This window comes from Bufo bufo, chromosome 10 (genome assembly GCF_905171765.1).
Source record: "Bufo bufo chromosome 10, aBufBuf1.1, whole genome shotgun sequence".
In the NCBI taxonomy this organism is placed as follows: domain Eukaryota; kingdom Metazoa; phylum Chordata; class Amphibia; order Anura; family Bufonidae; genus Bufo; species Bufo bufo.
The window spans coordinates 37130746-37252685 of NC_053398.1; the positions used below are offsets into that span (position 1 = coordinate 37130746).

The 121940-nt window shown below is 46.8% G+C and overlaps 1 protein-coding gene across 2 annotated transcripts; it reads right to left on the reverse strand.

Annotated features, from left to right (window-relative positions):
* Positions 1–54029: 54029 nt before the first annotated feature.
* On the reverse strand, positions 54030–120691 carry LOC120980648 (toll interacting protein). 2 transcript variants are annotated; one of them, XM_040409876.1, is made up of 6 exons: positions 120576–120691; positions 81130–81279; positions 73753–73935; positions 72293–72445; positions 70214–70304; positions 54030–54635 (listed from the first exon to the last, which is right to left on the reverse strand). In XM_040409876.1, the coding sequence occupies exons 1-6, from the start codon at positions 120606–120608 to the stop codon at positions 54424–54426; spliced, it is 822 nt and encodes a 273-aa protein (XP_040265810.1). In that variant the 5' UTR covers positions 120609–120691; the 3' UTR covers positions 54030–54423. The 2 variants fall into 2 exon arrangements, with proteins under 2 accessions (XP_040265810.1, XP_040265812.1); XM_040409878.1 differs by lacking the exon at positions 120576–120691 and adding an exon at positions 89173–89326.
* Between the last annotated feature and the right edge of the window lie 1249 nt (positions 120692–121940).

Genomic DNA, 121940 nt, shown 5'->3' on the forward strand with positions numbered 1-121940 from the left:
GAAACAAATGCGGTCACCGGGAGCAGGCAGTTCCGAGAACAGCCGCCGGGAGCCTTCTTTGGGCTGTTCTCGGAACTGCCTGCTCCCGGTGACCGGATTTGTTTCAGACCGGCTCCCGACACAGGCACAGGTAAGGACTTACCTGTGCATCGCCGGACTTGTGAGTCAAGATGGCAGCTCGCATGTGTTTGTTGGCGAACAATGCGAACTGGCCATCACTGTTCCTGGATACTAAGTATCCTGTAAGAAAAATTTACATAGGCTACATCAATTCTATCAATGTGATCAATGTCAGGAGAGAGTAAACTTGTTGCCTCCTAAAGATGTTTGCTTGCCACCTGTTTGCATTGACTGAAACTGTCAAACTAGCTAGATGCCTCCTCTGAGTTTCCTGTAACGACTAAGCCTGTTTCATCTAGTGTGAAAGTGTAACTATCAAGCGTATTGGGCCACATGAGTCCATTAAAAGCTTGCTTTCCTTCCTCCATCCTTATTTGGGGAGTGATATATACCTTTCACGGTCCAAAGGGATCCTATCTGAAAGGCAGCCCTACCTACCATAGTGGCAGACTGCTATGGGGCCCAGGTCTGCTACTGGGGGTGAAAACTTGGTCAGGACCACTGGCGGATCCAGGGGGGGGCAACGGGGCAATTGCCCCCCCCCCCCCCCCCCCCGAGATGCTCAGAAGTGGGGGCGGCGGCCACAGGGCACAGGGAGATGAGAAGCGCTCATCTCCACGGTCATCTGTATCGCCATCTTCAGGACAGCGATACAGATGGCTGTGCTGTGAGTGCGAACGGGCAGGGGAGGGAGAGGAGTGTCCCTTCCCCTTCCTCTGATAGGCTGCCGGCCTAGTGCCTGCAGCCTATCAGAGACCGGCCCAGACGGCGCAGTGACATCATCGCGCCGCCTGACAGCGCGGGACACAGGCCGGAAGAGGCCTGCATCGCATCACCGACATGGAGGTAAGTATAAGTGTTGTTTTTCTTTTATAGGGGGCTCTTGTTACTGGCACATTAGGGGGGCTCTTGTTACTGGCACATTAGGGGGGCTCTTGTTACTGGCACATTAGGGGGGCTCTTGTTACTGGCACATTAGGGGGGCTCTTGTTACTGGCACATTAGGGGGGCTCTTGTTACTGGCACATTAGGGGGGCTCTTGTTACTGGCAAATTGGGGGGCCTCTTGTTACTGGCACATTAGGGGGGCTCTTGTTACTGGCAAATTGGGGGGCCTCTTGTTACTGGCACATTAGGGGGGCTCTTGTTACTGGTACATTGGGGGGGCTCTTGTTACTGGCACATTAGGGGGGCTCTTGTTACTGGCATGTGATGAGGGGGCTTTTGTTACTGGCACATGATGGGGGGCTCTTATTACTGCACATTAGGGGGCTCTTGTTACTGGCACATTAGGGGGGCTCTTGTTACTGGCACATTAGGGGGTTCTTGTTACTGGCACATTAGGGGGGCTTTTGTTACTGGCACATGATGGGGGGCTCTTATTACTGGCACATTAGGGGGCTCTTGTTACTGGCACATTAGGAGGGCTCTTGTTACTGGCACATTAGGGGGTTCTTGTTACTGGCACATTAGGGGGGCTCTTGTTACTGGCACATTAGGGGGGCTCTTGTTACTGGCACATTAGGGGGCTCTTGTTACTGGCACATTAGGGGGGCTCTTGTTACTGGCACATTAGGGGGCTCTTGTTACTGGCACATTAGGGGGGGCCTCTTGCTACTGTCACATTAGGCGGGGCTCTTGTTACTGGCACATTAGGGAGGGGCTCTTGTTACTGGCACGTGATGGGGGCTCTTATTACTGGCACATGATGGGGGGTGCTCTTGTTACTGGCACTTTATTGGGGGGCATCTTTGGGGCACATTTTACTGGCACATGATTGGGGGCACTTATTACTGGCACATTATTGGGGGCACTTCTTACTGGCACATTATTGGTGGGCACTATAGGGGCATCTACTGAGACCACAAAGAAGGGGTATTTTATATGGGGGGGCTCTGTACAGTAGCATTTTATACTGGGGCACATTATGGTGGGTACTATGGGGAAGGGGGAGAGGAGTACTATGGGGTCATCTATGGGGGGCACTAAGAAGGGGTATTTTATACTTGCAAATTATGAGGGACACTGAGGGCATCTACTGGGGCACTATATATGGGGCATTTTATACTGGTACATTATGGGGGGCACTAGGAGGAAGGGGGGAGAGGAGCACTATGGGGACATTTACTAGGGGCACTATATAGGGGTATTTTATACTGGCACATCATGGGGGCATTATGGGGATATTAGCTCAACTGGGGCATTACAAGGGGGTATTTTTTGCACTGTCTATTATAAGGAGAATTATTTCTACTGGGGGGCATTATGGTGGGCTTTATTACTCCCCCATGGTATGAGCCCCCTAGTAGCAGCACCAGCCTCTCTCTGCTCTGCTATCCCTCTGCCCCTATGAAATCTTTCTCATAAGGATAAAACACAACATCAGCTCCACCGAGCCCCCCAGCCAAAGTGTTGAAGTGGTGTCCGAGATCCCCAAGGGCCAAGCCAAGTAATTGTAATTTTTTATGTGAAATATGTTTGTTATACACATATAGCCTACTGTCACAACCAGACAGCTGAGAAGCTCTGACAGGAGCCGTCCAGAACCTCCTCCTTGAGTTTCTTTGTTTTGATTTCAGTTCCTCATCTCGTTAGCCTATCTCAGCTGTTATGCAGTTGGACTGATTGCTTCCCTTTAAGTTCCTCCCCATGATGCATTAGGTTGCGGCTTATACAACTTCCTGGAGTGTGTGTGCATGCTGTTCCTAGTTCCCAGTCGTCTGCAAGATAAGTACTGTTTATGTATTTGTGATTTTCTGTTTGCTGGATCCAGGTGACCCTGGCTCCCTCCGTGTCTGTGTAGGGGGCCGGTGGTCATGTCCCCTCACTATTGTAGGGTCTTCAGGTGTAAGATAGTCGAGGTACGTGGATATGCGCCCATCCACCTTTGGGGTGTTCGCATAGGCTGAGCAGTCAGGGAGAGTGGCAGGTCTCATGCAGGGGTCTCCCTTTTGTTCCTTAGTTGTGGATCCAGTGAGTCATAGATTATATTGTATTGTCTTGTTTCCCTGTACACCATCCGTGACATTATAAGCCGCCAAAACCGTCTCAAGCATGGATCCGGTTTCACTTTTGGCTGAATGCTTCCAGGTTCTTTCATTGGAGGTAGCTGATCTCCGTAAGACTTTTTCTCAGTTTCAAGTGACCGGTTCAGCTTGCGTTCATGGAGTTTGTTCTGAGCCTAAGATCTCGCTCCCGGATACGTTCTCCGGGGGTAGTGAGAATTTTGTGCGTTTTAGAGAGGCTTGCAAACTCCATTTTCGCCTTCTTCCCCATTCCTCTGGTGATGAGGAACGGAGGGTGGGGATCATTATATCGCTGCTCAGGGGTAACGCTCAGTCCTGGGCCTTTTCGCTGCCGGAGGGGGCACGGTCCCTCCGTTCAGTGGATGAATTCTTTTTAGCCCTGGGTCAGATATATGATGATCCGGATCGTATTGCTCTGGCTGAGTCTAGACTACGTCTGTTATGCCAGGGTAAACAATCCGCAGAGATATACTGCTCAGAATTTCGGAGATGGGCAGTTGATACTGGTTGGAATGATGCTGCACTCCGAAGTCAATTTTGCCATGGTCTTTCAGAAGGATTGAAAGATGCATTTGCCTTTCATGAGAGACCTACCTCCTTGGATTCTGCTTTGTCTCAGGCCGTTCGTATTGACAGGCGTCTTAGAGAGAGAGGAGAGATCTCTCCTTCCTGTCATGCTCAGTCCCGGGACAGTGCAGCGGTCTCATTCTGTGCACAGGGGTCTCAGTCGCTGTCAGCCCCTTCTGAGCAGGAACCCATGCAGCTGGGGTTGATTGCCTCAGACAATAGAAGATTCAGCCCGCATGGGAGGGTTTGTTTTTGTTGTGGAGGTATAAATCATTTGGCAAATGTTTGTCACTCTAGGAGATACAGGCAGTTTTCTGGGAGTAATAAAGAAACAAAAAGGAAAAAATCTTTTAAAAATGTTCCGTCTGTTACTATTGGCAGGGTTGAGGCGGAAATTGAAGGTTTTCCGTTTGCTTGTAGTTCCCGTTTTGTCCTGCCTGCTAGGGTGGCGCTAGAGAGCAAGAGCATTTTTTGTGAGATTTTTGTGGATAGTGGAGCAGCTGTCAATCTCATTGATAATCAATTTGCAATAACTCATGGTTTCCAGGTATGCACTTTGGGAAAAGATATTCCTGTTTTTGCTATTGATTCCGCTCCACTTTCTCAGAAATCATTAAAGGGCATAGTTCACAATATGCGTTTAATTGTGAGTGATGCTCATGTTGAGGATGTGTCATGTTTTGTCCTTAGCGGTTTGCCTACTCCTCTAGTGTTGGGGCTACCCTGGCTCACTAAACATAACCCCACCATTGATTGGCAAGCGAGGCAAATAAATGGTTGGAGTGACTTTTGCAGAGAGAATTGCCTCATGACATCTGTTTCTGAGGTTTCTGCTAAGACTGTACCACCTTTCCTCTCTGAATTTTCGGATGTCTTCTCTGAGAGTGGAGTTCAGGATTTGCCTCCGCACAGGGAGTACGATTGCCCTATTAATCTCATCCCAGGCGCCAAGCTGCCTAAATCTCGTTTATACAATCTTTCCCAACCTGAGAGGGTCGCTATGCGTGCTTATATCTCTGAGAGTCTGAGAAAAGGACACATACGACCCTCGAAGTCACCTGTTGCCGCTGGTTTTTTCTTTGTTAAGAAAAAAGATGGTACTTTAAGACCTTGTCTGGATTTCAGGGAGCTGAACAGTATCACTATTCGTGACCCTTATCCGCTTCCTCTGATTCAGGACCTGTTTAACCAGGTTGTTGGGGCTAAAGTCTTTTCCAAATTAGACCTAAGAGGGGCATACAACCTGGTCAGGGTCAGAGAAGGAGACGAATGGAAGGCGGCTTTCAATACCCCTGAGGGCCATTTTGAGAATTTGGTTATGCCTTTTGGTTTGATGAATGCCCCAGCCGTTTTTCAGCATTTCGTGAACAGCATTTTTTTATCATTTAATGGGAAAATTTGTATTAGTGTATTTGGATGACATTTTGATTTTTTCTCCTGATTTCAAGACTCATAAGGAACACTTACGTCAGCTCTTGCTCATCCTGCGGGAGAATAAATTATACGCGAAACTGGAAAAATGTGTGTTTGCGGTTGCAGAAATTCAATTTCTGGGGTTTCTTCTCTCCGCTTCTGGTTTTCGCATGGACCCCGAGAAGGTCCGCGCTGTGCTTGAGTGGGAGCTTCCTGAGAATCAAAAGGCGCTGATGCGTTTTTTGGGCTTTGCCAATTATTACAGGAAATTTATTTTTAATTATTCCTCTGTTGTTAAACCACTCACTGATATGACCAGAAAGGGGGTAGATTTTTCTTCCTGGTCGGTAGAGGCGCGTAAGGCCTTTTCTAATATCAAGGAGAGTTTCGCTTCCGCTCCCATCCTGGTACAACCTGATATTTCTTAACCCTTCATAGTTGAGGTTGATGCTTCTGAGGTGGGTGTGGGTGCGGTCTTGTCTCAGGGTTCCTCTCCTGCCAAATGGCGACCGTGTGCCTTTTTCTCGAAGAAACTCTCCTCCGCAGAGAGAAATTACGATGTGGGAGATAGGGAGTTGTTGGCCATCAAGTTAGCTTTTGAGGAATGGCGCCATTGGCTAGAGGGAGCCAGACACCCTATTACCGTGTTTACTGACCATAAGAATCTGGCCTACTTGGAGTCAGCCAAGCGTCTAAACCCGAGACAGGCCAGATGGTCTTTGTTCTTTTCAAGGTTTAATTTTGTTGTCACGTTCCGCCCTGGGGTTAAGAATGTGAAGGCAGATGCCCTGTCACGTTGTTTTCCGGGAGGTGGGAATTTTGAAGACCCGGGTCCCATTTTGGCTGAAGGTGTGGTGGTCTCTGCTCTTTTTCCTGAATTGGAGGCAGAGGTGCAGGCAGCCCAGTCGGAGGCTCCTGATCTTTGTCCTCCTGGGAGGTTGTTTGTGCCTCTCACTTTAAGACACAAGATTTTTAAGGAACACCACGATACGGTTCTTGCTGGGCACCTGGGGGCAAGAGCCACACTGGATCTCATCGCTTGGAGATTCTGGTGGCCTGCGCTTCGTAAGTCGGTTGAGGGTTTTGTGGCAGCCTGCGAGACTTGCGCTCGTGCCAAAGTCCCTCATTCACGGCCATCAGGTCCTCTCCTTCCCTTACCCATTCCTTCCCGTCCATGGACACATCTGTCCATGGACTTCATAACGGACCTGCCTCGTTCCTCGGGGAAGACTGTGATTCTGGTGGTGGTGGACCGTTTTAGCAAAATGGTGCATTTCATCCCTTTTCCTGGTTTGCCCAATGCTAAGACGCTGGCGCAGGCATTTATTGACCACATTGTCAAATTGCATGGTATCCCTTCAGATATAGTCTCTGATAGGGGCACGCAGTTTGTTTCCAGATTCTGGAAGGCTTTCTGTTCTCGCTTGGGGGTTCGGTTGTCATTCTCTTCTGCTTTCCACCCGCAGTCGAATGGCCAGACGGAGCAAGTCAATCAGAATCTGGAGACATATCTGCGCTGTTTTGTGGCGGAGAATCAGGAGGATTGGTGTTCGTTTTTGTCCCTTGCTGAGTTTGCTTTAAATAACCGTCGTCAGGAGTCCTCTGATAAGTCACCATTTTTTGGTGCATATGGGTTTTATCCGCTGTTTGGGACTTTCTCGGGAGAGGGGTCTTCTGGTTTACCTGATGAGGACAGATTCTCCTCGTCTTTGTCATCTATTTGGCAAAAGATTCAGGATAATCTAAAGAGCATGAGTGAGAGATATAAGCGTGTGGCGGATAAGAGACGTGTGCCTGGTCCGGACCTGAATGTTGGTGATCTGGTGTGGTTGTCTACCAAGAATATCAAATTGAAGGTTCCCTCCTGGAAGTTGGGTCTTAGGTTTATTGGGCCTTACAAGATTCTGTCTGTCATCAATCCTGTTGCCTACCCTCTTGATCTTCCTCAGACTTGGAAGATCCATAATGTTTTTCATAAGTCCTTATTGAAACCTTATGTTCAACCTATTGTACCCTCGCCTTTGCCTCCTCCTCCGATTATGGTTGATGGAAATCTTGAATTTCAGGTCTCTAGCATTGTGGATTCTCGTCTTGTCCGCGGTTCCCTCCAGTACCTCGTTCATTGGGAGGGTTATGGTCCTGAGGAGAGGATGTGGGTCCCAGTGACGGACATTAAGGCCACTCGTCTCATCAGGGCTTTCCATAGGTCCCATCCTGACAAGGTGGGCTCTGAGTGTCCGGAGTCCACTCGTAGAGGGAGGGGTACTGTCACAACCAGACAGCTGAGAAGCTCTGACAGGAGCCGTCCAGAACCTCCTCCTTGAGTTTCTTTGTTTTGATTTCAGTTCCTCATCTCGTTAGCCTATCTCAGCTGTCATGCAGTTGGACTGATTGCTTCCCTTTAAGTTCCTCCCCATGATGCATTAGGTTGCGGCTTATACAACTTCCTGGAGTGTGTGTGCATGCTGTTCCTAGTTCCCAGTCGTCTGCAAGATAAGTACTGTTTATGTATTTGTGATTTTCTGTTTGCTGGATCCAGGTGACCCTGGCTCCCTCCGTGTCTGTGTAGGGGGCCGGTGGTCATGTCCCCTCACTATTGTAGGGTCTTCAGGTGTAAGATAGTCGAGGTACGTGGATATGCGCCCATCCACCTTTGGGGTGTTCGCATAGGCTGAGCAGTCAGGGAGAGTGGCAGGTCTCATGCAGGGGTCTCCCTTTTGTTCCTTAGTTGTGGATCCAGTGAGTCATAGATTATATTGTATTGTCTTGTTTCCCTGTACACCATCCGTGACACCTACACTGTGCCACACAATATACAGTATACCTCTACACTGTGCCACATAATATACAGTATACCTCTACACTGTGCCACATAATATACAGTATACCTCTTCACTGTGCCACACAATATACAGTATACCGCTACACTGTGTAGTCTTTTGGCGGCGGACAGAAAATAATCTGGAAGTTCCCCTTCCGAGACCAGGCTCTGGATCCGCCACTGGTCAGGACTCTACCCTTTAAAGGAACAACTTTTAGCAAATGAGGCAGTGGAAAAAGGGATCATTGAAAGGGGTTTAGGTAGAAACCCTTCTGTCCTGTGTGGGGGGCTGGTTTTATCCTTGCTATGAGGCCCTTCTCTATGTACGCCATTGCTGAAAGGTCTGACCCTCTTACACCCAGGCCTAGGCCTCTCATTATATCAACACAAATCAAAAGAAAATGGAGACATTTTTTGCACACAAAACATTGCTGTTAATAAAGATTTTATGCTGTAAAAAGAAATTAACTGAGGATGGTGGTGGACTAGACAGGAAAATAAAGTGAAAAAGTTAAGGAACATACACACAGTCCCAGCTAGATATGACCAGGAGTGAGAAATAGAGGGATAGGCAGACACCGGGTGAGCATGACGGTTCTAACGATAGGAGCGATGTTTTTGGTCCTGCTTGTCAAGCTGCTGGGCATTGTACCATAGAGAGAATGGTGGGAGCCTCCACTGGGGAGTATACATGTTTGCCTTCCCATCTACCTGCACCCTCAGGCCTCCAGTCAAAGGTAGCAGGACATTTTTCAAATGCTTTGTTGCCTCCAGTGACGGAAAAACATTAAATTGTGCAAATAAAGAGTCAAATTTATTATTGGCAGAGAATAATAATAATGGGCATGTGTGGAGAACTGCAGGCTACAAAATTGTTTACAAATTCATAAAAATGTGCATCATGGAAAATACTGCCAGACTGAAACCCGCACCCTATTACAAACTACACCATGATGAACCCATGTCCTGTCTATAACATTCTGCTGCAGAAATAATGATGTGATGACGAATATGTCCATATTTCAATGAGGGATGTAATCCGCACAGAAATCTGCAGCAAAATACGTTCCTTGGAGAAAAAACAAAAAAAACTAAAAACATCTGTGTATTTTCTGCAACGTGGGAAGGAACTCTCGAAAATTTGTATTTCAGCAACTGCAAATACTACACGTGCATAAAAGCAAACGTAAAAAAGTGGCTATGCTACAAGTGCCAAGAGTAGTGTAACTGCGCCATCTGGTGGCTAAGGAGTAGAAAGCAATGACTATCTAATTTTTTTATGTACAGGCAATGAAAGTCCCACTTTTACTAACTGCCCACGAGTATACAGGCAGTGACAACCGTTGAAATTGTCATGTTTGGTGATGTGTTATTACTTGGTGATGTGTATTTTTTTGGGGTAAATTAATAGTCCTACTCCAATATAGTTTTAAACGTTTGTCAATTTGTTAGCATTTTTGCATAGTTTTGCAAATTCTCCCATTAAATCAAAAAGGAAAAAATACTTCCAAAATTGCACGCCATACAAATATAAGATCCAGTGGAAACAAAAGGTCAGTAAAGAAAGCCTAAATTCCTTTGGCATTACTCCGAGATTTCTGCTACTGGATACCTGAAACATATTCTAAGCAATACCAAATTTCTGTTGGTGCCATGTGAAAGGCTGAAAGATTTTTGGGCATAAATACAACCTTTTTTTTGTTAGACCACACCCCAGGGGCGGACTGGGAACTTAAAGTGGCCCTGGAGAAAAACCTAAAAGTGGCCCCATGTTGTAGGTAGGTCCAAACTGCCAGAAAGCAGGGCCAATATATACGTAGGCGGGCTAGAGATACAGTAGGGCAGTACAAAATACTGCCCCAGCAGAACCAAATACAGTTGAATGCAGGGGACACTTTATTCTGCCAGACATCTGAGTAGCAGATTCTCCTACCTTTAATTAATGCTGAGAGCATCAGATCGCTATGTACCCACCGGCGGCCGTGAAGAGGGCTTGGATGGCCCCCTGAGCATTGGCCCACTGGGAGATTTTTCCCTGTAAGATCTATGGCCCTGCCAGTCTGCCACACCCTATTGCCAATGCCCCACACACCCTTTCAAACGTCTGCGGACCCATCCCCTCAATAGACATCCAGCCAAAAGGGATGCGTTTTATGAAATTGCATTCTGGCATCACATAACATTGAATTAGGCCCAGTGCACATGACTGTATTGTTGGTCCACATCCGATCCACATTTTTTGCTGGTCAGATGAAAACCCATTCATTTCAATGGGGACACAATAGATGTGGACTGCACACTGTGCGCTGCCCGCATCCGTATGTCTGTTCTGCTGCACCGCAAAAAAAATAAAAAATAGAACATGTACTAGTCTTGTCCGGTTTGCGACATAAATAGTCATGTCTAACATAGAGGTGCAGAAGATGAAAATGCAGGATGCATACGGCATGGCCATTGTCACTCTCCAGTCCCCATTTGTAAACCTAGTGGCACGTGACCCAGTGAAGTGCAGCCTGGGTTGCACAAGACCGGCTGCAGTGGCACACCTCCATCCACTGGACATTTACATGCAGGACCGAAGCTTTGCACTGGCAGCAGGGGACTGAAGGAGCCGGATACGAGAGGCAGGAGCAGGTAAGTATGCTTCCCTCTGAAGGCACCATGGTGGTGTGGTGGTGTGGTGGTGTGGTGGTGGTGTGGTGGTGTGGTGGTGTGGTGGTGTGGGGGAGGATTCAGCTTAACAGAGATGTTTAATTCGGTTCAAGTCAGGGCCCTGGCTGGGTCACTCAAGGAGATTCACAGAGTTGTTCCTAAGCCAGTTCTGTGTTGTGTTGACTGTGCGCTTAGGGTCATTGCAGGGATCTCAAGTCTCCCGGACGTTCAGGGAGTCTCCCGCTATTAGATAGCGGCTCCCTGACGCCCGCATGTGAAACAATCTATCCTGGAAAGGTTTACTCTAGTGATGTTCGGTGTTCTGTGAAAATCTGCTGCCCTCGTCACATCCGGTAGTGACGTAGCAGCATAGGAAGGCTCAGAAGGAGGTGTGTCGCTGAACTCGCCACCTCAGTGGCTGAAAAGAAGGTGTGTTGGCGCCTGCGCAGAACCAACTAGGGTAGCAAAATTTCACGGCCAGTGCATGTGAACGCGCCGAGGGGGGGCGGTAGGTTAGATTTATGGCCCACCGCGCATGCGCCGGGAGCCTCAGCAGCGTTACAGGGAAGGCAAAAATTATGGGCAGTGCTCACGCACGGCAGACAGGGAGATCTCTCATACCGAAAATGTTCTATTAAATCTCCCTACCTCTCACAGCGCACGCGCGGGGTCTGATCATCTGGAGCATCCTGACTGTTCTATCAGGTCAGTCTCTCCCTGCTCCCAACACTCTCAGACATGTGGGGTCTGCGCAATATATGGGGGGCTGCCTGCGCACAGTATATTGGGGGGGTCTGTGCATTATATGGGGTGCTGTCAGCGCAGTATATTGGGGGTGTCTGTGCAGTATATGGGGGGCTGTCTGCGCAGTACATTGAGGGGGGTCTGCGCAGTATATTGGAGGGGTCTGCACAGTATATGGGGGGCGGTCTGCGCAGTATATGGGGGGCTGTCTGCGCAGTATATTGGAGGTGTCTATGCAGTATATTGGGGGTGTCTGCGCAGTATATTGGAGGGGTCTGCGCAGTATATGGGGTGCTGTCTGCGCAGTATATTGGAGGGTGTCAGCGTAATATATAGGGTACTGTCTGTGCAGTATATGGGGGCCTGTTTGCACAGTATATTTTGTGGGGGTCTACGCAGTATATTGGGGGTGTCTGTGCTATATATTAGGGGGGGTCTGCGCAGTTTATTGGGGGTGTCTGTGCTGTATATTGGAGGTGTCTGCGCAGTATATAGGGGGCTGTCTGCGCAGTATACTGGAGGGGTCTGCGCAGTATATGGGGGGCTGTCTGCGCAATATATTGCCGGGGTGTCTGCGCAGTATATTGGGGGGATCTGCACAGTATATGGGGTACTGTCTGTGCAGTATATGGCGGGTGTCTGCACAGTATATTGGAGGGGTCTGTGCAGTATATGGGGGGCTGTCTGCGCAGTATATGGGGGGCTGTCTGCGCAGTATATTGGGGGGTGTCTGCGCAATATATTAGGGGGGTCTGCGCAGTATATGGGGGGTGTCTGCACAGTATATTGGAGGGGTCTGTGCAGTATATGGGGGGCTGTCTGCGCAGTATATTGAGGTGGGTCTGCGCAGTATATTGGGGGTGTCTGCGCTGTATATTGGCGGTCTCTATGCAGTATATTGGGGGTGTCTGCGCAGTATATGGGGGGCTGTCTGTGCAATATATTGGGGGATATCTGCGCAGTATATGGGGGGGTGTCTGTGCAGTATATTGGAGGGGTCTGCGCAGTATATGGGATACTGTCTGTGCAGTATATGGGGGTCTGTCTGCACAATATATTTTGTGGGGGTCTACGCAGTATATTGGGGGGTGTCTGTGCTATATATTGGGGTGGTCTTTGCAGTAGATTGGGGGGTCTGTGAAGTATATTGGGGTCGCCTGTGCATTAGATGTTTGGGGGCAGTGTATTAGATGGCGGGGCTGTGCGTTAGATGAGGGGCAGTGTGTTACATGGGGGGCTGTGCGTTACATGTGGGGGGGCAGTGTATTATATTTGGGGGAGCTGTGCAGCACGTGTGGCCTGTGTGTAAGCTGTGTACAACCCTAGTTTCACCCCAAAATATTTTTTTCCTAGATCTCATCTGCAATGGCATGCTTTTTGCTACGAAACTGCAGCCATCTAGTCACTCAGAGAAGGATGAGAAGCTGCCCCCCAGCCAGAGGGACTGCCCCACATCTGCCACCAAATCCGTCGCTCACTGGATTCTGTAATCTCCGTCTCTGTGTCTCCCACAATCTGTGTGTCTGTCTGCTGTGTATATGTGGACCGTCAGTCTGCATGCACCGCGTCTGTTCTGCCATTTACTCTAACCTGTTTGTTGGGAGTTTTTTTGTGTCACAACTCTGACCAGCATGTTCTCCTATGGAACACGAAGTACCTGAAGTGGAATGAAGAAGCCCATGTTTGAGGCCCGCGCCCCTGGCTGGAGCATTGAATTTATAAGTATTGTGTAAGATGGAGAAACAGCCACTGATTCTTGAATGCTGTTTCTGAGACTGTCATTCAGTTTTTCTGCCACAAGAGGCTGCTGTTTCCCCACACAGCGAAGTTACTGCAGGATCTAGATATGCAAAACAGATGATGACTCATGCTGCTGTGTGCCAGACTGAGCAGGAAATGGTGACATGAGGAGACATGTTTGTGCAAAGGCTCAATACAGGATCCAGTGCCATCCTCAGGTCTGTGGGACTGTGGTCAAAGTCACTGTCAGAAGTGACTGATGCCTGTCAGCAATGCAGATGTTGCCAAGGGAATATGGATTGGTTCCCGGAAGGTCAGTTGGACTGTGGAATGTGGTTACAGACCCTGTGAGGCCTCATGGTGGATGGAAGGACCTGCGAGTTGGTGTAAGTCCCCATCGGATAAGGACCAGGCCAGGGTCAGCGATCCAGAAGGCTTCCCAGAGAGAGAGACAGAGGTTTGGGTCCTGGAAGGCTGGAAGAGCCGTGGAACTGTTGGAGCTACCAGGAGAGGTGGAGTTGCTCAGCTTGGAGAAGAATTAGTCCGCCATTTTGTGAGCTGCATGAGAGAACCGTGTGGATCCGGATTCTGTTCGCAGGAATGAGTATCGGCGTCAGGAAGCTGATTGGAACAGAGGGTCAGAGTACAGGTTCTGCAGGGTCACATGTTGTGGCAGGGACTTGCTGTCTGTCTGGAGCAACCAGTAAACATAGGACATACCCAGGTCAGTGACTTAGCGGCACGGTTATTGATTTGTAGGCTCTGCGTGTGCGCCAGCGGTCAGGTCCGTTACCCTGCGGCACAGTATTGATTTGCGGGCTCTGCTGTGTACGCCGCTTTGGGTACGTTTTTTTATTTGGGCTGGTACCGTGACTCTTAGCCTGGGGTAAAGGGTATTCTGGACACTCCACTGTTGCTATACTACAAGGCCACTCCAGCGTCCAGGCTGGGAGTACTCAGGGCACATGAACAGTGTCATTTGGGGGCAAGAGAAAGGAATGTGAGGTGTTTATTGTATTTGATACATATGTGATATATACTCTCTGTAACCACGATTGTCATTACTGTTAATACTACTGTTTATCCTACTGTTCAGTAAAGTTACTGTTTTTGCATCAGGAGCTGGTGTCCGTGTCGCTTTCCTTATTCCATGACTTCGCTGTATCCTGGGGGTCCCTCCCCGGTTCACGGTCTTACAACTGAAGGGGCATCTGATACGTGACAAGCTGCTCCTGTTTGCACAGCTACTTCAACATTGTGTACTGTGATCACCGATAGTTCAGAGGTCGGTAACCTTAGGCCGTCCAGATGCTGTGAATTACATCTCCCATCATGCTGGCAAAGCATTATGGGAGGTGTAGTCCAAAACATCTGGAATACCAAATGCGTATGAATGGAAAGCATGGTGTGTGTGAATGGTCAGTAACAAGGGTTGGAGCCTTGACGTGGCGTTACTGCTCACATGTGTATCCATGTGCCAATTCAACCAATGACTGTAATACTGATGAGGTAACCATAAATACTGTGACTTGATGGAGAATGAAACAACCGTATCTCCTAAACACTGTGTAACGAGGACCCCTGCTCTCCGGTCAGGGTCGGGGGGGAGCAGGTGGTCCAGGCAACCTGCCCTGAGCGGAAGTGGGGTCAAAAAACCTGGTGATAACAGCCAGGTCCCCCATGAAGACCCAAGAAGGAAAGGTGAAGTCCCTGCGGAGGCTATGGAGGTGTCGTCCCAGGTAGGTTGGGGGTCCCGGTGGGAGGGAGATTCCACCGCCACCTACAGCTCCCGGGTAGCAGCCAACCTACAGAAGTATAAGGAGCTGGGGCGACACCTCAAAGCTCTGAGAAATGAGCTAAAGCTTGAAAGAATTAAAGCAAACAATACCTCTAGCAGAAAGAGACTCCCTATAGCGGAGAAGATCAGGGACCTAAAGGTGGTGATTGAAGCTGCCGAGGTGGAAAAGGAGAAGCTGCTTAATGAAAGCGGTCCTTTCAGAGAAAAGCTGGAAAATGAGGACCACTTCATGGAGAGGAAAGGGGAGCAGTGTGGTGAGGGCAGTGATAGTGAGGCAGACAGCCCAAAACCCGGTGAAGTAACTGGGTCCAGGGTGAAAGCCCAGCCTGAGCCTGCCCCTGCACCCCCTGAATTCCGCAAACCGTTGCAGAGCCTGGAGTGCAGAAGTGGGATCCCAGCGGAGAAGCGGGGACTGGTGTGGCTGGGAGCAGTGGTTCTACAGCGCACCAGCTCCCCATTAAAATTAAAATAAAAAGATAAAGAATGTTAAGAGGGCCAAAAAGGCTAAGAGATTAAAAGCGGGGTTCGTATCCCCCAGTGCAGTGGCCGAATATATAAAGACCGGGCTTATTGCTGGGGCCTCTGCCTCCTCCTCCGGCGCTGAATCAAGCGCTGGAAAGGGGGAGGTAATGGTAACCAGCGCCCAAGTATTGAGGGAGGCCGGCAGCGATAACAAAGTAATGAATATGAATGCTGTAATGAATTTTGTAATGGAAGTGTCTGCTGGCCCAGCGGTTTGTTCGCGGGAGGCGGCTCCTGGAAAAGGGGTTGCTCCTAGCGGACAAACGTGTGATGTGTCTCTGGCCGCTGGAGCTGGGGGGGCTATGGAAGTGGGGGTCGGTGGGACACCGGTGGCTGGAGTAGCTACTGGTGCGCCTGTTAAACCGTCCGGTGCCTTTGTGGCCTCTCGGGCTTCTGGGGTCAGTGGCCACCGCTCATCTAGCCGCATCTTGTGGGGAGATTAGATGCAACCTGTGCGGTGAACTCGGTCACCCTTTCAGTCGTTGTCCTCTCTCTGAGGTCAATGCGGCCCGAGCTCACGCAGGAGCGGGCCGGGAGGTCCCTTCGGCTGAGGCGGGTGCTGGCGGAGACAGCAGAGTTCAGGGGTCGGTGAAGAACAAAGATGGTCCGTCCCGGCAGAGGCGGAGGGAGAGGCGCCAGGCGGAGAGGGAGCGGGAGGAACCCCGTCCTGGGGTGATGCCTGCCCCTTCCCAAGCGGCTGCCCCTCCTGCATCGGAGACCCTAGGGGACAGGGAGCTGAATAAGGAGAACGAAAGACTGGAGCGTGCCGAGGGGACTCTGTCCTCGCACTATGAAAGCGCCGCAGAGGATAGCGGGACGGAGTCCAAAATAATTAGACGGAAACGCTGTACTAAGAAAAGACCTGGCTCGACCAAAGTAGCCAGGGAGGGCCTAACCGACTCCCCTCTGGAGCTCTCCAACCGGTTTCTCACCTTGGATGAGACCTCCGCCTCCTCTTCTTCTAGGGAGGAGGTTGAAGGTGGGAGGCCGGGGGCGAAGGAGGGAAGGCCTTCAGGAGGCCCCGCGGCCCCCTCTGGTGGGGATGTAAGGTTCTCAGGAGGGGTGGCAAAACCGGGCCCTGAGACCGAGGAAGCCAGGGGTGGTGCGCAGGGGGGGGCGGTGGTGACAAATGAGATGGACACCACCGTCTCCCTCAAGAGGGGTCGTGCCGCCTTAGAAGACAGCCGAGGGAGGGTTGGGAAGAAGGCCGTCTAACTCGATCACTCTGTATGGCGGCACCCGCTCTGCTCACGCTGGCGACCATTAATGTCGCCAGCATTAAGTCGGATGCGGCTCGTTTCGCGGCCTTTGATTTTCTCAGCCGAATTGGGGCTGACATTTTGTTTTTGCAAGAGACCAGTGGTCTTTGGAGGTGATTTCAACACGATCACGAGGTCCCAGGATAGGGGAAGCGCCAGAGACCGGCTGGCTTATGATAGCATCTCTTTGAATAGTGTAGCTAGCGAGGCTTGCCTGGTGGATGTCCACATCAGGCATATCCCAGGCCACGGGGGTTTAACTTATTATAGAGGAAGTCAGACTAGGTCTAGAATAGACAGGTTTTATTTAAAGGAGGAGGCTATTTTCTCGCCCTTAAGGGTCGTAGAGGGAGAATTCTCCGATCACTGTCTGATTATGTTTTCTTTGAATATTTCAGAGTCCCCCCAAATGGGAAGAGGTTACTGGAAGCTGAATTCGGGAGTCCTGGAGGAAGCGGAGGTGAGACAATCCTTTGAGGACTTCCTTCAGAGTCAGGTAACTTTGCTGGATCTCTGTGATACTAAGTCAGAGTGGGGGGAGATATTCAAAGATCGGGCGGCAAAGTTCTTCCGCCAGCTCTCGAGCCTCAGGTACCTGGACAGGTACCGCCTGTATCAGGGTCTGAGGAGGAAACTCAAGCATCTGGTCTCGACTGGAGGTAGCCGCGAGGATGTCTCTAGGGAGAAATCTTTGCTCAAGGGGTGCCAGTACGATAGGCACACATCTTTGGTTTTTGAGAGGGACTTCGGGAAGTACCGCTCGCCCGACCCTTACAAAAACTGCAAGATGTCAGTGAGTAGTAAGTTGGTGACAGGACTGGTCGATAGTACGGGATCTCTGAACAGGTCCAGATCGGGGATCCTGGAAGTCGTCAGATCCTCCTACTCGTGCCTCTTGGGAAAGAAGGATCTGGATTGGGACAAGATGTCGGCTTTCCTGGCTGACATCGCCCCTGAGTCGGGAGCTCACCTCTCTTTTGACGTTTTGGTGGAAGAGATCAGGAAAGAGGAAGTAATCCTGGCGGTGGAAGGGTTAGCTCTGAAGAAGTCGCCAGGCCCGGATGGCTTAACATCCGAGTTTTATAAAGCCTTTAAGGACTCTTTATGTCCCCTCTTGACTTAGGTATTCAATGAGTGTCTATCCTCGGGCACTCTGCCGAAGTCAATGAGGAGGTCAGCCCTGATCCTTCTGTCAAAGGGTAAAGATCCGAGCCGTATTGAGAACTGGCATCCCATAGCACTTCTCAATACGGACAGAAAGATTCTGGCCAAGATACTGTTCAATCGGTTGGTGAGATTTGCACCCCAGCTCCTTTCGGTGGCCCAGCATTGCTCGGTTCCAGGCCGCAGTACTTTTAGTGCTGTGCTCGGTGTCCGAGAGGCAGTGGAGCGGAGTAGAGCGGGTCACTGGAAGGGGTACATGCTGTCCTTAGATCAGGCAAAGGCGTTTGATCGGGTGAACCACGAGTACCTCTGGTCGGTCCTTCTGAAGTACGGCCTGCCGGGGGGGTTTGTTGATTGGTTAAAGATCTTGTATGCGGGGGCGGAGAGTTTCCCGCTTGTGAACGGTTGGTCTGGCTGCTCTTTCGAGGTTGAGTCTGGCGTTCGTCAGGGTTGTCCTTTGAGCCCACTTTTATACGTGTTCGCGATCGATCCCTTTCTTAAGAGGATCGATCGTGGTCCGTTGGCGGGAGTCGGGATGGATCCGGCAGCATCGGAAGCCACTCTGAGGGCAGTAGCGTAGGCCGACGATGTCACCGTTTTCGTGTCCTCGAGAGGGGAGGCGGAGTATGTGATGTCTGAGGTGGACAGCTACTCGGAGGCATCCGGGTCCATGATCAATCGGGATAAGTGCGAGAGTCTCTGGCTGGGAGGGGGTGATCTAGTTTTCGATCTCCCGAACACCCTTCCGGGGCCCCAGTCGTCAGCAAAAGTTCTAGGCATCCATTTCGGCCACAGGGATTATCCCACCCAAAATTGGGACGACAGGCTCAAGATCGCCGCTCAGAAGGTCGGCCAGTGGAAGGGTTGGTCTTTGACCCTCAGGGAAAGGGTGAATCGGATCAAGACTTACCTTCTCCCTTTGCTTATCTATTTGGGTAGCGTGTGTATCTTGCCAGAGCCTCTCTGGACTCGGGTTTATAGCCTGTTCTTCCAGCTTTTATGGGGGAATAGGCTGAACCTGATCAAGAGAGCGGTGACTTATCGCACGAGGAGACTAGGGGGGTCATCTATGGTCAACCCCGTGGTGTTTCTCGTGAACACCTTTGTTAAGATCAATTTGGCAAACCTCTGGATGGAGAGGGCTCCTCCGTGGATAGTCTCCTGCAGGGGGTGGTTTCGGCCTTTCTTCCAGGAATGGGAGACAGGAGGGCGAGTGAAGGACTTGCTTATGCCTCACGGATATCTTCCGGCTTATGTCACCCCGATTCTGAAGGTGATCCGCCGGTGGGGTTTGGAGGTGAGGGAAATCAGGACTCTGTCAAGGAGATCCCTTGACGAGAGGTTCTTGTTGTCCCACTTTCAGAAGCCCCTGGCCCTCAAGGATTGCCCAAGCCGGGATCTAGACAAGGGGTTACAGTTGCTAAATTCTGCAAGGATCCCCTTGAAGTTTTGGGACTTGGCTTGGCGCTGCTTTCACGGGAGGCTGTATGTAAGGGACAACCTGAAGTACAGGAACTCTGAGGAAAGGGGTTGTCCCCGGGAGGAGTGCGGCTCCATACTGGAAAGTATGGAGCACTTCCTGCTTCATTGTCCTTTTAATACAGAGTTGTATGAACGGGTGGGAGCTTCCATTGGCTGGCCCAGGCTAGCCAGCCTCTCCTATGCGGAGTGGGCCTACAGAGTGTTCAGAGACCTGGGAAGGAGGGACCCGTGCACAAGTTTTTTAGTTAGCATAGTGGTTAGGTTCTACACGTGGAACGCACGGTGTTTAGTTTCTACGCAGCAGAAAGTCCTCCCGGTGGACGAGGTTTGTAGGAACATCTTGGGTGGCCTGGTGAAGGTGCGTTCTCTTGAGTATGAGAGACTGGGTACCAGTAGGGCCTCTCTCCTCTGGAGAGGCTTTGCTTTTGATGTACCGTAAGTCTAGTCGTACTGTTCCTGGTGGTGGGCTGACGCTTCCACACTAGATTTTTGTTTTGTAGTAAGTTGAGGTTTTGAAAAAGGCTTGCAAAGACCGAACTTGGGCCTTCGGGAGATTGTTCTGTAGTTAGGTGAGTTATGTTTGCTAGAGGAGGGAAAGTTGGGATTAGTTAGGTTGGGTGGGTGAGGAAGGGGGGATAATTTTATGTGTCCTTTTGTGTTTTGAGTGGGGAGGCCTGCATCTAGCACTGGACTATGCGGACATGGGAGGACATGTGGCGAGGGGCTATATGTGGGTGGTGAAGGAAGGGCTGGCCTTGGACTATGCGGACATGATAGAGACATGAGGCGAAGGTCAGCCCCGGGTGTCGGGTGATGGGTAAAAGGATACTGTGAGTAGGGATAGAATAGGTTAGGTTGGTGATTTTTCTATAAACAGGTGACGGGAGAAAAAAAAAAAAAAGAAAAAAAAAAAAGAGTATATAAATAATTATGTATATTTTTGGCAAAGTCGCCTTGTTTTTTTTGGCCTTGTTTTTTTTGGCAAAGGTCGCCTTTATTTATTTAGTTACTAATCCAGTGAGCGACGGATTTGGTGGCAGATGTGGGGCAGTCCCTCTGGCTGGGGGGCAGCTTCTCATCCTTCTCCGAGTGACTAGATGGCTGCAGTTTCGTAGCAAAAAGCATGCCATGGCATATGAGATCTAGGAAAAAAATATTTTGGGGTGAAACTAGGGTTGTACACAGCTTACACACAGGCCACACGTGCTGCACAGCTCCCCCAAATATAATACACTCCCCCCCCACATGTAACGCACAGCCCCCCATGTAATACGCTGCCCCTCATCTAACGCACAGCCCCGCCATCTAATACACTGCCCCCAAACATCTAACGCACAGGCGACCCCAATATACTTCACAGAACCCCCAATCTACTGCAAAGACCACCCCAATATATAGCACAGACACCCCCCAATATACTGCGTAGACCCCCACAAAATATACTGTGCAAACACCCCCCAATATACTGCGTAGACCCCCACAAAATATACTGCAAACAGTATCCCATATACTGCGCAGACCCCTCCAATATACTGTGCAGACCCCTCCAATATACTGCACAGATAGCCCCCATATACTGCGCAGACACCCCCCAATATATTGCGCAGACAGCCCCCCATATACTGCACAGACCCCTCCAATATACTGCGCAGACACCCCCAATATACTGCATAGACACCTCCAATATACAGCGCAGACCGCCCTCAATATACTGCACAGAAAGCCCCCCATATACTGCACAGACCCCTCCAATATACTGCGCAGACACCCACCATATACTGCGCAGACCCCGCAATATACTGCACAGACACCCCCCAATATATTGCGCAGACAGCCCCCCATATACTGCGCAGACCCCTCCAATATACTGCGCAGACAGCCCCCCATATACTGCACAGACCCCTCCAATATACTGTGCAGACACCCCCCATATACTGCACAGACAGCACCCCATATACTGAGCAGACCCCCCCAATATACTGCGCAGACACCCCCCAATATATTGCGCAGACAGCCCCCCATATACTGCGCAGACAGCCCCCCATATACTGCGCAGACGCCTCCAATATACAGCGCAGACACCCCCAATAAACTGCGCAGACCCCCCCAATATATAGCACAGACACCCCCAATATACTGCGTAGACCCCCACAAAATATACTGTACAGGCACCCCCCAATATACTGCGTAGACCCCCACAAAATATACTGTGCAGACAGACCCCCATATATTGCCCAGACAGTACCCCATATACTACGCAGACCCCCCCAATATACTGCGCAGACACCCTCCAATATATTGCGCAGACAGCCCCCCATATACTGCGCAGACCCCTCCAATATACTGCGCAGACAGCACCCTAAATACTCCGCAGACCCCTCCAATATACTGCGAAGACAGCACCCCATATACTGCGCAGACCCCTCCAATATACTGCGCAGACACCCCCAATATACTGCACAGACCCCTCCAATATACTGCGCAGACACACCCCCATATACTGCGCAGACATCCCCAATATATTGCGCAGATAGCCCCCCATATACTGCGCAGACACCCCCAATATACTGCACAGACACCCCCAATATACTGCGCAGACACCCCTCAATATACTGCGCAGACCCACTCAATATACTGCGCAGACACCCCCAATATACTGCATAAATACCTCCAATATACAGCGCAGACACCCCCAATATACTGCATAGACACATCCAATATACAGCGCAGACCCCTCCAATATACTGCGCAGACAGCACCCCATATACTGCGCAGACCCCTCCAATATACTGCACAGACACCCCCCATATACTGCACAGACACCCCCCATATACTGCACAGACACCCCCAATATACTGCGCAGACACCCCCAATATACTGCGCAGACACCCCCAATATACTGCGCAGACAGCCCCCCATATACTGCACTGACAGCACCCCATATAATGCACGGACCCCCCCCAATATACTGTGCACAGGCAGCCGCCCATATTCCGGCGCAGACCCCACATGTCTGAGAGTGCTGGGAGCAGGGAGAGACTGACCTGATAGAACAGTCAGGATACTCCAGATGATCAGACCCCACGCGTGCGCTGTGAGAGGTAGGGAGATTTAATAGAACATTTTTTTGTTTGAGAGATCTCCCTGTCCGCCGCGCGTGCGCACTGCCCCATAATTTTTGCCTTCCCTGTAACGCTGCTGAGGCTCCCGGCGCATGCGCGGTGGGCCATAAATCTAACCAACTGCTACCCTAGGTGGTTCTGCGCAGGCGCCAAAACACCTTCTTTTCAGCCACTGAGGTGGCGAGGTCAGCGACACACCTCCTTCTGAGCCTTCCTATGCTGCTACGTCACTACCGGAAGTGACGAGGGCAGCAGATTTTTATGGGCAGCAGATTTTCACAGAACACCAGTTCATGAACGAATCGTTCTTTTGAATCGATTCAGTTCACTGAACCGGAGGAGTCGATTCCTCTGACTGAGCTGATCCGTGTGAAACATCTCAGTCAGATAGCAGAGCAGAGAGACGCTGGCAGCAGGGAGGGAGGAGCGTAATCTGATCCTAGAGTGGAAGCCAGACCCTCCCCTCTCCGCCCACCCCGGTCTGCAACCAATCAGAGCTCAGTCAGATAGCAGAGCAGAGAGACGCTGGCAGCAGGGAGGGAGGAGCGTAATCTGATCCTAGAGTGGAAGCCAGCCCCTCCCCTCTCCGCCCACCCCGGTCTGCAACCAATCAGAGCTCAGTCAGATAGCAGAGCAGAGAGACGCTGGCAGCAGGGAGGGAGGAGCGTAATCTGATCCTAGAGTGGAAGCCAGCCCCTCCCCTCTCCGCCCACCCCGGTCTGCAACCAATCAGAGCTCAGTCAGATAGCAGAGCAGAGAGACGCTGGCAGCAGGGAGGGAGGAGCGTAATCTGATCCTAGAGTGGAAGCCAGCCCCTCCCCTCTCCGCCCACCCCAGCCTGCAACCAATCAGAGCTCAGACAAGCAGCTCTGAGTCACACACTGTACAGGAGGGAGTCTAAGAATGGAATGAGTCTACAGGTTAAAAGAATCTAAAGATCCGACTAAGGGCTCTTTCACACCTGCGTTATTGTCTTCCGGCATAGAGTTCCGTCGTCGGGGCTCTATGCCGGAAGAATCCTGATCAGGATTATCCTAATGCATTCTGAATGGAGAGAAATCCGTTCAGGATGCATCAGGATGTCTTCAGTTCCGGAACGGAACGTTTGTTGGCCGGAGAAAATACCGCAGCATGCTGCGCTTTTTGCTCCGGCCAAAAATCCGGAACACTTGCCGCAAGGCCGGATCCGGAATTAATGCCCATTGGAAGGCATTGATCCGGATCCGGCCTTAAGCTAAACGTCGTTTCGGCGCATTGCCGGAGCCGACATTTAGCTTTTTCAGAGTGGTTACCATGGCTGCCGGGACGCTAAAGTCCTGGCAGCCATGGTAAAGTGGAGCGGGGGAGCAGTGTACTTACCTTCCGTGCGGCTCCCCGGGCGCTCCAGAGTGACGTCAGGGCGCCCCAAGCGCATGGATCACGTGATCGCATGGCACGTCATCCATGCGCATGGGGCGCTCTGACGTCATTCTGGAGCGCCCCGGGAGCCGCACGGACTGTAAGTATACCGCTCCCCCGCTCCCCGCTCCTACTATGGCAACCAGGACTTTAATAGCGTCCTGGGTGCCATAGTAACACTGAACGCATTTGGAAGACGGTTCCGTCTTCAAATGCTTTCAGTACACTTGCGTTTTTCCGGATCCGGCAGGCACCTCCGGCAACGGAAGTGCATGCCGGATCCCAACAACGCAAGTGTGAAAGAGGCCTAAGGCTACTTTCACACTTGCGTTGTTCTTTTCCGGCATAGAGTTCCGTCACAGGGGCTCTATACCGGAAAAGAACTGATCAGTTTTATCCCCATGCATTCTGAATGGAGAGCAATCCGTTCAGGATGCATCAGGATGTCTTCAGTTCAGTCATTTTGACTGATCAGGCAAAAGAGAAAACCGTAGCATGCTACGGTTTTATCTCCGGCTAAAAAAACTGAAGACTTGCCTGAATGCCGGATCAGGCATTTTTTCCCATAGGAATGTATTAGTGCCGGATCCGACATTCAGAATACCGGAATGCCGGATCCGTCCTTCCGGTATGCGCATGCGCAGACTGAAAAAAAGGTGAAAAAATAAATGCCGGATCCGTTTTTGCCGGATGACACCGGAAAGACGGATCCGGCATTTCAATGCATTTTTTCGACTGATCAGGCATTTTTAAGACTGATCAGGATCCTGATCAGTCTTACTTATGCCATCAGTTAGCATACATTTTGCCTGATCCGGCAGGCAGTTCCGGCGACGGAACTGCTTGCCGGATCTCTCTGCCGCAAGTGTGAAAGTAGCCTAAGAGACTCATTCGATTCTTTGAGTTAAAAGAACCTGAGTCACTAGAACAGTTTACACTGAGGCTGATGACCAGGCTGCAGCAGTGATAAGGTTAAGGGAGAGTCAGCAGAGAGATAAGAGAAGTGACAGGACACAGAGTTTAGATTACAGGTTGAATTAACCCTTTAGGGTCAAATTGGCTTCTCAAGGAGATATATATGTTAAAGGCATCCCTCCTTCTGTCTCATTCAGTAGCTATATAACTATTGAGAGAGATGTATTTTTTTTAAATACATTTACACATTTAACCCTCCATTTTAATTATATTATTTACCCCAGTGTTAAATTCCCCCCCCCCCCCCCCACCCCCCTGGATGCTTGTTTCTTTCCTACAGTGGGGTAGATAATTACACACAGGGTTTTAAAGAATAAACTTCCTGACTCAGACCAAGAGCCGACTCAGCGAGTCAGCAAGTGAATCGAAGCATCCGCGCATGCGCATTGCGCAACCTAAGCTTCGGTTCACTTGCTTCTTGTCAGCTCAGCGAATGAACCGAAGATTTGATTCATGAATTTGTTCATTTGAATGAACTGATTCAAATGAACCGATTCATGTGAAAGATCCGAACTTCCCATCTCTAGTTTACTCGCAGTAAACCTTTCCGGCAACCTGTAGCAGTGTCCCCTTCTCAGCGCGTGCGCACAGTGCAAGAAGAAGCCGATGCCAGCAGTCCGCAACGGCGCATCAGGCTGAGCCTGTGCGCACGAGCGGGATCTCAAAGCGGGAGGAGGGGGAGGGAGGGAGAGGCGGCACTGAGGAGTAGAAGGCGGCAATGCGTGCGGCCGGGCACCATGCATCCACAGACCTCCCCTGCTTGGGCACCTTAATTCAATGATTGACAGGTTAGTAAAACCTGTTTTTCCGCAGAATAAAGCCACAAATAGCTTTTATAAGGCCACCTTAGAAATCAGAATGCTACCCTGGACATGAGCATATGTTTAGCTCACAGGGCTTACAGGTGGTGACAGAATCCCTTTAATCATATACATAAATATGATAATTTTGGGCAGGGTAATGAGCCCAGTCCTCCACACCATAGAGCAAAGTGTGCAGATACTGCATGTGTTTGGAAAATGTAATAAAAACTTTGTGAAAAAAAAAAAAAAAAAAAAAAAGAAAACCTCCCTGAAATCAGACGTGCACCTCCCTGAAATGAGTTTTTGCAGGTTGGGATGTCTGTGATTGTCTTGTATTACTGGTAGACTGCTGTTTTACACTTTGGGCACTTAGTGCTGCACCTTCCACTCCCTAAAACTGGAGGCTGCTGGCTGCCCTGTTACTTGCCTTTACTCAAGATGGCCAATATTGTGTGGAATGGGAACCATCTTTTTTCCTGTTTGGGCCTATTTCAGTCCATGTGGTTTATAAAAACATTGACTTTGACGTGTTCCAGTCTCCTGCCCCCTGAGAACTATCTTTATCAGACTGTTCTTACTCCTTGTTGAATTTCTACTTTACCTCATCTCCTTGTGTAGCAGTTCTGCTGAGGACATCTACCATCTGTTCTCCACTGTGCTCTGCTCATTCCTTCTCCCCTGGATTCTAGTAGTGCTCACCAGAATCGACTGTGCAAGGCGCAGCTTTTTTTAAATAGATCATTAAAAATTGATTGTCAATGGCATGCTTATTATAAATGGTGGTTTTGTAGATTTATATGCCTATGCAGGGTTTTGTAGGTTTATTTTCCAGATGGTGCCCACCAGCGTAGGAAAGTTTTATGAAAAAGCAGCTGGCAGTAAGTGGAGGCATACTTCAATTAAGACTTATTATGACCCTAATGTTAATAAATCAGTGGCAGTAGTCCATCGGCTCGTTTTGTTGGGGCACTCAGAAGGTGCTGTTCAGGAGCACAGTTTTTGGGGGTGCAGCAGTAGCTGTTGCACCCATGCCTTGTTGTCTGAGGAAGTGCAAAGGCCCTTCTGCCAAACAAGGGGGAGGGCTGACAGCCTTAGTCCTGGGGGGCAGATCCAGTCAAGTGGCCGATTTTTATTTTGTAGACTTTTTTTTTCTTTTAAACAGGAACACATTGCCAATTCTTTTGCCCGCCTATTTCTCAAAGCCCCCTTCACATTTAAAAATGCGGCACGCGTAGCGTGCTGCGCCGATTCTTTTGCCTGGCCATTTCTAATTTTTTTTGCCCCGGCCATTATTAAAAGCCCTTACTACATATAATGGGCCACTCCCAACAAACACTGTACAGCTGAAATTCTATAGTTGAGGCCTGTCTCTACACATCATACTCCACATTATACAATAAACAGCAGACTACAGCCAGGAAGCTCCTCCGCTCTCCTCCCTCCCCAGATCCAGCTCAAGGCTTGTGGTTCCCCCCACCATCTGCCACCCGCCCGTGGCCTGCTGCCCTCTTTTGGCCGTCCTCACCCAGCTCTGAATCCTCCTTCTGCAATTGGCAGGGGAAGGAGCCGGAGCATCTCCTCTCCTACATAGCGCCCCATACCTCTTACATCCAGTGATGTCAACTTTGTTGTAGACGTTCTCTTTCTTTATCTTCTCCATTCAGACCAGACCGCCATGATGATTTTTCAGCCATCTCCCATCTCTGCAGAGATTGACAAACAGACATTAGTTTCCCACATTTCCATCATCTTCGCATCTTCTGAACACCCTTTCCTGCCCCCCCCCCCTCCAATACTATACTGTAGAAACAGTCCCCCTGGAAATACTACTACCACACAGATAGTGCCCCCTTCAACAATTATTGGCACACAGTGCTCTAAAAAATAACTGTGCCCAGACACTAATAGTATAAAGATAATGTTCCCCAAAAATAATTGTGCTAAGCTGATACTATGCCAGGGTGCTCTCCAAAGTAACAGTCCTCTCCAATATCCCACCAATAGAAATTATTCTCTGCCAGAGCACACTTGGTAGTAATAATGCCCCTATAGTGCCCATACTAGTAATCATGTTCCTCATAGCCCCCCAGTAGTAGTAAAGCTCCGCATAATACCCCCTAGTTGTAATAATTCTCCCTATAATATGACAGTACATGAAATACCCCTGCTTAGTGCCCGCAGTTGAGCTAATATCCCCATAGTGTATGCCAGTTTAAAATACCCCTGATTAGTGCCCCAGTAAATGCCACCAGATGCCCCAATAGTGCTCCACTCCCCCATAGTGCCCCAAATAATGCCCCATAGTGCCTCTCTCCCCTATAGTGCCTCCCATAATGTGCCAGTAAAAAATGCCCCCTTAGTGCCACCAGATGCCATAGTCCCCCCCATAATGTACCAATAAAAAAGGCCCCTTTAGAGCCCCCACAAGTGGGGGACCTGCTCATGACAGAGGTAGCGGATCTGGTCATGACAGAGGTGGGGGACCGGGTCTTGACAGAAGTGGGGGACGGGGTTCCTGGTTATGACAGAGGTGGGAGGTCTGGTCATGAGAGAGATGGGGGACTTGGTCATGAAAGAGCTGAGGGACTTGGTCATGACAGAGGTCAAGTAGCTGGTAATGACAGGGGAGGGGCACCTGGTCATTACAGAGGTGGGCAACCTGGTCATTATAGAGGTGGCGACGTGGTCATGACAAAGGTCGTGGACCTGGCCATGACAGAGGTGGCGGGTCTGGTCATGACAGAGGTGGGGGATCTAGTCATGACAGAGGTGGTGGACCTGCTCATGAAAGAGGTGGGGGGCCTAGTCATGACAGAGGTGGGGACTTGTTCATAACAGAGGTGGGGACCTGTTCATAACAGAGGTGGGGACCTGTTCATAACAGAGGTGGGGGACCTGGTCATAACAGAGGTGGGGACCTATTCATAACAGAGGTGAGGACCTGTTCATAACAGAGGTGGGGGACCTGGTCATAACAGAGGTGGGGACCTGTTCATAACAGAGGTGGGGACCTGTTCATAACAGAGGTGGGGCACCTGGTCATGACAAAGGTGGGGGCCTTGTCATGACAGAGGTGGGGGGTTTGGTCATTATAGAGGTGGGGGACCTGGTCATTATAGAGGTGGGGACGTGGTCATGACAGAGGTCGTGGGTCTGGTCATGACAGAGGTGGTGGGGTCTTGTAATGACAGAGGTGGGGGGCCTGGTCATGACAGTGGTGGGGGACCTGGTCATAACAGAGGTGGGCATTACAGAGATGACGGATCTGGCTATGACAGAGGTGGGAGACCTGGTCATTACAGAGGTGAGGGGTCTGGTCATGACAGAGGTGGGGGGTTTGGTCATGACAGAGGTGGGGGGTTTGGTCATGACAGAGGTGGGGGGTTTGGTCATGACAGAGGTGGGGGACCTGGTCATGACAGAGGTGGGGGACCTGGTCATTACAGAGGTGGGGACATGGTCATGACAAAGGTCATGGACCTGGTCATGACAGAGGTGGTGGGGTCTGGTCACGACAGAGGTGGGGGACCTGGTCATGAAAGAGGTGGTGGACTTGGTCATGAAAGAGGTGGGGAGCCTGGTCATGACAGTGGTGGGGGACCTGGTCATGACAAAGGTGGGGCACTTATCAATAAACTGCAGTCATTGAGCATGGACTCCCATATTGTTGAGTGGATTAGGCAGTGGCTGAGTGACAGACAACAGAGGGTTGTAGTCAATGGAGAACATTCAAAACAAGGTCATGTTACCAGTGGGGTTCCACAGGGATCTGTACTGAGACCAATTTTGTTTAATATCTTCATAAGTGATATTGCAAAAGGCCTCGATGGGAAGGTGTGTCTTTTTGCTGATGACACAAAGATATGTAACAGGGTTGATGTTCCTGGAGGGAAACGCCAAATGCAAAAGGATTTAGGAAAACTAGAAGAATGGTCAGAACTCTGGCAACTGAAATTTAATGTGGATAAGTGCAAGATAATGCACCTGGGGCGTAAAAACCCAAGGGCAGAATATAGAATATTTGACACAGTCCTGACCTCAGTATCTGAGGAAAGGGATTTAGGAGTAATTATTTCAGAAGACTTAAAGGTGGGAAGACAATGTAATAGGGCAGCACGAAATGCCAGCAGAATGCTTGGATGTATAGGGAGAGGTATAAGCAGTAGAAAGAGTGAAGTGCTTATGCCGCTGTACAGAACACTGGTGAGACCTCACTTGGAGTATTGTGCGCAGTACTGGAGGCCATATCTCCAGAAGGATATAGATACTCTAGAGAGAGTTCAGAGAAGAGCTACTAAACTAGTACATGGATTGCAGGATAAAACTTACCAGGAAAGGTTAAAGGACCTTAACATGTATAGCTTGGAAGAAAGAAGAGACAGAGGGGATATGATAGAAACTTTTAAATACATAAAGGGAATCAACTCGGTAAAGGAGGAGAGCATATTTAAAAGAAGAAAAACTACCACAAGAGGACACAGTTTTAAATTAGAGGGGCAAAGGTTTAAAAGTAATATAAGGAAGTATTACTTTACTGAGAGAGTAGTGGATGCATGGAATAGCCTTCCTGCAGAAGTGGTAGCTGCAAATACAGTGAAGGGGTTTAAGCATGCATGGGATAGGCATAAGGCTATCCTTCATATAAGATAGGGCCGGGGGCTATCCATAGTATTCAGATATATTGGGCAGACTAGATGGGCCAAATGGTTCTTATCTATGATGGGCCAAATGGTTTCTATGTTTCTATGACAGAGGTGGAGGACATGGTCATGACAGAGGTGGGCATTACAGAGATGACCCATCTGGCCATGACAGAGGTGGGAGACCTGGTCATTACAGAGGTGAGGGGTCTGGACATTACAGAGGTGAGAAGTCTGGTCATGACAGAGGTGGGGGAACTGGTCATGACAGTGGGGAGAGAACTCGTCATGACAAAGGTGGGAGACCGGGTCATGACAGAGGTGGAGGGCCTGGTCATGACAGAGGTGAGGGACCTGGTCATGACATGAGTGGGCTACCTGGTCATAACAGAGGTGGGGGACCTGGTCATGGCAGAGGTGGGGGACCTAGTCATGACAGAGGTGGGGGACCAGGTCATGGCTGAGGTGGGGGGCCTGGTTATGACAGAGGTGGGGGGCCTGGTTATGACAGAGGTGGGGGGGCCTGCTCATGACAGAGGTGGGGGGGTGCCTGGTCATGAAAGAGGTAGTGGACCTGGTAATGCCAGGGGTGGTGGCTGCATCAAAGATAATAGATTGAAATATTTTTTGGCATTATGGTAGTGTCTCTAGACTTTTTCTGGGAACCTCCAGATCAGTGCTAAACTACAAACTTCAAAACTTTCACACAGAAACTAAACGACTTCTACATTTTAATGATAGTGGAGTTTCTACTCACATGTAGAAAGGGAATAATAGGCAGCGACTTGAGTTATTTAGGTCCAGGTGTTTCTCCAACCCTTAGTTGCTAACATATGCTAATTCTATACTCTATGGACCCACCTGCATTACATAGATAGACCTCTATCAGAAGACCACCACTCCTTCTGACACCATTGAGATGTTGATTTGGAAAGCATAAGAGTTAATGCAAGTGAGATCTGTTGAATGAAAGGCATACACACTCTTTTGTCATCTTCTAAATAGTCACTTAACCCCATAGGGAGCAGGCTCATTTTCACCTTAAGGACCAGGTAATTTTTTGCAAATCTGACCAGTGTCACTTTATGTGGTGATAACTTTAAAACACTTTGACTTATCCAGGCCATTCTGAGATAGTTTTTTCATCACATATTGTACTTCATGACATTGGTAAAATGAACAAAAAAAAAATCATTTTATTTATAAAAAAAATACCAAATTTACCAAAATTTTGGAAAAATTAGCAAATTTCCAAGTTTCAATTTCTCTACTTCTATAATACATAGTAATACCTACAAAAATAGTTATTACTTTACATTCCCCATATGTCTACTTCATTTTGGGAATGTCGTTTTAGTTTTTGGGGACGTTACAAAGCTTAGAAGCAAATCTTGAAATTTTTCAGAAATTTTCAAAAATCTAATTTTTAGGGACCAGTTCAGGTCTGAAGTCACTTTGTGAGGCTTACATAATGGAAACCACCCAAAATGACCCCATTCTAGAAACTACATCCCTCAAGGTATTCAAAACTGACTTTACAAACGTCGTTAACCCTTTAGGTGTTCCACAAGAGTTAATGGCAAATGGAGATCAAATTTCAGAATTTAGATTTTTTGGCAAATTTTTAATTTTAATCCATTTTTTCCAGTTATAAAGCAAGGGTTAACAGCCAAACAAAATGCTATATTTATTGCCCCGATTATGTAGTTTGCAGAAACACCCCATATGTGGCCGTAAACTACTGTACGGGCACACAGTATGGCGTAGAGGGAAAGGTGCGCCGTGTGGTTTTGGGAAGGCAGATTTTGCTGGACTAGTTTATTTACACCATGTCCCATTTAAAGCCCCCCTGATGCACCCCTAAAGTAGAAACTCCATAAAAGTGACCCTATTTTTGAAACTATACCCCTCAAGGTATCCAAAACTGATTTTACAAACGTTGTTAACCCTTTAGGTGTCCCACAAGAGTTAATGGCAAATGGAGATCAAATTTCAGAATTTAGATTTTTGGGCAAATTTTCCATTTTAATCCATTTTTTCCAGTTATAAAGCAAGGGTTAACAGCTAAACAAAATGCTATATTTATTGCCCCGATTATGTAGTTTGCAGAAACACCCCATATGTGGCCGTAAACTACTGTACGGGCACACAGTATGGCGTAGAGGGAAAGGTGCGCCGTGTGGTTTTGGGAAGGCAGATTTTGCTGGACTAGTTTATTTACACCATGTCCCATTTAAAGCCCCCCTGATGCACCCCTAAAGTAGAAACTCCATAAAAAAGTGACCCTATTTTGGAAACTATACCCCTCAAGGTATCCAAAACTGATTTTACAAACTTTGTTAACCCTTTAGGTGTTGAACAAGAGTTATTGGCAAATGGAGATGAAATTTGAGAATTAAAATTTTTGGGCAAATTTTCAATTTTAATCCATTTTTTCCAGTAACAAAGCAAGGGTAACAGCCAAACAAAATGCTATATTTATTGCCCCGATTCTGTAGTTTGCAGAAACACCCCATATGTGGCCGTAAACTACTGTATGGGCACACAGTAGGGCGTAGAGGGAAAGGTGCGCCGTGTGCTTTTTGGAAGGCAGATTTTGCTGGACTGGTTTATTTACACCATGTCCCATTTGAAGCCCCCCTAGAGTAGAAACTCCATTAAAGTGACCCCATTTTGGTAACTACGGGATAAGGTGGCAGTTTTGTTTGGACTATTTTTAGGGTACATATGATTTTTGGTTTATCTATATTTACATTTTTGTGAGGCAATGTTACCAAAAATATAAATTCTGAAATTTCATCTCCATTTGCCATAAACTGTTGAGGAACACCTAAAGGGTTAATAAAGTTAGTAAAATAAGTTTTGAATACCTTGAGGGGTGTAGTTTCTTAGATGGGGTCGCTTTTATGGAGTTTCTACTCTAGGGGTGCATCAGGGGGGCTTCAAATGGGACATGGTGCCCCCCAAAAAAGGCCATCAAAATCTGCCTTCCAGAAACCATACGGCGTTCCTTTCCTTCTGCGCCCTGCCATTTGGTCATACAGCAGTTTACGAACACATATGGGGTGTTTCTGTAAACTGCAGAATCAGGAAAATAAATATTAAGTTTTATTTGGCTGTTAAACCTTGCTTTGTTACTGGAAAAAAAACTGATTAAAATGGAAAATTTGACAAAAAATAGCTGTTTTGGCACCGTTTTTATTATAATTTTTTGACCGTGTTCATCTGAGGGGTTAGGTCATGGGGTATTTTTTTAGAGCAGATTCTTACGGACGCGGCGATACCTAATGTCTACTTTTTAAAATTTATTTATGTTTTACACTATATTATTTTTTTTATAAACAAAAAAAAAACAACATTTTAGTATCTCCATAGTCTAAGAGTCAGTTTTCTTTTTTGTTTTTAGCCGATTATCTTAGGTAGGGGCTCATTTTTTGTGGGATGAGAGGACGGTTTTATTGGCACTATTTTGGGGGGCATATGACTTTTTGATCGCTTGCTATTATAATTTTTGTGATGTAAGGTGACAAAAAAAATACCTTTTTTTGCACCGTTTTTATTTAATTTTTTGACCGTGTTCATCTGAGGGGTTAGGTCAAGGGGCATTTTTATGGAGAAGATTCTTATGGACGCGGCAATACCTAATATGTCTACTTTTTTTATTTATTTATTTTTTACACTATATTATCTTTTTATAAACAAAAAAAATTACATTTTAGTATCTCCATAGTCTAAGAGTCAGTTTTTTAAAAAGTTTTTAGCCGATTATCTTAGGTAGGGGCTCATTTTTTGCGGGATGAGAGGACGGTTTTATCAGCACTATTTTGGGGGGCATATGATTTTTTGATCGCTTGCCATTACAATTTTTGTGATGTAAGGTGACAAAAAAATAAAAAATTTTGCACCATTTTTATTTAATTTTTTTGATCGTGTTCATCTGAGGGGTTAGATCATGGGGTATTTTTATAGAGCGATACCTATTATGTATTTTTAGTATTAGTGTCTCAAGTCTGAGAACCATAGTTTTTTATCCGATTGTCAGTGGCTAAATTTGGGAAGGTTAATATAAATTTAGTACTCCATGGAAGTGTGGTACTCCCTGAAGCAACCGTCAATGCAGAGGCCCGGATGATCGGGGCACGTGTCACACTGAGTAGTGGTGTCCTTCCGTATCCCCCTCCTGTGACACACTCTGCACTTTTTTGGGGTCCGTCCCTTCTTTCCAGTATAGGGGACCACACCTGGAAAGAGTTGGCCAGGGACGATCCGGGCGCCTCCAGTTCCCGAGTTACTCCGGCCTGCAGAAAAGATCAGGTCTTTGAGGACTGCCTCATAGAATTGGAGGAATGTCCCTGTGCTGCCAGCGCTTCGGGATAGTACAAAAGAGTTGTACATGGCAACCTGTACCAAGTAGACCGCAACTTTTTTGTACCATTCCCGGGTTTTGCGCATGGCATTATATGGCTTGAGGACTTGATCAGAGAGATCAACTCCTCCCATATACCGATTGTAGTCGACGATACAATCGGGCTTGAGGACCGTTGCTGCGGTACCTCGCACAGGGACAGGGGTGATGCCGTTACTGTGAATTGTGGACGGTACAAGGACATCCCTCTTGTCCTTATATCTGACCAGCAACAGGTTTCCACTGGTAAGGGCATGGGTCGCACCCCGGGGATAGGTACCTGGAGGGGGTGGATAGGATGGCCGCGTTGATTTTTCCGCACGGTCCCACAAGCGGACGTGGATCTGGCAGCAAGGGACTGGAACAAGGGGATACTAGTATAAAAGTTATCCACGTATAGGTGGTAACCCTTATCTAGCAGTGGGTGCATAAGGTCCAACCCAAGTTTCCCGATAACACCCAGAGTGGGGGGACATTCTGGGGGTTAAATACGGGAATCTCGCCCCTCGTACACACGAAGCTTGTAAGTGTACCCTGAGGTACTCTCACAAAGTTTCACGCCTTACCTCGCCCGCTTTGAGGGAACATAATGGCGGAAAATGAGTCTCCCCTTGAACGCAATGAGAGACTCATCAACCGCGACCTCCCTTCCAGGTACATAGGCTTGCACAAATTTGGCCCCAAAGTGATCGATGACCGGCCTGATTTTGTACAGACGGTCATATGCAGGATCATCTTGGGGGTGACATGCTGCATTATCTGCATAATGCAGGCATTTCCGGATGGAATCAAACCGGGTACGTGTCATGGCCGTACTGTAAAGTGGGGTCTGGTAGAGGACGTCCCCACTCCAGTAATGCCTGACACTAGGTTTTTTGACTAGGCTCATGTGCAGCACGAGGCCCCAAAACGTCCTCATGTCGGCTGCACTTACCGGAGTCCAGCCTCCGGCCCTAGCCAAAAAGGAGCCCGGGTGTTGAGCAACGAACTGTTAGGCGTACAGGTTCGTCTGCTCCACCATCAGATTTACAAAGTGGTCACTGGAAAAAAAGACTAAAATAGTCATATTCAGTGAAGCCCACTGTGGAAATCTAGATTCCTGGTTGGCCCTACAAAATCAGGAATCGCGGGGTCAAAATGCTTTGGGGTACACCAGACAAGTTCACCGGCAGGGGGCTCAGGTGGACTGATCTGGTGGGCCGGAAAACTAGTACGAGCCCCAGAGCTGCTCGTACTAGGGTGGGCCACAGGGTCCCTAGCATGGCGGTCCCCTTGCTCCGCCTGGCGGCGTCTCCGCCGCCTTGGGGGCTCATCATCATCGCCAGATGATGAGGAGGACACGGATGACAAAAGGAAAGTGGAGTCATCCTCGTCCTCACTGGGGCTCTCGGACTCGGAGGCAAGCTGGGCGCGTATGCCTCCTCGGCCGAGAACATCCGGCGGGCTATAGGGGAGTGTGTGCGTACGTGTGTGTGTGCGTACGTGTGTGTGTGTGCGTGTTAAACTTTATTTGGTGTGCGTGTGTGTGGGGGCACGAGTGTTCACGAACTTACCCTAAACCTAACAGACTAACAAAAAAAATGGCAAAAAATGTAAAAAAAAAATAAAAAAAAATTCTAATTTGCTGATCAGCCGTTCAGCGAGTTAGATCAGCGCATTGTCCCAGGGTGCCTGCGTAATGATTTTAGCAGGCACCCAGTTCCGATCAGAGCCCGCCGCGCCGGCGGTGATCGGAACTACTCAAGACGTGTAGGTACGCCCTGTGTCCTTAAGTACCAGGACATCAGGGCGAACAGGTTAAAGGGGTTGTCTAGGATATTAATCCCTTACTGACCAGCTTGTTTTGGACCTTAGCAATCAAGCAATTTTTTCATTGTTTTCAAATTTTTGATTGTCGCCTTCCAAGAGCTATACCTTTTTTATTCTTCCATTGATATAGCCATATGAGAGCTTGCTTTTTGCCGGACAAGTTGTAGTTTTTAATGGCACCATTTTGGTGTTACATATAACTCACTGATTAACGTTTATCAGCTTCCTGGAGAGGGAAGGGGGGGGGGGGGGAGCAATGGGAAAAAAACAGCCATTGAGTTTTTACATTGTAAATTTTGGTCAGTTCCTTTTTTGGCATAAATAACATAATAACTTTATTCTCTGGGTCAGTATGATTACATCTATACAAAACATATATAGTTTTTTAAGCTTTACTACTTTTTCACAATAAAAACGCTTTTTTAAAAAAAAGGAAAATGTTTTTGTATTGCCACATCCCAAAACCTGTAACTTTTTTCTACAGAGCTGTGTGAAGGCTTGGTTTTTGCAGGACAAATTGTAGTTTTTATTGTTACCATTATGGGGTCTATAACACTTTTTGATCACTTTTTATAGTTTTTCTGGTGTGGCAAATAAGCACACAAAAAAAAAGCAATTCTGGCATTGGTTCTTTGTTTTTTACGGCATTCACCGTGTGTGATACATTACATGAGTGCAGTAAGGACGTGTGCAGTCTGTGTTCTCCGCTGACAGCACATGTACCCATGGATTTGAACATGTTTAGGGCTCATGCACACGACAGTATGGCTTTTTCAGTGTTTTGCGGTCCGTTTTTTATGGATCAGTTGTTCCGTTTTTTGTTTCCGTTATGTTTCCGTTTCCTTTCTGTTTTTCCGTATGCCATATACATTATACAGTAATTACATAGAAAAAATTGGGCTGGGCATAACATTTTCAATAGATGGTTCAGCCAAAACGGAACGGATACAGAAGACATACGGATGCATTTCCGTATGTGTTCCGTTTTTTTTTGCGGACCCATTGACTTGAATGGAGCCAAGCACCGTTATTTGCGGACAAGAATAGGACATGTTCTATCTTTTCACGGTACGGAAATACGGAAATACTGAAACGGAATGCACACAGAGACACTTCAGTATTTTTTGCTGAACCATTGAAATGAATGGTTCAGTATATGTTCCGCATACTGAATTCAAAAAACGGCCAGTATACTGAATGCAAAATACTGTCGTGTGCATGAGCCCTTATTCACACATCTGTGATTTCAGACTGGCCGTGGGACGTGAGCTATTTTAGACCAAAAAACGCCCATTGAAGTCTATGGGGTTTTCACAGACCATTGGTAGGAGATGCTCTGGAATATAATTTTCAGCCATGGAATATGGATGACACACAGAGAGCAAAAATTTACACAAAACATGGATTCTTTAGGGACATCTTTATGGATGATCCACTGACCATCTTGTCACGGATATCTTCATGGACGCCTACGTTTGAACAAGCGCCAAGGGTTCATAGAGTGCATTACTTCTTTATACAACCTCCTAGAGTCAAAATACAGTTCCTCTGAATTTTTTTGTGACTCCAAATTTTTAAGGAGGATGGCCCATTGGACACTGCTACTCTTCCACCATATGGTACATACTCCATGCACATCACTGCTGTATGTACGCGGGCGCGGCCATACTCTATTCTATACAGGATTCTAGATCCCAATGGCCGATTCCCTTTCTGTTTTTGGTGATTCATTAATAAACATTTGGAATTTTTCTTTCTATTATTATATGAGCACATTTTCGTATTGTTGCATTTTTGAGTTCGCTATTGTTGTACGCAATGATCTGCTACTTTAATTTGAGGCTTGTTTTGGGGAATTCTACTTTCTTGTGAAGGAAGTCATTAATAATAGTTATTAACCAATGTTTGAACAATTTCTAGTAGATGTCAATACTCAGAAACCCAAAAAGACAGATATACATGAGATGACGACATTGAAAACCAACCATTGTCCAATGAGGTTTCCCCCGAAACTCCCAAGACTATTGACAAGATAATTGTTGGTTGTCTTATGTAGTATGCTGTGAGTATACAAAAGAAAACCTGTAGGAAAACTGAAAGAATCCTATTATGGAGCACAATAAAGCTTAAGTAACATGCACATATTGTCAAATGTTTTCCTCCAGGACCACTACACAGCAATTTACATCAGAATGGGATCTCACTGAGACATCTCCAGAGGGGAGGAGATACTATTATGTCCACATTCTATGCCGAAGACCTACCGTCCATATAAAGAGAGCTCTGGACCTTCATATCTTACTTGAGTCCACAAGGAGAATCACAATGCACCTTACTGTCCTACTCACCCTCATCATCTGCGGCTTCAGTCAGATCTTCTCATCTCCAGGTAAGTCCTGCCTACATTGTTGAAGTATACTTTATTTATTCAACACCATTTTTTACATAAACTATAACTTTTTATTGTATACTCTGTATCACATAATCTAAGTCTAGTTTTTGTTGTAATCTTGGGATCAGCAACCACTGGCATTCCAACTGTGGAGAAACTACAACTCCCAGCATACACACTTGCTTGGCTGTTCTCAGAACTCCAATGGAAGTGAATGGGACATTCTGAGAGTTGCAGTTTCACAACAGCTGGAGTGGCGGAGGTTGCTGAACTCCTGTTCTAGGATTTCTTTTAATGCCAGTTTTTAGGGTATTATCCCCCTAATGCAGGCATCCTCAAACTGCGGCCCTCCAGCTGTTGCAAAACTACAACTCCCAACAGCCTACAGGTATCAGCCTACAGCAGGGCATTGTGGGAGTTGTAGTTTTACAACAGCTGGAGGGCCGCAGTTCGAGGATGCCTGCCCTAATGTCATACCTACCTCAAAAAAGATGGGGGGTAATACCATTCCACAATTTTTGTCCAATGCTGTAATATGGCTCCGTTGCAAAGTAAAATATCTGAGCAGCTGAAATCCATTTCCTTCCCCATGATAAAAGAGGAAACTTCTGATCAGGGGTCATAGAATCCTGGGTGACCCTGGTTGGAAAGCATTGGTTTAGTTGTGAAACTTGTGCAGATGGACTATATAGGGCACATGTGCCACAGAGGTCTTGGCAGCTGAGGTTTGTGACTTCCATGAATTTCAATATTAAAGGGGTTGTCCAGGTTCAGAGCTGAACCCGGACATACCTCCATTTCCCCCCCGGCAGCCCCCCTGACTTGAGCATCGGAGCAGTTCATGCTCCGATGCTCTCCTTTGCCTTGCGCTAAATCGCGCAGGGCAAAGGCATTTTCAGGAGTTCCGGTGACAAACCAGGCTCTCCATGGGGCTGCCAGGAAGCTCGGTGATGTCACCGGCACGAATGGGCGGGCTTTAGCGCTGCCCTAGCCAGTAAAACGGCTAGGGCAGCGCTAAAGCCCGCCCATCAGAGCCGGTGATGTCACCGAATACACTGCCGGGCAGAAGTTTCCGTCCGGCAGTGTGTTATGATAAACAAAGGAGCCCGTGCCCTGAGCGATCTAGCAAGGGCAAGGGAGCGCATCGGAGCATGAGATGCTCCGATGCTAGCCTCAGGGGGGCTGCCTGGGTGAAAATAAGGGTATGTCCGGGTTCAGCTCTGAACCCGGACAACCCCTTTAATGATATAACAGTTTATTCAGACATTGAATGACATGGTTATATTAGATTATTTTAATGGTGTTTTCCCATCTCAGACAATGGGGGGCATATTGCTAGGATATGCCCCCTTGTCTTATAGGTGCCAGCACTCGGCTATTTTCAGCGGTCACATAGAAATGAATGGAGGGCGGGTGCGCATGCGCAGTGCGCCCTCCACTATTTTCAGGCCTCCGTTCTCGGGTCCCACCTCCTAGCCATATGCCCCTATCATCTGAGATGAGACAACCCCTTTAAGTCAAAGTATCTTAGTATTATTTGAGCACTTATTAGTACTCATTGCGTCAGCCTCTGTGTGGTCCAGGTGGAGAGTGCTCAGCCTCTCTATATATTCTATATTTTCTTTTTGACTGGGTGAGTCATTAGGTTTGTTAGCACCCATCCACAGCTATAAGCGGAGTGAGCCACCATATTCTCTATATATTTGAGCACTGTATGGTGATATTGTATCTGTGGCACTGCTGCATAGGCACGATACAGAGTATTCAGCAAGATTATGCAAGTGTTATTTGACCAATGTATGGTACTATTATTAAAGGGGTTGTGCAGTGCTGGTATATTAAACAGCTGATCGGTGGTGGTGTCGGACCCAGGGGGTGTACCTAGCCTTTCTGCTGCCTGAGGTGAAAACTGAAACGGCGCCCCCCCTACCCAATGCCAACTTCTTAACTTTACCCTTTCGGCTGCCCCTCTCTTGCCCCTACCTGGTGCTGCCTGAGGCGATCGCCTCACCTGGCCTCATTGGTGGTACACCGCTGGCCGGACCCCTACTGATCAGATATTGATGATCTATCCTGAGGATGGGTCATTAATATAACAGTGCTGCACAACCCCTTTAAAGGGGTATCTCATGAAGACTATCCCCGTCCATACACCCAATCCATCTCCCCATTTGTGGGCGCCTTAAGTCCTTGTATTACATGGACATCCATTCATTTAAATTCCAACCATATAATATAATACTAGTGGGCACTGCAGGAGAAATGCTTGGCTGGCCATAAGCTCCACAAGATATGCCATAAATGTTTTATAGATGCAGGTCCCCGTTTGGGGTCGGCACCTATGTGGAGAATGAACTGCACCAACCTGCATGATGATACAGCTGCTCCACCATCCAGGTGGAGATGGAATGGAGAGTTGACCATCCATGTGCTCAATCCTCTCCATTTGCTTCTGTGGGAAGTTACAGAATGGCTCTTCTTTTCAGACTCAAAGATGAAGGTCCCTATATGCTCTTCATGAGACAATCCATTAAGGCACCAGGGGAACGGCCAGATTATAACATACAGTTTAATATCCCTTTAATGGGGTTGTCCCACAAAAAAATATTTTACATTTTTCAAACCAGCACCTGGATCTAATTACTTTTGTAATTGCATGTAATTACAAATTTAGCATAGCCACCGAGTTATTCAATAATAAAACGTATCTGTACAGCGCCACCTGCTGTTTATACTTTTCCTTGTTTCCCTGTCCATCTCACCGATATGATCGCACATGCTCCGTTCCATCCTTCAACTGCCACCAGTTAGATCTTGTTATAAGGAGAGAAGGGCATGCCCCCGGAGATGCCATAATGATATATATTTAGCAGAGCAATGAATGAGGAGATCTCTGGATCCATGTGAGGTACAGGGCTGGTTCTAGCTTTGTTAGATAGAGATTGTCGATTGATTTTCATCTTTTTACATTAATTGTGGGATAACCCCATTAAGTACATTTTTCCCACACTATGGATACTAATCATTTTCTTTCCTGTTTAGTGCCATCTGAAGACCCTACATGTCTTTGTAAATGGACTCAGTGGTATAACGTTGACCACCCAAGCCAAGATCCAAATGGTGGAGACTGGGAGACGCTGGCTAACATCACCACTCGCGGATTTGATGTGTGTCCAGCACCTAAGGACATTCACTGCCGCTCTGTGCGATTTCCTTATATCCCCTTTAATATACTGCCGTACAAAACGGTGTGTGACCGGAGCAGAGGGTTGATCTGCCTCAACGAGAACAATGAGCGTGGGTGTACAGACTTTGAGGTGAAATTCCTCTGTTGTCCTTGTAATACCACCGCGGAGATGCCAGAGCCGGCCTTCCAGATCACGACAGGTAAGAAGTTAGGCATCGATTTACAATTTACAGGTTTCTGGGATTTTGATATTGATAATCGATCCCCAGGATAGGTCATCAATATCAGATGGACGTGGGTCCAACACCTGTGACCGGCACCGATCAGCTGTTTGAAGAGAACGCAGCAACCTCTTCCTAGGCATGGGACGTCATGTTCATCGCTTAGGCCCAACTTAATCCCATTCATGTGAACGGGGCTGAGCTGTAATACCTAGCACAGCCACTATCCAAGGTACGGCGCTGTGCTTGGTAGTCTCTGAGGAGGCTGTGGCGCTTATTGGACCTCCACGCTCTCCTCAAACAGCTGATTGATAGGGGGCTCCCGGGAGTCAGACATCAACATATTTACCAACAATGCAGTTAGGGACAACTAAACCCCGCTCTGATAACACCCCAAAACCAGATGGGACCACCCATTTGTGGGTGGAGTTTACATAAACCATTTTCAGCCCCTGGAACGAACGTGCTCTTCTTTTTGCTTGGGTTAGATCTTTAGCCACAAACAGGAATTTTCTTTGCAGACACTATTTTGGAGCCGCTTGAAGTTTGGCATAATTTGCGCTAAAATTTGGCACGCTGTTGGCTCAATTTGGCAAAGCTTATTTTAGAATGGCGTGATTAGTTGACATTCAGTATTGTACTCACTGTACTTTTTTTTTTTCTTTTCCAGAGACCCCAACTACGTGCCCCAATGCCCAATGTACCTGGTCAGACTGGTTTAACACTCACCGTCCCACTCCTGGCCCTAATGGCGGAGACTTTGAAACCGTCACAGCAGTTATTAAGCAGGGTCATCCCATATGCACCGATCCACAAGCCGCGGAGTGCCGCATAGTCCGGTTCCCCTATGTGCCGCTAGACCAGCTGCGCTCTACGCAGGAGTGCAGTGCGGACCGTGGACTCGTGTGCCGCAACAGGAACCAAAATGGACAAGACTGTCTGGATTACGAAGCCCGCTTCTTGTGCTGTACTTGTGACGTCGCTGACAAGAGCACCGTGGAAGATACGACCGATCAAACTTCCGACACGTGTTACGACTAACCCTGTAGACGTGGAAGGCTGGATGCACACGTGTCATTTTACATCGCAGACAAATGTGGCACCAAATCAGCCTGTTTTATGTGAGGGACTCCCATACAAATTTGTCGCTGTCTTGCATTTTTTGCATTGCAATACAAAGGGCGAAATCAGCATCGAAATCTTGCAGCGGATTTGTCTGTAGCATAAAAGTATGCCCTGCGTGACTCCAACCTAAAGGGGCACTCCAGCTCGAAAGGAAAAACCTTTTCCCTGGTGAAAAAAATAATAGAACTTATACTTACGCCGTTCATCCCCTGCCACTGCCAGGGTCTCCGCTGCACTCCACTTCCTTTATCGACACGAGGGAACGGCTGGCTTCAACCAGTCACTGGCGGCATTCACGGCAATTCCCTGCTGTGTTGGGACGCCAGCTGGAAGTGGAGAGCAGCAGGGTCCCTGGCAGAGAAGGGGGGGGGGGGGAGTATAAGTATAAGTTCTGTTTCTTTGAGCTGGAATACCCCTTTAAAGGAAATCTGTCAGCAGCGACCTCCCTATATGACCACATAGACACTGCGTTTTAATCAGGTAAAGCCCAGCTATGTTTTTATTTTGTTGATCCGAGGCTCCGTTCCCTTGTTTTGATACTTTACCTTAATATGCAAATTAGGTCTTTGGTGCAATAAGAGCATCGCAGTTGCTCTTGTTGCACCCAAGCTCCGCTCCTTTCTGTGGCCAGCCCCTCCCTGGCTACTTTGCCACTGCCTGTCCACGTCAAACAAAACAGCCAGGGGAGAGTCTGACCACAGAAAGGAATTGGAGCATGGATACAACAAGAGCAATAGTGACGCCATCATTGCACCAAAGACCTAATTTGCATATTAGGAAAAGGTATCATAACTCTGGAATAAAGCCTTGTTTCCCATGTAATAATAATTTTGCACCGTTAGTTATTCTTATAACTCTATGTTGTGCCAGCCCTCTATTATTCCTGTTGGAAGGTACAACGGGATGTTTCCAGTTAATGGCGTGTTCCCGCACGGTCCAATCAGTGCTGCCGGTGTCCTGTCCAGAAACACACCTCCCAAAGGTAACACCCAGATGGACTTTCATACATAAATTGCTAACAGGAATAATAGGGGACTGGCACAACATAGAGTTATAGGGAATGATGCTTAAGAATTGTAATTACATGGGGACTGCAATTAGCTACTAAAACGCGTCAGGAGAGGTGACAGATCTTCTTCAATTTAATCTCGATATATTCTCAGATGAAAACCTTGTTGTGCCAAATCCTCTAATGCGAGACCCTCGGCTCCCTACTCTAGAGAGAACGTCCCAAATGTGGGACCTCCCTCCGTAACGCTCATGTCCTCTAATAACACACATGGACATGCGTTGCTCTATTTCTTAATCATTATTTGTCTTTTTTATGTTTATAAATAAGGTGAAAAGAATTAAACTTTATATCAAATTCATTGTCCAGGGATTGATTATCCATTATTACCTAGTCCTGCTGGTAACACTTCAGAAGCATTAGGTATAGGTATGCGCTGTTTCCTCCCGTTCTCTACCTCCATCTGTATCTAGTCCTTGCATCTTCGACATAGGGCTCATGCACACAAACTTTTCCGTGTTAGTTCCGTTTTCTTTTTTTTGCGGCCCATATGTGAAACTATTCACTTTAATGGGGCCACAAAAAATGGAAATGATTCTGTGTCCGTTTGTCTGCATGGCCGTTCCGCAAAAATGTCCCATTATTGTTCGAATTACGGACAAGGATAGGGCTGTTCTATTAGGGGCCAGCTCTTCCGTTTTGCAAAATGCGGAATGCACTCGACCGGTATCCATGTTTTGTGGATCTGCAATTTGCGGACCACAAAACATTCAACGGTCGTGTGCATGAGCCCATACACATGGTAACACCATGCGTAAGGCTGGAAAGAGACATCCGTCCCTCTAGTTCATCCTGTTAGGATCCTTTCATATGTCAGTGAACCAAGGACGGCTCACGTATCCACACGTCAGTGCTTTTCTACGGACTGTGGGTTTGTGGTGAAACCACTGACGCGTGCACTAGTTTGTCAGGGATTACGGATCACTCACACACATTAAAGTGTATGGGCCCATGAAAACCAGAGCATCTCCTACCAATGGTCCGTGAAAACCATTGACTAAACATGGATGGTATCAGTGTTTGGTCAGTGGTTTTCACGGACCATTGGTAGGTAGGAGATGCTCTGGAAATAAATTTTTCAGCCTAGTTGTGTCCATGGAATACAGATGGGCAATACACGGATGTTTCACAGACATCTTGTCACCAGTGTCATCGGGGACACATATGTCTATGAGGCCGTGACGTAGAAGCCAATTTTCCTCATTTTAGGGAGAAAATAAATTCTTCCCGATTCCAATCAGGGAATTCAGAATAATCTATAACATGTCATATAAACTATAAAGTAATATTATTATACTTATCAAATTCATCCAGGTCCCTTTTGAACTCATCCACATTTCCGTTTATCACTGACGCTCTGTCCGCATTTTCCACGGACAGCACACGTACCCGTTGATTTTAATATGAGACATGCACTACTTCGGTCTGTGATGCGGCCCAACTCACCCATTGAAGTTTACGGGTCTGTGAAAATCTGGGGCACAACAAGCATGGCATCTGTGTTCCATCTGTGTTTTTCACGGAGGACTGATTGGAGATGCTTTGGGAACTAATTTTCACCGCCCATGGATTACGGATGACACACGGAGCAAACACGAATCCTAAACGTACATCTTCACAGATGAAAAACATGGATGCTTTTTTCACAGATGTAAAACAGACACGGAAATGTGGACGAGGGCAACGTTTAGGTCATGGAAAGTTTTTTTTTTTTTTACCCCAAACCCCCCCCCCCCTTACTGCCAAACAAAATGATACAAAAAATCCTGTGCAGTGTTTTTTGTAGCTTTTTGAAGTGTTTTGCACCATTCAAAAACATCACAAATTGGCAATTGCGCTTTTTTTTTTCCAAGCAGAACAAACCAGTGGAAGTCTAAGGGACAAAATTGCCCTAAAAATGGAAAAACTGAGATTATTATTTTTTTTTTTAAGTGGCAAAAAATACTTAAAAAAATAAAGTTTCTTCTGCATGTAATAAGTGTCCTGAGACCCAACAGACCGCTAGAACGAGGAGAGAAAAGAGCTCACATCTCTCTCCTTGCTGCAGAGGAAAGTTGAGATGGGCCCAAAGACTTCTACTGAGCCAGTATACGAGTGCTTCTCTCTCTCCTCGTTCTAGCGATCAGTGGGGGTCACGGTGCTCTCTGACCCCCACCGATCAAAACCTTTGATATATCGCTATGACATATAAAAGTTTTCTGAAAACTCACTGACCCTTTAAAGTGTCTTAGGCTGGGTTCACACGAGCGTGTCCGGATTAGTTCCGGATGCGTCCCGGTGTGTTGCGGCAAACCCGCGCGAGTAGGAATGCAATTGCAGTCAGTTTTGACTGCGATTGCGTTCCGATGTTCAGTTTTTGTGTTCTGCACGCGCGTGATAAAAAACCGACTGTGGTACCCAGACCCGAACTTCTTCACAGAAGTTCAGGTTTGAGTTAGTTGTAGTGTAGATTGCTATTATTTTCCCTTATAACCATGTTATAAGGGAAAATAATACATTCTGAATACAGAATGCTTAGTAAAATAGCGCTGGAGGGGTTAAAAAAATAAAAAAAATTAACTCACCTTCTCCTCTTGTTCGCCAAAGTTCCCGGTATGATGAGTTGTGGGCTAAAGGACCTTTGGTGACGTCAGATCACATGCTCCAATCACATGGTACATCACCACGGTGATGGACCATGTGATTGGAGCATGTGATCTGACGTCACCAAAGGTCCTTTAGCCCACAACTCATCATTAAAGAAGTAAAGAAGAGACCGGGAACTTTGCGATCAAGAGGAGAAGGTGAGTTAATTTGTTTATTTTTTTTAACCCCTCCAGCGCTATTTTACTAAGCATTCTGTATTCAGAATGCTATTATTTTCCCTTATAACCATGTTATAAGGGAAAATAATACAGTGAATAGACTGTCACCTAGCAACCATGCGTGAAAATCGCACCGCATCCGCACTTGCTTGCGATTTTCATGCAACCCCATTCACTTCTATGGGGCCTGCGTTGCGTGAAAAACGCAGAATATAGAGCATGCTGCGATTTTCACGCAACGCACAAGTGATGCGTGAAAATCATCGCTCATCTGAACAGCCCCATTGAAATGAATGGGTCCGGATTCAGTGCGGGTGCAATGCGTTCACCTACCGCATTGCGCCCGCGCGGAAATCTCGCCCGTGTGAACGCAGCCTTAGTGGGTTGACCATCGCCACCTCCTCTGGCAGACAGCTCCATAGTTCCACAAGGGAACCCCGTCAGCAGTTTCATTCTGCTCGAAGCACGTACAGCGTGAAACCCAAGTCATGCTCTTAAAGGGGTTGTGCCATGATTGGAGTAAAAAATGAAAATCAGACACCATATAGCAGATGACAAAGCTAGAACCAGCCCTGCACCTCACATGGATCCAAAGACCTCCCCATTCATTGCGTCAGTTGCTCTGCTAAATGCTCTTCAGGCTGGCCGCTCAGGAGGGGTGTCCTTTCTGCTGTAGCTTTTCCCCTGTAACTGCCACAGCTTCTAACAGAAGCTATGACTGGTGGCAGTAGAAGATTTAAACAGAGCACGTGCGACCACCTCAGTGAAGTGGACAAGAAATAAGGAAAAGAGCAGACAGCAGGTGGCGCTATGCAAATACAGTTTATTGAATAACTCAGTGGCTATACTAAATTTGTAATCACACGCACTTACAAAAGTATTCAGTAGAATATATTTAGTGGCACAACCCCTTTGATATATAAAGGAATGCTGAAAGGGTTAAGGTAGAGCATAATCATCCATTTATTACCTTGGACAGCTAATTAAAATGACGGACAGACATGAACAGCACAGTGTGAATCCATTGACAACTGGAAAAGTAAATGCAAATGGTCAAAATTAGGTTTTACAACTTTATGCATGTTACATAGATATATATATAGGCACCACAGAACACCCCAAAGTACACAGCGGACGGCAGTATACATACAGAGCAGAGGCCATGGTGCAGAGTATACAGCGGAATAACACAAGAGACCCTGCAGATTACTGACCAGTCCTGTATCTACCAAACCATTGGGAGCAATGAATGATGAGAGTGCACGGCACCGGCCTGGTTCTTTTTGCGGCTTTCTCCAACCGGATGGACTGTGAATGGAACAATTTCCATAAATTGACAAAATTCCTATTCCGTAATACAGTCATAAGGCATAAACCGGAAAGAGTGTGCACCCGAAGGCAAACTCTGGCTTCACGAGTACACGTCAGGTAAGGGTTCCTCCACACGTGGCTGAAATATTGTGGATTTTTACGCAATGGGTTTCCCAGCGGTCAGTCCGCAGGATTTTACAGTAGCAGCACAGCAGATGAGACTTTAAAAAAAAATGTACATAACCGAATCCGTACATGACTTGACATGCGGTGCAAAAGGTAAAAATCGGCGTCAAACCCACAGCATTTATGCTACGAGTGCCGCAAAAAATATGCTCCGTGTTATGCTTCGTTTGCTACTGTGGAATTCCAGCACATACATGGGGGATTTGTAGGTGGACGTACCCTAAAAGTGTTGCCCAGGACTAGAAAAAGGACCTGCTTTTTTTTTTTTTACCCAGAAACAGTGCTGTCGGGACCCCCGACAATCATGAGAACAGAGAATCGTGGTGCAGGCATGTGTGTCCACCACTCCATTCAATCTATAGGACTAAGATAGAGACAGTCCCCTATAACTGCCTGCTCATCAGAGTAGGTGAGAGCTGCAGTTACATGCAGCAATCATCTACGATGTATGGTGGGGATTTGCAATCGTTACAGCGATCGTTCCTTCCCATAGAGGATCACTTATTCTGGGCAGCAGATCCCAGCTTATGCAGAACTACAACAACCATCACCCCCAATGATCATCCGTTTGAGAAAGCACTGGCTCTTACAGTAGCGCTACGTCCTTCTCCAGCTTTTCCTAGGCCATGTGATTCCACGTTCATTGGTCACATGGCCTAGGCGCACCTCAGCCCGATTGAAGTGAATCAATACAAAGCATAGCCAATGTACAATGAATGGCGGTGTGTGTGAGCGCCGATGGCTTCTCAGAAAGCTGACTGGTGGGGGTCCCAAGTGTTGACCCCAACAAATCAGATACTGATGACCTATATTAAGGATGGGTCATCAGTTAAAATAAATCCCAGAAAACCCCTTTAAGGCTCTTTTAAACCTGGGCAATTACTGGAAAGGAATATTTGTACGAATGATCATTCACAACTTGAGAACATTTGTACATCAGATTTACACGAGGGAACATTATGCTGACAAAAACAAAATTTTTAGGTTTTCATAAAAGAAGCGATCATCGAGAAACGAATGATAATTCCGTGTTCGATCACTTGGGCTTGGCTTCACTTGAACGGGACCGAGCTGAGCAAAGGCAACGTGACTGATGGACGCGATGTCACAGGCTGAGAAAGAGGCCCCTTCAAACAGTTGATCACCAAGGGTGCCAGGAGTTGGACCTTCACCGATCAGATACTGACGCCTATCCTGAGGACAGGTCCATCAATACTGGATCCCTGGAAAAGCCCATTAAAATGACAGGGAGGGTGGAATGAATACGTTCACAATACGAAACCACATGGTTTCATGCATGTTGTACCTTGAAGCGAGCTTTTACTTCAAGCACTAATGCATGCGAGAACATCCCAATCCATTCAAAGCCACCCTTCGATACATCAGCATGCATCAACCTATTAAGAGGTATTACCACCGCTGTCGTGAGGATAAGGTCTTATGCCACTAGACACCTCTCCTCCGAACAAGTCTCTTCATATGAATGACGTTCAGGATCCTCCTGACAACCAAGCACTAAGCAGGGCTGTCATACCTAAAATGGTCCATGTAGCAAAACCGGAAAGAAATTTTTTTTGTGAACGAGATCCACGTTCATCATTATTATCATTAGTCCAGAAGACCTCCTCAGTCCTGATGAAGGTGGACTCCATTTCCACCAACATGTAGATTGTACCATCTCACTACTATGGCAATAGCTGGCACTTGCCAGTTTCACGCAAATAGAAATACGGCCGTGTGACGCTGGTCATCAGGTGACGGGTGTAGCCCCCACCTTTTCCTGATCTTCCAGTAATCTGTAAATCTTCTAGCAGTCCACTGTCTTACCGTAATTATTAGCACTTACAATAACTAATACTGTCCTAAGGTTAAGATTACTGGATACATTACAATATATTCACTGTTATCACTTCCCCCTTTTAAAGCAATGAATGTGCATCCCAATATACAATATCTTAAAAGGGAACCCTTTTATATACAAATTCCTTGCACAAAATAGTCCCTGCAATTAACCAGTGGCAAAAGAACCGAGCGACCATTGGTAAATCCCCTGCCAGGAACCAGCCACAATGCAGTAAAGCTTTGTAAAGAACAATAAATATATTAATAAAATTCAAAATTCTATTTTTTTTGTTATAATAATAAATCGATTGCCAATATTCCTGTCTCACAGCCTGGCACCCCGGCGTCGCTGCACAGATGAGTAAACCCTCGAAGAACATCAGTTCTATTAAAGGGCATCTGTCAGCAGGTTTGTACCTATGACACCGGCTGACCTGTTACATGTCCAAGGTCCAAGCACAGGTCAGCCAGTTTCACAGGTACAAAACTGCTGAGAGATGCCCTTGAATACTAATCACAGTAGAAACTTAAAAAACCCCAAAACATTTAAAATAAATCGGCAAAAGAACGGTTGCTTGGACAACATCATCATCACTGCCACCAGTTTTCATTTCTGGGATAACGCCTTGCCAGATCTTTCAAATCATGGATACCAAAAATGCCAAACAGATGCCACTGATGAGAAGAATACGCTGCGTGCAGGTTATTCCACACATCAAATCTGACAGGGTTTGCAACTTCCAGAGCAAATTCGAACACACCTAAAGGGTTGAATTAAGCAACAGCAGCCGGCTTATGGGCAGCTTGGCGGGACTACATCACAACGTTCTTCACCTCTTACTGCATGGATTTAGATGGAGAACCTAGGTCACAACATTGGACGGCGCCTCCTACTAAGCACAATGTAATGGCACATTTACACCTACCAAATGTCACCCAAAAAGTAAAAATAGGGGGTAAGTAAAACAAAGTGTGATCACACCATTAGCGATCAGTCAGATGACCATGACTTATGCATGAGCATTTAGGTCCATAGCGAAAAATGACTAGATTGTTAAAGAGGTTTCCAGGAGTTTGATATCGATGAACCATCTTCAGGATAGGTTATCAATATCCGATTGGTAGAGGCCCAACTCCCGCCACCTCCTCACAGATTACCAAGCACAGTGCCATACATTGTACAGTGGCTGTGCTTGGTACTGCAGTCCATACGACTAGGACAGTGCTGCACATAGGTGTGATGAATTTGACGACACTAGCATAGGAAGAGGCTGCAGCACTCACCGAGCAGCATGGCCTCATCAAATAGCTGTTAGGCCCAGATATTGATGACATCTTGGAGGACAGGACATCAATATTCTACTCTCGGAAACCCCCTTTGTTTGTCATTTCCACAGGCCAACAGTTGGCATGATTGTTTAAAAGGTGCAGTGCACCCCAGACCAGAGGAATAATAAAGATCCAGCATCTCATGGCAAAGTAAAACGCTGCATACCCTGATCTGGCTGCTGTGTCCGTACTACCCCAAGAAGAACATGTCAACAGTCCTGATTTTGCCAAGACAAATCACAAGAAATGGACTGCAAAAGGGGCAGAGTTTATGCAAAGCCTGGCCCAAAATGGGGGTGAGGCTTAAACATCACAAATTTTGCAACTCAAATGTTGGCAAGTATGGAGATCTCATAGCCTAGGCTGTGCTTTATTCAACTTCGGTATGGGTCATTACAAGAAAGAAATGCAGAATAACTGCATTTAAGGGCTTATGCACACAAATGTATTTTCTTTCCGTGTCTGTTCCGTTTTTTTTTTTGCTGACTTTACGTGGAACCATTCATTTCAATGGGTGCGAAAAAAACACAGTGTGCATTCCATTTCCGTATGTCCGTTCCGCAAAAAAATAGAACATGTCCTATTATTGTCCGCATAACAGACAAAGATTGGACTGTTCTATTAAGGGCCAGCTGCTCCGTTCCGCAAAATACAAACGGACATCATCCGTATTTTTTGCGGATCCGTGTTTTGCGGACTGCAAAATACATACGGTCGTGTGCATGAGCCCTTATAAAAATGGCTGCCTCAAAAACACAAACCAGCGATAAGCTGTTACGGATGGGGAAGCCACATCAGGCTACACATTTCTGCTGAAGGGTGTTGATGTAACGCTTGGATGGACTGGGTCCGCTAGTGTGAGAGCGGCCTCGCAGCGTGGCTCATAGTTCTGCCTTATAGAGAAACCCCATTTATAAAAGCCCTTTTACAGTGGCCAATGATCAGGACAATTCTAGAAACGCTCCTTCCCAATAACTGTGCAGTGTAAAGGTGCCGTCAATTACCCGATGAATGAAAAAATGTTTGCTCATCAGGTGAAAGCAGCGCTGGTGCAGTCACCTAAATCATTATTTCTGGGCAGCAGATCGGCGCTGTGTAAAAAAGCAGGCAATTATAGGGAACGAAAAAAATCATTCCCCATAATTGCCTGCTGTGTCAGCCCATTCAAAGGGGCCCTAAAACAACCCCTTTAAGTGGATGTATTACCCAAGACAATGCAATAAGCTATACTGTCAATAGCAAAGAATAGGAGTTAAGCTGGCAATACACATTAGATCCATGTCGACCAAACCCACCTACTTCAGCATGTCCTCCCGATGGCTGATGTTGGGAAAGATAAGGATTGGGCATGCTGGATTTCAACTGCTCGATCCTTTTCCTCTCTCCCCTCTCCTTATATACACATGTTCGGCTGAGCAGAGCAGAGCATGCATATGTATGGGAGGACGGGGCTGTCGGCTGAACAGCTGTCTCTTGTGTATGGCCAGCTTTATTCTCATAAGGGCTGGGTCAACTAATAAAAGGTGGCCAAACCTGAAACCAGACAGCATGGGGGTCTTCTGAGACCAATAAGCAATACATTGTCAGCAGATTATGCCTCCACACCCACCTCCCCCAGCTATTCTTGTTGTGGAAAATAAATGACTGTGACCGTGGCCAATGATTGGGCTTTTTCAAGCAGCAGAATACTTACCAAAGACAAGACCTAATCCTGGACCCCCCCTGAACACATATTTCAATAGCTGATGGCGATGAGACGCAGACAAACATGTCCAGTGATGTTTAGATCTGGAATTGTCTGGAGGCCAGCCTGAAGTTTAGATTGTCAACCAGAATCTAATGGAGCTTTGCTTCGGCAAGCTTGGGCTCCACTTTGATATCTGGGGTTTGCACGCTGGCATGTTCAGCCTGTTGCGTATACTCATGGTATAGGGTTCTCCTGCTAGAAGGAAGATTGGTAAGGTGTGTAGGACAGCCCCACAAATACTTGCAATGATCTTAAACTTGATACCCTTGAATAAAAACCTATACTTTATGCATTTTCTTAAACGTTCGCTCCCAGCACCGAGCCCATAGATGGGCGAGAGTACACGAGGTCCTCTGGCAGGTTTCAGCCATATTATATTCATTTTGACTACGGCACAATACAGATCACATTCCACATAGGACAAATCTTCTCAAGAGTCCTAATACCAATATCTTTACACTTTTGAACATTCGTTCCCATTTTAAGTAGGCAGCTGTATAATACGCTCAGGAGCCGACGTAATGACAGTAGGGTTGGGTCAATTATAATGTAAAGGAATCCATAAATCTCTAAGTGGTGGAGAAGATTGACAGAGCTCACAATGAACAGCCAAACATAACAATTCGAGTCAAAGAAGAAAAATAAAATAAAAAAGATTAAAAAGAGATTCCAACTTGGCAAGTTAAATAGGACAGTGGCAGGGATGGGAGGGGGGGGGGGGGGGGGGGGGAACCGCTGGGCGAGATTGTCACTAAGAGTCCTCGACCATCTGGAGTAGGGAGTTGACTGCAGCTTCTCTGTTGCCTCGGTGTCCCTCCAGAACAGATTTAATGACTTCTTGGTCAATGCCTGGAAACATATCTATGAGGTCTTTTAGGTCTTCTTCTCGTGGTTGGTGCTGTGGATTTACGGCAGGTTGCGGTAAAGTCACTGGCATTCCGGGGTTGTAAACAGAAGGCATACCTATAGGAGGAAGAAAGAAGTCTTGGTTATTATTCCCCATTATTTATTCCCTTTAAAAGATATGACTTGAACGATCTATCACAAAATTCAACTTTAGTTGGATTCAGATGTGTCAAAAGGATCACAAAAACAGCAACTTTTATTCTATAGAGGTTTCCAGAAGAACACAAAATGATGCATAAAAGTAAGGTTCCTTATTAGCGGTGACAGTCCTCAAACTCCTAACGAAAAAGAACAAAGCACCTTCTTCAAACGGGTCACTCCTGGAGGAGGCTTTGTACGGTGCACTAGCGCTGCGGAGACATTAGAAGGCGAAGGAGTGAACAGGTTCTGAAGAAAAAAAATATATAGAAAAATGAGAGAAATCTGAAAGTATGGATGCAGAGGGGACCTAGTAAGCTTTATATATGCAAAATTCTTGCAAGATAAGTCTTTAAAAAATAATAATAATCAGTCTATGTCCTTTAAAAGTTATTCCCAAAGGTAAAGTCTGTCTTCTCCTCGGACAGCCCCCCTTTCCTGTTCTGCAGATGACCCCTGGAGAAGCACGTGAAATGATCCTGTCCATCAGCACCACCCATTAAAATGCACTGATCTTGGGGAGTGGCCTGGACGTCTGTGCAGAAAGCGGCGTGAGCGCTGAGCTCCACCGCCTTTCCATAAAAGCAGTGCAGCCCATGGGGAAGAAATTGATCCTCAGGAAGACCAGGAGCCCTCTGATCCCAGGTTGGGCCTGTCATACGCTGGATTCATACCTTGAAAAAAAAAGAAAAAAAAGGGCCCAGTATCCGTGCCTTCCGTCTGCGGCCTACGTCCACCTCCGGCCCCTGTAAAGTTTGGAGGCGCGGTGGCCCCGGCGCTCCTTCAGCCACGAGGTCCGGAGCAGAGTGCTATTCAGAGGACAGCGCTGTCCCCCCTCTCTCCTGCAGCAGGGGAGTTTATCCCCAGATATTGTGGGCAGGGTGCCAATAAGCCGATAAAACATCGGGGCCCACTACTCAGGCCCTTCTGCTGCCGATCATGTCACCTAAATCGGCATTGAGACAAATAAAACAGGCAGCAACCCCGTCCCAGCGGCAGAGATACTGGGGCGATTCTGCAGGAGACCTTATAGATCAAGCACAAGCCCCGGGGAAAAATGAGGGTGAAAATGTGTGCTGGGAACAACTTTCAGATTCTGTAGACGATGGAGAAGAGATGGCAATACCGCCCTCACAATCTTCCATGTTACTTCACCAGAGCATACAGCATTTGCCTACCAAAGAGGACTTCAAGGCATTAATAGCAGAGGTGAGAAGCACCTGTAAATCTGAGATTTCCTCACTACGTCAGGATTTTAAGCAGATGACTGCCCGCATTGACTCCATAGAATCGGATCATGACGAAACACGTCGTTATATAGCCCACTTACAGTCTATTATTACTAGTCAATCTCAGTCCGTTAAAGATTATTCCTGCCACTTAGAAGATTTAGACAACAGAGGGCGCAGGAATAATATCAGAGTTAGAGGACTGCCAGAATCGGAGTCAGAAGAGAACTTAAACGACCTATTGGGAGAACTTTTTAATAGGATATTGGGCTCTCGGCCGTCAATGACTATTAAACTGGATCGAGCGCACAGAGCATTGCGCCCCAAGGGCTTCTCCACAATACCACGTGATGCGATTTGCTGTTTGCATGACTTTCAGCTTAAAGGGAACCTGTCACCGGGATTTGGGGTATAGAGCTGAGGACATGGGTTGCTAGATGGCCACTAGCACATCCGCAATATCCAGTCCCCATAGCTCTGTGTGCTTTTATTGTGTAAAAAAAACAATTTAATACATATGCAAATTAACATAAAAGAGTCATATCTTACTTGTGTGACCAGAGAAGAGTCATATTTACAAGCTCTGACTCATCTCAGGTTAATTTGCATCTGTATCAAATCATTTTTTATACACCATAAAAGCACACAGAGCTATGGGGACTGGGTATTGCGGACGTGCTAGCGGCCATCTAGCAGCCAATGTCCTCAGCTCTATACCCAAAATCCCGGTGACAGGTTCCCTTTAAAGAAACCATCATGACTATCAAGGGTTATTCACTTTAGAAAAAAAAGTACTATGTATAAATATATCAGGGGTCAGTACAGAGATCTATCCCATCATCTATTTATCCCCAGGACTGTGACAAGGGGACATCCTCTGCGTCTGGAGGAAAGAAGGTTTGTACACAAACATAGAAGAGGATTCTTTACGGTAAGAGCAGTGAGACTATGGAGCTCTCTAGCTGAGGAGGTGGTGATGGGGAGTTCACTAAAAGAGTTCAAGAGGGGCCTGGATGTATTTCTGGAGTGTAATAATATTACAGGGAGTTATTGATCCAGGGAGTTATTCTGATTGCCTGATTGGAGTCGGGAAGGAATTTTTTATTCCCCTAAAGTGGGGAAAATTGGCTTCTACCTCAGTTTTTATTTTTGCCTTCCCCTGGATCAACTTGCAGGTTAACAGGCCGAACTGGATGGACATATGTCTTTTTTCGGCCTCATGTACTATGCTACTATGACTAAGGCCCGCTCCTTGCTATTGAATTTCAGGGCACAGTCGTGCGCTCTACCATGATCTCTCCCAACACACTTCAGAAAAGGAGTTCTCTGCAACCTCTACTAGCATGTCTCCGCGACAAGAAAATACCGTACCGTTGGAGATTTCCATTCGCTTTAATGGCCTCTAAGAATGGCAAAATGTCTACCCTACGGACCCATGCAGACCTGCAGACTTTTTGTTCAGCCTTGGGCATTTCTGCACCAGTCAGTGATGATTGGAGATTCCAGAGTCAACACCTGCCCCAGCTCCAGTGTGGCACACTGTCCGTCAGAAACGACACCGTCCCCCGCCACAAGATGACCTGTCCAGGCTTGGGAACCGTGATGCACCTCCATGAAAATGACAAATTATGGGCTTACACCCACTACAAGTCCCCCGCTTGAAGCTCTACTAATGAGCGGCGTCTATAACACCAGAAGAAACTGTATTCTAGTTATTTGATATATCATATTTCTTCTCTTTTTTTTCCGCTGTACCCCCAGTCTCTATGGACGTTAAGTCACACCCCAACAGACGGTGTTTCTGCTCCGGCCCCTCCTCCTCCACCAGCGACAGTGATGGATGGGGTGAGGACATGGAGAGATTTCAGGGTTGTTTTTTTTATACCCTTCAGACCCCTAACTGGGTATATATAGCCAACGATAGTAAAGCTATCTGGATTATGTTATGTGTTCAGTATTATGCGTCTCCCAATTCGCTTTTGTGTCTCTTGTTGCCGTTCTCAAAAAGCGGACGTGGTTTTCCTTCAGGAGACTCATTTTGATCAAAAATGGCTCCTTTAAATTTGCAACTGGGTCGTACCCTCAAATATACTCTGCATCAACTGACAAAAAAAAAAAAAAAGCAGGGGTAGCTATCCTTCTATCTGCAAACTGCCCCCTACAAGTTGAATCTTCAGTTTTGGATGTAAATGTCATACTCAAAACTACTCTCAATGGTAACCCACTAATATTATGTAACATTTATGCCCCTAATTCGGGCCAAATACCCTTTTTGATTAAAGTGCTAGTGAAGCTCTCTCGTTACCTCCCTGCTGCCCTGATCATAGGGGGAGATTTTAATATCTCCTTCTCGGAACACATGGATAGAAATTCCCTTAGCGGGGTTACACCTTCGCATTCCCAGCGCAGACTTTCACACCTATACGGTTGATCCGAAGGTTTGCATTATATGACCTGTGGAGAATAAACTGCCCACTCGCACACATACCCGTATTGATTACTTTTTTGGTAATATCTCAACCCTTAGACTACTTAATAATGCAGAAATAGGTGGTATCACGTGGTCGGATCATGCCCCAATCTCTGTCTCCATTAAAACGTCTGCTGTGCCTTCTAGGGTGTGTCACTGGAGGTTAAATGAGACTCTACTCACTAGATCAATACCCAAACAAGAACTTCAAACCGCTCTTGCCGATTACTTTTCTCTTCTCTATCTCTACACTGTGGGAGGCGCATAAAGCGGTGTTTAGAGGCAGCTGTATTACTCTGGGCTCGAGACTGAAAAGGAATCGTGCTCTACTTCAAGATACTATTCAGACTCAGTTGAAGGAGTTGGAGTCCCAGTTAGAGACGCGACGCTCTTATCATTTGTTACGTCGAATAGTGCTCCTACGAGCTAGTTTGGCGAAATAGCCTTTGCAAAAACAGAAAAGCTCTTACTATATTCAAGGCAGCGTTTCTATGCTTGGGGTAATAAACCTCACACTATGTTAGCAAGACAACTTCGGGACTCTAACCTCTCTGGATCTCCTACAGTCCTGAGGCGTCCTGATGGAACCAAGATATATGATCCCAGTGCAATCTCGGACCTTTACCAGGATTTTTATGCTTCTTTATACTCCCTCCCACAGCAAGTATCATCTGACCAGGTGGAGAGCCGAAATCTCTTCACCTCCTTCCTGAATCAATGCAACCTGCCAAAGTTATCAAGAGAAGCATTATCATCACTCAATACTCAGATAACGGCGGAGGAGATTCAAGGGGCGATTAGTCAATTACCTAATAATAAATCCCCTGGGCCAGATGGTCTACCCCATCTCTATTATAAGACTTTTTCTTCCATCCTCCTTTCACATAGGTTATCGCTTTTCAACTCTTTCCTACAGGGTTCTCCAATTCCTACGTCTATGCTGCATTCATATATTACCCTCATACCAAAACATGGTAAAGACCCAATGGACTGTTCAAACTACCGACCTACAGCCCTCCTTAACTCAGATTTCAAAATCTTCACCAAAATCCTGGCCAATAGACTTGCGTATTGTCTACCACAACTAGTGCATAAAGATCAAGTGGGATTTGTGATGGGTCGCCAAGGTGGAGACAATACGAGGACAACTATAGATCTGATAGATGTTGTTAACAAACAATCACCAGGCTCTATTGTTAAGCCACGATGCTGAAAAGGCGTTTGATTGCCTGAGTTTGCCTTTTATGTTCTCCACACTGGGAGCCTTTGGTATTGCAGGGCCTTTTGTCACCGCTCTCTACACACAGCCAACGGCTACCATTAAAATGCCTCATGTCCAATCTAAACCAATTTTCCATCTTTAATGGTACACGTCAGGGATGCCCACTTTAATGTCTCCTTTTCGTGTAATGTATTGAATCCCTGGCGGCTGATATTAGATCCCATCCTGTTATAAAAGGAGTTAAAGTCAATCAGGTAGAATTTAAAGTCTCCTTATTCGCAGATGACATCTTGCTTACTTTAACTGACCTGCATATCACCCTGCCTAACCTCTTTAGACTATTGGAATCCTACGGTAAAAAATGTCAGGATATAAAATAAACACCACAAAAACAGAAGCACTTCTACTTAACGGCACCCGGACCGGCTGGCTGTTCTTTCGAGTAACTTTCACTTCCATTGGAATGATAAAGCTCTACGCTACTTAGGAGTACGGCTAACCCCGACATATCCTTCCTTATATGCTCAAAATTTTCCAATCCTTCTTAGAGAACTTAAAGCCCTTTTAACTAAGTGGATGCCTCTACCTACCTCCCTTTTTGGTCGTATAGCTACGGTCAAGATGTCCATTTTGTTTAAACTACTATATTTATTTGAAACCCTTTCAGTTCCAGTGCCTGGAGAGGACCTGAGAACACTTCAATCCGCAATATTAAAATTTATATGGAATGGAAAACGACATAGAATAGCTTGCAGTACCCTTACAGCTCTTGAATCGCAAGGAGGTTTGGCAGCCCCAGATATTGCCCGCTATTACTGGGATACACACCTTAGGCGGTTACCGGCATGGTCCACCCTGTACGCATATTCCAGATAGATTGAGATAGAGAAGCTATGGATGACATCTATACATCCCAACTCTCTTTTATGGTCGCCTGTGCCACCCATGTTGATACCCCAGTTGTTGGGACCAATGTCTTTTACATACAATATATGGCGTAGGTGCAGACTGCGGTTTCAGTTAACCTCTGATAAATCCTCCATGACTTCATTCCTGTTTAATCCCTTATTCCCGACGGGTCTGCGTGCGTCCTTTTTTTAAACCATGGTTCTCTAGTAAGTTATTTAGATTTGCTGATGTGGTAGATTATAGAAACTTGCAAATTTTACCATTCAAAACACTTAAATCCTTATTTCAACTACTGGATTCTGCCAATTACCAGTATTTGCAAATACGACACCTACTCACTAGCCTATTCGGTTCCTCACAGGTTTCCGCACCGACAGCATTTGAGAAACTATGCAAACTTTCGGATTCAACTAGAGGACTCATCTCTGAGATTTGCGTTATACTTTCTACCTCCACAAACACTAAACACTCATATATGTCTAGGTGGGAGTCGATTTTAGATTGTCCTATTTCCTTGAAAGACTGGGGGCTGATTTGGAAGAGACCTGCACCATCTTCCACTAGTACTACCCATAAAGAGAATTCTTATAAAAGATACTGATGTTTTGGTATCATACCCCACAATTGCTGAGGCATCTCAATCCCAATATCTCGGATAGGTGCTTGAGATGTGGAACAGGGGTGGGATCCCACATACATATATTTTTTGGGAATGCACATTACTGGTTCCATTTTGAAAATAGACTCAAAAGCTCCTCCTCCAACTACTAGATATTAGAACAAAGGGTCTAGAGGAAACCTATCTATTAAACATGCCTCCTACACCTTTGAAAAAACAGGTCTTGATTTTGATTCTATGCATACTGACGGCAGCTAGCAGTCTTGTAGCTAGATTCTGGAAGAAGACGGGCACGCCTACCCACTTAGACTTATTGGCTGGTGTATTGGAGGTCAGAGGAATGGAATACCTCACAGCCACCATAACTAATCAGATTGACAAATTTAACAGAATATGGCAACCCTGGGATGACTATCCTGATACACATATCTACAGTTTTTCTTACCCCTCTCCCTGTCTATCCCTTCTGTGTTTAGTCCTGTCCTAGTCTGTTGATTTAATATGAGATTCCCGCAATTTCGTTGCTTGTTCTACATCTTTATTGGTTTATTATTGTCACTATAGCAAAACCGCTTACATACTGGTCTATGGGTTTGATGTAATATCTTGTTATCCCAGAGAATTTTATGTTCATCCGTCAAATCCGTTGTTGATGTTTGGATGACATTACTACTAGTATTTTGATGTTTACAGTTCTTACTGCACTGTTACTTACTTCAAAAGAAATAAGGAAACAAGCATGATGACACTATTGTATTAGGTTTTGCAAAAGTACTTTAATAAAAAGACAATTATAAAAAAAAATAATAATAATGCACTGATCCTGCATCCAGGAAACTGGCACACAGTCGCAGTGTGTTTCAATAGGACTGCTGATCTAAAAGAACATGGTGCAGTAAACCCAAAAAGCAGTAGTAGCTGCTGATATTAGAGCCACCTACACAAGTTGTGCATATTCCAGACACAACTCTGAGGGCATGTAAGATAGAAGAATTTTTATCCCGCAGCTGCACCTTAGCCCAGGCGGTTGGTGGATACGTCTGCTGTCAATGTAAGTAATAAGGGGAAAAATGGGCAAAAAATAAAAAGGGCAAGAAGTTCAAGAAGAACGGACAGGATTATTTATTTATTTTTTGCAATACGTTTCGACTCCGATTTGGTATCTTGTTCAGGCCAACTGTTTCAATGGGAGCTGCTAATGGACAAGGCCTCTTCATCTGAGGGATGTCCATGGGTGTAGTTTCAAAAAAAGGGAGAAAAATGGGTAGGATTTCTGAAGACTATTTATTAGTGTGATGCCAAATTCTCTAGCCAGAACATGCCATGACTTTATGACTAGGGAGAATATGACAACTGGGATCACCACCGATCCTGACAACGAAGGCTTGGAGTGCCGATTCAGCCCTGCGTCCCTTTCACTGTGCTTCCCCCGCAAGGCAGTGCTCCTGGGGACCTAAGCTGTGCAAGGAACCTCAGTCAGCTCAATTCATTTCATTGGTGGGTGGTTCTAGAAGTTAAGTGCCCAACAATCAGGAAGTTACTGCATATCCTAGCAATATGCCATCGCTGCAGGGGACGGGTACAACTCTTTAATGCGAACTTATTAAAAATCTTCATGATTACAGAGCACTATTTAAAAATGCTGGGCAGAAAACTCAAATAAAAAAAATAAAAAAATATTATATATATTTATTTATTCTACACATGCACACAGGTGTATATTGGGTAACAAACTGAGCTTACTCATTTCAATCAGACATTCTGCTCTTAATCATAGGAGCTATAATTATAAAAATGCAGTGTCCGCTCGTATTGCGCAAAGGTACATTTTCCCCCCGATTTTTCTATTTCTGAGTTGCAGTCTGAGGTTTTTATATATTGCACTTTAAAGGGTTTCTACCACCTCATTTTGCCCTAATTAGCTCTCAGACACTAGCGATCTGCTAGTGTCTGATCTACTAACCATGCTATTCTCAGACCTGTGTGTGGATCCGTTTCACTAAAAAACTAACTTTTATTAATATGCTAATGAGCCTCTAGGTGCTATGGGGGCGTCTTTTCAGCACCTAGAGGCTCAGTCTACTCACATTGTATGCCGCCCCGCTCGTCCGTTAAGCCCGCCCATCTCCTCTTGAATGCCATCCTCCATCTGAGCCAGCAGACGAATTCTCGCGCCTGCGCCATGCGCATCTGTATTCGGCACAGGCGCAGTGAATGTCTGACCGCTCCCTGCACAGACATTTCCACTGCGCCTGCGCCGATGACTGAGATGTCTGTGCAGGCAGCAGTCAGACATTCACTGCGCCGAATATAGACGCGCAGGCGCGAAAATTCGTCCACTGGCTCAGATGGAGGATGGCATTTAAAAGGAGATGGGCGGGCTTAACGGACGAGCGGGGCGGCATACAATGTGAGTAGACGGAGCCTCTAGGTGCTGAAAAGACGCCCCCATAGCACCTAGAGGCTCATTAGCATATTAATAAAAGTTTGTTTTTTAGTGAAACGGATCCACACACAGGTCTGAGAATAGCATGGTTAGTAGATCAGACACTAGCAGATCGCTAGTATCTGAGAGCTAATTAGGTCAAAATGAGGTGGTCAAAGTGCAGTATATCTAAAAGGTTTCTGTGCTGTATTCAGCCTCAGGAGTGTTACCAGAAAAACAACCACCGAAGCGGGGAGACAAGATGGCTATTTGCTTTTATATCAGGGACAGCCCAAGTCTTTTTATAAGTCTACTAAGTTCACATCTCCAGTAACCTGATCTGACACGTTTTTTACGGCCTGCTGGAGTTCACCAGATCTGGCATGGTCTCATACTGACGTTCACCACCGTACTTCAGACTATAATGGGATCCAGCAGGGATCCGTCCACTTTCTGGCATGAGGGCCATGTTTCAGCAGGATAAAAAAAAAAAAAACTTTATATGCACATCCCATTATAATCTATGAGATCCAGGAGTGAACGGCAGTATCGTCTGGCAGTAGCCTCTGCTGGATCAGGTTACCGGAAATGCGGACTTAGCCGTACTTAGAAATAGTATGTAATGGTCTCCAGAGCTCAAATGTGTTGAAGATCGGTTAGGACTGCAGCTGCCAGGAGGTCTACAGTATCAAGACTACACAGGGATTCTTTTGTAGTCTGTCACCATGGAGACACACAGCTACAGCCAGGTCCATAAATATTGGGACATGGACACAATTCTAACATTTTTGGCTCTATACACCACCACGATGGATTTGAAATGAAATGAACAAGATGTGCTTTAACTGCAGACTGTCAGCTTTAATTTGAGGGTATTTACATCCAAATCAGGTGAACAGTGTAGGAATTACAACAGTTTGCATATGTGCCTCCCACTTGTTAAGGAACCAAAAGTAATGGGACAGAATAATAATCATAAATCAAACTTTCACTTTTTAATACTTGGTTGCAAATCCTTTGCAGTCAATTACAGCCTGAAGTCTGGAACGCATAGACACCACCAGATGCTGGGTTTCATCACTGGTGATGCTCTGCCAGGCCTCTACTGCAACTGTCTTCAGTTCCTGCTTGTTCTTGGGGCATTTTCCCTTCAGTTTTGTCTTCAGCAAGTGAAATGCATGCTCAATCGGATTCAGGTCAGGTGATTGACTTGGCCATTGCATAACATTCCACTTCTTTCCCTTAAAAAACTCTGTTGTTGCTTTTGCAGTATGCTTTGGGTCATTGTCCATCTGCACTGTGAAGCGCCATCCAATGAGTTCTGAAGCATTTGGCTGAATATGAGCAGATAATCTTGCCCGAAACACTTGGGGCTTTTGTCAGCAGTCACATAATCAATAAATACAATAGAACCAGTTCCATTGGCAGCCATACATGCCCACGCCATGACACTACCACCACCATGCTTCACTGATGAGGTGGTATGCTTAGGATCATGAGCAGTTCCTTTCCTTCTCTATACTCTTCTCTTCCCATCACTCTGGTACAAGTTGATCTTGGTCTCATCTGTCCATAGGACGTTGTTCCAGATCTGTGAAAACTTTTTTAGATGTCGTTTGGCAAACTCTAATCTGGCCTTCCTGTTTTTGAGGCTCACCAATGGTTTACATCTTGTGGTGAACCCTCTGTATTCACTCTGGTGAAGTCTTCTCTTGATTGTTGATCTGGCCAACTGTTGTGAAGGGTGTTTTCTTCACCAAGGAAAGAATTCTTCACTCATCCACCACAGTTGTTTTCTGTGGTCTTACGGGTCTTTTGGTGTTGCTGAGCTCACCGGTGCGTTCCTTCTTTTTAAGGATGTTCCAAACAGTTGTTTTGGCCTCGCCTAATGTTTTTGCTATCTCTCTGATGGGTTTGTTTTGTTTTTTCAGCCTAATGATGGCTTGCTTCACTGATAGTGACAGCTCTTTGGATCTCATCTTGAGAGTTGACAGCAACAGATTCCAAATGCAAACAACAGACTTGAAATTAACTCTGGACCTTTTATCTGCTCATTGTAATTGGGTTTAATGAGGGAATAACACACACCTGGCCATGGAACAGCCGAGAAGCCAATTGTCCCATTACTTTTGGTCCCTTAACAAGTGGGAGGCACATATGCAAACTGTTGTAATTCCTACACCGTTCACCTGATTTGGATGTAAATACCCTCAGGCTGGGTTCACACCATATTCGATAAGCGCTTTCTACAGGCGTTTTTAATGGGCGGAAACAAGCAAATGCCCATTTAGGCGCGTTCCCGCTGAAGTCTATGGGCGGGAACGCGCAACAATACTCCCCAAAGAAGCTCCTGTACTTCTTGGGGTGTAGGGCGTTTTACAGCGCGTTCGTACGCGCTGTAAAACGCTCAGGTGAGAACCATGCCCCATAGGGAAACATTGGTTTTTGCCTGTTGAGCATTTTACAGCGCGTAGGAACGCGCTGTAAAACGCTCAGGTGTGGACCTAGCCTTAAATTAAAGCTGACAGTCTGCAGTTAAAGCGCATCTTGTTCGTTTCATTTCAAATCCATTGTGGTGGTGTATAGAGCCAAAAATGTTAGAATTGTGTTGATGTCCCAATATTTATGGACCTGACTGTGTAGGTTCTGTATGTACACAATTTGACAATTTAAAAAATGTCTTAAAATATATTTTTTTTTTGATGTACTGGAGCAATAAAAGAAAAATTGGTTATGTTGGAAATGTCCGTTAAGATCTGTTATTTCCCCCATTCGTCTCAAGATCCTGCTCTTGGCTGTAACACAACTGGCTGCAGAAAGAGCCAAGTTCCACACCAGTCAGCCAAAATGGTAGAGAGCAGAAGAAAATTAATCGCTTGTGTTTTCTACAAGACAGTTCCTGAACATGGAGAAACTACTGCAGCTTGACAAGTGTGGGACGCGGTTACCTTATATATGTCTGAATACTAAAAGGGATCTGGCAGGTCGGATACATGTTCAGATCCCCTAATCATGTCATGGCTAACCTCCGGCACTCCAGCTGTGGTAAAACTACAACTCCCAAGATGCACACTTGCTTGGCTGTTCTCAGAACTACACAGAAATGAATAGAGCATGCTGGGAGTCGTAGTTTCACCACAGCTGGAGTGCCGGAGGTTAGCCATCACTGCCCTAATCTAACTCTTCTCCATTCACCGGCCCTTCAGCATCATTCTTCTGAACCTGGTCCATAGTCAAACATCTACACCCCATGCACTCAGAAGCACTCCAGATACTGGCCGCTGGCTCATGCAGCCTTCTATACACTGCCCTATTTTAATACTAAGCTGGACCATTGTACAATATAATGATTTACTTGTTTGTTGCTACGTAATTTATGGCTCTGGTTGTACGTGAACCCCCCGATTGTAAAAGCACAGCAGAATATGTTGGCGCTATATAATAAGATGATTATTATTATGTTATATAGGATCATAGACATGACCAGCTTTTTGGCTTGTGCTGTCATTTTATAACCTAAAATATTCGGGATGGATCAATATAAAAAAACATATATATTAGGACAGAGAATATTTTTTGAAAGCGTGTAGAGCGGGCATGCTTGCTGGGAGTTGTAGTTTTGCAACAGCTGGAGGGCCACAGTTTGAGGACGCCTGATGTAATTAGGTAACCAGACAGAAAACATACACTAATGTAGAGGATGATGGCAGAAGCAAAAACTGGGCTGGTAGCCCGCTAATCACACCACACAGATGCCTGGGGCCAAACGGAATATTTTGCCAGCCGGGGACGGTGACGCGCTGGCAGCCAGCGTTCAGATTAAACACAACTAGGACAAATTCTGCCTTTTAAGTTGGAACCATTATCCAAGCGGTATATGTGACTTTCACGATTAGGACAGTAATGGCTGCAGCGATATACAGTGTTCTTTAGCGTCCGACACACAAACACCATTGCTTTATGGGAAATGAGACAGGATCATGCAACGAGCTATACAGACTTACCCAGAGACAAGTAATCAAGTCCTGGGTGGGAATGTATGCAATAGAGATAGAAATGAGCAAGTCAGACAATGTTATATACATTACAAGCTGAACATTCACTTCTAGGATACTCAGGATAAAAAAAAACAAAAGACAAGCCAGAATCAGACAAACCAGTATGCCTGAAAATAACATAATGACTGGGCACGCTGGTCCGTGCTCCCAGGAAATGGCTGTAGAGCACCCCCATCAGCTTCTGGTTCAACAGTAAGGAAGATGTGTGTCCACAAGATGCTTCGGCACAAATCGTTGTATCCGGCAATAACACCATGAACACCGTCACATGGACCGTAGGCACAATAGACAGGAGATCACTCACTGACTTCTATGGCATACTGTTGTGTGCATGCTCGGTGAACAGTGCTGTGCAGAGGTTATTGAGCAGGGAGGAGGAGTAGATAAGTTGGAATGACTGCTGAGAAGTGATCTCTTACAGAACAAGAAATCTTATCGTATTATTAGTCTTCGTCTACACGCACACGACCGTATGTGTTTTGCGGTCCGAAAAAATAAAATAAAAAAATGGATGACATCTGTATAACGGAAACAAACAACGTTCGTGTGCATGTAGCCTTAGTCTACTTTCACACTTGCGTTTTTTTTTTTTTTTCCCGTTTGTGAGATCCGCTCAGGGCTCTCACAGGCGGTCCAAAATGGATCAGTTTGCATTCTAATGCATTCTGAATGGAAAAGGATCCGCTCAGAATGCATCAGTTTGCATCAGTTCAGTCTCCACTCCGCTTTGGAGACGGACACCAAAACGCTGCTTGAAGTGTTTTGGTGTCCGTCTGATGAAACTGAGCCAAACGGATCCGTCCTAGCACACAATGTAAGTCAATGGGGACGGATCAGTTTTCACTGACACAATCGAAAACGGATCCGTCCTCCATTAGCTTTCAATGGTAGCCAACGGATGCAGACGGTTGTATTATCTGAAAGGATCAGTCCATGATGGATCCGCACAAAACGCGAGTGTGAAAGTAGCCTTAGGCCTCATGCACACGGTGTTCCGCGGCCGAGAGCGGTCCGTGGCAACCCGGCCGGGATTCCTTCTGACAGCAGGAGCGCACGGCGTCATTGGTTGCTATGACGCCGTGCGCTTCATGCCGCCGCTGCTGTACAGTGATACAGCAGCGGCGGCATGAAGCGCACGGCGTCATAGCAACCAATGACGCCGTGCGCTCCTGCTGTCAGAAGGAATCCCGGCCGGGTTGCCACGGACCGCTCTCGGCCGCGGAACACGGCCGTGTGCATGAGGCCATAGTGTGATAACTGCAGAATTTTAAGACTTTTTTTTTTTTTTTTAAACACTGATCGTAACATGGGAAAAGATTATTTGTCAGCAAGATCAACGCTATAAAATCACGCATAATGCCTGGTATGGCTGATCCCGCTAACTAATAGCACACCTTTACTGTGCAAATCCATTGTGGCGTTCTGTAAAAAAGTGCATTTTTATTTTTATGCAGAGAGGGGGAACCCTAGCCCCTTGGTGCATCCTATCTCTTCCATTTTCAAGCTCTGCCTACTTCCTCTCCCCTTAACCTACAGTACTGGACGTCCTCTTGCCTGGCCCCCGAACCCCATGCTACTATTTTGGAGCAGCATAAGAATGGGGCTTGACTAAACCTCTATTGACTTGCACTGCAGGGGAGCTTGTAGTGAATTTTTTGGAGTGGATTTACCAAAAAGTTACGATACATTCACATCTATGCTACGAATTCTGGCAGAGAACAGCCTGCCGGATTTCACTGTATCCAGCACTGACGGACACTGTCGTTCACTGCCAGATCTCCATTGTTTATAATAGGGTCTGGCCTCTTTACGCCATAAATGCCAGGTTTCGGCCGGACAAATACCACTGCGTGCAGCGGTTTTTGACAGGCTGACATTTATGCCGGTATAGGCTACCAGAACGGACTGACTGATATCCAAACGCTGCTGTGAATGTAGCCTTACTTGTGAATCAAGTCTAAACCTGCCCATACATTTGCAATTTTTACGACCGCTGGTTTCCAAACAACCTGTCGGTCACGGCTGGTCTGTGAAGGCTGTTGTCTTGGATGACAATTCCATCCGTTAAAACTACAGAATCGGACCACGCAACCACTGCTGTGATCTGCGGTCTGGGCTTCTATTGATGGGATACCGACCTATTGTCTGACATAACCGACTTTCCAACTTTACAACCAGACATCACATCATAAAGTATATCTGCCACCATTTGGCTTCGGTCATGTTACTCTGTGTCACAAAAAGGCACCAACAATTGGCAGAAAATGGTCCAATTTCTGTATTTTTGTATGGCCAGCTTTAAGGCTAAGCTCACAAATCTCTGGTTGCTGGACTTTTTTTTAAATCACTCAATCGCTCATCATCCTGGTTGGACAGGTCTGACCATAGAGCGTATCAATGCTGGCTCTTAAATTTTGGAATTGGCCAAATGTTTGAGTATGGTCACTTTCTAGTGGACAATATTGCTTAATGAAGACCGTAAACCCTACTGATTTCTAGTGTCAAGCAATGTGTTCCCAAATACAAGCGCCTCCGGAAGCCCATGATCGCTGTGACAATACTCACCCGCGATGGGTACATAGCCGACACCTTGCTGGAAAACTGTAGGCATTAACACCACCGGCTGAGGCTGCATCATCATTGTGGCAGGCATAGACTGCAAGAGAAACCAATGGAAGGTGAAGTCATGAGTAGGTTTGGATAAGGTCATGGATCATGGCTGTTGGCTATTAAGCTCCTTCCAGAAGGATACCATTTGTTCAGTTTTCAAAGATCTATGACCGATCCCATCGGCCTATAATGGGTCCATCAATTTTTATTTTATTTTTTTCAGTGGGCATAATGGCACAGTAAGGTGCACTATTCTGCCCGCCATTACAAAAAAAAAAAAACTGATGGAACTGAACCATAATTCCAGGGTGAAGAGAGCCTGTGTCATCTATACCATAGGAACCCTAAGTGGCCATAATTGCTGATTTTTATAAAACATACACAAGCCTCAAGGAAATCCAGAATCGATGAAAGCTCATTGAGTAGAGAACATGCAGCCCACTCCTAAGCAGAAAGTATCTAATACACAACATGGCATTTGAAAAGGGGTGACCACTTGCTGGAATGAATGTGCCCGGCTGCATGTTTTATAAGCGCGTTTCCAGCCTTATGAAAGATTCTACGCAAGAGAGTGAAAAGGCAGAATCTGACAGAAAATAAATGACTGTCCTCCGTTTTTGGCACACACCATGATATACAATGGTATGCACTGCAGACAATGTATGCCCTGCGCCATATAGTCTGCGAATGTATAGTTAGTGCATCGTTTAGCTGTGCCATGTCTCAACATGACATTCCAGGTCCGAACATCACCGCCTAAGGCCTCTTTCACACTTGCGTTGTCCGGATCCGTTGTGTACTACATTTGCCGGAAGTGCCCGCCGGATCCGTAACACCGCAAGTGAACTGAAAGCATTTGAAGACGGATCCGTAACACCGCAAGTGAACTGAAAGCATTTGAAGACGGATCCGTCTTCAAAATGCGTTCAGTGTTACTATGGCACCCAGGACGCTATTAAAGTCCTGGCTGCCATAGTAGTAGTGGGGAGCGGGGGAGCAGTATACTTACCGTCCGTGCGGCTCCCGGGGCGCTCCAGAATGACATCAGAGCGCCCCGACGTCACCCATGCGCGTGGGGCGCCCTGACGTCACTCTGAAGCGCCCCGGGAGCCGAACGGACGGTAAGTATACTGCTCCCCACTACACTTTATCATGGCAAACAGGACTTTAGCGTCCTGGCAGCCATGGTAACCATTCAGAAAAAGCTAAACGTCGGATCCGGTAATGCGCCGAAACAATGTTTAGCTTAAGGCCGGATCCGGATTAATGCTTTTCAATGGGCATTAATTCCAGATCCGGCCTTGCAGCAAGTGTTCAGGATTTTTGACCGGAGCAAAAAGCGCAGCATGCTGCGGTATTTTCTCCGGCCAAAAAACGTTCCGGTCCGGAACTGAAGACATCCTGATGCATCCTGAACTGATTATTCTCCATTCAGAATGCATGGGGATAAAACTGATCAGGATTCTTCCGGCATAGAGCCCCGACGACGGAACTCTATGCCGGAAGAAAAGAACGCAAGTGTGAAAAAGCCCTTAGTCTACTTTCACACTGGCGTTTCGGCTTTCCGTTTTTGAGATCCGTTCAGGGCTCTCACAGGCGGTCCAAAACGGATCAGTTTTGCCCTAATGCATTCTGAATGGATAAGGATCCTCTCAGAACGCATCAGTTTGCCTCCGTTCCGCCTCCATTGAGCTCTGGAGGCGGACACCAAAACGCTGCTTGCAGCGTTTTGGTGTCCGCCTGAAGATGCGGAGGCAAACGGTTCCGTCCTGACACACAATGTAAGTCAATGGGGATGGATCCGTTTTGACTGACACAATAAAAAACGTATTCCCCCCCCCCCCCTTCCCCCATTGACTTTCAATGGTGTTCAAGACTGATCCGTTTGGCCAATGTTAAAGATAATACAAACGGATCCGTTCTTAACGGATGCATGCGGTTGTATGATTGGTGCGGATCCGTATGTGCAGATCCATGACGGATCCGCACCAAACGAGAGTGTGAAAGTATCTACTGAATGACATCTGCTCTCACCGTGTAGGACATCACCAAGTTAATCATGCCTTCCTTGTCATCGCCTTGTCTTCCGCTCAAACTTAACCACTCATCCACCACCTTGCCCTCCTTCAGTGTTTCTGGGATGGTGATGTGAGTCCACGCTATACGATCATCCATGGAGAAGGCTCTCTGTGAAGAGGTAAGCAGAGGGGCGGTCAGTATACAGTCAGTTAAGGAGGAGTTCTGCTAAAAATGACCACTGAGCTGTATAAGAGAATATACTTGGAATGTGTCAGTGTGCTACCATATCTGTCTGACCAGTAATGGCGTCACAGCAGATGGAGAGAAAAAAGGTCCAGCATTTCGAATTTCAACATGCCTGATCCTTTGCTCTCATGGTAGATAAACTGCTGTCTGGCCACCAATAATTCCACTCTCCCTATTGAGAACACGAGCGCTCAGTTTGCCCGTGGGGTTCAAAGGAATAGCTGAGGAGTCTCAGTCCGGCAGAGGTGCCAAGATGGCTAGGTTTAGGCCACCTCAGACATGTTCTCAGCATAAAATGCTTGAATGAACATGAAGGAATTTTACATGAATATGCTGAACCTGTCACCTATACCATGCTGCCCTCGCTGAGGTTTCTTTCCTATACGCAACAGGAGAGAAGCCTCCCAGTCATGGGCAGGAGGTGGGGGGCACAAGTCTCATAGGACCCCAGCCTGTCGGTACTGTAAAAAGTACTGAATGCTGAAATCAGTGGGTCTGTCACTATACTATGCGGCCCTTCGTTATTCCTACTATAAGTTCATGAATAAATTGCCAGCAGTCTGCAGTAAGGATCCAACTCTGTGCTACCAGTTACAACCAGTGCCGCCAGTGTCAGACAATGCAATGACAAGTCCCCCGCCCAAACTGGTAACTGGTAACACTAAGATGGACCCTTTATTACTAACTGCTGGAAATGTATTCATAAACTTACAGTAGGTGTAACAGAATGACACAACATACAATTATAAGAAAAGATGCTCCAGCATTGTCAATACATTGGGAATGCAGGTAGTTACTATAACAGACATGAGGAGAGGTGACCGCTCCTCTTTAAAGGGGTTTTCCTTGACTTAAACATGGATGACCTTGTGGCCTGTGAGGTCACGTCCATCGTGGAGCAATACCAGGCACGGCCACTCTACAACGTATGGTACTGTGCTCGGTATAGTATGAAGAGGCTGTAGAGCTCGGACAGGCACTGCGACCTCTCCAAACAGCCAATCATTGGGGAAGACAGGGGTCCAAATCCCACAATGGGAGGTCATCAATCTCCAGGAACAACCCCTCTAATGAGTGCTGCACACCTTTGGGGCATGCAATCGGCACTTCGTGTATAGTGAATGCAGAAGCTCCCACTGGGTCCTCTCCATTCACAAGTCTTACAGAGACATAAGAGTGCAGGTCATGACATCAGTAGAACAATTCAAAGAGTCTTCCCGCTTACTGACCTCATCAAAAATTTCCAGGTAAAAAGAATCCACTCCTGGCGGGATGGTGCACTGGATCACTTTGTTCCATCGAGGATTTTTGGCTCCATTATGAGCCGTGGGAGTCTCATATACTGCATATCCCAAACGTATCCGGCAGTAAGGATCCATTCGGGTCATGCCATAATTCTTGGCTAGCTTGGCCTGAAAAGAAAATGGGAACAGGTCAACTAACTAAGAGTAAAATATTTGCATAGATCAGCACCAAGTGAATACTGTCATGAAGCTGGATTCATCGACCACAGTTTTTTTGGTGTTTTTTTTTTTCTTTTTGCTTCAACAATTTTCAAAGTTCTCACCAACCAAACACCTACTATTAAGTATGAAAGGGGCACGATGTTCCTGTAGTGAGCCAGCAGGTAGGGCAATCTCCCTTTTAGGGACTGTTCACATATAAATTGTAGGCTCTGTCACAGATTCTGCAGTTTTTGACAAAAAAAATTGGGTCCGTCAGGAGCTGCTGGAGTAAATACTCTAGGGCAGGGGTGCACAACCCGTGGCCCCCAGAGCCAAGGTTTGCGGCCCCCGTCCTCCTGATGATGGTGTGATCAGCTGCGTTTCTGCTCTGATCGCCGCACCACAGAGCATTACAGCTCCTGCTCCCGCACTGTAGCAGGACGGGTCCTCCGCTGTCAGTGACTACACGTGTATTAGCGCTTCTGCCTTCTCCTCAGATAGGCGAGCGCTGTGCAGGGAGGACCCACAGCATGCTGGTTTCCCCTGTAACTGGGGCTACTTTGGATGTCCCAGTTTTTTGTTTTTTTTTCAGTTATAGGGTTCGCCCTATGGGATACACATTTTAATAGTGATAGCTTTTTTTAGAAAGCAGCGGTGCCAAAGATAATTTATATTTTTCTTTTATATTCATTTTTATCTTTACTTTGAGGAAAGAGGGAAGATTTTAATATTTAAAAAAGCCCTCCTTATTTAAAAGCCCTCCTAGGGGATCTGAACATGCGATCTTTAGACTGCTTCTCCTATAGACTGCTGTGAATTAGCATTTGCAGTCTAAGGGCTCATGCGCACAAGCGTGTGTGCCCCATGCCTGTATTGCGAACAGCAAACATCCCATTGACGTGAATAGGTCCGCAATCCGTAAGATACAGAGCGGAGGCACGGATCAAAAGGACACAGAAGCACTACAAAGTGCTTCCAAAAGGATCTTGGTCTGTGACTCTGCACCGCAAAAAAATCTTTTTGCAGTGCGGAACGTATCTTGCGGATCACAGACCCATTGAAGTGAATGGGCCCACATCTGCAAACTGCCTGCACTTGGCTGGTACCTGTGCATTATGGACCACTATTTGTGGCGCAGTACTCTTGGGGAAAACCACCTCAGATGCCGTGGTTACAAAAGACCAGGGCATCTGAGGATTAAAGGGGTTCTCCGGGAATTAGGAAAATGAAAAAAAATTATATATTCCCAAATTCCTTTCAGTAATTATAATGGCTTGTTTAGTCTCTAGAGAAATCATTAGGAGAAGAAAAATGGCCGCCGTCCTATTAATGCACACAAAACCGGTCCTGATAACACAGCAGGACAAGTTACTTCAGAGCAGTGAGCTAAAGAGCTGCCTCATCCTCCTCTCTGCTCTGCTTGTCAGGGATTAAGATCCTAAATACAGATAAGATCTTCAGCTGAATCTCTGTAGGAATGGAGTTCATGAGGAGACATGAAGTACAACGATAAGAGTGAGGTGTGGCTAATGAGCAGCAGCACTTGTATGCAGTCTCCATTACCACAGTCTGTCCTCTGTATACTTCATGTCTCCTCATGAACTCCATTCCTACAGAGATTCAGCTCAAGATCTTATCATCTGTATTCAGGATCATAATCCCTGACAAGTAGAGCAGAGAGGAGGCTGAGGCAGCTCTTTAGCAAAGGGTTATGAAGTAACTTGTCCACCTGTGTGATTAGGACAGATTTTGTGTGTACTAATAGGACGGCGGCCATTTTATTTATCCTAATGATTGCTCCCCAGACAAAATGAGCCATTATAACTACTGAAACGTATTTGGGAATATATTTCTTAATTCCCGGAGAACGCGTCTAAATGTCTGCGATCGGTATTATGGTTAATTCGTGTACAGGGAGAAGCAGCAGCGGCAGTCACTATATTCTGACTAGGGATCGACAGATATTGATTTTTTAGGGCCGATACCGATAATTTGTGAACTTTCAGGCCGATAGCCGATAATTTATACTGATATTCTGGGTATTTTTATTTTTGAGAAAAAAAATAAAAATTTTCCTACACGAATCTGCTGAAAATTATTATGTTTATTGTTAATGTGTATTTTATTTATTTTTTTGTAAATCTTTTTCATTTATACTTAATATGGAGCTGAACATGGCAGCCAGGGCTTCAATAGCGTCCTGGCTGCCATGGTAACCGATCAGAGCCCCAGGATTACACTGCTGGGGCTCCGATCGGAGGAGCAGGGGAGAGGGGATCCTGTGGCCACTGCCACCAATGATTAATACTGGGTGGGGGCGCGCACTGCGCCACCAATGTTTTCACTATTTGGATTGGGATGGGGGGCGCACTGCGCCAACAATGATTGATACTGGGGGGCTGGGGGGGGGGGCACACTGCGCCACCAATGTTTTTACTATTGGGATGGGGGGGGGGGGGGGGGGCGCACTGCGCCACCAATGAAGAGAAGTCTTTCATTAATTCATATACAGGAGGCGGGAGCTGGCTGCAGAATCACATAGCCGGCTCCTGACCTCTATGAGCAGTAGCTACGATCCGCGGCACCTGAGGGGTTAACTACCGCGGATCGCAGCTACAGCTCATAGAGGTCGGGAGCCGGCTATGTGATTCTGCAGCCAGCTCCCGCCTCCTGTATATGAATTAATGAAAGACTTCTCTTCATTGGTGGAGCGGTGGCCACAGCCCCTCCCCTCCTCTTATCTTCTCTCCTCTCATTGGCGGCAGCAGCAGCACAGGGGGAGGGAGACACTGCTTCCTTCTCCCCTGTGCTGCGGAGGGAACACAGAGAGCGCTGAGAGCAGCGCGTTCTGTGTTCCCAATACGTTAACGGTATATCGGCAAAATAGATGCAGATACCGATAACGGTCAAAATCCTCAATATCGGCCGATAATATCGGTAAAACCGATAATCGGTCGATCCCTAATTCTGACCCCCCATAACTTTTTTTAAAGTTATGTCTACTGAGCTCATTTTGTGTGGGACAATCTGTACTTTTTATTGATACCATTTTGGGGTGTGTGTGACGGTTTGATAAAATTTTATAAAAAAAAATTTGGGTAAGAGAAGCAATGAAAAAACTGCAAATTGGCCATTTTTACCCTTTTTTCCATTGCGCCATATTGGAAAATATTTTTATATTTGAATAATACAGGCCTTTTTGATACCCATGATGTTTATATTTTTTGCTATTTAGGTATATTTGTTTTTATTATACGGAAAGGGGGTTGATTTAAACTTTTATATATTTTTAAACATTTTTTTTGTAATGATTTTGAAACTCCTATCTAAGCCTATAAAATCAGTTTTTTAAAGTGTAACTGCCATTACACTACCAAAAATGAAATTCCTAACACATGTGATGCTGAAGGGAAGATATTCATGAAGCTGCATTTTTCAGCTAATTTTACCTTTCTGATGTCTGTATTCAGCCCCGAGCAACCATATTTCTCTGTGCCTGTATTTCAGCTTCTTCCCAAAATGGCATCTGCTGCACTTCCTGTGTCAATGTTTACCCTTTCTTGAGGCTGTCCTGTATTTCCCTCACTTCCCATAAGCCCTTGCTCTCCTCACATGCACTAGCACACAAGCATCATATTTTTGCAGCCAGGTGCCCCCTAGATCCTATTTTTGCAGCCAGGTGCCCCCTATACTTTAGTAACACAGCCAAATACTCACCTAGTTCCTCCTAGCAAGCTCCAACACAGCTCTCCCCTCCAGCAGCGCAATGTACACTGTCAGATCGCGCTGCTGTGAAGGAATACAAGCGCAGCCCTGATTCCCTCCAGCAGCGCGATCTACACTTACACATTGCGCTGCTGTGAAGATAGAACAAGCGGTGCCGATTCCCTCCAGCAGCGCAATGTGTATAATGCATTTTCACTTAGGGCATGTTATTAATATGCCATACCTCTTTAAAATAAGATATAGGAGTAGGCATCACAGACTCCTTGCAGGCATGAAGGCTGGGAGGAGGAGCCAGTGTCCTACAACACTGTGAAGGCGCATCCAGGGCTGAGCCCCTCCGCCCAGAGCTGATCCGTCTCTTGTTTTAAAGATGGAGGACGGACTGCACATGGCAACGCACTGAGGAGAGGGCTGCACAATGGTAAAGTGGCACACATTTGTGGGAGTTTATCATGTAAAACTGAAAATGATTAAAATTTTAAAACACAAAAATGCACATATACTGTAGTAGGGAACACTATACCATTACAGTATAAAAAATGAAACGGCAGTTACACTTTAATTTTTCATCATGTATTTTTAAAATGACTTCATTACTGTGAATTGCAATTTTTTTTTATCTTGGCCGGGGTTGCATAGCATTATATTGATTTAGGATGCCATTTAACCCTTACAGTTCTGGAGTGTATTCGATAACACTGACAGCATTATGTCAGTGTCATCTAATACATTCCAGGACTGTAATGGTTACATTATGGCATCATAAATCAATATAATGCTATGTGACCCCGGCAGTGCTAGGAGGCTAGGACGGGAGCTGCGCTGCGGACTCGCAGCGTGACATACGCTCGTCTGCAAGGGGCCCGATGCATGCTGGGATTTTTAATTTCACTTTGCAGCTGCTCCGCCCACACAGCCTCATTAATGGGAGCATGCTATGCGGAATGCAGTAGAAATATTATATATACAAAGTATATCTGTCATGATGCAAATTCCTCTTGGCTTTAGTGATTGTCTGGGGCACTTTATGTTTTTTTTATACCTATGGTGGCCAACCCCTTTAAGCCAGTTTCTGGTGTAATCTATAGTAAATCCGGTGAGCAGTGTGAGTTGTGACTTTTTTACGCTACAATAAGGAGGCACAAAACTTTTGTAAGTATCCCCCACTGTCTTTTGAGAGTGTGTGATGGGGGGGGGGTTGCTGGTATCAGGAGGGCGTCTGCAGCTCCGATTTTTAAGCGTGGGCTCCTGCTTCAAGCTTGGAATGGAGGAAGCTCTAACGCTTTGATTGCCACAGTCCATACCACAGCATGATCAAAGGGGACTCCCCCCAATGACTGAGTCACTGGGTTTCCGAGGGACCCGATCAGAGACTGGGTGAGCCATCTGCAGTCAGCCCTGCGAACCTACAATGGAACCCAGAGATGTCCGTGCAGTAAGCCTTCTGTAGGGTACATCAGCGGCCTGTCTCATAGTGACAGAGTATAATGCATTGGCATACAGGAATAAGCCGATACATTATAAGCTGGAAATAAAATAAGATAGTAATTCCATAATCCGATTTAAAAGAGAAATTTTATAAAATAAATATAATACATAACACTCTCCCCCACCCCAAAAGAAAACAAAAAAATAATTTTTTTTTGTGTAAAATACAATTTACTGTGCGCACATTAACCACTTCACATCCGCCCATAGGATATAAGCGTCCTATGGGTGGATGTTTAACTCTGAATGGACGTTCTGGAACGTGACATGATGTCAAAAAACCAGTCCAGCAAAATCTGCCTTCCAAAAACCACATGGTGCTCCATTCCTTCTGCGCCCTGCCGTGTGCCTGTACAGCGGTTTATGAGCACATATGGGGCGTTTCTGTAAACTACAGAACATAAATATTGAGTTTTGTTTGGCTGTTAACCTTTGCTTTGTTACTGGAAAATTTGCCAAAAAAGTGAAATTCAGAAATTAAATCTCCATTTTCCATTAACTCTTGTGGAACACCTAAAGGGTTACCAAAGTTTGGAATATCAGTTTTGAATAACTTGAGGGATGCATTTTCCAAAATGGGTCACTTTTTTGGCATTTCTACTCTAGGGGTGCATCGGGGGGGGGGGCTTCAAATGGGACATGGTGTCAAAAAACCAGTCCAGCAAAATCTGCCTTCCAAAAACCATATGGCGTTCCTTTCCTTCTGCGCCCTGCCGTGTGCCCGTACTGCAGTTTACGACCACATATGGGGTGTTTCTGTAAACTACAGAATCAGGGCCATAAATATTGAGTTTTGTTTGACTGTTAACCCTTGCTTTGTTAACGGAAAAAAATGTCCCATTTGAAGCCCCCCCCTGATGCCCCCCTAGAGAAGAAACACCAAAAAAGTGACCCATTTTGGAAAATCTGCCAAAAAAGTGAAATTCTGAAATTTCATCTCCATTTTCCATTAATTCTTGTGGAACACCTAAAGGGTTAACAAAGTTTGTAAAAATCAGTTTTGAATACCTTGAGGGGTTTAGTTTCTAAAATGGGGTCATTTTTGGGTGGTTTCTATTTGTAAGCCTCACAAAGTGACTTCAGACTTGAACTAGTCCTTAAAAAGTGGGTTTTGGAAATTTGCTTCTAAACTTCTAAGACTTCTAACGTCCCCAAAAAATAAAATGACATTCACAAAATGATTCAAACATGAAGTAGACATATAGGGAATGTAAAATTTTTGGTAAATTTGGTATATTTTTTTTAAATAAATATAAAATGAAATTTTTTGACTAAATTTTACCACTGTCATGAAGTACAATATGTGACGCGAAGACAATCTCAAAATGGCCTGGATAAGTAAAAGCGTTTTAAAAAGTTATTACCACATAAAGTGACACGTCAGATTTGCAAAAAATGGCTCTGTCAGGAAGGGGGAAATGGCCCGGATGTGAAGTGGTTAAAAGGGGTTATCCAACTCTTATAATGACCCCCCCCCCCCCTAATATGCCCAGGCCCCTCATACAGATTATACTTACCCCGCTCCCCGGCACGGGTGACTCTAGGGAGGCTTGTCCCCGTTGCGGCCTGCTATTGGCTGCTCCCTCCCGTCGCCGGGAAGATGCAGCGGCGGCTAAATGGGGATCAGAAATGCCGGGGTCAGTATAACCTATATGAGGGGCACGGGCATTTGGGGAGGGGGGTTTATAAACCCTGTAAATAAAAAATAATAATACCCATATTAGGTATCCACATGGTGGAAATAACCGGAAGAGTTGTTAATTTATCAGGTTATTTAGAGTGAAACGTGAAGAGCATAAAAAACAAAAATACATAAAAAGGCAACAGAAACAGAAAACACCATAATTTATCTGTATATTTGCTGGTCTTTTCAGAACTGGTCATTATTGAGTTAAACTGAATCATGTAGAGCACCCAAGCTAAAAACCTTGACTTGATGGGTTTTACCTGCACCACGGTGATGCTCAGTCTGCCCATGGTACCCATGGCTCCGCTGTACTGCAGCTGCTGCGCGGCCTGGGCGTCCAGCTGGATCTGCTGCTGTTGCTGGGTGGGAGTGATGCGCAGAAAGTCTTGGGGCAGTTCACCGATGAGCACCTATGGACGGAGGCACGAGAACAAGCAGGTTAATCACACATCGCTGATAACGTTTTTTGTTTTTTTGTGGGGCATCCAACATGTGATCTAAACCTCCAGAGACAACCCCTATCAGAATGTGGCCCCCAGGGTGATCCGATGATTGTCCTCGCTGCCCTGCCAGCAAACAACTCATTTTGCCAGTGGAAGCCGCGTCCAGCCAGTCATTCCTCCTGCAGGCTATGTAATATTATATGGTGGCCCATGCTTATATATGTACAGAGCAGCCCTTTAGCCCCGGTCTCGCTTGTCCCCCCCCCCAAAACCAGAACAGAGAACCTTCAATGACCTGCAGCACAGAGCTGCGACTCTGGCAGATTCGGTCTGTATAGGCGTCTATCTGAATGGCTGCCATGCAGTATTTAGCAGGTTCCAGCCTTCTCCTGCAGCTATAGGACGCCTTTCACGTCCCATAAGGCTCCTGGAGTTGTGACACCATGCGGTTGGTCCCACCCCGCCTTTCATCACCTGCGTCAGAAGGTGCTTTAGTGCTCAGAGCAGTAGGTGAATCACTGCCGCTTTCCTTCACCTGAAAGGACAGAGAATGACGCCATCCCTGACTAATACCGCGCTCATTCACGTCAGCATTCCTTTCACTACGGGGGGGGGGGGGGGGGGGGGGGGGTGGGGGGGGGGGGGGGGGGGGGGGGGGGGGTGTGCACCTTTTTGAGGTGTGGAAATTTAAATGCTAGCAATAAATGAATGGGGTTGTCCGATCCCGATTTTGCTTACGGTGCCCTATGAACCAGAAGCACGCAGTCCGGTCTATCGCTGCAACCATTCACTGGCCTCAGCGGTCATCTGCGACAGGGGACTGGACCCTTGGGATCAGAACAGACCACCGGTAAATAGGCAAGTGGTTTTTCACACAAGTGCTTTCACAACTAAAATTGCTTGGTGGTCGGACAAAATCTTTTACAGGGACAAAAGATAGATCAGTCACTAGCAATTGTCGCTACAACACAGATACACAAGGATAACTGGATGGATGGTCAAAAAGACCCGATCATTGTCTGACTTGGTGCCATCATTATGGTCGCTACCATAGCAGATCCAAAAAAGGGGAAGCAAGACTTCATCCCACTATGCAGGCGGTAATAACGTAAGTAAAAGGTAAGCACATAGGGAAGAGGTGACCAAGTCTTCACAAGGGTCAGATCGGCACCGGACCAGACCATGGTGTCAGCAATCAGACCAAGATTTAGATACCTTCCAAAAGCCGTAATACCAATGAGTGACCTATACCCAAACTTACCACCAGATGTCACTCTCTCCCTGCAGAACCAGACACCGCCACAGCAATGGTTACGTGTACATGGCGATTCTGGCTGCGACCGAAGATCGCAGCATAGAGGTCTGCCACAGAAATGCAGCGCAACTCGCACGTTTACTGCGCCCATAACACTTCGACCCTATTCATTCCTATGACAGCCCTGGTACACTGCGATACTTGAGTGAGACACGTGTCAAAAATCGCTGCGTAGATGTACCCTAATAGATAAGCATATGGAAACGTTAGGTATACGAAAAAAAGGTATACACCGCTCCTTTACAGAGTAAAAATGCGACAATTTTTATGAGTTACAACTTAATAAATCTGGCATTAAAAGGAAAAAGGTCACCAAAAATCTTGTTACCTGCCATTTACAAAGCATTAAAAAAAAAATTGCTTTACGGCAGCCCCATGGTCCATGGACACAATGGTCAGGAGGGACCTCAGTGACTTCTATGGGAGAGTTTCCTAGGCCTGCTCTGTGACCTGTGCAGAGCTCATTGTACAAGGAGAAAATAGATGAGCTCTGACAGTCATCTATTGTGAATGGTGGATCCTGTCTTATCTATACACAGAGGTGATATCATTACAGGCAGGATTACAATGACAGATAAGCAGATAACTGCAGTAAAGTGATCTGTACAGACCAAGTGGCGCCTATTTTTAGGCTCAGGGCATTTCGGATCAGTTGTACCAGTATTTTGATACACAGGACCCACCGATGATCAGCTGAGACCATGGCCTTCTCGCAGCTAATCGGATCGGTCACGTGAATGGGCCTGGGCTGTAATACCAAGCACAGCCACTATACAATGTACAGCGCTGTGCTTGGTAAGCTGCGAGGAGGCTGCGGCGTTCACAGGAGCACAGCGGTCTCCTCAAATAAGCTGATCAGCAGAGTTCCCAGGTGTCGGACCCTCACCGATCGGCTGCTGGTGACTTATCCTGAGGATAGGTCATCAGTATAAAAATAGTCGGAAAAAAACCTTTAAGCAACAGGTAGAATGGGTCCAAAGTATAATAGGGAAAACTAAAAACTAGCCGCCATGATACAGACTGCAGGGACAGCAATCTGTTACAGACACACAGCTTTTCACAGAATCAGCAATAAAACTGCGGCTTCAGCAACATAAATGTAATTGCAGCTAATGAAATGGGAAGCGTTGGCTTTGATTATTGATTAAAACATCCATATATTAAAAACGATAACCAGAGCGCGGTTAATACCAGGTCCCAGTACATGGCCGCTAAGCCAAGAAATATAATGTTCATCATCTATAGACGAGATCATTATGGAGGAACCTGGCCCTGTCTGGGGTGGGGAGTGGGGGGGTGGGGGTCTCGCAGAGGCAGCGGGGGGTGCAAGGGTGCACAGAGTGGCGTGGGTCTGGCCTCAGTGCACTTAATGGCTCGTTTGTATATGGCTTGAAAGTACTTTAAATCGCCAGAAGACGCAACAAATCGCTAACTGAAAAGGTGATATACCGTAGTAGGATTAGGCTGGTTTTCCAACAGTTTTTACTGATGACCTGTCCTGTGGATAGGTCATCAGTATCTGATCAGTGGGGGTCCGACACCTGGGATCCCCGCTGATCACCTGTGGATAGGTCATCAGTATCTGATCGGTGGGGGTCCGACACATGGGATCCCCGCTGATCACCTGTGGATAGGTCATCAGAATCTGATCAGTGGGGGTCCGACACATGGGATCCCCGCTGATCACCTGTGGATAGGTCATCAGTATCTGATCGGTGGGGGTCCGACACATGGGATCCCCGCTGATCACCTGTGGATAGGTCATCAGAATCTGATCAGTGGGGGTCCGACACATGGGATCCACGCCAATCACCTGTGGATAGGTTTTCAGTATCTGACCTGGGACTCCCGACGATCAGCTGTGTGAGAAGGCACCGGCGAGCTCAGTAGTGCTACGGCCTTCTCTCTGCTTACCAAGCACAGCGCCGTACATTGTATAGTGGCCGTGCATGGTATTGCAGCTCTGCCCCGTTCACTTCGATGGGGCTGAGCTGCACCTAGGTGATGTGACCAATGAAAGTGACCTCACATGGCCTAGAAAAAGCTGGAAAAGGCCTGCGAGCGCCAGTGCCTTCTCAAAGAGCTGGTCAGTGGGGGTCCTGGGTGTCAGCGGTCAGCAGTATAAAAAACACTTGGAAAACTCCTTTAATTAAACATACAGTAATTAAATCCTGGATATACCTGGGTTGTAATATTTGGTATAAAAGCTAGATGACCACAGAGGAGGCGTCCTGTATCTAGACGGAGGAATTCCTTTGCCTTGGTTTTCCCATGCTAGAGTATCCTAATTGCATCCAGAGGAAAACTATGAAGATACATCGCCCTTTGTCATGTCTTTTTCTTTTGCCCCTAGACTAAATTTTAAGATTTGGAACATAGCAGACAACATGGTTAGATCCCTTGTCTACTGTGACAGTTTCATGACATCGGCATCCGTGCTGCTCCGGGGCCGCTGCCCTTGTGTCAATACTCGAAGCAGCGGCACAGGCACGAGATTGACGGAGTCAGGCGAGAAGTGAAGCAACTGATCGCGTAGTGAAAGGTATCATTATTGTACGTTCTGCTGAGCGAGCCCTGCAAGGTATTGTGCCAGGTGACTTTCCGGGTGACAGACAAAGCAAGAAAAAAAAAAAAAAAGAAGTACAAATGGCGGTGGAAATGTGGCCAAAAACGGCATCATGGCAGTTTATAACTCATTCATTATAAACGCTTGCTTACTGTCCATGAGAGCACAGTTTTGAAGGTTTCTTTTCAAAATCTCCTGGAAACTACCAATAAGTAAGCAAGCTCTGCTCGCAGGACCCTGGGGTTTTCAATGTGGACTGCCACGTCAAAGGGTCCTCCCAAAAAGACCACCTCTCAGGAGGTCTCAGGAGTGGACCTCACTCTATGATCCAAAATGGAGAGCAGCACTGTACGAGACCACCTATAAAGTGGATCTGCCACCACACTACGCTGTTCTGTTTAGGGTCCATTCACCCGACTATTTCTCGGTCCGCAGTTTTGCAGAACGGGTGCGGACTCATTCATTTCAAAAAGATGCGGACAGCACACCGGGTGCCGTCTGCATCCGTAGTTCTGTTCCGTGGGCCCGGAAAAAAGACAGAGCAGGTCCTATTACTGTTCACAATTGCGGACAAGAATAAGCATTTGTATCATAGGGCCGGCCGGGTGCATTCCACATTTTGCGGACACGGTATCCGTGTTTTTCCAATCTGCAAAACACTTAGGCCCCTTTCACACGAGCGAGTTTTCCGCACGGGTGCAATGCGTGACGTGAACGCATAGCACCCGCACTAGATCCTGACCCATTCATTTCAATGGGTCTGTGCACTTGAGCGTTGTTTTTCACGCATCAGTTCTGCGTTGCGTGAAAATCGCAGCATGTTCTATATTCTGCGTTTTTCACGCAGCCCTGGCTCCATAGAAGTGAATGGGGCTGCGTGAAAAACGCATTGCATCCGCAAGCAACTGCGGGTGCGATGCGTTTTTCACTGATGGTTGCTAAGAGATGTTGTTTGTAAACCTTCCGTTTTTTGTCACGCGCGTGAAAAACGCATCAAAATAGTGAGAGTTTCACTGAACGCATCCGGACCTAATCCCTCACGCTCGTGTGAAAGAGGCCTTGCAGTCGTGTGAATGCACCCTTAAGGCCTCTTTCAGACGGGCGTTGCGGGAACACCCGCGATTTTTCCGCACGAGTGCAAAACATTGTAATGCGTTTTGCACTCGTGTGAGAAAAATCGTGCATGTTTGGTACCCAAACCAGAACTTCTCCACAGAAGTTCAGGCTTGGGATCGGTGTTCTGTAGATTGTATTATTTTCCCTTAAAACTTGCTTGCGGATCCTTGCGATTTTCACGCAACCCCATTCATTTCTATGGGGCCTGCGTTACGTGAAAAACGCACAAAGAGGAGCATGCTGCGATTTTCACGCAACGCACAAGTGATGCGTGAAAATCACCGCTCATGTGAACAGCCCCATAGAAATGAATGGGTCGGTATTCAGTGCGGGTGCAATGCGTTCACCTCCCGCATAGCATCCGCGCGGAATACTCGCCCGTGTGAAAGGGGCCTTAACGGTAGCAAGGTTTGGGAACAGGTCATCAGCAGCTTTAGGCTATAGCTTCCTACGGTTGCTTACGAGTCCATTACACAACTGTGGTGTTAATACGTCTCCTCCATGTATCTCTACAGGGGGGAAAAATAAAAAGTTACAAACCACCTTGCAACCATCTGACCAGATATTTTTGCGATGCCCTCAAGGTCACTTGCAACTTTTTTTCACATTAATGCCACAATTTCAGCGGCCGCCATGTCCCTGCAGAGCTCTTGTCCGAGGGTCTATTCACATTCTAATTTTATTATTGCGGCAGGCGTTCTGGAATTTTTGATGTCAAGGAACCTGATGGGTTTGTCAGGATCCCTCAGAATGAGAATCCAGAAGAACTTGTCATGGTTCCATTATGACTGTAAACCATGAGGCAAGAGTGACCAGAGCCTTACACAGATCCCCCCCCCCCAGAGTTCAGTGACAAAAGGACGCCATCTTTGTTTCTGCTTCGGATTGGAGAGGTATACTCAGGCATGCTGCAGTTGTGGGCATGCTCAGTGTTCTTCAGAGCACCCGCCAGTAGTAGGACTGCGTATTATGGCTAAACATATAATGCACATTATCGACTTCCTCAATAACCTGGTACAAAGGTCTTGGTGTATTAGTGCGGTTCAGACCTCGCACGTCTGGTTATCTCCTTTTATATAGCAGTTACTATTACACCACGTGAGCGGCTCGTAGGACACGTCAGTCTCACATCATAAACGCCTATTGCTATCCGCTCTACAAGTGTCGCAGAAATGACAAACTTACAGGATGGCAGGGGGTCACGGCCAGATGACCACCAATGATTGGACAGTGTGTGGGCATGACAAGAGGTTACAGGGATCAAATTTAACCAATTTGCATGTAGGGTGGAAAAAGGTTCAGGCTGCTGCAAGAGGATGCGTAAAGCTGGCCAAATCTAGGCCGAGTCCACCGAGTTTGGTGCTGTTGGCCACAGTCTAATGCGTATGGGGGCTGATGTCGGAGGAGATAAGGATCAGGGCATGTAGGATTTCAACTGCCTGATCCTTTTATATGTCAAAGTGCCTTGCAGATTGGAGACCCACAGTCCGATCTATAGGCATGTGCAAGACGTACATTAGATGGTCCTCAGTCTCTGGTGGGCTCTCTTCACGGTGTCGTTTCTGCGCCGGTGTACTGAAGCTCAGCACCCATTCAGTTAAACAGAAGCTGAACTCCAGGCCCACGGCACGGTTGACAGAGCCTTCTGCTTCTGGGGTAGCTGGATGTCGGACCACCGATCTGATATAGCTGACTTCTTCTCAGGATAGGACATCATCAATATCCAAGTACAACAAAACCCCTTTATGCTTCGCATACATCATTTTCCCCAGAACAATTGGGAATGTTGAAATCCACCAGTGAGATTTTTCTCCTCTCCGACCTCAGCGAAGAGTCCGGAGGCCCCATACACAGTAGATGGTTGGTCGATCCCACCAAAACCAACGGGTTCAACCTACATTCATCTAACGTGTATGGCCACCAGGTTTATTGAGATAAACAATTTTGTTGGAAATGGCAGATAATCACACATCAAAGGCTATCACACACATGAGAGTGATAATGGATTCATCGAAAGGTGCCACGTCACTAGGTCGGGTGACGTCTGGGGGACACTTCACTGCTGCGGCCAGTCATGGGCTACAGAGGGACACGTTACATCCGTCAAAACGGAAGTCTATGAACGTGGAACCAAAGAAGCTGGAAGTCAGTGGCGCGGAGCAGGTGAGTGATGGGGGTCTGGCAGAAAGGCCCCCAAAGCTGGACAACCCCTTTAACCATAAAGAAGATTATTCCCAATGTAGAGGATAGGTGATAAGTGTTTGATTCGGCCCAATCGCTGGGGCCCCATGGCACTGCTGACAATAGAAGAGTACAGCATTCAGTCATCTTTGGCAGTCCCATACACGGTGCATGCGCAACCGCTCCATGGAAACGAAAAAAATGTGGGAACCCGGTTCCCGTTATCCGCGGGGAACCCAGCATTCAGGTCCCCACCGATCACACACATCGATCCCCAGTCAGTCAATCTTGGTACAACCCCTTTAAAAAGGACATAGACACAAGACAGATATCAGACGGACAAGCCATCATTTGTACACGAGGCCCCTATAAAACATTGCACACTATGTACAAACTGCGAACACCCCTTGGGGCAGAACGATGAGTGATGGCCAAGTAATAGGACACAAAGACTTGCAGTTGGGAGCCATTTTTTTTACAAATATAAAGAGGGCCTCCAATATTCCCTATTTCTGAGCCAAAGGGGGCAGCAAGGATCAAGGACTGGGGTGGACCATTGCTAAAACTACAAGATCGGGACAACGCTGGGGACAGATATCTAAGGGTGAAGCGGCAGATATTTCATATAAAGTAGTCCAATACAACATAACAAATCCCAAATCCCTGCCAATAACCTCCTTACCATGAATGGCCTGCTCTACTCCGCCACCTTCTGCAGAACCTGGTGAGATATCGGAGGGTGAGAGAAGCGACGGGTCACCCTCATGTCCGCACTGCAACGCAATGGCTTCCGCCTACAAAACTGAGTTTTCAGCCCTGCAGTCACAGAACAGGCTCAGGAATGCGGAGCTGCCGTCTGTCTCAGAGGTGTGGACGCAGGGCTTGTATCAACCTTTGCAATGGTTATTAAGGCGAAAACTATGCCAAGAAGAGGTTTTTCAAGTATACAAAAGACATACAACGTAATGTGAGTAAGGCACTCAGTCTCCGCTGAAGAGAGGTCACTGCTGTTACATAACTGGGCGATTACGAAGAGTCTAGGCTTTTTTCAAAGAGAACCTGTCACTAGGGGGCGACAGAGTAACCTGAAGTAGCATGGGACATTTTAGGGTAAAAACACCCAAAAGGGGCTGGTTTTTGCAGCTGCATTGCTGCCATGGTTGTCAGGTATTCCACTGCCTTTAACCCGTACATTGCAAAGGTAAAACCTGCAGCATAAGGCCTCATGCGCTTAGTGATCCGCAAACCACTGACACCGGCCGTGTGCATGCCACCATTTTCTTTTTCCCCTTCTGTAGAAATGTCCTATCCTTGTCCGCAAAACGGAGGAGAATAGGACATGGTCTATCTTCTTGTTTTGTGGGCCGGCAAAACAGACACGGTGTGCAGTCCACATTTTTTTGTGGCCCCATTGAAATGACTGGGTCCACATCCGATCTGCAAAGAATGAGGAACGGATGCAAAAGAAATATACAGGTATATAAGAAATATACTGAAAACCTGAGGTATAAGTCAGTTTACGCTGCGGGTTTTCTCCGCGGTGCATGGATGACATTTCAGAAAATCTCATTCACTTTGCCGAAACTGTAAAACGCTGCGCACTCACGTACAAACCTGCTGTGACAAATCCTCCCGCGTTGCTGTATCCTAATAGAGGTCATCTCCACAGCTGGACTTCTACTGACTGATCTGTTAATCTTTACGCGTCATAGGTTAAGGCTTGGGCTACACTGGCCGCGGCCAGGATTGCGGAGTAGCGGTGATCCCATAGTAATGAAATGGATCACCACAACAATCACAAGCAAGCAAACTGTTGAGGCGATCCGTTTCATTTCTATGGGATCACCGCTACTCGGCGATCCTGGCCACAACCAGTGTCGCCGTGCAGCCCTAGCCCCGTGATGGCTAACCTCCGGCACTCCAGCTGTGGTAAAACTACAACTCCCAAGATGCACACTGGCTTGGCTGTTCTCATAACTCCACACAAAGGAATGGAGCATGCTGGGAGTCGTGGTTTCACCACACCTGGAGTGCCGGAGGTCAGCCATTATTGCCCTAGCCTAATAAGCCTGAACAGGGGACTACATACTGCAGCACGGCAATGTCTTTTCTATAGACATGAAGCATAAAAAGTGCAGTAGAGGCAGAGCTTGTGCAAACCGAGGACAGCAGCTCACAGTTGCTTACACTTTTAGGCCTCATGCACACAACCATATTTTTGGTCCATGCCCAATTTACATTTTTTTGCGAGTCGCACATGGAACCATTCATTTCTACAGGTTCGGGGGAAGAAAAAAATAAAATAAAAAAAAAACAAACAAAAAAACAAAAACAAACAGCACAAAGACAAGAATAGACTTTTTTTTTCTACAGTGGGTCCCGCAAAAATTACAGTATGCACACTGACCTGATCGATATTTTGTGGATCCGTGATTTGAGGACCACAAAACGGATATGGTCGTGTGCCAGACGCCTTACATGCAAAATAAATCACTGTAAGGCCGCATGCACACAGCCGGTCCGTGCATTGGGGGACCGCAATTGCGGTCCCCAATACACGGGCAGCATCCGTGCAGCAGGCCAGACCCATTTTAAACTTAAATGGGTCCGTGGTCTGTCCACACTGCAAAAAAAAAAAAATAAATAAATAAAAAAAATAATAATAAAATAATATATTATATATATATATATATATATATATATATATATATATATATATATATATATAAAGAGGTCATATTTATTTGCAGTGCAGAACAATTGAAAGAAACACCACGGAAGCACTCCGTTCCGTGACTCCGTTCCGCATCTCCGGAATTGTGGACCCATTCAAGGGTCCGCATCCGTGATAAGTGGTGCACACGGACGTTGTTTAGGTCCGCATCCGAGCCGCAGTTTTGGCGGCTCGGCTGCGGACCCATTCACTTCAATGGGGCCGCAAAAGATGCAGATAGCACTCCGTGTGCTGTCCGCATCCGTTGCTCCGTTCCAGGGTCCGCAAAAAAATATAACCTGTCCTATTCTTGTTCGCGTTTTGTGGACAAGAATAGGCAGTTATATCAATGGCTGTCCGTGCCGTTCCGCAAATTGCGGAACGCACACAGACGCCATCAGTGTTTTGCAGATCCGTGATTTGTGGACTGCAAAACACACAACTGTCGTGTGCATGAGGCCTAAGGAACAACCTGGAGTGGCAGGGGTTTTGACAACTGCACGAAAAAAAACAACATTAGATAAATAATTCAATCGGCATCTTACGTCATGCAGATAATTATAATCTCTATTTAGCAGTTCCTTACTTGTGGGGGAAACTGAGCGACAACTAATACGATCACCCGCAAGGCAAATCCGTGACAGCTACAGCGAAACATCCGCCCATTTCCTTATGATGAAAAGGACTGAATACTTAGTCAGAACAGAGGGGTACGCCATCTTTGGCGTTTAGGGCATATCCACATACACCGCACAGGCCAACTGTCTAATGTGTATGGAGAGTGAATGATGTGGCGAGAGAAGAATCGGGCGAAATTAATATTTTCGTCTTTTGTTCTCCCGAGAGATAAGCCGCCGTCAGAAGTGTTTGGCAGCAGCTTTCCCCCTTCTCCCCACTGAATACACATAGACGTAACCAAGACAAACATGTCTGTGTATGGAGAGAGGGAACCACTGAACATGGCTGGCCTTACTGTGCATAGGGAGTAACCTGTCAATCGGCGGCTGCAGCGTGCATATCGCGACTACATTGGACTCCTTGTTCTAGTGCCGGCCGTGTGCCGCAAAGACCAAGATGCAAGTTCTGCATCACTAAACCATGGATATGCCATACCAGTCTAAGAAGGGAATACCCCCCCAAAAAAAAAAAAATAATAATGTGTTCCTGTCCCTTTAAATTTGCCTATGCCCTATATCTAATAAACACCTGAGATAAGAGAAGTTGCGGGAGGATTTATAACCTTGCCTCTGCGTAAACCTCCGTGATAAGGCCTCTCGCACATGAACATTGTGCGCCCATGGGCGTATTGCGGCCCGCATACAGCGGGTCCGCAATGCATGGGCACCGGACCGTGTGCACTCCGCATCACGGATGCGGACCCATTCACTTGAATGGGTCGGCAGTCACGGAGATGCGGAATGGAAGCACGGATCGGAACCACTATGGAGTGCTTCCAAGGTGTTTCTGTCCGGGCCTCCGCACCGCAGAAAATAGAACTTGTTCTATTTTTTGTGGTGCGGACGGATCACGGACCCAATCAAGTTGAATGGGTCTCGATCCGTCCCGGCTGCTGCATTGGGGACTGCAAATTGCGGTCTCCAATGCACGGAACGGATACACAACGTTCGTGTGCAAGAGACCTAACAGATATGATCTGAAGATGGTTTACAGTAAAGAAAAAGGCCTGAGTGTCCTTCAATTGGGACAATTAGATAATCCTGGTCCTAAGAGGAGGCTCGTGTAACCGTGCCGCCGACCACCCGACGGATGAGCAAATGGGGCACATAAAATCAGCATTTATGGGCAGCACATCGCCCTGTGTGAACAGGTATGTGCTGTCCACCAACAGTGAATCTGTATGAGGATGAAGGATCACAGCAGTGATTGTTCATTTTTAGTGTTGAGCAAAGAGCGTCGGATGCTACCTTCCGAAGTCGCTTCATTCATAACTTCAGATTAATACTGTACGGAGATCCGTCTCCGTACAGTATTAGAATGTATGGGCTCCGATGAGCCGATGTCCGTTATTCAAGAAGTCGCGCAAGACTTCGTTAAATAACTTCGGTAGTTGATTTTGAAAGTGGAAAACCGACTACTGAAGTTATTCAACGAAGTCTCGTGCGACTTCGCGAATAACTGACTTTGGCTCATCGGAGCCCATACATTTTAATACTGGTTGGTTGGAGACTGATCTCATACAGTATTAATCCAAAGTCTTGAACGAAGTGACTTCCGCTGTAACATCCGAAGCTCGCTTCGCTCAACACTATTCATTTCCATAAAGAGGAGGCGATCTCTGCTTCTACATGCAGCTCTTCTCCAGCTCAACAGTTCCATCCCCATTACTACCCTGTGCGTCGGGCCCTTAGTATACTGCAAGGAATTAAAGGGGTTGTCCGTTTTTTTACTATTGATTACTAGTGTTGAGTGAACCGATACTTCGGATCGTAGATTTGAAGTCGATTCGCTCAAAACTTCGTTTGAATGCTGTACGGAGATTTGTCTCCGTCCAGCATTCAAATCTATGGGCTCCAGCGATGGAAATTAGTTTTGTGGGATTTCAGTGAATAACTTCAGACTTTGATTTTAGAATTTGAAAACCATTTCAAAACGTGGATCAGAAGCTCGATTCGCTCAAGTATAGGTCATCAATATCAGATCGTGGGGGTTCCGACTCCCGGTCCCCCCGCCGATCAGCTGTTTGAAGAGAGGGCCGCGCTTGTACGAGCGCTGCCTTCTTTGCTCTGTTTACCTGCGTCCCCATTCACTTCTATGGGAGGGCTCTGTAGTGTTCACCAAGGATAGGTCATCAATAGTAAAAAGCGGACAACCCTTTTAAACTGGAAACGCAACTCTTTTTTTGGAAAACAATAAAACTAAAAGCGGTCAGTCCTGCAGAGCATGTTTTTTTTTTCCACACCCTGTAACAGAATTGAGCTCCGGGGCACCACCCAGTCGTGAAGGAGGCGTACGCCCAGAATTTGTGACCAAACTACATTGTGCTCACGTGTTACAATAGGTGTGAGGAAAGCTAAACCCTGGTTCCTTTCCAAGGCCGAGTGATAGACGTATCTAGAAAGTACAATTTCATACCACATTTTTAGCACGGCAGAGGATGGCGGTTTTTACTGAGATCTAATCGGATGTAATGGGCAACAAGACCAATGACTCTTAAAGGGCATCTGTCGGCCTTTATGTTTGATGGTTTAATATAAGCAAATGAGCCTCTAGGGAGCAATGGGGGTGTTGCCGTTACACCTAGAGGCTCTGCTCTCTCTGGAGTCTGCAACTGTTGCTCCCTCTCCACTTTGATTGACAGGACCAGGTGTGATGACTTTTTCACTGCCTGGTCCTGTCAAAGTGCAGAGGGCTCAGCAGTTGCAGAGAAAGCAGAGCCTCTAGGTGTAACGGCAACACCCCCGTTGCTCCTAGAGGCTCATTTGCATAAAATTAAAAAACATAATTTTTCTCAGCAATGCGGGCACATATGAACATGGGACCAACACAGATGTCTTCAGCTGCCAAGCGCACATGTAACAGGTCAGCCAGTGTCATAGGGACAAAACTGCTGACAGATGCCCTTTAAAAGGTGGCCATCAATGAAAAAAAAAAAACTAAAAAAAACACAACCCGCAATTAGGGTGTCTCATGTATAAATGATATGACAAAAATACTGCAAAAAAAAGGAAAGCAGGCAAACGGAGCACACAAGACAACCATACATGAATGCCAGCTGAACCTGCCGACTTCGGAAGGATCGGCTAACCATCTAAACCGCATAACAGTGTCCCAACTATCTCATGAAGGCAGATGGCAAGAGAAAGGATTGGGCATGCCAGATTTCAACATGCTTGATTCTTTGTACTCATGGGAGATGAGCCTCCACTGTAGGTGTTTGGCCTATTCCCTTCTCCCTACTGAGAACACACGCACGCTCGGTTGAGCTGAGAGTGCATGTGTCGGGCTGGGCAGAATAGCTGTCAGCCAAGTGGGCATTCGGCTGACAGCTTGGATACCTTTAGACAATTCTGATAAATGTATTTTGTCAACTGCAGGGCACTAGGCGTAAGGCCTCGTGCCCACAGCCGTATCCGATTTTTGGTCCGCAAACAAAAAAATTTAATAAATGGATCCTTAAAAAAACATTGCTTCTGTGTGCATTGCAATTTTTTCTCACTCCTATCAATAGAAAGGGCTAGCCTTATGTGCCAAAACAGACAAGAACAGGGCCCGGCACATGGATCCACGAAAAGAGAAAAAAAAACTAAAACAAACAAAAGGATGTTTGAATAGCTCCATTGACTTCTATGGTCAGTATGCCATCTGTTAAGGAGGTTGTCCAGGCTTTTTAATATCGATGACTTATCCTCAGGATAGGTCATCAATATCAGATTGGCGAAGGTCCGACACCCGGCACCCCCGCCGATCAGCTGTACAAGGAGACGGCGAGCGCCAACCTTCTCTCTTCCTGTCTGCTGTTGCAGTCCCATAGACATACAGTGGAGAGCAGGAAGAGAGAAGGGAGACGGCATGTGCGCACTGCGCGCCATCTCCCTGTACAGCTGATCGGCGGGGGTTCCAGGTGTCGGACGCCCGCCAATCGGATATTAACGACCTATCCTGAGGATAGGTCATCAATATTAAAAAGCCCGGAGAACCATGCATTTTGTGGCCCGCAATGGCACATGTGAATGCCACAGCTCCCAAGACCAGGGGGGCACAACCTGAAGGGTTTGCGGATCAGGATCTCACTATCGTCGGTTATACAATTCTCTTTTTATCCAGCGTGGTTCGGCCTTTCAGGAACTGGAAGGATTCGGGAGTCGGCTACGAGGTCTTAGATATACCACGCCACTCCATCTCCCACATATTAATGAATATTCGCCTCTTTCCTGTCGGTAGTCATTTTGGCCGCTGGAAATAGAGGCTTTGGACACTTTTGACACGATCTTTGCCTAAACTTTTAGGACTAGTTAAGGGCTAAACGCTGTGCGACTAGGGCTGCAGCTATCAACTATTTTAGTAAATCAAGTATTCTGCCGATTAATCAAGTGCTACATCAGTCTCCTCCCCAGTGCCATCAGTTGCTCCCCCCAGTTCCCCCTCCATGGTCATCAGTTTCCCTTCCAATGCAATTAGTTCCTCCAGCAGTGCCACCAGCTCCCCCTCCAAGGCCACCAGCTCCCCCAAGGCCACCATCTCCTCCCCCAAGGCCCTCTCCTAGCCATCAGTGCCCAGCTGCAGTGCTAGTTAACTAAAATACTTACCTTTCCTGTACGCACTGCACTGGAACCTGACGTCACATAACATCAGGTCATAGTGCACGTAAGCATGTGTGTACGTCAGGATCCAGTGCGGGCAGGCGGGTGACCACGGAGCGCGAGTAATAGCAAGCTCTTCAATCACACTCTGTGGTCACATGGCACAAATGAATCATTGATGCAAAAAAATTTGCATCGAGGATTTTTGTGTGTCGAGTTAATGGATTAATTCGAGTAATCGTTTCAGCCCTATGTACGACGTCTTCACAGACTGAATTCTACCTGCTGAGAGTGATCGGCGGGCCGGCTTGCGCGCCCTCGCTCTGTGCCGATTTGCAGCAGCAGCTGCTCTGTAGGGTAATAAATGCAATGGACAGATAGGGCCGTTTCCCCTCTTTTTCCCCCGGAGTATTTGCCTGCTCCATGCAACAAAAAACGTAATCCAAACCACAGCTCAAACAGCTCTATGCGATCTGCCAGGACTGCAACATGGAGAAGACGCACGGACGGGCGTTCCACTACTCTGCACTACCCAATTCGCAATAGCGGCTCGTCTGACATCAAATGCTCAGGGAATCGCTATATATTACTATACTAATTCATAATGAATGTATCAGTAATGCCTCGTGCACACTACGGTATTTTTCATCAGCGGGCTATATACGCATTTTGTGTGGATTGCACTGACCGCTTCCTTTCTATGGGGGTCACACCCCTGTCTGTATGTGGCCATTCCGCAAATTAGAGAACGAGTCACACGGATCCGTGGTTTGTGGACATGTGCATGCGCCCTAAGTGAGATTCGGTGATATCCATAAAGCTGCGTGGAGCCGCAGCACGCATACTCCACCGCACCTCCATTCATGACTCATGTACTCATAGACGGGATCCCAGTGATCTAACATTTACCACCTATTCTGTGGGCTCTCCTCTTTTAAAGGGAACCTCTCAGGTCCCTTATACCGCCCTCTCCGAGGACAGCGTGGTATACAGGCCAGCTGATTTCGGCAGTTAGTCATTTAGGATAACATGAAGCGGTTTTTCAGAACTCACAAGGTAAAGCTCATGGAGCATGGCCGGCAAGGAGTCCAGTGTAAAGAAGGAGTCTAATGTATTCATGATATGGGAGCTTACCTCTGCCCTCTAGCTGCTGATTGACATGTGCACAGTAATATGGAGAGGCTAAATGAATACATCAGACACTTTGCTTCAGTGCTAGTTGCACACTGCAGCCTGTAATTCCTTAAAAGGGGTTGTCCCATGAAAAATATTCTACAGTTTTCAAACCAGCACCTGGATCTGAATACTTTTGTAATTGCATGTAATTAAAAATTTAGCATAGCCACTGAGTTACTCAATAAAATGCATCTGTATGGCGCCACCTGCTGTTTGTTCTTTTCCTTATTTCTTTGACCTGCTCACTGTGATGGTTGCACATGCTCAGTTTCATTCTTTAAATGCCTCCTGAGCTGTGATAGGGAGAGCTGAGACACGCCCCCTGAGCTGTGATAGGGAGAGCCGAGACACGCCCCCTGAGCTGCAGCAGAAAAGACACGCCCCTGAGCTGCCAGCTTGAAATAAACCTAGCAGAGCAATGAATGCGGAGATCTCTGGATCCATGTGAGGTACAGGGCTGGTTCTAGCTTTATTAGAGATTGTCCTGTACTGTATGATGTCTGATTTTGATTTTTTACATAAGTCGTGGGATGACCCCTTTAAGTGAATAGTCCTGATCTTCATATGGAACGCCTTAGTCTACAAAATGGCTGCTTCTACTGTATACGTGCTGGGATACGCTACAATCAGCTCCCATCCTTATGTTCGGTGTAACAAAGCAATGGGTGTGCCACCAGCCGCTCGGATCTTATTATTATAGGAGTCTAGAGGCAGAGCTCTGTGCTTCAAAGTGACGTATAAATGGCATGTCACTGCAAATTGTGCATTTTACAGTCTGCTAAATGAGATAATTTCCCCTCCGAATCTGCGGGTGACAAACACCATAATTATGACACAATCCGCCGGAATTGGTTAATGTAACTAAGCAGCCGTACGGGGATCATTACCGAGGGAGCGTGCAATTTTTTTCCTTTCCTAATTTACCTAATCAGGGTAGAAAAAGGAACAAAAGAAAAAAAAAGATCAGTTTACATTAGATCACTAATTGGGGCAGTTCCCATAGACAACACCTCACAGCACAGCGAGAAGAGAGGGCGAGACCTTCTTAGGCCTCATGCACACAAACGTATTTTCTTTCCATGTCCATTCCGTCTTTTTTGCGGACTGTATATGGAACCATTTATTTCAATGAGTCCGCAAAAAAAAAAAAAAACGGAAGTTACTCCGCGTGCATCCCGTTTCCGTATGGCCGTATTTCTGTTCCGGAAAATAAATAAATATAACATGTCCTATTATTGTCCGCATTACGGACAAGGATAGGACCACTTTATTAGGGGCCAGCTGTTCTGCTCCGCAAAATACGGAATGCACACGGACGTCATCCTTATTTTTGGCGGATCAGTTTTATGCAGACCGCAAAGTTCATACGGTCATTTGCATGAGGCCTTAAAGGGGTTTTCCAAGTGTATCCACAGAATATGTTATCAGTATCTGATCGGTGGGCGTCCGACACCCGGGACCCAAGCAGGTGTGGGGTACCCGAGATCATTGAAAGTGACAGAGGTGTTCACTTCACAGATGAAGTGATGCAGGAGATGATGAAGGGTTTGGGTGTAGCATCCACAAAGCAGCGGTAGACACTAAAGTTATACTACTTTCACACTTGCGCCTGGTGCGGATCCGTCATGGATCTGCACACATGGATCCGCACCGAAAATACAACCGCATGCATCCGTTTGTATTAATCTTTAACATAGCCAAGACGGATCCGTCTTGAACACCATTGAAAGTCAATGGGGGACGGATCCTTTTCTATTGTGCCAGATTGCGTCATAGAAAACGGATCCGTCCACATTGACTTACATTGTGTGTCAGAACGGATCCATTTGGCTCAGTTTCGTCAGACGGACACCAAGCAGCGTTTTGGTGTCCGGCTCCGAAGCGGAATGGAGATCGAACGGAGGCAAACGGATGCATTCTGAGCGGATCCTTTTCCATTCAGAATGCATTAGGGCAAAACTGATCAGTTTTGGACCGCGTGTGAGATCCCTGAAACGATCTCACAAACGGAAAGCCAAAACACCAGTGTGAAAGTAGCCTTAAAGATTCAAAAAGCCATGGCATAGACTGGTAAGCCATGGACAGAGTGCCTGCTGGTAGCCCTCTTTTCAGTAAGGTATACCCCTAACGGTAAGACAGGCCTCAGTCCCTATAAGGTCCTTTCTGGGTCAGGCCCTAGGACAGGATTGCATTTCCCAGATGCAACATGGTCGTCTGACAGGTTATGTGATCAGTTTGCACAAGCATTTGAATAAAATACACACTTGAGTTTTTGCTTCACTTCCAGATCTTGATAAAGTACCAGGAACCCCCCCCCCCCCCCCACTTGTGTCTGGAGATTGGGCGGTGGTGAAAAACCTAATTATTTACCGGTACCGGTAGGCTTCTGACAAGGGCTCAAAGGGAGCATTTATCAGTCCTGATAGAACTAAATTCAGGTCCCAGGGAGAAACAGTAGGTCTTAGGAATGGTCTTAACCCGTCTGCCACATAACCCATGGGTGATCCGCAATTTGTTCATCAAATACAGCGCTTAACGCCAATATGTGTATCCTCAATGTATTTGGACATAATCCCTTCTCAAATCCTGACTGCAGGAATCCTAAAACTGCTTGAACCGAGAACTTCTGGGAAGAGATTCTGGCTTCAACACACCAGTTACAGAAGCACCTCCAAACTTTAGCGTAAATTCTGGAAGTCACTTCTTTCCTGCTGGCCGTCATGGTGTTGATAATGGCATCTGATAAACCCCTAGACCTCAATATCACCCTTTCGGGTTCCATGCTGCCAGATGTAACCTTTCTACTTTGGGATGACAGATAGGACCCTGTGACAATAGATTTAGTTTCCAAGGAAGAATCCATGGGCTCTGAACTAACAGGGTCTTCAGCAAGGGGAACCATGTTTTTTTTTTTTTGTAACAGAGGAGCTATCAGAATAACATGTGCCTTGTCTAGCCAGATCTTTTTTAGAACTCTGGGAATTAGTTGAAGAGGGGGAAAGTTGAAAATCCCACTTATGTGACAGTGCATCCACACCTATGTTCCCATCGAAGAGGTTCAGGGGAAAAAAATATTTTTAATTTTACGTTGAGTTCCCCGTAATTCTGTGATTTGGAGAAAAACATGTTTTTCTAGGCTCCATTCTGTCAATTTTAACCCCTTAGGGACCCATGACGTATCGGTACGGCATGGTTTCCGAGTCCTTAAGGACCCATGACGTACCGGGACGTCATATGTTGTTCCGATCACCGCCGCCCGGCGATCGGAACAAGGTGCCTGCTCAAATCATTGAGCAGGCACCTCGGCTAAATGCGCGATCGCCGCAATTCAGACCTGCGGTTTGCGGCTTTTATCCGGTGCGGTGGCTGTGGTGCCATCGGGTCCCCATGCGGCTGTAGGGGAGACCCGATGGCATGGAAGGCAGCGCGATGCCTAAGGAAGGCATCGCGCTGCCTTCCGGTGAAGACCCTGTGAGATCCAGCCCCCTGGATCTCACAGCCCGGAAGCTGTATGAGTAATACACACTGTATTACTCATACAGCCAATGCATTCCAATACAGAAGTATTGGAATGCATTGTAAAGGATTAGACCCCCAAAAGTTCAAGTCCCAAAGTGGGACAAAAAAGAAAGTGAAAAAAAAAGTTGAAAAAATAACGTTTTCCTCCAAAAAAATTAAAAGTTTCAAGTAAGGCTAAAAACGTCATTTTCCCCAAATAAAGTAAAAAATATATATATAAAAAAAAAAAGTATACATATTAGGCATCGCCGCGTCCGTATCGACCGGCTCTTTAAAAAAATATCACATGACCTAACCCCTCAGATGAACACCGTAAAAAATAAAAACTGTGCTAAATAAACCATTTTTTGTCACCTTACATCACAAAAAGTGTAATAGCAAGTGATCAAAAAGTCATATGCACCCCAAAATAGTGCCAATAAAATCGTCATCTCATCCCGCAAAAATCATACCTTACCCAAGGTAATCGCCCAAAAACTGATAAAATTATGGCTCTCAGACTATGGAAACACTAAAACATGATTTTTTTTGCTTCAAAAAAGAAATCATTGTGTAAAACTTACATTAAAAAAAGTATACATATTAGGTATCGACGCATCCGTGACAACGTGGTCTATAAAAATATCACATGATCTAACCTGTCAGATGAATGTTGTAAATAACAAAAAATAAAAACGGTGCCAAAACAGCTATTTCTTGTTATCTTGCCTCACAAAAAGTGTAATATAGAGCAACCAAAAATCATATGTACCCTAAACTAGTAGCAACAATACTGTCACCCTATCCCGTAGTTTCTAAAATGGGGCCACTTTTTTGGAGTTTCTACTCTAGGGGTGCATCAGGGGGGCTTCAAATGGCACATGGTGTCAAAAAAACCAGTCCAGCAAAATCTGCCTTCCAAAAACCGTATGGCGTTCCTTTCCTTCTGCGCCCTGCTGTGTGCCCGTATAGGAGTTTACGACCACATATGGGGTGTTTCTGTAAACTACAAAATCAGGGCCATAAATATTGAGTTTGGATTGGCTGTTAACCCTTGCTTTGATTCTGGAAAAAAATTATTAAAATGGAAAATCTGCCCAAAAAGTGAAATTTTGAAATTGTATCTCTATTTTCCATTCATTCTTGTGGAACACCTAAAGGGTTAACAAAGTTTATAAAATCAGTTTTGAATACCTTGAGGGGTGTAGTTTATAGAATGGGGTCATTTTTGGGTGGTTTCTATTATGTAAGCCTCGCAAAGTGACTTCAGACCTGAACTGGTCCCTATAAATTGTGTTTTTGCTTCTAAACTTCTAAGCCTTGTAACATCCCCAAAAAATAAATCATTCCCAAAATGATCCAAAACATGAAGTAGACATATGGGGAATGTAAAGTAATAACTATTTTTGGAGGTATTACTATGTATTATAGAAGTAGAGAAATTGAAACTTGGAAATTCTTTACACATTTTTGGTAAATTTGGTATTTTTTTTATAAATAAAAAAGATTTTTTTTTACTTCATTTTACCAGTGTCATGAAGTACAATATGTGACGAAAAAAAAATCTTAGAATGGCCTGGGTAAGTCAAAGCGTTTTAAAGTTATCAGCACTTAAAGTGACACTGGTCAGATTTGCAAAAAATGGCCAAGTCCTTAAGGCGAAATAGGGCTGAGTCCTTAAGGGGTTAAAGAAGTTCTGCTTAAGAAATCCGCCTTTGTGTTTAGGAATCCTTTTAGCTGACAGGGATCTTAAGTGAACTTCCGCCCAAGAAAATATTTTTTCTGTTAACTGGCTCAGAGCTAGGCTTCTTGTTCCTCCTTGATGATTTAGGTAGGCAACTACTGTTGTGTTGTCCGTCCTTTCCTTTTATGTAATGAGACCATGCCTTTATCGCGTCCCAGATAGCCGTCAACTCCCTCTGATTTGAAGAGAGGGATCTCTGACTGTCGAACCATTTGCCTTGGAAAGAGATGAGGGCAGTGCGCTCCCCATCCCCAAAGGCTTGCAATAAATCAAATGTTCGGGATTCCATGGAACCCCTCTCATCAGATGTTCTGTAATTTTCCACCACTGCGGGGACTGATTTACTAGTAAGGGAATTTGAACTTCCCCCTCTAATGGACTACTGACTTCTGTCCAAACACCCTAATATCCACCGTTGTAGAATCAGTGTGGACCTGTGCCCATTTTACTGCCGGGATGCACGAAGTCAAAGAACCCAGTAGCCTCCTTGATTGTACGTACAGATTGATTTTGAAGTTTCACGACCTTTTCGCTTATCCCCATCACCTTCTGGGTTGTAAGAAATGTTTCTTGACGAGTAGAATCTAGACGGACCCCTAAAAATGTTAAATTCTGAGATGGGCAAGGATTTGATTTTTTTCCAGTTTATTAACCGGCCTGTCTGATAAAGGGTCTGACAAGTTATGAACAGATTGTTCTCCAGTGTCTGTTCTGAGTCGCCTACAATTAACAGATCGTCCAAGAAGGGAATAATTAGGATGTTTCGCCTTCTTAAATGAGCCACCAGCTCTAGCATTACTTTGGTAAACACTCTCGGGGCGGAGGCGATACCAAAGGGAAGTACTTGGAGCTGGAAATGATGTAGTTTTTTTCCCCAAAAAAACTGCTATGCAGAGAAATTTCTGAGATTTCTTGCATACCGGAATATGGTAATATAATATGCATCTTTTAGATCTATTGATGCCAAAAAATCTCCTTCTTTCAACAGATTTATTGTGGATCTTATGGTCTCCATTTTGAATCTGTCCTATTTTAGGAACCTGTTTAGGCTTTTTAAGTTTATTATTAGTCTGAATTTTCCATCCGTCGTCGAATAATAGCCCTTTCTTTGTTGTGAGAAAGGAAGCAGGATAATGGCCCTTTAAGCCAATAGATTCCGAATACCCTCTTCCATTTTTTCTTGTAAGAAGACCGATCTCTGACCTGGAGTTACTCTGAAGACGTTTAAGGGAGGAGGAAGACGAAAGGTAATATCGTAACTTTTTGCAATAATATTTAATACCCTAAGGATTTACCGTGATGTTTTCCCATTCTCTTATGAAAAACTTCAGTCTTCCTCCCACCTGAACCCTGGCGTCGTTGTTTGGAAGATTCTGTGTTTTTTGGGGTAAACAGGAAGCCTCTGTTTCCAGTCTTCTGATTTTTTCCTTTGGACCAATTTGTTTCCCTAGTGGCTTTTTGCCTGAAAGGAACCCCCTTTTTTAATTCTTCGAAAGGAAAATTCTTTTATTTGTATCCTTAGGGAAGGACTTTTATGAGTGCGAGGCCTTCTCTAAAACAGTTTCTAAATCTTGGCCAAACACCAGTTTTCCATGAAACGGTAAACTACATAATTTCATCTTGGAACTGATATCACCAGCCCAAGATTTCAACCAAAGAGCTCTCCTAGCCACTACTGCTAGTCCAGTGGCTTTTGCTGTCATTCTGACTGACTCCGCTGTAGAGGCGGGTGCGGCACCTGAGGGGTTAACTGCCGCTAATCGCAGCTCCCGCCTCTACCGGGATTTGTATTAAAGAGGACCTTTCATTTGGCAAACAATTCTGAACTAAGTATCATGATATGTACAGCCGCTCCAGCCTCCCGCTATGTCCTCCAGGTATCTTCGGGGACTTGTTTATACTGGGCGCAGACTGCCCTTGTTCTCCTGGGCGTCTCCTTCTCCCAGGCTGTAGCGCTGGCCGAGAGTTTTTTTTTCTCCCAGGCTGTGAGCTCTGCGCTGCGATTGGCCAGCGCTACAGCCTAGGAGAAGGAGACGCCCAAGAGAACAAGGGCAGACTCCGCCTACTATAACCAAGTCCCCGAAGATACCGGAGAACGGAGTGACGCTCAGGGATAATAGTAATTGCAGTGAGATCCCTGGGCGCCGCGCTACATATCATGATACTTAGTTCAGCATTTTTTGCCAGATGAAAAGGTCCTCTTTAAACATTTACTTTCATTGGTGGCACAGTGCGCCCACCCCTCTCTCCTCATTGGTGGCACAGTGCGCCCACCCCTCTCTCCTCATTGGTGGCAGCAGCGGCACAGGGGGCGGAGGGAGAGACTGCTTCCTTCTCCCCTGTGCTGCTGAGGAGAACACGGAGCGCACTGAGAGCAGCGCGCTCCTTGTTCTCTGATACTATATAGCGAAGCCTAGTATCGAAAAAAGGCAAATCCTGGTATCGAGGTCGATACCAGGCAAAAGTATCTATTGGGTATTGAAAATTCGATACTCAATACAACCCTACCTCAAACCCTGGTTTGATGGTCCATTCCGAGTGTTGTAGACCACAAGCACATCAGTGAATCTCAAAGGAAAGCCTAATTAGATCTACGCCAGTCATTGCAAGAAAGTGTCGAGTCTGGAGACCTGAAAGGATGGTGTTTCTTGTTCCCCCTTGTGTGACTGCTGACTCAAAGAATATGGATATCAAATGAGATCGTACAAATAGGTTTTTGGGCTATGAGAAAGTTGTGTAAAAGAAAGAACAAAGCTGTTACAGTCCGATACTTCCAGCCCAATGACCCATGGATAGTATTGCCCAAAGATTCTCAGTATTAATAGTTTTTATGTTCACAATAATCGAGAAGTTGAAGACTAAAACCGAACTAAGCATCCACCACTCAACATCGCCCCCATATATTCTGTATTAAGGATAGGTGAGAATCTGACTTCCCATTGTATACGTCCATTACGAGGGAGTCTATCCAGTAGAGATAGGTTGTCTCTAAAGTGGTAAAACAACCAACAGGTACAATGGGACACATTGCAGAACCTACTTAGATTAGGGACAGCTTTAGGCCAATTGAAATGGCTTCAAAGGGGGACTGATAGAGATGTGAATATCATTCTTGATTAAGTAAGATGGCCCCCATATCCTCCAGGTCTCAGCTAACGTCTTAGGGTCCATTCACACGTCCATAGTGCATTGCGGATCCGCAATACACCCCCATAGAAATGCCTATTCTTGGCCGCAATTGCGGACAAGAATAGGACATGCTCTATTTTTTTTCCGGAGCTGCGGACCGGAAGATCGGGCTCCGGAATTGCAGATGCAGAGGGCACATAGTGTGCTCTCCGCATCCCTTCAGTCACCATAGAGAATGAACGGGTCCGCACCCGTTCCACACAATTGCGGAACGGGTGCAAACAACACTTACAGACATGTGAATGGAGCCTTATTCACTCAAGTTCCAAGAGGACCTTCCTCCCTGATGTGTCATATATGACGTATGCTGTACTACTGTTAGCGTGAAGCCATTACAATATGGCGCTTGCACTTAGATGTTTACCTATCACAGTTAGTAAAACAATGCAGACTGCGCAGACGCCAAGAGTTATCTCTTTTCTTATTTTTGTATTCTAGCCAATGGAACAATGCCACGAATAATGCAAGTGAATAAGAGCAGAGCATGTATGCATGCTGGGAGTTGTGGTTGCCCAACCCCTGTAAGGGTCATCACTTCAGACATGTCTTAGTAACTCTACATTGTTCCTCTGTTAGCCCTTTTAGAAATGCTGATCGGTGGGGGTCCGACACCTGGCACCCCTGCAGATCAGCTGTTTGAGAAGGCACTGGCGCTCGAAGTAGCGCCGCAGCCTGTTCTCAGCTCACCAAGCACAGCGCAGCCCCATTCACTTCAATGGGGCTGAACTGCGGCTAGGCCAAGTGACCGATGAACGTGACGTCACGCGGCCTAGGCTAAGCTGCAAGGCCGGTGCCTTCTCAGCTGTAAATTGACAACTGTGTGTTACCAACCCCCCCCCCCCCCCCCCCAGGTGTCCCTACAATCTGACACTGTCCAATCAGTGCTGACATTAACAGACGGTGCAGCAACACATCCCATTGACAAGAGGAACTGCAAAACCAAGATGTTAATGCATTCAAACAAATCTAAGAGGAATAATAGAGGAACAGCACAAGGCAGAGTGCTAAGAAAACAGGAATCAGGATTGTTATTTCCGGAGACAGACATGTCAGGAGAGATGACAGCTCCTCTTTAATATTCTGCTCAATGTGACTCTCACAAAGCTCTTCCCTGTTTGTTAAACATAATTAACTTCCAGGAGGAAAATCTCTTAATCCTCGGGTACATTATAGTAAATGGAGTCGATGATGCCTCCGTCAGCCATAAACGGTGCTGAATGCTTTATTTCGGAGGCGCAGCATCACTTATACCCCATTACGAAGCAGCGCTTCTACATCCTTTTTTATAGGCATGTCATTCAGCATCATAATAATAATGCATCGTTTCCAGATCCAATTACTACAGGGATTTTCTGTGGTGTTTAATTAGGATATGCCAAGTATATTTAACAGGGGCCAACTGCAGGGGTGTGGATATAGAGGGTCTCGGGGAGCACAATACTGATGACCTATCATCAGATCAGTGGCGATCAGACTCCCACCAGCCCCGCCCACCAGCGGTTTATAGAGACCTGGTCGCTTAGGTCTCTTCACAGCGCCGTACATTGTATAGTGGCCGTGCTTGGTATCACACTCAACCCCATTCACTTAAATGGGACGGAGCTGCTCTTAGGCCATGTGACCGATGAACGTGACGTCACTGGCCTAGGAAGAGGTCACAGCGCTATGGTCTCCTCAAATGGCTGATCCTGGGGGGGGGGGGGGTGTTGGGAGTCAGACCTCCACCGATCACATACTGATGACCTATCTTGAGGATAGGTCAACAATCTAGGGCGCGCTCCATGTTCTCTGATGCTAGGCTGCGCAGTAGGGCAGCCTCGTATCGATAAATGTCAAATCCCGGTATCGTATCGATACCAGGACAAAAGTATCGATTGGGTATCAATATTTCGATAACCCCAACAACTCTAATTTAAAAGGAGTTGTGCAAGAATAGTGGGTTTTGGCAAAGCTCCCCACTTGGCCAGACCTGTAAAGGGAAGATGACTTTCCTGCTCCTTCTCCTCCAGACCTGATGTGCTCTGCTGGGCTCCTTCAATGTCAACGTCCGGATTGACATCACTTGCCATGGCGGAGACCGGATCCCCTTACGTCATGTGACCATTTACCCTGACGTAAGACGAGTCGGTCTCCGTCAAATCGGATGCCGACATTGAGGGAGCCCAGTGGAGCATCTCAGGCCTGGAGGAGAAGGAGCTTGCGCTGGGAAGCGGAATGCCGAGACCCCCACAGATAGCTAGAACGAGGAGAGAGAAGTGCTCAGCTAATTTCAGAAGTTCTATAGTGGTCAATGGAGAGCAAACTGCGCAAGCTCAGCAACCTCTCCGTTCATCATATGGGACTGCCGGAAATAGATGAGCCAGGGGTCGGCTATTAAGGGGTCCGCACACTCTACCTTCTTCCTGGACACAGGAGTGGATCCCACAGGTGGGAGCCGCATTTGACATCTGTGTCATATCCTAGCGATAGGCCAGAAATGTTTATATGGGACAACCCCTTTAAATGTGCTGTCCACTTTTTTTATTGATGACCTATCCCCAGGATAGGTCATCAATATCTGATCGGTGGGGGTCCGACAACCGGCATCCCCGCTGATCAGCTAGTTGAAGAAAAGGCCATGTTCTGTGCGAGCGCTGCCTTCCCTTCACTGTCGACATCGCAGCGGTGAGCAGGAAGCCGTCCCATTCACTTCTATAGTATACACATGAATAGGAAGGAGCCGTCCCATAGAAGTGAACAGGGCGGCCTGTAATTACATCTGCTCACCGCAGCAATGTAGACAGCGAGCAGGGGAAGAATGAAGGGAAGGCTGCCCTTACAGGAGTGTGGCCTTCTCTTCAACCAGCTGATGGGCAGAGGTGCCGGGTGGCGATCTGATATTGATGACCTATCGTGACTGAGGACAGGTAATCAATATAAAAAATTTAAAAAAAGCAGACAACCCCCTTTAAATCTGGTTTTCACATCAGTCTTGATCTCATTCGCACTGGAATGTACCAAATTTACTAAGAGGGAGATGAGAATGAGACTTGGGGCTCATTCAGACGGCCGTATGAATGATTCTGCATCCGTTACCGCAATTTCGCGGAATGGGTGCGGACCCATTCATTTCAACGGGGCCGCGAAAGATGTGTACAGCACAGCACACCGTGTGCTGTCCGCATCTGTGGTTCCATTCCGCGGCTCAGCAGAGAAGATAGAACATGTCCTATTCTCCTCCGCAATCAGACAAGAATAGGCATTTTCTATTATGGTTGCGGCCATGTGCAGTCCGCAAATTACGGAACGCACAGGGCCGGTATCCGTGTTTTGTGGATCCGCAAAGCACTACGGCCGTCTAAATGGGCTCTTAGGCCTCTTGCACACGACCGTATGGCTTTTTCAGTATTTTGCGGAACCATTGAAATGAATAGTTCTGTATACGGCCCGTATATGGAACGCAAAAAACGTTAGTGTGAACGAGCCCCTAGGGTCCATTCACATGTTCGTATGTGTTTTGCGGATCCGCAAAACACAGACACCTGCAATGTGCGTTACGCATTTTGTGGACCGCACATCGCCGGCACTCTCATAGAAAATGCCTTTTCTTGTCCGCAATTGCGGACAAGAATAGGATATGTTCTATTTTTTGGCGGAACGAAAGTGCGGATCCGCAAATGCGGATTCGGACAGAACATTCTGGCCCCATTTAAAATGAATGGGTCTGCACCTGTTCTGCAAAATTGCGGAACGGATGCAGACCCATTTTGCAGACGTGTGAAAGGACCCTTAGAGATAAAATTACTGCCTTGGTGCCATATGACTGGTCCCTGGCCCTCAGTGCACCAGAAAGTCAATTCTACGACATCTATGAGTTCATGGTGTAAATCAAAGGAGATCTGCTGGGGTTCAAGAGGCCTAAACCCCCATCCCCAACAGTGGCGAGTGTGGTGTAAAACCCCCAAAAAGTCGCACCAGGTTCTGATCCAAGTGCTGAGACCCCCACCCATGTCTAACAGAACGTGCTCAGAGTGCTGGAGACGGACTCAACACAAGTCTACAAGTCCGTCTCCAGTAGTGAGGAGACTTCAGTGCTTCTCTTTGTTTTAGGAATCTGTGGGGGTCTCAGCACTCGGACCCCCGATGGTCAGAACCTTTTTTTAAACTACACAAACACTTTCAGCCTTCAACGGCGCTTTCACACGTGCCAAACTGCACCGGCTTCTTGCCACAAGGCCAGAGCCACGTGTGTTTTACCGCAATTTGCTATAGATTTACAATGTGGATTTCGGTCACTCGTCTCCTGCAGGTGAAATAAGAAGAAGAAAACGCTCCAAGAGGAATACAACGTGATGTGGTGAACCCTCTAGGCATAGAATCCACCTGATCAGACTGCAGGGCAATCAATGCTGAAGACCTCAAGGCCCCCCGCACCGCTATCCTTACTCCCTGATTAAAATTCACTTTCATTTCCAATTTTATTGGAAACATATATTGGATTCTTTGCCATGTAATTATACGATTGACGCCCCCTATGACATTGCCGTCCCTGACCTCGCCTGACCTGTGTGACCCACTGAACAAGCCCATGCAAACGCTGACCAGGTTTGGCCAAAAACAGTAATGAAGGGGCGAGATTTTGGAACAATTTATTAAACTATATCATCTATAGAAGGTGTGAGAACATGACCTGATCGCGCCACCTCTTGACTCCACGACCAGGGAGTAGAATGTGGCGTCAAATAGGTTGCGCCGAGCACTCACAGCCCACACTAAGGGCTCATGCACACCACCGTGTGCCCCCCCCCGCATTCCACATCACGGACCCATTCACTTGAACAGGTCCGCAATTACGGAGATACGGAACGGAGGCATGGATTGGAACCCCACGGAGTGCTTCTGTGGCGTTTCTGGCAGTGCCTCCGCACCACAAAAAAGTAGCGCATGCACTGCTTTTTTGCGGTGCAGACTGTCGGATGCGAATCGCGGACCCCAAGTGAATGGGTCTGCAATCCACATGCGGCTGCTCCACGGTCTGTGCCCGTGCATTGCGGACGGCAATTTGCGGTCCGCAGCACGGGCACAGAGCCCTAACATTGATGTATTTTACATTGCTCCTAGGCTGGTCCGGTCAGTGTCACCCGAGGTTGTTTAGTCCGGGAAAACACGCTCCATGCGACGGCTCCAGACCGAACACTGCTGCTCAGACTGACCTCACAGCATCTCGACCGTTGTTTTGCGATCCGTTTTTCCGTATCTGGAGGTTTTTATTTCTCTGATTTAAGTCCTCTTCCGTTATTGCGCAAAACATAACCGTACAGTTTCCGTATTTGATCAGTTTTTTGCGGATCGTATACAGAAACAGTAACTTATTAATCACCAAACACATGAGCAATATGGGCTGGGCATAGCATTTCTACAGTATGGATCCGCAAAATACAGGTGACATACGGATGTGTTCCGCGTGCGTTCCGTATTTTTTGCGGACCCATTGACTTGAATGGGGCCTCGGACCGTGATTTGCGGACAATAATAGGACATGCACTACTTTTTTGCGGACAAACGGAATGCACACGGAGTAACTTCTGTATTTCTACAGCCCCATTGAACGGACGCGGAAAGAAAATACGTTCATGTGCACGAGCCCTTATAATGATTTAAGATGCAGCGAGTTCCAACCTGATCTCGAGTACAGAACCTGCATTCAGGCAGGAAATCACAGCGTCACAAGTCATTAAGATGCTGGGAGTTCGGTCAGAGGAGTGGCGTTCGGACCGGAAAAAAAGCCGTCTCATGGAGCGCGTTTTCCCGGACTAAACACGCTTCTGTGAAGTTAACTTTAGTGTAAATCTGCTGAACACTTCTCTATAGAGGCCCAATACAGTTTGACAGGTGGCACAGAGACATTTTTACCAAAAACGATGATTTCCGATTAGTTCCACACACAGAGAAAAAAAAAAAAAAAACAGTATTAGTTTATGCATAAAGCGTCTGTCACACGTCAGTGATTCGCATACATGCGCTGTCCGTGTTCTCCACAGCCACTAACGTATCCATTGACTTAAATGTGTGTATTTAATCACAGAAGCACGATCACGGATCCCTCACACACTGTATAGTCTATGGGTCCATGAAAACCACGGACAACATATGGAGGACACCCTTGTTTGGTCTGGGGTTTTCACGTATCGTTGCTAGAAGACGCTCTGAAAACTCATGGTCAGCATAGCAGTGAAACGTGTAGGACACGTGGACTGAAAAGCGCCAATGAGACACGGGCCCCGCGCCGTTATGGACAGGCCATGAACCCGTGAGTGAGGCCTTAGATTAGGTTAGGGAACTTTCACACTTGCGGCAGAGGATTCAGTCGCTGGAACTGCCTGCCGGACCCGGCAATCCTGACGCCAACGGATGGCATTTGTCAGACGGATCCAGATGCGGATCCGTCTGACAAATGCATTGAAATACCGGATCTGTCTCTCCGGTGTCATCCGGAAAAAACGGATCCGGTATTATTATTTTTTGCATTTTTAAAGGTCTGCGCATGCACCAACCAGAAGACCGGATCTGTTTTCCCGGAACACTTAATGCCGGATCCAGCACTTGTACACTTCAATGTAAATTAATGCCGGATCCGACGTGTGTTCAGGATTTGTGGCCGGAGAGAGAACTGCAGCGTGCTGCGGTATTTTCTCCGTCCAAAAAACGTAAGAGGGACTGAACTGATGCATCCTGAACGGAATGCTCTCCATTCAGAATGCATTAGGAAAACAAAAACACTAGTGTGAAAGTACCTTTAGGGATTGTAGCTATGAATTGCAGTACTGCATATCTACACAAGTATGGACGGCTGGCGCACTCCGGCGGTTTTCACCTTCCTTTAACACACGCAGCGCTGAATGTAGACGCGTGCGGTATGTGTGAACTCCCCACATCTTACAGGTTTTTGCAGAGTACATATTTCTTGTAAAGGTTCTGCCTGAGTAAGTCTCCTAACTGACGCAAAGTTGCGTGAAGGTGACTGTATGTGTATTTTTATACACGGTATGCTCTGTGCTTTCTCAAAAAAAATAAAAAAAAAATGTAGATTTTGGGGTAAGCACTATATATTTTTAGCACAGCCAAATATTGCATGCCTTTGTTGCAGTACAATTTTTTGTTAAAGGGATTATCCAGGAAAAGATATTTATCCTCAGGATAGGTCATCAGTATCAGATCCGACCAGTCGGGGGGGTGACACCACCGATCAGCTGTCAGAAGCAGCTTCTTCCTAGGCCAGTGACCTCACTGTACATCGCTCACGTGGCATAGGTGCAGAGCCGCAATACCAAGCACTGCCACTATACGATGTATGGCGCTGTCCCTGAAAATCTGCATCGTTGACCAGAGCTCTGGTGAGCGCAGCGGCGTCCTGAAACAGCTGATCGGCACGGATGTGATAATGATGATCCATCCTGAGGATAGGTCATCATTATCAATTCCTGGCTAACCCCTTTTATTTAAATACAAATTAACTTGTCCTATTATTCGTACATTGTACGCGAGGCCTCTTTCACACGTCCGCGATGACGTCCGTGACAAGACAGTCAGAGTTTCATTTGTGACAATATCCATGAAGGGTCCGTGTGTCCGTTTTTTGCCCTCCGTGCGTTGTCCGTATTCCATGTGCACTGCGAGGCTGAAGAAGGGATCTCCACAGCTTCTGCTTCCAATAGTCAGTGAAAACCACTGACAGAACAAGGACGTCATCCACGTGGTCACTGGTTTCCATGGACTTCAATGACCATTTCTGGACTGCGTCACGGATTATAGCAGAGCGAGTTTCCATTTTCTCCCCCTCCGCCCCACACGGATGTGTGAATAAAGGCATGAATGCCTCGTACACACCGCCGTATTTCGGGTCTGCATCCAATCCGCATTGTCTGAGGTTTGCACGCGGGGGCATTCATTTCTATGGGGTCACAAAATATGCCATTAGTGTGTTGTCCACATCCCTGCAGCGGTTCCAAAAATTATAGAACATGTCCTATTCTTGGACATTTTGCAGACCAGAACAGGCATTTCTATAATGGGGACCGTGGGGAGCACACGGCCGGTATCCGTATTTTGCAGACTGCAAAACAGCAACAGTCGTGTGCATGAGGCCGTGTGTTGTCTGTGGAGAACATGGAAAACATACATCTGCGATTTACTTTGTGTAGGAAGGCGCAAGGGTCCGTCATTGACGGAAGGTATGCGTCACCGAGATTCCTGGCCTCAGTGAGGTAAGAGCCGGTAATTTCATGCGTCAGTGGCAGCTAGCGCTGGCTGACATGGTTTTGCCATTTATTATAGCTGTAAAGCCGATCCGGGCCGGCTCTTACTGGGAGCAGCCAAAGTGCAGGGTGGGTGGCTGTTCCCCACGTTCTAGGCCGGGTCTTGGTTTGGGCTATAAAACAGAGGCAGCACTGTCAGGCGGGAGGGATTTACTCCTCTCTGACAGTCTCTCTGTTAGGACCTGAGTAAAGGCCTGCTACCTTGTTGGCATGACGCAGGTGGTTTCGGCTATGTCCAAGGACTTCTGTATTGCTGCATGGTGTGAACAAACACCAGACTCAAGGTGACAGTTTTCCTTGAAACAGACTTTTTGTTTTGCTTAGGCCTCATGCACATGGCTGTACCGTTTTTTGCAGTCCGCAAACCGCGGATCCGCAAAAGACGGAAGCAGTCTGTGTTGCCTTCCGCAATTTGCGGAACAGAATGGGCGCCGGCAATATAAATGCTTATTCTTGTCCGCAAAGCGCGGACAAGAATAGGAGATGTTATATTTTTTTTAAGGGGCCGCGGAACGAAGCCACGGATGCAGACAGCACACGGAGTGCTGTCCGCATCTTTTGCGGCCCCATTGAAGTGAATGGGTCCGCATCAGAGCCGCCAAACGACGGCTCGGGTACAGACCCAAACAACGGCTGTGTGCATGAGGCCTTATCCGGATGTGTGAATAAACACCGAACTGTTTAAGTTAAAGCCGTTGTCGTTGCCTCTACACTGTGTCCGCTAGCCTGTCTACCAGAGCAAATCCCCACATTTGGTACAAGGTGCCTAATGTATTGTGATTGTCCATATTGCCTCCTCTGCTGGCTTCATTCATTTCTCCATCACATTATACACGGCTCGTTTTCTAGGGGTTAGGCCCCTTTCACACGGGCGAGTATTCCGCGTGGGTGCAATGCGTGATGTGAACGCATTGCACCCCCACTGAATCCGGACCCATTCATTTCTATGGGGCTGTGCACACGAGCGGTGATTTTCACGCATCACTTGTGCGTTGTGTGAAAATCGCAGCATGATCTACACTGCTCAAAAAAATAAAGGGAACACAAAAAGAACACATACTAGATCTGAGTTAATTAAATATTCTTCTGAAATACTTTGTTCTTTACATAGTTGAATGTGCTGACAACAAAATCACACAAAAATAAAAAAATGGAAATCAAATTTTTCAACCCATGGAGGTCTGGATTTGGAGTCACACTCAAAATTAAAGTGGAAAAACACACTACAGGCTGATCCAACTTTGATGTAATGTCCTTAAAACAAGTCAAAATGAGGCTCAGTAGTGTGTGTGGCCTCCACGTGCCTGTATGACCTCCCTACAACGCCTGTGCATGCTCCTGATGAGGTGGCGGGCGGTCTCCTGAGGGATCTCCTCCCAGACCTGGACTAAAGCATCTGCCAACTCCTGGACAGTCTGTGGTGCAACGTGACGTTGGTGGATAGAGCGAGACATGATGTCCCAGATGTGCTCAATTGGATTCAGGTCTGGGGAACGGGCGCGCCAGTCCATAGCATCAATGCCTTCGTCTTGCAGGAACTGCTGACACACTCCAGCCACATGAGGTCTAGCATTGTCTTGCATTAGGAGGAACCCAGGGCCAACCGCACCAGCATATGGTCTCACAAGGGGTCTGAGGATCTCATCTTGGGACCTAATGGCAGTCAGGCTACCTCTGGCGAGCACATGGAGAGCTGTGCGGCCCTCCAAAGAAATGCCACCCCACACCATTACTGACCCAATGCCAAACCGGTCATGCTGGAGGATGTTGCAGGCAGCAGAACATTCTCCACGGCGTCTCCAGACTCTGTCACGTCTGTCACATGTGCTCAGTGTGAACCTGCTTTCATCTGTGAAGAGCACAGGGCGCCAGTGGCGAATTTGCCAATCTTGGTGTTCTCTGGCAAATGCCAAACGTCCTGCACGGTGTTGGGCTGTAAGCACAATCCCCACCTGTGGACATCGGGCCCTCATGGAGTCTGTTTCTGACCGTTTGAGCAGACACATGCACATTTGTGGCCTGCTGGAGGTCATTTTGCAGGGCTCTGGCAGTGCTCCTCCTGTTCCTCCTTGCACAAAGGCGGAGGTAGCGGTCCTGCTGCTGGGTTGTTGCCCTCCTACGGCCTCCTCCATGTCTCCCGATGTACTGGCCTGTCTTCTGGTAGCGCCTCCATGCTCTGGACACTACGCTGACAGACACAGCAAACCTTCTTGCCACAGCTCGCATTGATGTGCCATCCTGGATAAGCTGCACTACCTGAGCCACTTGTGTGGGTTGTAGACTCCGTCTAATGCTACCACTAGAGTGAAAGCACCGCCAGCATTCAAAAGTGACCAAAACATCAGCCAGGAACCATAGGAACTGAGAAGTGGTCTGTGGTCACCACCTGCAGAACCACTCCTTTATTGGGGGTGTCTTGCTAATTGCCTATAATTTCCACCTGTTGTCTATCCCATTTGCACAACAGCATGTGAAATTGATTGTCACTCAGTGTTGCTTCCTAAGTGGACAGTTTGATTTCACAGAAGTGTGATTGACTTGGAGTTACATTGTGTTGTTTAAGTGTTCCCTTTATTTTTTTGAGCAGTGTATATTGTGCGTTTTTCACGCAACGCAGGCCCCATAGAAGTGAATGGGGCTGCGTGAAAATCCCAAGCAAGTGCGGATGCGGTGCGATTTTCACGCACGGTTGCTAGGTGACGATCGGGATGGAGACCCGATCATTATTATTTTCCCTTATAACATGGTTATAAGGGAAAATAATAGCATTCTGAATACAGAATGCATAGTACAATAGCGCTGGAGGGGTTATAAAAAATTTAACTCACCTTAGTCCACTTGCTCGCGCAGCCCGGCTTCTCTTCTGTCTTCTTCTTTGCTGTGTGCAGGAAAAGGACCTGTGGTGACGTCACTCCGGTCATCACATGATCTTTTACCATGGTGATGGATCATGTGATGACCGGAGTGATGTCACCACAGGTCCTTTTCCTGCACACAGCTAAGATGAAGACAGAAGAGATGCCGGGCTGCGCGAGCAAGTGGATTAAGGTGAGTTAAATTTTTTATAACCCCTCCAGCGCTATTGTACTATGCATTCTGTATTCAGAATGCTATTATTTTCCCTTATAACCATGTTATAAGGGAAAATAATACAATCTACAGAATACCTAACCCAAACCCGAACTTCTGTGAAGAAGTTCGGGTACCAAACATGCCGATTTTTCTCACGCGCGTGCAAAACGCATTACAATGTTTTGCACTCGCGTGGAAAAATCGTGCATGTTTCCGCAACGCACCCGCACCTTTTCACGCAACGCCTGTGTGAAACCAGCCTTATGACCACTGCTGCAGCGCAGATACGAGGTGGCCGGGACGGGAGCTGCTGCACACGGGTGCCTATGCGCACTCCCACAGTCCCTGCCACCAGAGAGGCCGGCACTTTTTCCTATAGTGTTCAAGCACGACCACTGCTGCTGGATTACAGGGTGGTCGTAACCCCTGGATGCAAGCAGTGTATAATGTGTTGGAAAAATGAATCCAGCCAGCAAAGGAAGCAATATGGACAATCACAATACATTAGTAAGTGCCTGGTATTAACTTTCTCTACATGATAAATGCCATTTGCTTTAAGGTTTGGGGCTGCACTGTTTTCAAGTAAACTTTTGTTTTTGGTCTATTCATTTCTGGCAATTTTATGAAGACACGTGCTTATAGGAATCCAAAGAATGTATGGACTCTGCACTTGGATGCAGACCCATTCACTTCAATGTGTCTGCAAATACGGAGATGCGGAACGAAACACTACGGAAGTGCTTCCTGGGGTTCCGTTCCGTGCCTCCGCACCGCAAAAAGAGAGAACATGCTCTATCTTTTTACGGAACAGAGGGATCACGGACCCATTCAAGTGAATCGGTCCACGATCCCCATACGGCTGCCCCACGGACGGTGCATTGCGGGCCACAATTTGCGGTTCACAGCACGGGCTTCACACGTTTGGGTGAACGAGCCCCAATAATAATGTTGTGCGATCCGGTCAGACCTCGCACTGACACCTGCTCCTCGCTCGTGTGTGCCTGACCTTAGGCCTCTTTCATACGTCCATGACAAGCTGGTCAGGGTTTAGTCAGTGAAGAGGTCTGAGAAGGGTCCATTCTTGAGCATCTCCTACCGATGGTCATGTGAAAAAACACATAAATGCATACGTCCTTCGAGAACACGGATGGCACACGTTCATGACTCACGGACACGTATAAGAGGCCTCTTTCATGAGAGCGATACGGATTGCATTGGGATCTGTGCAGTTTGAATGCAAGTTAAATCCGTTTTTTGTTTTTTTTCTGAAAATGCGCTCAGCGTTTCCGTTTTTCTGTCCAGGTTGTATCCACACTGCATGCGAAAAACTGAAGAATGACAATGTACATCTCCTAGCAACCATAAGTGAAAAACACATTGGGGGGAGATTTATCAAAACGGGTGTAAAGGAAAACGGGCTTAGTTCCCATAGCAACCAATCAGATTCCACCTTTCATTTTCCAAAGGAGCTCTGAAAAATAAAAAGCTGGAATCTGATTGGTTGCTGTGGGGAACCAAGCCATTTTTCCTTCGCACCTGTATCCGGATGACTTCCGTTTTTCACGCCAGCCCCACTCACTTCTATGGAGCCAGAGCTGTGCGAATGCTGAACAATATTGAACAGGCTGAGATTTTTCCTGAACGCAGAGCTGATGCGTGAAAAACGTCCAGCACTCATGTGTACAGACCCCTGGAAATGAACGGATCAGGATTCAGTCCGCATAGTATGCGCTCACTACACGCATCGCAAGCGGACGGAAGACTCGTTCGTGGAGGTCTTAGTCTTACAGAGGAGATCCGAGCCCCACGGCCTTTCCGGCTGTCAATGTAAAAGCAGAAGGGAATTGCCCGTCATGTGATGGTCGTCAGGCAATCACAAGGCAAGTATTCGTCCTCGCCGGCGGCTCTAGAGCATGGCCACGAGACATAGGGTGCCCCCTCCCATTACTCTAGGTTGTACCGTCACCATGTTCATTCATTCTTTGGCGATGGGGCGCTAATATTAACCCTCTGAGATACCGCACGCATCTCATGTCTACTGTATCTGCCTGACGGTATATATTCACACTAAGCAGATCTCCTGCTCCACGTTGTGGGGGCCCAGCCGTGGATTTAGGTCATCAGGATGTGGCGTCGCTTTATAACGAGCGGTGGTCCGACCTCTAGGACGCCCAACGATCCGGAGAACGAAGGCGCTCAAGAGCGGCCGACATGTAGTCCGCCCCTTGTACTAGATGCAAAGCAGACGTAGCACTGTGGACCCTTCATTCTCAGGATCTGTGGGGGCTGCAGGGGTCAAATCCAGGGGCGTAGTTAAAGGGGCTGTCTGGGTTCAGAGCTTACGTCACCAGCACTGATAGGCGGGATTTAGTGCTGCCCTAGCCAGTAAAATGGCAAGGGCAGCGCTAACGCACGCCCATCAGAGCCGGTGACGTTACCGAACACAATGCCGGGCGGAAAAGAGCCCATGCCCTGTGCGATCTAGCGAAGGGCAAGGGAGCGCATCAGAGGATGTCGGGGGGGCTGCCCGGGTGAAAATGGAGGTATGTCCGGGTTCTGCTCTGAACCTGGACAACCCCTTTAAAGGCTCTTGGGCCCTGGCACAAGAATTCAGCTTGGGGCCCCCTTCCCTCAATGCTTTGTGGCCGGGGCAGGAAAGCACACTGCCTTGGTGCTGCCTGAGGCAAAAATTGAAATGGCAGCCCCCAATGTCAAATTCTTGACCCAACCCCTTCCCTCCAGCCAGAGGTGTAACGACCAGCATGCACTTTCTACAATACCAGGGTCTACTTATGCGGCACAAGGGTCTTTGGACCCCCTCAGGCTCCTGGGCCCGGTAGAGACTGCTACCTCTGCACCCCTGATCAGATCCCCTCCCCCAGCCCCTCCACAAGAGGGGAATCAGTGGCCCCTGCTAACAGCTGCTCAGCAAGGACCCCCTGCCAGGGCCCAGGGACCACCCAGGTGACACTCATCACTCGCCTCACTTTCTGATGGTCATTTCTATAGTTACCTTTCTCAGAGGCGCTGTAGAACTACAAATACCAGCATGACCACCATTGGCTGTAATGGAAAGCATGCTGGGATTTGTAGTTCCATAGCAGCTGCTCTCCCCCAGGCTGTCACATCCCCTCTTACCGGCCCTCGCTGCGTGCTGACACTGGTCGCCATGGTTTTCGGGCGGCTCCTGTCCCCACTTTGCTCTCCTGCTCTCTCTCGGACACTTCCTGTTATGCCTGCGCCGTCTGACACACGGTCACATGATCCGGCGTGGTGCGCATGCGTGGAGCCCAGCAACAACTTTATGTGCTCGGACAACTGCGCCTCTGCTGACAGCGGGAGGAGGGCACAGAGGGCACAGAGGGGATGGCAGCCTCAGGAGATACCAGATAGGGACGGGTATCTGTGCTACACCGTGGGCAAAGTTATCCGAGGCCACAGTGACTGCCAGAGTACCCCCATAACATTGCCCGCCACAATGCCACCATAAAAGTGCTGCCATAGTACTACATAACAGTACCTGCCACAGCACCCCAATAATAGTGGCAACCATATGTGCCACAATACCACCATAACTGTGCCGTCATAGTACCCCTATAACAGTACCCGCCAGAGTGCTCTCATAACAGGGCCGCCATAGTAACCCCATAACAGGGCCGCCATACTACCCTCATAACAGTGCGCACCACAGTACCCTTATAACAGTGCGCACCACAGTACCCTTATAACAGTACCCACCACAGTACCCTTATAACAGTGCGCACCACAGTACCCTTATAACAGTGCGCACCACAGTACCCTTATAACAGTGCGCACCACAGTACCCTTATAACAGTGCCCACCACAGTACCCCCATAACAGTGCCCACCACAGTACCCCCATAACAGTGCCACCATACTACCCCCATAACAGTGCCACCATACTACCCCCATAACAGTGCCCACCACAGTACCCTCATAACAGTGCCGCCATAGTACCCCCATAACATCAGGCTGATCACATTTTGCATGGTATGTGGCAGAGCATTGTATAAACGAAAGCCATAACCCAAGTGTGAACAGGGAGTAACAGAGTCAGCCGCTGTGCTGTTTTAACCCCTTCAGGACTAAGACCGTTTTTGGGGCAACATTTTAGTTTTTTCCCACCCCGCCTTACAAGAGCCGTAGCTTTATTCCATCACACAACTGGATTGCAGGACAAGTCCTCGTGGTTGGATGGCGCCATTTAATGTTCTAAATAACGTATAGAGAAACTGGAATAGAAACAACACAATCCGGCCGCGGTATTTCGGGCTCCAGGCGCCTTTCATCCCTGCTTCTAAATTCATAGAAATATACAGCCATATCTCTCCACAGACGACCGCTGGAAAAGAAATTGTTGGGGGCGCCACAGGCCACGTGTCACGTATATCTGGGGCTGCAGGGGACTATGAGGGATTATTTTCTATGCAGGAGAGGGAAGGGTTAACAGCATCTAAGTGCAATGCATCCTGGGAGATGCAGG

Coding starts and splice junctions, on each gene's coding strand:
- LOC120980648 (XM_040409876.1), bottom strand. CDS start 120,608: ATGGCGACCAGTGTCAGCACGCAGCGAGGGCCG. Junction 73,936..81,129: donor TGAGCATCACCGTGGTGCAG/GTAAAACCCATC, acceptor TTTTCTTTTCAG/GCCAAGCTAGCCAAGAATTA. Junction 72,446..73,752: donor ACCTGGAAATTTTTGATGAG/GTCAGTAAGCGG, acceptor ACCTCTTCACAG/AGAGCCTTCTCCATGGATGA.